Below are 140673 nucleotides of genomic sequence, written 5' to 3' on the forward strand. Positions count from 1 at the left end.
GTTGTTAAAACAGAAATTTATACTTTTTAGTCTTTTTGACACGTCAAAGATTGCTATTTAAAGTTATTGTTGTACAAATGATGTTTTATTATTCAAATAGTATTGTTGGTTTTATTCAAGTTTAAAGTACCACATTAGATATAAGGCGAGGAGTGAAAGAGTTTATAAATGGAAAAAACTATGGAACTAATGCCTTAAGGTTTTGGTCCAAGATTTAGGTTTTGTTTGGGAATGAGGTTTTGGAGGAGAAATGAAGGAATGACTTTGGAAAGTCTTCCTCTTGTTTGGGAATTGGAGTTGGATGAATGAGAGGGAATGACCCTCCATGTGTCTATTTTTAAAGTTCCTCCAATTTAGATTTTTTGGAGATAAAATGTCAAAATAGCTAAATATTTTTAGTAATATTATATAATTATACATTATTGTTCATTACTCATTGTTAAATACATTTTTAAAGGAAAAATAAAAATATATTCTTACATTATCATTAGCTCTCTTTCATCTAAATTTTACACTCCCAAACAAGAAGGGAGAGAATTTCTCTCTTTTTTCCTTATTTTCCTCCTCTTTCTAACCTTTTGATCTCTCTCATTCTCTTTCTCTCATAACTCCCAAATACAGCCTTAATGTCTCATTTGTGGCCCTCCACTCTTCCTATACTCTCATTCCCCAATAACAATGGAACTCCCGAGTAATTGGAGGTTCCCGATCGCAGTCTGGTCCAACAAATATAACTGATTTAAATTTGGTTGTTTGTGGTACAAAACAGGTGTGATAGGATTCTATGGAAAGGGGAAGGTCTAAAGCAAATGTGGTATGTTAGAGGAGAGTCCAAGTTCTCAGACCACAGGCCTGTGTACTCACTATTCTCACTTCAACTAGACTTGAGAAGCAAGTATCTTACACCTACTCCATTTTCATCAACTTTTGCTTCTAAAGTACAAGTAGAAGAACAGATCTTGGTACTTGAAGGGTACAAAGTATCATAGATATGGATAATCATTTTGAAGCTATGGATTTATACATTGGGGTGGAGGAGTGTGGAGAAGAAATTTTTCACATGAAGGATTCTAGAAAATGTAAAAAAGAAATTTGATGACAGATTTTTTATTTATCTTCACCTAGTTAAAGACCACAACTCTTGTAATTAGGAGAAATGTAACTAGATTACAAATCAATGGAAGGGAGATTTGTTGGAGAAGGATATAGAGAGGAGGCTTTGGTCAGAAACTTGTATGACTTAATTCAAAATTATTCTGATAAGAACGACACTTTGGATCAATGGATATGGGGCTTGGACGCTTTAGGTAGATATGTGGTTAAATCTACATACATGCGGTTGAATCAAATCAATGGTTTTTAAGGTAGTGTCCAAAAAAAGTGTTGGATTTATTGTGTGTCTTCAAAGGATTGTTGTTTTATTTGGAAACTTAAGAGGAAGATTGCTGAAAAAAGATGAATTGCATAAAAGGAATGTGATAATTATGACTGTTGGTATGAGTTGTGTCATGTGCAATAATCATGTTGAATCTATTGAGCATTTATTCTTATCTTGCGAGTTTGCCATGAGCATGTGGAAAAGCTTCTACCCTTCGTTACAAATTCATTTTCAAGCTCTGCGAACAATTATAGAGGTGTTTAATCTTTGTGACTCGTTTGATACTGTTACAGGTTTAAAGTTGTGAAGAATGTTGTGGTTTGGTGTGGTGTGGTCATTATGAATTACGAGAATTGAAGTCATGTTTAAGGAGAAAGAAGTGAGTTATATTCATTTAGTGGACTTGATTTAAACTAGATCTCGGACCTGATTCAAACTAGATCTCGGGCTTGATTCAAACTAGATCTTGGACTTGGTTTTCTTCATTTGTACTACCAATTTCTTTAACTTTTACAAATTGGTGTAATAATCCAAAAACTTGTATTCATCTAGCTTCTAAAAAGATCAATAATTGTTCTTCTTTTTGTATTGGGAGGGAAACCTTTGTTCTCCTGTTAATATAATTTTCCTTACAAATTTTTGAGGGAAGGAAAATGCTCATCACTAACATTTGTAAATTTTAAATTATACATAGTAAGAGTGCATGAGTGATTTCATTCTTCAATATCACTTTAGATGTTTAATTAATATAACTGCCCTGCTCCTAATCATATAAAATAGATTATGTGCTAAGAGTGTTGGTTGAAACTTGGAATATAATGTATTATAGAAGTTATACCATCTTCAATTGTATGTATTTTTCTTACCTTAACATAACTAGGAACTTAAACAATTGCTATTGCCACATAACCTTTTGGAATGTGCATTGATTTTGGAATATCCAAAGCATTTTTGAAAACTTGAAACTTAGATTGAAATTCTAGTGTTTCATCATACTTGTTCATCTCTAACTATGATATCAAAATGCTCCTTTATTACATTGCCCTCTTCTACAACTTGTTTTGTTGGTAATATATGCTCTTCATTAATTGGACTAAGCTCTATGCTAATTGGTCTTGGTGAGTTGTAATCTTTGCTCTTACCCCACACCACTAGGTACAGCCCAAAAATAATGATAATGGCACCAATAACCCTGTCAAATATATCAGATTTCTTTAGTTTAACTTTCATTTAATATTGTTTTTAATAAAGTTCTTTGGGTATGTGATTTTCGGAAACACATCTGTTGTGTCACTACATGTACAGTAGTCTGACATTGATTGAAAAAAGATATTTAAGCTAAAAAATTAAAAAAAAATTATTTTACTGATCAATCACAATTGATGGCACATGCAGTGACACAACTTGTCGAATTACGATTTTGATATTTACCTTCCAAGGAACATTTGCTCAGCCAAAATGAAGGAGCCCAAGATAGCAACAATAACCATGCAAAGAGGACTGAAAGCTGTAACAAAAACTGGGCCTCTTGTTCTCATCACTACTCCTTGAATGTAATAAGCCAGTCCTGAACAAACTACACCCTGCATGGCACATGCTAATATTTTATCAATTTATATATAGAGAGAAAAATAAACTTATCATATGAATTCATTTCCACAACATAGATAATTTATTTGCAAAGCTATCTACCTTATTATTCAAAGTGTGTGTGCATATATATATAATCTTGAAAGTAACTACATGATCATTTAAAAAATGTTACATATATTTACATTCCAATCTTAATGACTTGATTGTTTAAATAAAAAATGATGGGTTTATTGTTCTCATTTCTCACTAGTGGGTAGATTCCTTATGTTGCAGTTGATATATGAATTATGAATACTTTGAAAATTGAAACATTACACTTTCTAATTGACAATTTATATGTTTAGATTTCTTAACAAATACCCTTAGGACATTCTTTAACATGATATCCATAAACATAAAGAACTTACACTATACATAGCAGCAAGAAGTCTTGTATCCCATGTGAGAGACCAAATAGAAGGGTTACCCCTCTCCATAACTAGGGCCACTATTCCACCTTCAACTGTTCCCAATAAGCATATCCATGCTGTAAGAGATAGCTCAGAAGGGTAGGCTTCAAGGGTAATAGACTTAAAAAAGAAAGAAATTAAGTTATATTAGTCCCCACATAAAATTAAGATACGGAAAAAAACTATATTGTCGGTGTGAAGTTTCTTACATTCACAGCACATCGTACACTATTGATTTGTATTACTTTTGTTTGATAGTCGATAGTAGTTTACATACGAATGATAAATGATGTGTCGAGAGTGTAAAAACAGTTACGATGATTATAATGATTGTAATGACTCACTTGGAGAACCATGAAACCAGCCCAACAAAAGCATCCAATTGTGATCATTATTGAACCCTTTATTACATGTTGAAGATTATTTGCCCCACCATTTTGATGGTTATGGTTATTGTTTCCATGTGTCCCTAAAAATTGAAGGATTGGACCCTTTAACAATGTCATCACCATAGCACCTGCAACAGTGACTATAGTCCCAACCATCTTGGCTTGACTGTGTATACTTTTTATGTTTATCTTCTCAATCCTGTACAATGAGGAAATAAAAAAATTTCAGGAGATAAATAAATTATTCAAAACTTAAAAAAGGAATATATAATATGATCTAGATTGGATAGTGTGAGAAATGAAATATGAGAATAATGAATGTAGATAAAAAAAATTATTTGAGTGGTTAAGATCTATGAAACACCGATATCAATATAAGTATCAGATACGATACATATCCAACACGTCGATATGTATTTTCTAGAAAATGTAGAATATGATATGTTTGAGGTATACATGTAAAACAAAATAAGTAAATAAAATTCATAAAACATAATAAACATATAATTATTGTTATAAATTTCCAAAGAACATATTTTGTAAACATCACTAAATATAAAATGAAATTCATATTATCATAAGATGACCAATCTCTTTTTATTTGTTTTATTGATAATCAATATTATACACATGCATTTCTTATTAATTCTCTATGTAATACGATACATGTATTTTGTTTTATTTCTCTTGCTACAAGTCCACTCGGCATATTGCATATTATGTTTCTCTCTTCTACTATATTAATCGTGTTGTGTTTTTCTCTCTTTTAAAATGTTATTGGATGATATTTTAAGTATCTATGAGGTATTAGAAAAACATTTTAAGAGTATCGGAGAGTATCCAAAAAGTATTGAACTTATAAATTATTTATTTTTCAAAAACATAATCGATGTTATGGGTGTGTATCGATGAAATATCGAAAAGTATCATTATTGGATCCTAAAACTGGTTTACACAACAAAACTAATAACAGATTACCACTTTCATGTGATATGCTTTACCAATTTGTATATTTGAGTACAGAATACAACTTAATAGAAACAAGAGCAAAAGAAGGAAGAGATAAGAGAGAAATGTTGAAAAAGTTAAGATAAAAATATGCTTTTCGTTACGTTTGAGGTTTAATTTTTTCCTTGTACATGAAAAATATGGAAGAGATAAAACTACTTTCAATTTTTCTTTTTGGGAAATAGTACTAATTTGTTTTTTCTGAAATTCTTTTTTATAATCACAATTTATTAGAAGAAGTATCATGGTTCATTACAAAAGTTATATTAATTACATTCTTAATATAAAGTAATGTAATCATGCACCACTCTGAAAATATCACACAAAAACAGGGAAATGTCATAAACACAAAGTATCTTTCAATCAATGGAGAAACAAGTACTACAAAAAACAAAAGAAACAATAATAGGGTAGACATTTTTATCCTTTTATATACAATATAATAACATTTTTGCCATTAGAAATATATATAAAATCATGTAATTGTCTCTCCGTTAATGAAAATGATTCTTGTTCATAAACACATACCATGAATGAATCTTAATAAACCTATAGCCTTCATAACTTGCACTGAAAAATTATAATGCATTATTTGAGATTAAAACCAAATTATTTGAATATATGAAAACCAAAAATAAATAAAAAATTATAAGAACTAAAGTCAAAACTCAAACTAACTTTCATACATAAAAACATACATAAACATTATTATGCTTAAAGAATGTCTATTAAATGTTGTATTTTAATTTCTTTTAGCCTTGTTACCTAATAATAATTGAAGTATTATTTTTATGGAAAAGGGTGAAAATGTTACCTAAGAATGCAAGCCATGATGAAAGTAATAGCAGGGAGCATATTGGACATGGCTGCTGCAAATGTTGCTGTTGTGTATTTCATTCCCAAAAAATATAAATTCTGGTCAATTACTGGCCTGTCATTAAAATTAGTTCTATAAGTATTTTCCAATTTTGTTGTAAGGAAGAGTTTTGTTAAAGAAGTATTTTAGGAAAATATTGTAAAGAAATATTCCATCCGAATTTAAATATAAGAAAAAGGTATAATACATATTTAAAAAGTTAGATAATTAATTGCATTAATGCTTTTATTCTTATCTAACATTTTATTAAATTGTCTTTCATGATATCTAATGCAGTCTAATTAACTTAATGATATGATAGGAGAATAAATTATATCTAACTTCTACATTATTAGCATTTAATTTTGAAGTAAATGAGTGATATTTTAAGGATAACACTATTTAATATGCAAAAAATGATAGGAGAATTATTACTCTAGCAAGCTGAGTGCCACTATCTTCATGAAGATTGAACATGTCATCTTCACTCTTACTTTCCTGTTAAAACAATCAAACATTAATTCAAGTTCATCTTCAATGGCAAAAACTTTTTACATCATCAATCATTCATATTTTATCATTATTGCCTCTGAAATAAAAGTAATACAAATAAATGGTGGATGATGCACCGACTGTATATAAATCTTTACACTGTCAATGTATAGATATTACATTCTAAAAACAATTAGAATTATTATTAACAATAAATGAGAGGACTTTAAGCGTTAGTTTGATAATTGGATTTTGGAGGAGGGGAATGAAGGGAAAAAGAATGTTTGAGAGTCATGAAATACACTTGTGAGATGATTTACAAGTATTTCATTCCATTTTCTTCCCCTCCGAAATTCAATCTCAAACAAACTCTAAGTAAATATTGATAGATAGAGGATGAAGGGAAGAAGAGAGATATATAGATATATATACTTGTCTAGAATAATTGCAAAAGGGGTTATAACAATGAAGGCAACAACATGTCTATACACAACAAGTACATAATTGCTCATTCCTTTGTTGAGTGCAGCTTTTGATATAACATCCATTCCAGCATACCCAAATTGCAAGAACACCACTGCTATAAATGGTTTCACTTTTTCAAACCATTTTTCTCTAAAACCATTCATCTTCTTTTCTTTCTTCTAGCTCTTAAACCTTAGTCTATGTGTTTCTTGAGCCACAAGAATGAGATAGCACACACACAATTACAATACTGAAGGTTTTTGTTGATATATATATATATATGGGAGGGTGATGTATATAATAAACTATATTGTTTTTAATGATGGCATTTTAGAAGTAGTGTATATTATACGTACATGTAGTAGCTCTATTGTTTCACGCAATCAAAATATGGAGTCACTTTTATCAACGTTCTTCATCCCCTGATTTTCATTAAAAAGTTGTGTCTCTACTTTCAATTATTACTATCTTTTGCCTAGTTAGTTTAATGTTAAATAAGAATACTATTTTTAATCACACATTCATCATTTTAATTATAATAAAATTATACTTGTGTTATTAAAAAAATGAGAAATAAACATTTGTCTGTTTATTAATTGAGAGGATCTTTATTTACCATAAGAGTAGTGGGGTTCACATCCGACATCTAGAGAGTGATGGAGATCACATGTCTTCATTCATGTCTCATTTGGTGTACCTAGTTAATCACAAAGTTTCATTTATTTAAAAATAAAAATTATAAAAATAGAAATTAATATTTTAATATTATTTTGTAATGTTTGATTGGTCCAGGACAGGGAGACGGGAAAAGTATGGGACAAGTGATCATTGTCCAAAGTGAAGGGTGTATTACATATCATATCGGATGGATGAGGATCACTTGTCCCTAACGATGTCTCATTATCCGTTCCAAACTAATCGTATATTGACATGTAAATAAAAAGAAATTTTTTAAAAATATAAAGTAATAAAAAATAGGACTATGATTGACTTGAGACAAAGAGTTGGACACCTTTTGAGACATGTGATCTCTATCCTACATCGAACATCTAGAGAGTGAAGTTTGTAGTAAATGTTTTAAGAGAAAAAATGTATGAATAGATAGTGTAAGAAGTTTATATAAATCGTGAGTTCATCATCTATTATTCATTTTTTATTATCTTTGACTCTTCATAAAAATACAAATTAATGATAGATGATATATTGAATGTCTATAAATTTTTATACTGACAGTCCATAAATATTACACTCATAGTATAATATATGTTAAGAATAACTAACCTATTTTCACCCTAAAATTACCTTATAGGGAAGAGTTGTCCAAATTATTATATTTAGTTCATGGCTCATATACTCAACGCCAGAAGTCAATACTTATCTGCTTAAAAAGGGTTATGAATTATTCAGCTGCATTATTGAATCTATGTAGTCGAAGGTGACACATGAAAGATGATTGAAACAAGCATAATAATCATGTCCTCCCTTATTAATTACTTTAACTATAATAATGTATGAAGTTTTGGTATAAGATTCCAAAGTATGGTATATGGTAAGGAATCGGGATCCTCTGTTCCAAAATCTATATATGTCTATATCCCTATCTAATAAATATACACTAAGTAATATAATTTTTTTATATTTTTTTTTATTTAATTGAATGATACATTTTAATTCCTGAGACATAGATTGTGAAATGGACTAGGACAACATATCTCCTTTCTATGGTAAGCACCACTTAGGTCCATTTCCTAGTTAGTGGCTTTAAGCCTCTTTATGTTGTTGTTTCTTAGTGCTTTTAATATATTCAGTCACTAGCATGAATATTTCAATATACCTCCAATATGGAATCCATTCACAACATAGTTTTGAACTTTTCCTATAATTTTTTGCCATGATTCAAATTTCCCTTTAGTATTTGAGAGGAAAGTTGTTATTTTCGCTCTTAGTTTTAAGGATATAAATGTCTTATCATTATACTTGAGAGGTAAAAGTATCATATCACATTGTTTTTTTGATGTGTTTTCGTCTCCGGTACTAAATAAGATCCTCCCCTTTTGACTCATTCTGAGTGTTAAATCAATCATTGTTGTGCATGTTTGCATGCTCAAGCATTGGTGCTCATGAGATTTGCTTGTGAATGGATTCTTACTCAACATGGGTCCATATTTTAATACTTGTTCCTTACATGGCAGAAAAGTGAAATAATAAAAGAACTTAAAATCTATGCATGACAATGCAAAAAAAAAAAATTATACTGTCAGTACATCATTCACCGTTAATTTATATTACTTTTGTTTGAAAGTTAATGATAGTTGACAAATCAATGATGAATAATTCGCTGATAGTGTAAAAAACATTTACATTGTCAGTGTATACATATTAAATCCACAATAAAAAGTGGATAAAGAGATTAGAGGGAATGATAATTGTATATTAAAAGAAAGATGTTAAGAAATCATCTCACTTTAAAATATTACTAGAGGAAATTACACTCAGTATTTGTGGGGTTGTTTTTGAAGAGATTCTTTTCTTAGGATTTTAAAGAACATAAACAAAATGATTGCAATGTGACCATTAGTAGAAATAGAATGGCAATATATAAAAACAGCATTAGCATCATAACTTACGTGTACTCAATTCAAATAAAGGATGAAAAGAAAAAGCTATGCTGAGTCTTTTTGGCATATTAATCATGACTTAGTATCCTCTCACCCTCTAAGGAACTAATCCATTTCGAGGTGTGTAACTGTCATTTTCAAAAAGTGTCGTTATCAAGGATGAAACTCTTAGCATTTTGATCTTTCACACATTTGGTTAAAACTGAAAGTATGAAAGCACCCTGTTTTTTCTATGAAATTGGGAAGACAATGCATGCTACTTGACCCTGCCTCTGTTTTACTCTCGCATGCTTAAGGGTTACTCTTATCCTTAACTGGCACAATGTCTTCTTTGGGATCTTAGTGAAATTGTCGTTTGTTTTGACATTAAACGTGACGTGATGAACATAGCTTCTAAGTTCTAACGTCCAATCTAAAATCTAGGCCAAAGTTTATCACTTTATCCTTCTTATTAAGATAAACTATATTGAAAACAAAATACCAATATTTTTTATTACACCAATCCATACAACAAAGCCTTGGATCTACATTGGGTTAAATAGTAAACCAAAATAAGTTATTAACCAAAGTAGTTAATCAAATAAGTTCAATTTATCATTGGATAAAAACATGTTGGTTTCCAATGCTAGTTGTTCGTTAGGGTCTGTTTGCGAATTGATTTTTGGATGACAATGGAGAGAAAAGGAAGGTTTGGAAGCCATAAATTACACTTGTGTGAGATGACTCTCAAGCCTTCGCTTTTCATTCTTTCCCTTCTAAAAATCAACTCGGAAACATACCCTTAAATTCAGAAGGACATTGAAGACCAATACCAAAAAGCCCAATATTATTCAATCTACCCAGGCCCAAAGGGGAGTACCAACCACACTATAAGCACACTATGCATAACCGGGAGCACGTTTGCTGTCCCATAGTTTGTGTTACTTCATGTGCCATGAGTTGTAATTATGATTGGTCAGAAAAATATTTATAAAAAAAAAAAAAATTATGACTGATCACAATCCCATGGCATAAACTGTGAGACAGCAGATGTGTACCCATGCATAACCAACCTCCTCACACAATTATGAATTTAAGCAACAATAAATGGACATAATTAATTTCACAACATAGGGATGATCTGCAAACTGTAAAATAGTAAGAATAATAGAAGCATTAATACAGTCATCGACACAAAATCTGAGTCAAATGTATCATACTCTGAGCTTCCTATTAAGAACCACAGCAGGCAGATTTTTGGGCAGGTTGAGAATCCCCTGCTCCTTTATCTGATTGGTTAATCTTGATTGTTTGGGGCTGCAAAGTACCAAATGAAAAGTCAGTGGAGAAATTAAGAAACAATTCAGTTTAGTAAGGTTATGTTTGGATCAATATAAATGAATGGCATGAAGTAGAATGAAATGGAATGATAGTAGGTTCCTTTGTCTGAATTGTTTAAAACAGAACGAAATAGAATGGAACCTGATGCAATGGTTCCATCCAATTTGGGGGTGTAAGATGGAATAGGATAGAACTAATTTATTATTCAGTCCATTTCATAAAATATATATGTAATGGACTGTATGGTAAATGAAATCAAATACATTCATGAGGAGTCTGCACTTAATCACATATAAGTCATTCAGAACATTTGATAAGTTGCAAATAGCTACCTACCAAGAAAATAGGGGTTTACAGCTACCCCTAATGAAGAAGATAACATAACTTCGGATTTCATTGACTCACAGAAGTACAATGCTTAAATAGGACTATAAGAATGTTCTAGAAACTGAATTACAAATAAACTCTTCATTTAATTACAGAATAACTATCCTACCCCTTTTCTCACAGGGCTTATTGATGTTTTTAATTTTTGGGCCCAACAACTTATCAAGGTTAGTTAAAAAATAGTCACACAATCAAAGATAAACTATAATACTAGTAAGAAAGACCAAAACAAAACCTCAGGTTTTGAGTCAGTATCTGCAAGTCTTTGCTTGATGTCCCGAGCTATTGACAAGAAAACCTCTTCCACGTTCAAATTTGTTTTTGCACTCTATACAAGCATAATCTCAGCATTAGCATATCAACAACTTATGCATGCAATTTCAATAAGAGCAATGAGAGTTACTTACAGTCTCGAAAAACTTGATACCATATTCATCTGCAAGTGCTTGACCCTTAGAAGTTGGAACAGCCTAAGGAGGATATTGCTGGGCATCATGTACAGAAAAACCATATATATACACGATGTTTACAAGCACGCCTAAATATATGGATGAGGGTGAGGGTGAGGGTGAGTAAGGGACATACCCTTTTGCTTTCATCCATGTCAGCCTTATTACCTACAAGGATCTTGTTAACATTGTCAGAAGCATGCTGCTCAATGTTACGAATCCAATTCCTAATGTCTGCACATGAAATGAAATAAGTCAAATTCTCACCTACAGGCTACAAGAACTTAAAACCTGTTGCAAGCACTGAAAGCGCCCTAAATTGATAAGTTGAAGAATTGATTTGACTGAAAATGATAGACGAGCTAAGTCATAAAGATTTAAGGAAAGACACTGGAGTCTGTTTTCTAGTTGCTTTTTGGAGGGTAGCCATGAAATACACTTATAGGATGGCTCTTGACTCTTCCATTTCTCTGCATTCCCCTCCAAAACTCAACTCGTAAATAGAACTTTAAGGAAAGTAAGTATGTAGAGGAAATAATAAAACAATGAATGACATATAACTGATCAAAAGCTTAAGGAGGAAGGAGAAATTACTGTTAAAAGAAGACTCATCAGTTACGTCATACACAAGCAAAATACCCATGGCTCCACGGTAATAAGCTGCAAAATAAGGATTAAATACTTGTTCAGAAGCATAAAAATAACAATGTACAAAATTCAGAGGAAAACAGAAGCCAATGAATATATTTTTGGTTAAAGACAATGCAACATCCTAAGATATACTATTACATTCATAAATAATGCTAAACAAAAATGAAAACAATTGAGAGTGGATGTTTGTAAAACATAAGGCTATAAACAGCGGGGATATTGATGAAGATCCAATTACTTGATTAAGTCTAATGATACACAGAAATTTTCAATGACAGCATAGAACCAACCAGCTGAAGTAATTTTGCTTAAACAATTGAATAAACAAAGCATGTAATCTCAATAAAACCAGTAACTTCAGAATAAATGAAGGCCATAAGATCACATATACTTATGATCATTTACATTATAAAGAATTATATATCTTTAGGATTAAGGAAGAAGATTAAGAGAGAGAAACAACTGAATCCACTATCCCAAAATCTTAAGTTGTCATTTAAAGGTGCATAAACGATTTGTTTAAAACCTCAATTCAGGCAACACCTACTCTTTTGAGGACTGAATTAAACATGTACTCTTAAAGGGTTTTATATATCTGAAACCCCCTCATACAAGAGCCTTTTGTCATGAAGGGTGGACAATGCAAACACATGTCTAACTTGTGCTGAAATTTAACTTTTGTATTAGCCTATTAGAACACTGAAGGCACCAACCAAGGAAGCACGGACAGGACACAGGAGACAGATACCACACACCCCAAAAACGGGGATATGGCAAAAGAATTATAAAATGTTGTAGAATATGTTTACGAGTGTCCAAAACTGTATAATACAAATATGTGTCCGATAGACATGATGATTATTGTGTTTTTGCTTCCTTCGCACCAACAAACGAATTCTGGAAAAACATCCACTGTGATACACTAACCAGTTGTAATAGTTCGAAACCGCTCTTGGCCAGCTGTATCCCATATTTGCAATTTAATTCGCTTGCCATCAAGCTCTACGGTCCTTATTTTGAAATCAATGCTGAAAATTTTGACACATTCTAGTAAGATCGGAGTCATCCCACATTATTACAGAAAGACAGGGGGAAATGAAGAAAATGTGATTGCACAAAAGATACCTACCCAATGGTTGTGATGAAACTAGTTGTAAAAGACCCATCTGAGAATCGCAACAGAAGGCAACTTTTACCCACACCTGCCGATATGAACAACAACGTAATCAGATCCAAATAGTCAAATGCAATCTACAACATAAATTCCCTAACAAATAATAAACCAACAAAATGAGTAGGGGGAACAGAAAAAGGCATCCAAGACCATCACTGTTGATAGCTGCCAACTCAGGAAACATGATATTAACATGCAACCATTGGTAATTTCAATTCCAACTCCAACTCCAACAACAACAATCAAGCATTTGCCACTATGTAGAGCCGGCGACATGGATCAAACGACATCTTCTAGTTCAACCATTAATATCTAAATCCATTTTAATAGTTCAACCTAGAGTTTTTTTTCCGGTCTCCTTCCGCCTCTACTAATTGAGCTACCCTCCGGTCAGATTCACTCTCCTTACTAGGGATCTAAACTCTAAAGGTCTCCTCAAACCATATTCTACTATCTTTTCTAGTGTTACCTCAACTTTTTCTCTAGGATTTAATATGTATACAAATCATCAATTGTTCATGTTAACCATTATTGACTCTCGAACAAAAAATAATACAAATTAATGGTGGATGATGTGCTGACGGTGTAAAAAAACTTCATAGTGAGTGTGCATAGATTTTAAACTCTTTTATCTAATGCATTAATTACTATTCTTATCTTATATACTACATTCACTCATTTAATGCAAAGTTCTCGTCTATGCTACATTAAGTTTAGTGTTGTCATTTTATTACAGAGTCAAACATCGTCCTGTTCCAATCAGATATTACCTTTTGATAAATTAATAAACAAACAAATCAAAACAGAAATAACAAAAGAAAGTAAAATTGTGACAAATAAAGCATAGAACATTAACATATGGAAGATCACGAAATTTGAAGAGAAACTAAAAAGAAAAATAGTTAGATGAAAAAAGTAAGAGAAATTAGATGGAATTGGTTACCGCTATCACCGATGAGAAGAAGCTTGATAAGGTAATCGTAATCGGCACGAGCTCTAGCAGCCATGGACTAATTCCAAATCAACAACACAAAACTGATGCTGCTTCTCTCTATGAACCTCGTTACAATTACATTACAGCAACGACTACAACGGAAATTATTTATACAAAATTATATGTTTTTATTTATTTTGTTGGTTTTCCACGGAAAGCAATCCTATCCGAATCGAGAGATACATGGGACTAACTCTCCCATTAAACAATTTTTCCATCCACAAGAGACTTGAACTGACACCTGCTGAAGGAGAATCAAACATGTCACTTGAACTAACGTCCATTGATATATGTTTTTATTTGATTTTATAGGATACGAAATATGAATTATGATAATTATTAATTATGATAATTATTAATTAACCGGGAAATAAGTAAGTAGGGAGAAAAAATAAACTACTATTCCAACTCTCTTTCCTTTCTGGGGGATAAACTTATAAAGATATCAGCACTTTTATAATACGTGGGAATTTAACTTTATTTAGTAGGGTGAATTGATTGAAAACACATTTTTTGTATCATAAATTATATCACTTAATGTATTATAAGATATAATATTAGTCGGAAGCTGATGAGACATGAAATGACAATGATTATGAGATAATAAATGTGAGAAGATAGTTTATGTTTCTTTAATAAGAAAAATATAATTTCATTATATTTAAAGAGATAAATGTAATATTAAATATTATGTTTTGTATGTTTTTGAAACATTTATCTCTTATCAATTGAGGAGATCCTAACTCTATCATAAAATAGTCTTTGATTTCATGATTTTTTCTCCTAAACTTCTCACATTTTGTAACATTGGCCATTTGTCACATTTCGTCCAAACATTGATTTATAATCGATAACATATCTTCTATCCCATAAAATCATATCAAATGATTTATAAAATGTTACATTTTTTTGGAACATAATATATTCCCTCGAATAAGCATTTAGTTAGATATATGTACAAGATTTATAAGTTAAATTTATAAAATGTGACATCAATTTTCAAATTTAAAGCTCTGAGGATAGGGTTTAAACAGCTGAACTCATACCTCAAGCTCAAGGCATGAGTTACAACTAGGTTACTTAGTCTTTGACTGTTTTATATTTAATTTATAAATATATATCATAAAAATTAATTTATTTTATATTTAATCATATAATATTGATGCATTCGTTTATTTTAATATAAATAGCATACTCTTCTAAAAAACCATATTTTTAACTTAAAACCATATATCACTTTCATATTATTCAAACATTTGGCAGTTGATATCAGAGTAATAACATGTAAATAATAACTATTTTACTTTAGAGTTAAAATAATCTATTGCCTTTTTACACATTATTTATGAACTAGAATTGCTAATAATATAACAACTACTCCATTTTGGATGTCTAAATGAAACAAATAAACAATTACAAAAAAAAATCAAAATATAAAGTATTGTTATAAGGAATTAAACACTTGGTTATTTTAGTTTTTTTTAAAGATTTAGTAGGACCTTTTAATTTTTTATATACTCATCTACATTTAACATAAAGTTTTCTATGTGATCAATATATTATCTATCATTTATATGCATTACTTTTATTTAAAAAATAAACAATGATTAACACATGGATGGTAGATATTGTGCCAATAATACAAAAAATGTTACATAATACATGCATGTATATCAAATTTATATTTGTTTTATAAAAAAGTAGAAAACATATTTAAGAATATTGTCACTATTTACGCTCTTATTATATGAAATATAAAACAGTAAGTAAAGAATATAACCTTAATTTGAATATTTTAATGAAGAGATTTAGATTAAAACTTTCCATAAACTTTTAAAAATATTATAGTTATTAAAATTAAGACAACTCTTTAATATAATATTAGTTTATTGATGTAAAGTCTTGTTAGATTCTCAGGATAATAAAAAAGTAAGAGGAACAACATTTGTCGGAATCAACAAATCAGTTTTTAAAATAACAAATGAATGCGTGTAATATAGTTTTTGTTTGAAGAGAAGATATTTTGGAGTTGGGTCCGGTATTAGAGAAGCATTTTCTTATTACTTATATGTCAAAATAGCAAAGAAATAAAACCATTCACTCTCTCTCGTTCCACTCATTCTTCTCTCGTTTCTTGCTGGTATTTTCAACTTCTTCTCAACCTTTATTCTTATTCCTATATCACTGCTTATAACTATTATATTCATTATAGCTTCATTTTCGTTTTTTCTCATGAACATAATCGGTTCATTCATTTTATTACTACTAGCTTTCACTTTATGCAAACGTTACTTAACTATTCTATTGACTCACCTGATTTTTTTGTTAACCGCGTTTTTAACGGTTCAGCTTAAGTATTTTTTTGGTTATGGTTCAGGTTAAGTATTTTATCAATGTATTCGTGAAAAATTCTCAGATCTGTTTTCGTTTTTGAGGATTTTACTTCTTTTTTTATTAGGTGAAAACGTTTTCGCAGACCGAAAAATAAAAATGTACGAATTGAATTTTTTACTAGCCGTTTCTAATAGAGTCCTTCAAATATTGAATTTTCTCTCCAATATATGTTTCTGATTAACTATCATTCATTGTCGCAGTGACATGGCTGAAATCGTGGTTGATTCCGATTTGGATGGTGAAATTGTAAGTTCTAACTCTAAATTGCAACTATATTTGTGCTAAAAGTAAAACTATGAGAGAAAAATGTATCCAAATACAATTTATAACTCAAAGCTTAAGTAAATTAGCTTATCTACATTATTACTCTGTTGTAATGCGAGCTTCTAGTAGCTTGAAACAGTCAATAACCTACTAGGTTACTTGAGTTGTTCATAACACTAATTGAAAGAAATTGTATAAAATGAGTTTGTGGTGTTTAAAATCTATTTTCAAAAAATAAATGTTAGGAGTCCTACATTGAGTAGAATAACAAACTCAATGCGGTACCTAAGCCATGAGGCTCTCTCACCTAATAGACTATTCTTTTGGGTTGGGTTCTCTTCATGCGTTTAAGTCTAACAATTGATGTCTTTCATTGAGAGTTGTGTCACGGAAAAGACTACTTATAGACTGGATTAAGGTACATTACTGAAACCTGATAGATGATGAAGCTGCCAAATACCATCGGGTCAGTAGTGTCGATAGAGTGAAAGTTGTCGTGGACGTCGACCCTTAAAGGGGGCGGCAATGTTAGGAGTCCCACATTCATAAATAAACATAGTTTTCCTGTATTTGGGGAGAATAATTGTTTAAATAATTTTTTTATCAGGGAAATTATGGATTTGACCTTTTTCTTTTATTTTAAGTATACAGGGTGATGGATCTCTAAAAAAGTATATTATTGATAATTATTTTACGAAGCAACTGACTGTGTATAAATATTTACATTGACTGTGCATATATATTATACTCTTTGCTGAGAGAACAAAACAAAATATATGCAGTGACAGTATAAAAGTTTATACATTGCGAGTCCGTCATCCAACATTCATTTTTAATCATCATTAACTCTAATACAAATAAGTGATGAATATTACACTCTTTTGCTTATTTATTTTGAAGTATATATACTTATATAGTGGTTGTAGTCTAAAACATTTGTTGGATTATTGATTTTATTGATGATTACTTTAGACTGCTAATGTGGTTCAAGCCATTGAGACTCCAAAGAAGGTTCTGTCCTATAATCATTCCTCACATCCACCTCTAAATGAGAGGATTATATCATCCATGATCAGGAGGTCTACTGCTGCACACCCTTGGCATGACCTTGAAATAGGTAATTAACCAATATCCTTATCTTCATTATCCTTATTTGATGGAGGAATGCTAGCAAAGCACTTTTTTCAACATACTTATCGGTGAAATTCATTTGCATCAAAGTATAAACTCTTAGGAGTTGAAACTCATTCGCAATAAAAAATGTAGCTTTTGCATTGAGTTGAAACTCTTAGGAGTTTTACTATAAACTTATTCTTAGAATAACATATCTAAACATAATTAACTTGTTTTTCTTCACTTAATAAGTCACTTCATTTCAAGTTCATTCATAATCCTATTCTGCAAATGCACATGGCAAACATGGGTTTGTGAGCTCAAACCTGATTTTGAGCATTTATCACGATGTTTGATGAACAAATTTGTAAATGCAATGTCTTCGTTTCGGTAGAAATAAGACTTTTTTGCTTATGCATGCATTGACATTTTTAAGTTTTAACCTTCCACAATTCACATATCTAACAAACAACTTTGCAATCAAATAATATAAAATTTATACATGTCATGTCTACTTGTTCATATGAAAGAGACCTTTCTCAAAACTATCCATACAATTTCATTGTGCGTTGAAGATCATTATGCTAACACTTCTCTTATTATTTAATCATTTTGGTGAAAACAGTTACATGCTCTTTCTACTAAGATGTGTTATGCTTCTTTGTTTATTTCCCTTAATTGGTTCTTATTTTTGTGATGATGCAGGACCTGGAGCTCCACTGACCTTCAACTGTGTAAGGATATATGACATTGCAAGCACTTTAGAGATACTGATCATTGATTTTTTTCTACTCAACCTTTGATGCTCCTCTAGTAACATATAAATATGTCAAATTGTGAAATTAAATTGTAACAATTGCTATTTTTCAAAGGACATATATGATATATTTTTTAGTATTTGGTAATGCAATGTGGCTTAGTGGCTTAATATGGCAGGTGATTGAGATTGCTAAAGGGAGCAAAGTGAAATATGAACTTGACAAAAAAACTGGACTTATCAAGGTAATAACGGTTGGCTTGCTGAGTTATTTTCACTTCTGGGTTTGTTTGTATCATTGAATGACATACTTTTGTACATGAATGTTGTTTCTTTGTACAGGTCGACCGTGTACTTTACTCATCCGTTGTGTATCCTCAAAACTATGGGTTTATCCCACGTACTCTTTGTGAGGATAGTGATCCCCTTGATGTATTGGTTATCATGCAGGTATTTGTATCGGTTTATGTTATCAACTTTTGCTTATAAATATCATGCATCATGTATCTTTTCTTTGAATTCGTTAAAATGTACTCTCCTAAGGGTGCTGATTTAGGAATATATACTTACAATTTTTTATTGAAAGGTACAATGTTTAAATTTTCGAGTATTGAATGCATCACTTACCCATGCTGTGTGTTTTATATTTTTGTATCATTAACCATAGGCTTAAGTATACTAGTTAGCATTTCCCATTTTTAATTCTCTTTAAGCACTGAACTTTATCTTTATTACTAAGCTATGCATTGGTAATCCGAACTTTGACAATATACAACTCCAATTTCAGTTGATGGAGAGATTATTCTCATCTTACTATTAGATCTGTCTCAGTTCTGGTTATATGTGATTTTCAAGATGTGAAACCTTAGTCATATATGGCAGGAGCCTGTTCTTCCAGGTTGCTTTCTTCGGGCCAAAGCTATTGGTCTCATGCCCATGATTGATCAGGTATATCAGACATTCCCATTCCTAAACACAAGTTCTTAATATTGTATATTGAGCAACCATTAATTGCAATGAAATGCAGGGTGAGAAAGATGACAAAATAATTGCTGTCTGTGCTGATGATCCCGAGTATCGACATTACAACGATATTAAGGAGCTTCCTCCACACCGTTTAGCTGAAATTCGTCGTTTTTTTGAAGATTGTATCCTTCCATGATCAAAATTCTAATATTTAGTTAAAGTATATTTATTATAATTATAATCTATAGACATGATGAGAGACATTAGTCATTTTAGTGCATCATATGAAATGGATCTTGTGTTTTTCCATCATAAATGGAATTAGACAAGAAGAATGAGAACAAGGAAGTTGCAGTAGACGACTTTTTGCCTGCCTCAGCTGCTTTTGAAGCGGTCAAGCATTCCATGTAAGTGACAAACTGGATTGGTTTAGAAGTTTTAGATTGATTAGTTTAAATCTCGTTATTTACAAATCATTTCCTATATACTTTGAAATAGTATCTTTTAAGTTAACAAAATTGTCCCTTTCCTTTTAGAAATAAATTTAATTTTACTCCTCTTTATGCATAATTTTTTGTATTAATATGCACTAACAAGGTCCAACACAATTAAGAGGGAAAATGATATATCCTTATTCTAAATCTTCCTACCAACAAGAAAGTAACATGTTACAAAGTGATATTTTATTTATTAATGATTAGTTTAGAACAAGTGACATGTCACTTTCTTATGGGTAAAATAATTTGTAGGATGATTTACTAGGAGAATATATTATTATTCAATTAAGAGATAAGGCAAGATTCACTATAATTGTTTCTTCATCATAATGTGCGTATTGAAAATGTGCGGTGTAAAATCAAAACACTTGCACAGTTCAGATACAATTCAATAGTTGTGTACTCTTATTGTCATTTAATTGATGTTATTAAGCATAGCATGTGTCCAAGGCTCTGATATAATAATTGCACTTTCTTTGTGATGTAGGACCTTGTATGCGGACTATATCGTAGAGAGCTTGAGGCGTTAGGCACTTATCCACAACATGAATTTGTTTGGTCTTCGTACTGATATGAAGAGTTGAAGACATTATTTGCTTGAGGCGCATGTAAATGTCTCTCAAACACATACATATTCTATGTTTTTCATTGTTTTATATATCTTCTATGCTTAATACAGAATCAGGTTTTATATTCTCCCTCACTTTGCCATTAGATTGTGTTGTAGTGCAAAAAGTGTTCTCTGTGCATTTTAGTAGAGAGATTAATACCTGATTATATATCAAAAATGAGATAAATACCCGTGATATTTATGCTTGAACAAAAAAAAGAGCTTGTTTGTTCAACAAGCTCACATTTTGTTAAGGAGATTATATCCCATTCACTTGGATTCTGTTTGGTATAACTAGTTAATTTTTTGGCTAAAGGATGAAACACAAGTTGAAAAAATCCCAACCAATTAAGGCATATAAGCTTGTTGATTTACTTATAATATTCTCTTATATATCTAGTAAAACATATGTTTCTTGTTTTTTATAAAGTTTAAAAAATAGATTTATGATTATTTATGATAGATTAGTTTCGTTTATTAATGTAATTAGTTTATCCAAAAAACACATTCGATTCAGAAGAAATCATAGTCAGCTCAGCTGAGGCAACAATGGTTTAGGTATAAGATAGGAGATTTATATAAAATGCCTTAATGATTGAAGAAATTTGACACAATCCCAATCTTCTCGTACCAATTCAGAAAACATTATTTTAACAGCATGTAATGGAAACATGATAATTCCATATGATTGAATGATATTTTATTGGAATCAGAATTGTAAAATCATAAATCTTGTTATATCAGTTAAAGCTAATCATTGGGTCAACCTTTAAATCACGACCTTAAACCCGATTAAATATAATGTATACTTATTTTAGATAATCATTGTTATGAATATGTAATTTGACATAAAAAATAATATATATTATTAATAATATATATAATTAAAAAATTAGATAATCAATAATACTTTCGACCAATGTTATATTAATATATACATATTTGAATAGAGACACATACAAACATGAGATTGAATAACCATGGGATGGGTCAGGACAGACCATGCTTCATCCTTACTCAACCCTAAATATTGATCGAGTCTAATCTATAAACTTAAATCTGACGCTAGATTCAATGAGACCTGACCTTATTCGGATCCGATCATAATGTTACTCACCCCTAATCTTGATTGCATTTCACATAGATAATGGGCCAAAGCCCATGTAAGCATGGACCAAGCAAACTTCAAAGACTAAACGAAAAACAGTTCCGAGCTCCCGAAAAACAATATCAACCCTTAACAAGCAAATCAATAATCAACATCAAACAATCTCGCCACGTCAATGATCCGCATGAAGCCCTTCTTACCAATCACAATCCACCCACCCTCTCTATATATACTCATTCTCCTCACACCATTTTCATATTCTAACAAACACTCTTTCTCATTTCATCAATGGCTCCAACAAAGGCAGAGAAGAAGCCAGCGGAGAAGAAACCCGCGGAAGCAGAGAAGAAGCCACCGAAGGCGGAGAAGAAGATAACCAAAGATGGCGGCGTCGAGAAGAAGAAAAAGAAATCGAAGAAAAGCGTAGAAACCTACAAAATCTACATATTCAAGGTTCTGAAGCAGGTTCATCCTGATATCGGAATCTCTAGCAAGGCGATGGGGATCATGAACAGTTTCATCAATGATATCTTTGAGAAACTGGCTCAGGAATCTTCGAGACTCGCTCGCTATAACAAGAAGCCTACGATTACATCACGTGAGATCCAAACCGCTGTGAGATTGGTGCTTCCAGGAGAATTGGCCAAACATGCGGTTTCTGAAGGAACCAAAGCGGTTACCAAATTCACCAGCTCTTAGATTATTGATTTGGTGATCGTTTTGAATCGTATTTGATAATGCTAATTTCATTAGGTTATTTTATAATGGAGTTTGATTCTATGCTTTTCATAGGTGTAATCTCTGAACAGTTTTAATAATTAAATTTAAATTTCGATTCAGGAATTTTTATAGGATTAATTTTCTTTTATCATTTGAATGTTTTATTGAATTATGGTTTCTTAACGTTGAATTATGTGATTATAGCGTATTTGTGATTTGTTTGGCTCTGTTATTGTGTGGTAACTTGTGTTTGTTCCAAAATTGATTCTTACTCGTGTCGTTAATAATTTTACCTTTTCCTATTAAACTATTATTGGTTATGTGGTTATTGAAGCCGTTCAGTCTTATTTATATTCTCATCATCTACATGTGATGCAATTTTTTTATATTTCGGATATGAATGTGAACCACCATTCAAACCTAAAAATTTGGGTCATGTGTGTGTGTGCTGGAGAAATTAAGTTATAATTGTATCTGTTTTGTAATGCTTAATTGTTGTTTGTGGGATTGTAATCTGAGTGCGATTATTTTCATAGACAGTATGATGTTGTTCCTGTTAGAATGTGAATGATATCTGGATAATTAAATCAAAAAAATTCAATTCCCCTGCTAATAAATCAACACGGGTGTTATTTCATGACTACTTTATGGTTTTGAAATGATTTTTGCGTCTGAAAATGGCATACCCTGCGTCTTGAAAACAAAAGATAATGATGTTGGAAACCACAGCATCGTTGAGTGTTTATGAATTGTGTGCAAACTTTGTCTTGGGTTGATATTGTATGATTAGATTTTTTGTCTTGTGAGGACTTTATATTTTCTGATTCGCTCAAAAGTTTGTCAAAATCAGAATGACAATACGAGCTCAAGGGCATTTCAATGGTGAAATTTTTTGTATTTTAAAGTGAGGTGTTTTTTATGTTAGTGTTAAACTTAAACACAGGTGCAACTTGTCCCAACTTTGTATTGACAATGAAGAAAAAACAACAGCAATTCTGCTTTGAGTTTTATTACTCCCCTGTGCACTGACATGCTTCTATATCTAAAATTTCTACTAACATTTGGTAATTTTCATAAGCATGGTCTTGTACCTTTTACATTTCCCCTGTACCTCAAATTTGAAGTTGGTGTATTTTGTTTTGATATTGGGAAGTATTGTTTGAGATAGCTTCCTAACTGTGTTAACAATTATAATGCTTCCTCAAATGATTAAGTTTGAGACAGTAATTGTACCTTTTTCACTACCTCCTCAAAGAAATTTAAACTTTTAGACTATCTTTACATGCCACATTAATGAATATTTTTGGCATTGGGATAGCCATTCCGCCCATTTCGTCGAGATAAAAGAAGACGTAGTCTACCCTGGCAGAATGTGAACGATTACCTTTTGATTTACCAGAAGCTGAACTGCTTAGCAAATGATTAACCGTAGAAACAAACATAAGACCGGTTTAGTTTTAATCAAAATTCTCTTGCTCAGCACATTTCTGAATTAAACGGCATCCTTCCAATATTGTACAAAATGAAAGTCACTAAAATGACTTACCAAATAGGAAAACTATACCAACAAGGGGTTGGTCAAGTATGATAAGACCCCAATAAATCTTCAGCAAAACTAAAATATCAGATGTTCAATTGTGGTAAGGATACTTGTTCACTCATAATATCAAAAAATTGCAAGACTATAAGAAGAATGAGATTGAAGTAAATATTGGGCCTAAGACCTCAGATAGTGGGGTGTCATAAAAATGTGAAGATAAGGTCAATGATGAAACGTGTACGTTGGAGATTCGGTCTCATAAATCTAACAAAACATAGTCATAATAATGAGACTAAAAAATCAATATCCCTGACCTTATAGATATCCTTTATATAACACCCGTTTTTCTCTCCATCTTCTCTAAACACAAAACAACCTAATCCTCTTCCTCTTGTCTTATAACAACAACATCTGTGTCTGTGTTATGGGTTAACTCCGATCTATCCGAATCTGCTTCATTCTGATTTGTGTTTTCTCTGTAATAATAATAATAACCTTGTGTTTATTATTATTTTTGGGGGGGGTTTCGAAGAGCATAGAATAATGCCTTCGGTGCCTGTTGAACTTCTCTTACGTCATTTGGTTCCTTATATGACCATTTTTCATGGTGGATCTTCTTCTCATCGTCTTAAACCTTTTTTCAATACTCATCGGCGTAGTAATAATCTTAGTTAACATTCCCTCTTACCTTTCTTCTTTTTAATTCATCTCTCGCTCGATCTTCGTTTCTTTTTCTATTTTGTTTCGTGGCTTCGAAGGATTAGAGTTAAGTTATTCCAATTTGGGGGATTTTCTGTCATTGATGCTTTAAACGTCATCTTAAGGTATTTCATTAAGATCATGTTCATGTTTTATTGTTTGTTCCAAGTTAATAGTTTTTAATTTGATCAGATCTAATGCTTTTTGTGATAATATGGATGAATGAAGTTGAAATGTTTCTTTTTTACTTCTCACACTTTATTGATGCAATTTACTAATGAATTATGACCTCAAATTTACTTGAGCTAGCTATATGAATCCCTAAGTTTTCTTTCTGATTTGATTTTGCTTTAAAATTTTAGCTTGGGTACTTTCTTAAAGGAGAAAAAAATGAACATTTATTGTCTTAGTTCGATGCATTGCTCTGCCACTTTCATATAAAGAGATAACATCACAACATCTCCATTAAACTGTGTAGATCCTTGCTGCACTAGAATGGGTAACATTTCCTACTGATTTGGGAACAGGGTAGTTATAATCAGAAATGTATTGGACCAGTGAAAGTTGGATAAAGTATGCATTTTCTTAATTTGTGAATCATGGAATGTCCTTCTGAAATATTTGCATATTTTGCATTTTGATTCATTGTTATTTACATATATGGCTTTATAAAATTTTCTTTTACCATTTAATCTGAAGTATCTCTGCCATACTCTTTTAAGTCATAAGCTTTATACTTGTGAAGATTTTTGTAGCTGTTAATGAATTTACCCATCTTTGTTAAAAACATAAGGCATGGGATCATTTGCTTTTATCCGTGACCTTTCATCAATGACCTGTGTAACAATGCATGTATAAACTTCACTTTTTGTTATTGCTGCTATTTTGTTAATTGCGCTTTGCTAAACCTCTGATATGATGTATCTTATTTCTTCCCAATGGTGAAGCACAATGTACCATAAGTAATGCCAAAATATGCATCATTTGATATTCTGTTTGTTTTAGTTGCCTTGTAGTACCTGATTCATCTATGGGCATGCGCTCTCCTGTTAATTCTGTCCACGACAACTTGATAAGTAATCTTGACAGTACTTTTAGTGAGTCATTACATATTCAAGATGCTCAGAAAACTGAATGTGCATCAAAAGAGAATGATATCTGTGATGTTGCAAAGAAAAACTCTTTCCAAGGTTTTAAACAGCAAGGAAGAAAACCAAATAAGAAGTACTTGAAAAAATCTGCCACATTCCCAGTCCCGGAGAAGAAGTTACCATCAAGTTCTTCTGATGAGGAGGCAGAGACATCATTTACAGAATCGCTCTCTAAGCACTCTGCAAATAAAAAATGTCCACGGTCACTGTCTTTGCCTGTAAGTTCTCAAGGTTACTATGTAGGTTGTTAGTAATGTTTGGATGTCTAGATTGTCAGCAATGCATTATTTTGCCATTGAGAAAATGCAGAAAAGTTCAGAAAGTATTGTTTGACTTGCTTTCATGTTCCATCTGAGAGTATTTGTTTGTTGGCATATTGTATGCTGTGCCTTTTCACACATAATTAGTTTCTTCAAGAGTAGACACGGCTTTTAGTTCTATTTTGTAGTCTATCTTCCTATAGTTTTGGCTAGGTTTGAAGTTCTCTATTGACAATGGGGTTGATGTATCTGATAAGGTTAGTATGTTACAACCGTCTCTGTTGCATTTCCATTTTTCGGGTCATTGATAGACATGCATGTAAAGGCAGGTGATCGAATTGCACACTGAAATTTAGTTCCGACTTCTGAGCATGTATTATTATGGACAAATAGCCTTTGCATTTTCCATTTCTTGTTTAACGGCTCCTGTTTTCTATCTGCTTTACATCTCAGGCTCCTTCGACGATCATATCTGCCATGAAAGGTAGCCGTGAGAAACACGGGGGACAGCTAATGAAATTGACTGTGAAGTGGGACCCTGATGTGTATGATCCGACACCTACGTTAATGTCGCATACTGTAAAAAACAAGAAACCACAGAAATCTAAGAGGAAGAAGAAGAATGAAAAGAAGAATGGAAAGAAGGGTCAGAAGGGCAATTCTTCTCAAGGGGGGAATGGCAAAGATAAGAAGCAGTGCCACAAACTGGGTGGGACTTCTGACTTGTGCTACAAGTCATCGGATTCTCCCAATGAGGTGAATGAAGCTTCTACTGAAATAGATGATCTTGATGTTCGTATCGAAGATTCCTACTGTGGAACTAGTTTCTTGAAGGAGTCAGTCACAGAACTGCACTACTCTGTTGCAGAGGCCCAATGAGTAAGAATATCCTCGAATGGTTTTTATCCTATTTTCAGCAATGTACATAAAATAAAAGAGTCTTGTTAGCATGTGTGGTGAAAAGACTTGCGAGTGTTTGGTACTCTTCATAATTCTCTGTATATAGAAGCTTGATGTTTGGAGTCTTGTTTGTACTTTGTAATGTGGGACAAGTCTTTCTGTCTGAGGACATTTTGTATGCAACAGTTAAAGTCATTGTTGATAATGTTGGCACAACTTAGTTTCTATTAAAGTTATTGTTGACTATTAATAGTGCTTATAAAACTTAAACTCATACATATGTTAGTATTATCAAACTAACATCCAACTACCTGAAGTATAGTCACCAATTGCAATGAAATTTTCAAAATGCAAAACAGTTAGCATGTGACATTTTATTTTCTCAGCAGAACAAACAAACAGGGACTAGTCTTTCTTTTCATGTTAACAAATGTGCTTAAGATTTTGAGATTGAACTGTCAAATTGTTGCTGAAATCCCAGAGTTTTTTCCCCAACTGTAGGTTTGAGGCAAATGAACTTGGCTTAAACTCATTGCAATCCACAAAGTACTTTCCACTTACGCCTTTCATGTTTGGGTGGAGAGCAACATAGCATGTTGTGGCTGCTCCCTGTGTCCAGATGATAAACCAAAAAGAAAAATGATTAGTTACTAAATAACTTATCGCTTTTGGGCACTCTGAAATGTGACATTTCGCACATGCATTAGAAGGAATACCATTTTTTGTCCTACAAAGTGTCGTAGTCTATGTCACGGATTCTGACTGGTTGAGAAATATCATCTCATTAAACTAGTCCGAACCCATGTCATTGCAGATTTTGTGAGACTAACAAATATTGTCCATATCAGAATTTGGAAGGAGGAAGTGAAGCAAAATACCTGTGGGACATTCTTCCAGAAGTAAAAGGTAATGATCTTCAAGAATTCTACATGAATCACAATAAGGTGTTAGACAAGTTTTAATGATAAGAAAAAGGGCAATTTATGAGTTTAAGGAGAGTTAACATACTCATCATTAGGTAAGAGGAATGTCTCATAAGAGGAGTCATAATCACTCCTGGGTGAACTGAGTTTGCTGTGATATTCACACCCTCGTCCTGTGTACAAATGTTAGAAACCAAAAGCAAATTAATACATGTTCAACTAGGATATGCTCAGCTTCACTGGTTATAGCTTATTGAATTATCATCACAGGCAAAACAGAATGGAAAAAGCAAAACCTCAACAAAGTTTGATCATGTCACACCTTTTGCATAACACCATGTTGTACCTCTACTTTGTAATCATTGATCATCTATTCATTTTGTTCTTTCAAATACAAAAAGTGTGTTGATCAATGATAAAAAAATAGATGCATTACATACAAAAAAGCAGATGTAAAAAGGTAAAGTAATAATGTGAGAAATATAATCTCCTAAAAATACAGGCAGAACAAATTGAGGTGATTATCTCTCGGCTGCTTTCCATGCTTTGAAAATCAGACCAACCAGTTAAACTGTGAACTGGTTATGTTTCTGGTTTGAATATTATTCGGTTTAACCGCAATCTAAGAACAAATACATATCGTTGAATCGATCGAACCATGAACAGAAAGTCTCATTAGTCCAATCTCTGGTTTAGTTTTTAAAACATTGGTCTTGCTCATTTATTTATGTTTTGTAATAGAATATCAGGAATGTAATTTTGCAAATAAGGTCATAGAAGCACAAATTGGTTCACCTGAAGGCGCCGAGAAAGTTCATTTGTGTGTAATATGTTGGCTAATTTTGATTGACCATATGCTCTATTGGTAGTATAACTGAAAAGTTACAGCAATACAACAAAACTGTTATGTTTCTTCCTATCAGAATTCAGGATAGAGTTGAAGTGGAGTGAAACTGAAACATACCCTTTTCGGTCATTGATCTTATCGAATCTAATACCGTTTCGGTAAGTGAAATTATGAGCAATTGATGACAGATTTATGATCCTTCCTTCAATTCCAGTTTCTTTTGCAGTTTGTTTCATTTTGTCAAGAAGAAGACTTGTCAAAAGGAAATGGCCTATGAAGTGAAAAGAATGAAAGTTGTGTAAACAACCAATTAGACTAAAGTGCTAACACAATAATGTGAAGTATGATTGCTGAGATATTACCAAGATGGTTTGTTGCAAACTGCATCTCAACACCGTCTTCGGAGAGGCTGAAAGGACAGAACATGACTCCGGCATTGTTTCTGAAATGAAAAACCAATGCTTTATCAAATATTTTGAATGACCAATTTGATAGAACATAGAATAGCAATCAAATATTTAATCTTATGTTGCATGTTTACATTTTTTGTCGCGTTTTGTGTTATAAAATGCAAAGTTATACAAAAGTTGTCATTCATGTATGTACAAGAAACATTGTTGCTTCATTCTACATACTTAAATGTATTCACAATTAAGATGCAATAAGCATTAATATTTGAGAGTGAGATAGAGGGTGAAAAGAAGGAAAAAACAACATTAAGATGTTTAGAGGAAGATCAAGAGCGATGAAGTTCTCCACGAATGATTTGACCGAATCGACCGAAGATAGATCAAGTTTGAGTATGTCCACTCTAGCAGAATGATTCTCCTCAAGTATATGTTGTCTAGCTTCATTTGCAGACACCATGTTTCTTGCACCAATGATCACATGTGCCTTTCTAAGAGCCAAAACTCTTGCTGTCTCCAATCCAATTCCACTTGCTCCTCCTGCATAGTTTTATAAGCAGCATTATGATTCTCATGCTTTATGCATATATGATAGATGCTAGTGTTTAATCCACACAAAACATAGATAAAGATCATATGAAAAAGAATATTAAAATGCAGTTTCGAATATTCGTCATCCGATCCTCGTTCAATGGTTTAGGTTTGCTGAAGTCACCAACATCACCATTTTTCGAAGTGACCAAATCCATGCCTAGGGTGGTAGTTGTGAAAGAGAAACAAAAAACATAAAAAGGAAAAAAAAAGAGAGAAGGCTTAATAGCATGTATCATTTGGCATAGTGATAGATGTTCTAGTCAACTTTTTATTAGTATACATAAAGCATAGGTTATACATAAAGCATAGGTTATACATAAAGCATAGGTTATTATGGTATAATGTTATGTTTTGTGATGGTATGGTAATTGTGGATTTTGAGAAATGAAGCGATTTTCTTGAAGAAGGCTCCAAGCTATATGCATTTATTTAATTTGGTTCAAACCAGATCTTCGATTCGGTTCACCTCTTTTGTTTCTCAAAATTCTTAATAGTGCGCAAATTTGTATATATATAGATCTGAAACTTTGTATAACTCTAAGTTCTGCCAAGGTTATTAGTTGAACCATATTTGTATTTGTTGGCCGCCGCTTATGCTCCATTTAATACAACTTTTTTCTTATCAAAAAAGGATGAACTTGTATATACCCTGACAATTCTGTTACACTTGTCCTACATATGAAATTAAAAGTTGTAATTAAAAACTAACCTGTGATAATTACAGTGAGATTGGTGGCATCAATTCCTTCAGTAACCTTTTCTGCAGTTGAAGCTGATCCAAACCCATTAGGACCAACCCTCCCTGTTAAGGCTGAAACAATACCCATCATTTTCTGATCACTATAGCCACCAAAAACTAGAACAACAACACTGCCTAGAGTGTCTGTAGGAAAAGTTGTGACACAAAATAATCACTTTTTCAATACACACGCATGGGAATATATATGGGAATGATGATAAGAGTAGTCAACAATTTTTTATTAAATATTAGGATACTTATTCTCATTCATAATCTATTTTTATAGGTACATCCATCATGTATTTTTGTTATCCCTTATTAAATCAGAGCTTTTCACATATTTAAGGTTGATATTTTTTATGAAATGAGAGATGTTTCATTATTATATCTCAATTTGTATCGGGAGTGAGTATTATTGTACAAAAGTGGTCAAATATAGAGTTTAAAATTTATGGTGATAGTGTAAAAAATACTTACGAATTAAAATTTGAAACCTCAAATGGCTTCGCCCGGGTTCGAACCGGAGACCTTCAGTGTGTTAGACTGACGTGATAACCAACTACACCACGAAACCATGTTTTGCTCATAAATGGAAAAGAAGAGTCCTAAGACCTTTCAAACATGTTAGTTAGATATCAAACATTACTTGATAAAGCAGAGTCAGATATTTTTTCCTCACCATATAATCTCTTCAAATTCATTTGAAAGCATCGAATACCATTCCCTTCTATGATAACCACAGGTATTTGAGCATTACAAGGAAAATAACCTCAGCTCATATCTAATTTACATTTGTTAAGTGAAAAGAATTCCTGATTTTCTAATCTGACTAGCTGCATATGTGACTGTTTTGATTTCATCTGGTAAAACAGTTAGTTGTAGTTGTAGTTTAACTGAAGTTGTTTAAAGCTGTTGGACCAAACTGTGACCTGGGAGCCTCCAACCACTGGGGAGTTCCATTATTACATAGGTACGCAAAGAGTGAAGAGTCACAAGTGAACACCACGTCAATGGTGTGCATGAGATTTCGGGCATGGGTGATATCTTCTTCATTTGGAGAGAAGCAAAAGATCAAAATGACTCATAAACCTTATTCTATTGTGCCATGTGAATAAAAATGACCTCATTATGTTGTTCAATATTTGTTCTTCATGTTCAAAAATCAACATGTAGAATATTTAAAACCCTGCATTTGTTGTGGTATAGTCATGGCTATTAACATGTTTGCTTTATATAAACTCACCAATTTTCTGTTTCACATGAACTCATCAAATACCTTGCTATAAGCTATGGGAGAATTAGACTTGGTTAATTTCAATTATTGATCTTAAAATTAACCAATTATATGATTCAAAAATCAGAACTTAAAATTTAAAACCAAAATAAAAAAAAATGCACAATTCAAAGTTTCAAACCATATATGTAAAAGAAAAAACTCATTGCTTCATTTCAATTTAAAACAGATCTAAAACAACACAGAACCTAAGATCTAATCCAACAACAGAAACAAGGAAAAATTTACAAAACAACACCACCTTTCAACTATCGAAACCCTAGATCTGAAAACCTAATCAACCACCAAAACCATAGAGGGTCCTTCCTTGTCTCTTGAGAGCGTAAACAACATCCATAGCAGTAACCGTCTTCCTCCTAGCATGCTCAGTGTAAGTAACAGCATCACGAATAACGTTTTCTAGAAAGATCTTCAAAACGCCGCGAGTTTCTTCATAGATTAAACCGCTGATTCTCTTAACACCACCTCTACGAGCTAAACGACGAATTGCAGGTTTGGTAATTCCTTGAATGTTATCACGAAGCACTTTTCTGTGTCGTTTTGCTCCTCCCTTTCCTAAACCTTTTCCTCCTTTTCCACGACCAGACATTTTCGAAGAAGATGATGAGAAATTGAAATTGAAATCGAAATCGAAATCGAAATTGAAATCGAAATTGAATTGAAAAGTGATTTGTTTTGATTTTGATTTTGATTTTATGAGATGAGAATGTTTGAGTAATGAGGCAAGTTATTATTGTTTATATAGAGGGAAGAGAAGTTTTCAAGATTGGGATTTGAGCGATAGTGGCTGTTGATTAAAATGATATCGATGGTTGAAAATAGCGATCCGTGTTGTGTGGTTTAGTGAATTTAGAACCGTTGATTTGTGCGGTGTTATTTAAGGCTAGGATGAATCGTGAATGTTTCTTTTCGGATCGATGACATGGCAATGTTATGGGCATTGGGCCGTTTAAAAAATGTTACCAACCCATTATCGTAAATTTAACAAAACACAAACAAAAATCATCACTCTAGACAAAACCCAGTCTTAGATCACCCACTTCACGAACCCATAAGCTACATGTATGAGTTGGATTTCGGAGAAAAACAAAGAAAATATTAGACCTCGGAATTATGAAATACATTGTGAGATGATTGTGAATCATTTTGTTGTTTTTTCTTCTTTCATCCAAAACTCAACTCATAAATAGATTATTTAAGTAAAAAAATTAATTTTTTCTTCTTACACTAATTGGTTTTTTTGAATGAAAATGAAATTGGAGCAACAGGTAATTTTTGTGATATATTTGCCATGGATGTTGCCGGTGTGCATAGAAGAATTAGGTAATTAATTTCTTTATTCAATAGAGTTCATGCTGGAACATATATGTTGTCACATAATGAGTGTCATTATGTGTGCCATAAGATATAAATGGTTATAAAAACACTTAAAAAATAAATTTTAATTTAAATATATTATGTGTGTCATAAGATATAAATGGTCATAGTAGATGTGTACTCTTTCATACTACATCAAATTTTCAATTTTCTTTTTAAATGCTATAAAAACCAGTTTTTGGATTTGGAACCCTTGCTTCCCCTGCAGCTAGTTGATTCTATATAAGATACCATGTACAAATTATTGGTTAGTGAAAATAAAATGCGGGTAAAGTCTCACATTGAATAATATAACAATTATCCTTTAAGTTAGGCTCCTTTCATTGAGAGTTATTCTACGAAAAACGCTGACTATATATTATACCTATATATTAAATTATATTACATAATACTGATAATGGATCAAAACTATTAAAAGAGAAAGGGTTATGGTATATAATATTGGTTAGTGGTAGGACACTAGGGCCATGCTACCTTGAGCACAGGGTGCTGATCTTACAATAAATTTCTTTGAAATTTACTTCAATTGAGCCATTCTCCCATATAACTAGTTCTTTTACTTCACTTTCAATCTTTAAAGTTTCTCTCATCAACCTATTGATGCAGAATCCCATGCAACTATAATGAAGTAGGAGTTGGTCTTTAAGCATCTCCTCATCTTTGTTAAATTGAGTTTTATTCGCCAACTCCTCCAGAAGTTGGAGGAAAGACCCTGTAATGCCATCAACCTCATCATTTCCACTCAATGTTGTATATGCTTCGGCATTCGCATATTCTCCCGATTCAACGTCACAAGGAAGATTTTTAATCTTCAAATCATTTACAAGTTTCCGAATGGATTTCATCCTGATTATCGCCTCGAGACATTTTAGTCTGATGCCAATTCTGTTCTTGAAAAGCTCTATATTATCCTTCACTCGATCTTGGAAGTCCACGCGACATACTCCGTCTTTCTGCGACAATCTTGTGACCTGTTCCATTGAGTATGCCACAAAAATTAAAAGGTCTACCATAGTTGATAGAGATTCAAGCATCTTAGTGTAGCAGCCACTATGAAATGGCCGGAACCAAAAATTAGGTTCCAACTTAGCTTCTGCTGTAAACTCTTCTAATCGACACACACGAGCTTTTAGCCTATGCTGTCCTTCTCTCAATGCTTGAGAACTTGAAGATGGTATATCTCTTTGGCTGGGTATAGTTGTCGGAATACTACCAACGCAATCTTGAAGTGTCCTCAAGCTCTTAGAAAGTTCAGATTTTGCTAGAGTTGGAGCTCTTGAGGGTTGTGAAAGAATCTCTACCAATATGAAGCAAATGAGTCCAATTGTGGCCTCTGCGATTCGTGCAACTGCAAACTCGGTTGGAGGGCCGTAGTGTTTCCTACCAAGGATTAATAAGGCTCCTATAACTGCTGAAATCCCACCAGCTTGTCCATACATTCTACTATGCCTTAGAAAAGAAGAGAAAACCACCCATGGTAGAAGAGATAAGAACCTTAAATCCCCAAATCTTTTGAAAATGAAGCAACAGATGACACCATAGATCGATCCCATTGCTGTTCCTTGCCCTCGCGCATTCGCAGCTGAGAATGTTGGTTGTCGTCCAGTCACGAAACTTATGGCAATTGTCAGCCCTGACCAATATCCATTTTCCTTGTTGTATGTTAAACCAAACAACATAGCAAGGCCTAACGAAAGCGAGCACTTGAATGCAAACACCAAGTTGTGCTTGCTGGGCATGAAGCTCGTAACAAACTCTCTGATCATTCTAGTTTTCTGAGTTTTTTCAACAATGTGTTCAGTTTTCTTTGCAAGGAGCAAGTCATCCAGGAGAAGTTGTACACAGTATAAAAAGAACGAGGTCGGGAGATCTTTATCGGCTATGGTAAGGTTTCTGTTAAAGATTTCTTTCTTGCTCTCTGCAGTTGTTTTTGCATCAAAAGGAGCAAAGCACCTAGCTTTCTGGTCCAGTTTTTGGCTGAATTTTCCTCTGCAGTTGAGCAAGACACCTCTGAGCTTCTCATCAATGACGCTGACCGGAAAAGAAGTGCAACTTGATAGAGCAATGTCCATCCCTCTTATTGGTGTCTCCAAGTCTTGCAGTTTTTCTTCCAGGTCGATGCTTCGGGGATTGCAAAATCTTGTTTGAGGCCTTTCCCATTGCATTCCATCCTGTTTGTTGAAAAATCGAAGACGAAATATTTTACCTTATCATGTACCACAACAAAGGAAAATCACAGTGATCACCCTTGAGATTTGATTAGTCAAAATACATCTATTGTATCCAAAGATACACTTATCTCTTTTGATCTTATAATGCTGTTACATTTACCTCTTCTAAAGCAATGATAATTGTAATTACACTGACATCTTCAAGTGTTGCTTTGGACGCAAAATAGGTGATGAATGTAATTAAATTAAACATCGGGAGAAATCAACGCAATTTCTCGTAAGCAAAGGAAAAGACTCATCTGCAGCCTCATTGTTGATATCATTGCTTTAGAAGTTTAGATATCTGTTATTGTTAGCTTACCAGGTTGCTTCGGATTCTCCGGCGAAGCTTGGCTCCTACTATGGAGAGGGACTTGGCTTGATTAGAGAAACCAAGAGCAGTTGAGTTATCTGATGCAGTTATGGCCTCCAAAGTGCAATTCAACCTCTCAGCAGCATTCTCAGTGTATAATCTGTAGAACTGTCTTGTCTGTAAGTAAGAGAAAATGAAAATTGCTTTATTTGTTGTCAACTTTTGGATGAATGAATTTAACATTCACAACAATTTGCACTTTTACTACAATAGACCATGTGCAAGGAATTTCCAAAAGCCTAAACATAAATATTCTAATTCTATGATGTTGGGTTCTTACAATCTTGAATATTGTCTAGGAATCATTATGGATTTGGGGAATAGGGTATAATTATTTGGGCAGCTGTCTAAGGCAATAGTACAAGAATAGATTGTGGTGCAAATCCATTGCTAATAAGCTTTATCTATGAATCAGTTCCTTTTGTTTACTTTGTCATAGATTTAATATGTGATCTACATCCGTAATTGTTGTCGATGTATTACGGTTTTGAGAGTTTCTACAATTTTATCGCAATTTTATTTTGCCACAAGTTTCCATATTTGTGGCAAATGGGATGTGTTAAGATAAGTCCCCATCAGGTGGAATATGACCAAGTTAGTGCTTATAAAGGTTTAGGCATGATCTCTCACCCTATGTGATAGCTTTTCCGGTTGAGTTAGCATTGCTTGCACAATTCTAATATAAAATAAATGCGACTATGACTACAACCACAATTAAATTCACAATTGTGACTTACATTGTAGATCATATCCTATCATATTCTTGCTCTATATTCAATGCTTAGGGGTAGCAATTAGACAAACTTTACCTTAAATAAGTCGAGCAAATATAATATATAGTTGTTTTTGTCTGACTTGTTTACCCATTTAAAAACATTTAAGTCCTCCTGGCTTGTTTAAATTTCTCACATGCTTATGAAGAAGTTTGGCTTGATCTTGTTATAGGCGGTTTGCGACATATGATCTAGCCTAGGGCTGAAAATGAGTCGAATCGAGTCGAACTAGAGTTCAGCTCGATAAGAATGTGTTCAGCTCGATAAGAATGTGTTCAGCTCAAAACTCGACTCGAGTTCGATACAAGTTATTTTTTTAGCTCGAGTTCGGCTCGATTAAAGTTCATGAACTGATCGGTTAAGTTCGAAAACATAAAAATATATTATATATGTGTGTGTATATCGAGCCAGCTCATGAACCTAATGAGTCAAACTGCATCCAACCCAAGTTCGGCTCATTTGGTTCATGAACTAAATAATGAGTCAAGTTTCAAACAAATACTAAGTTGGTTCGACTCATTTTCAACCCTAATCTGGCCTATTTCTACCCCTATCTATGTTAAATGTTAGATGCTAAGGATATATGCTCATGTATTTTTGGGACATAGATGCTAAGCATATATGCAGGTATGCAATCACTTGGAGGCAAATATATTTTGTTGTTAGTAGATGACTTGCTTTCATAAATCACTTCACACAAATGTTGCAAGATAATGTTTTATGGTTGGTTAAAAACAATTGTGGAAGTTCGCTGATGATTTCTGAAAAGAATCATAGATTACCAAAAATACTAAGATTCTTCTCAATGATGTTAAATTTGCTACAAGTGTTGAAGATATTTTCAGTTTTCTATATTGTTCATCACCCTACCCAACACTGCTGGCCTATACTCAGCAAAATTCCTTTCTCTTTAATAGAATTATGTGCAAACATGAACATGGAGACAAGATTGCTGATTTGCTCCTATTTTGTTGGAAATTGCTTTAAGAAATTATTTACTTTTATGTCATGTCTAGCTTGTTTTGCAAGTAAACAAAAGTTACCTCATAATAGGCAAGTCTAGGATATGGTAACAACATGGCCAAAACAGAAGCAATAGCTCCAAGTGCTGTGGATGATGCCACAGGAATTGGATGCATGACCACTCCTCTTTGTGCACCATGTATCACTGTGCTCACATAAACAATCACAAGCTGTCCAAATGCAATCCTCTTAGTCATCAAGTGTGTTGATTCCGGCAGTGCCACCATGAACGAACAAACCGCCACTGCCAGCGCTGCCACTCGGTTATCGAAGTACTCAGGTCCTTTCACATGAAGACTAAGCAATGATAAGATCATAACCTGGAGTGTTGCAATTAGGACATGCCAACAACCTCTTAATGTGTCACCAAGTGTTGCATCTGAGACTAATAGGATTGTTGTCACATAAGAAAAAGCTGGGAATTCAAGGTATTGTCTTAGATTTTCAGGGGAATAGAGTGAGGTGCAACCAACTATGGTGCATGCCAAGATTGTTCTTAGTGCCGAAATTAAACGAAATCGCCATATATCTGCTCTTGTGTTAGCAATTGTTGTTTTTGACATAATTTTTTCTTGCCAGGGAGAAGTATTACTTATACTTGTTCCTCCCTTACTCAATGAAACTTTTTCTTATCAAGAAAAGGAGAGGGTGGTAATAACTTGATGCACAAGAAAGAGTGACTTAGGACTAATTTGAGTACTAAGGGGCTTTGTATAATTGTATTGTGCAAGTGCAAGTGCAAGCTAAGGGAGTGAGAGAGAATATGGTTGATAAGAGAAGCACTCTCTCTTGGATTAGGATGAGAGTGCATCAATTGCATTTAAACTAAACAAATAGTCCAAAGGGAGCAAAGACCATCCAATACTTTTTGAAGAATAATTTTGGAGAAATACTTTTTTGCAGTCGTAACGTCACTTACATATTAATAAGATGTTGGTAAAGTGGTATAAGGTCTCATTGGATCCCCAATGTTAAAGATTTGAAAAGCAACACTTGTTAAGAAGAGTGGTCACAAACTTCAAAAAGGATTAGTTCCTCACCCAAAAAGGTAAAGAGCTACCATTAGTGGAACCAAATAAAATAATGTCACTTACATCAATGTTGGTATCTGAGGGGTGTGAGCATAATTCTGTGCTATATGTATTATATAAGTATGTGGGATACTAGTTTTTAATCTTTGTTTGGTCATATGATATATGATAAGATATCATTTTGTTTAACAAAATTAATTAGTTGATTGTATCAAAATTATTTCACAAACTAGAAGTTGTATAATATAGATGTAACTTGCGGTTCATGAAAAATTTAGAATGAGGATCCTCTATCATAAAACAAGTATATTCTCTGACTAATCATTTTATTACAAGTAATATAAAAATATTATTTTATGTTTATAAAGTTTTTCTTTTTAATTCAGTGTTACATTTTCATTTAATTAGGACACCAAAGAGGAATGTGAATAGAAACAAGTGATCAATATCCAAAAAATTAAGTATAATTTATCTGAATTATTCACAACTCTAGTCTAAAAGCTACATGCTTTTAGAAAGATGGTTTAAAAAAAGCATTCTCCCTTTTATTATTATGAGTTTGTTGAATGGCTCTATAAATTTTGTAACTCATAAATATACATAATTCAATTTCGTGACAATACACAATCTATTATCGAACATGCAACTCTCATATTAGAATGATGATTAGATAAATCTCTTTCAAAATTATGATAGTAAACCAAATTTTCAATCCATGAATAGAAATCATCTAAGAGGGTAGGTTTATTTCCATTTAGATGAAGCTTTTGATAAACCATGATGTGATTTAAGCATGTGTTGTTTTAATAAATACCTAGGGGCTAGGGTATTGTTTAAGAAATATAAGATAAGTGAATTTTGGAATCTAAATATAGTATTTTATGAAGTATTAAACTGATCATTTTTTAGTAAAAAATATTTTATTAACTTTCTTAAACAATATCATAAAAACACATGTATGTTATCGTTATATTTTAAATGTTGAAATTAGAAAGTTGATACTTTGAATTTGTCACTTGTTTTAGCATAGGATATTGGTTCTAGCTCTATAGTAAAGTTTTTAGTGGAGAGTAAACACGTTTTTCGTCCAAGTTTATCATTGGAGAAGAGTCGTTCTTGTTCTTATTTCACAACGGTAAGCTAAATAAGCATTGTTCTTCAAGTTATGAGTCAACATTAAAAAATTGAAGAAAATTGTTATAAGAGAGAAATATAAATGTAAAGTAGGTTTGTGAGATCCATTTAAGAGCGGAAGTAGAGTTGTATAATTGGAGGTAATTTTGGCTTGAGTTGCTTAAATTATTGAAAAATGTAAACAAATATAAAATAATCAGTAAAATTCATTTAAAAACAACAAAAAAAAAAAGTGTTGCAAAAGGACAAAAAATATCATGATTGACTCCGTCATGAGAGTGAGTCTTCCTAGAATAATTATTTACCTGAAAAAATTGTTAAGATATAAACAAGAACATCAAAGACCATAAAAATTAAAATAAAATTAGAAAACAATCATACAAGTTAGTGGGATCAATTCCACCAAGAAGGTTAGTTGTGTTCTGAATCAGCACCACAAAATGCACAATTGTCCAAATTAAAATAAAATTGAATTAAACTTTGGTTTAATCTTATATAATATGCAGACCAATCATGCAAGGTCTACTATGGTTGTTTTAAAAATGTTGCATGCACATTTTCAAAGTGAGTTCACACACCGACATAAATGGACCAAAACATGAAGAGAATCTCAAACATGATAAAGATTCAATGTTTTCAATCGTGTCTCATCCACTATTCACTATCTCAAGAAAATGACATATTACCATATGAATAAAAAAGCTAAAAAAAATAAACTTCGATTCAATTAAAATATATTAATTTTTAAGGAATTTTTTGGTTTTTTTTTTAGAATATATTACAATTCCCAAAATGTGATGGATATACCCTTGGACCAAAAAATATATATTACAATTAACACATAGATGATGACAATATTTTTTTAATAATGATCTATACTTGTTTATTCTGTGTATCTTTTCATTTTTCAAAAATATTCAATTTTAGTTAATCCTAACACTTTAACATATAGAATAATATTATTAGGCATGAGTTTGGCCACTATGCATGACTAGTTCACTGAGTTGTAATGTAGGAACAAATGCTTCTTATGAGATTCTAAACCAAAGTGAGATTCCCAATATTTTAAATAAAGCATAAGAATAAAGTGAGATACTGATTATATTACATGGAAATTAAATGGGACTAATTGCCTTTCACTTCATTGAAGGGATTCTGTCTTCCACTCCAATCATTCAGAAACGTGAAATTAAAATATTATATTATACTGGGAGTCATAAGGTGGTCTGATGCTGAAGAGGGTGGTCGTAAGGAATGGAGTGCAGGAGGTTGTGGGTTTGAGTTCCACCATCAATAAAAAAACGAAGTTACAAGGTGGTTAGATGGTAGGGTGTAAGAGGTTGAGGGTGGAGTCTCACCCATAACAAATGTGAATTTAAGAAAGTGAAATATAAAACAATTAAGAATGAACTCAAATTTATTAAAAATCTAATCTACCTCATAGAAATACAGAATTCGGATATGTTGTGGTGATAACATGAAAATAGTAGATATACATAAATTTACAAACAACTAGTTATGTTGAAAGTTTATGTAAAAGACAAAAATTACTGCATAAAACTTGGATTCAATTAAAGCTAGTTAAATAAATGAATTTCAAACTTGGTTTATTTGAGGAGAATGCTAATGAATATCCTTAGAATACTCTTTAAAGAATCAAATGAGAAATGTGGGTGCATACAAAGAAAAGAGACACAACTATATCAATCAAAATAGATAGGTTGAAAACTAGATTGCATATAATGGGAAAGAAAATATCATGCATCATAATCAACATACAATGATATGAAAATTATTAGACTGAAAATAAGACGAAAGTAGAAAAGCTTATGCTGGATAGTTTTAAAAGGAATATCGGACTTTTTAGAAATTCTATTAAGAGCATATTAAACTTACAAATTAGCAGACTATTTTCTTATATCAATCATAGGAATATTATAATTAGGTATAGTTTTTCTTTTTCTTTTATTTTCTTAAGCATCATTTTGAGTTTTTTTTACCAATGTAATGATACCCATTCTAGATGATTGCTCTCAACCTTCAATTTTATATCCATTAAAAGAATTGCTTTCAACTTTCAAGAAAAGAATATGAATGTTCATATCTGTATATTTTCCCTTTTTGTTAAGAACAATAAGCTACACCAACCCTTTTGTGTTCACCAATATCCCAAGTGCCAAAATTCCCTCACATGGATCATGTTCATCATAGCTACAATAAAAGTCTCCAAAAAATTCCAAGCACATGCATTTGATATATAATCTGCAACAAAATTCCCCATTCATCCACGCCATGCAACTTAGCAACACAAGTTTTGATACCTTTGATGCAAAATACAAAGGAAGAAACAAAGTTTTCAAAGATTGAGTGTATCCCTATGAGGTTTGTGAAAACCCTAATAATTAATATTACACCTTCTAGGGTTAGGGTTATGAATATGTAGGCTTCATCTAGGGCTTCATGTTCATGGCAACACTGGCTTGCAACCCAATTCATCATGCATGGGTATAACTAGGATCAGATTCAAGGCAACAAAAGCCACACCTATGCCATGTTTAGTTTTGATTATTTGGTAGAAACTAATTAATGTTTCATAAACAAAAGTGGATAGCTTTTTCGAGGAGGAAGGTGAGTAGGTAACTCCCCCTGCGAAAAGGAGCGGCATGAATATTCCGGCGACAACGATGTCGAAAGCTCACTTGCCGCTCCGGCGAAAGGTGCCTAGGTCAAGTTATAGACATACTAGAAGAAAGAAAGAATATAAGGACATATCCCAGTATGAGAGTGCTCCATGATGAGAATATTGTACGTAAGAAATATTTGTTTTTGGATAAAATATTAGAATTTTAGATCAATTGTTGTACAATAAGTGATGTTGGTACATCGATTTTTTATTTATTTGTTAAAACATGTGTATAACAAATAAAATAAATAAATGAGAGATATAGTAGTGACTTATTAGGACTGGATTAAATTATTGAGTACTAAGATGCTTTGTATAATTGTATTATGCAAGTGAAAGCTAAGGGAGTTGATAAAAGGAGAGGGACACATATCACTTGTTTGAATAATGTCTCATTTTATGTACTAAGTCAATCAGAGTATTACATTTTATTACTTTTTACTTTTAAAAAATTTCTTTTATTCATGTGTCAATGTATAATTAGTTTGGGATAGAGAATAAGACACTGTTTAATACATGTAATCCACACAAAATAAAAGAGTGCATCAATTGCATTTCCTCTCTTGGGTTTCCTCGTCATATATCACTTACATAATGTTGGTATATGAGGAGTGTGAGCATAATTCTGTGCTATATGTCTATGGTTCTGAAGCTAGTTGATCATGTGTAACTTAAACTTGTACTCATATAATTAATTAGTTAATTGTATCCATGGTATTTGACAAACTAACTTAAATACTTGAGATAACAAAGGAATTCTATAATATAGATGTTAGTTGTTGGTGGATGCAAAAATTATTTATAATATTATCCATGAATTGAATTATTGACAATTATAATCATCCCAAAGACAAAAGTTACTTGCTTTTAGAAAGATAACTTCCAAAAGACATAATACCCCTTATTATTATTATTATGAGTTTGTGGCTTTACAATTTTATTAACACATTAAATAAAAGACAATTCAATTTCATAACAAGACACAATATGTTATCAAACATGCTAAAGCAACTATTGAATAATTAGAATGATTTGATAAAAAAACCCTTTAAAATAAGATACCAAATCAATTTTCCAATCCATGAATATGATTCATCCCGTAGGCCAGGTTCATTTGCATTTAGATGAAGCTTTTGAATAAGAGAAAAAAATTATTCATTCACACTTTATACATTATTATTATAACATCTACCACATTCATGTTTAATTATTACTGACTTTTTAAAAAATAGTAATCCAAATAGATAATATAATAAGTGTGTAAATTTTTATATTAACAGTGTATAGATATTAAGCTCTTTTGACTAAAAAATGTGTCATTTAAACATGTGTTGTTTTAATAAGTATCTATTTAAAAACTATAAAATAACTCAATCTTAGAATCCAAATCTAGTATTTCTCCAATTATTAAAGTTATTATTTTTCAATACAAAATGTCTTAATAACTTTCTTAAACAATATATACGTATATTATCATTAGATTTTAATTGTTGAAGTTAACAAGTTGATACTTTTTATTTCTCACTAGTTTAGCTTAGGATCTTGGTTCTGTTAGTAAAGTTCTTGGTGCAAAGAAGGGACAAAAAATGTCATAATAGACTTATGGCTATGAAAGTGAGTCTACCTAGAAAATTATTTACATGAAAAATTGTTTAGATATAAACAAGAAAAGAATAAGGCATAAGATTTAAAAATAAAATTATAGAGCAGATGTATAAGTTAGTTGTGCTCTGAATCAGCATCACAATTGTCCAAAATAAGAATTAATTAAAGCAAAAGTTAATCGTACTATTAATAACATTAAAATGTTTATAAAAAAAAAGATAGCACTATAATGAGTTCAGACCTCTTAATTTGTTCAGGGGTTCAAATTCATACATATAATAGACAATAAGTAATTCATTAAAAATGGATCAATATTTAAAAAATAATAAAGCTGACCACCAATACACCACAAATCAAAACATAAATCGTAAATGATATAAATACAAACTCAATAAAAAAGTTATTTATATAAAATGCAATCCATGAAAGATATGAACAGAAAAGGAAAACATAATATAATAAAAGGGTTGATCAAAAAAATATATAATAAAAGGGTTTATCAGATAGGAGTTATGCACCTTTGGAAAACTCGATAACAAAAAAAAAAGATGAGTATTAGAGAATGATGAAAAACATTTAGCAAGATGATCTGCAAAAATATAAGAAAAATGAAAAAAATAACTAAAAATATGAATATAAAATTGATGATATAGACTTCATGTGGGTCGGATACAGACTCCATAAAATTAATAATAATCATATGATAACATAATTTTTTAGTATATTAATGACCAATTAAATCCTAATTATAACCCTAATAGTATATCAATGAATTTTTAAAATATTGAATGTTTAATTCAATAAAGCAGCTAAAGTTTCTAAAATATGGCAACTAAATTAAAAAAAAAAACAAGATATATTTACTCATGTGCCACAAGTTTAGTATAAAGGTAACTACCAATTAAACATTATATGTGTATATATAAATTGGTATTGACGGTATAAATAGATATATATTTAATTTAGTGTACATTTATCGTTAATTTAAACAATTACTGACGTAAGTCGCTTTATAATATTTTTAAAAGCTACTACTTCATTAAAATTTAACTAAGCTTACTTAAAAAAACTAAAAAAACTAAACTAAATCCATGGATAATTGATTAAAACGTGCTTAGAACTTCATAGGTTGAAGCAAGGTTGATGAGAGGCACCGAATCCATTCACCAACCCACTAATCAATCCCCTTACACTGTTTTTGTGTTTAAAGTTAACAGTTAAATTTAGTGTGATAATTATTTTATCAACTTATAGTGGTTTTCATCACGTGGTAATTATCCTAAACCCTAATAATCTTATATACATTTTTGCTTGTCATCTATAGTTAGTAAATCAATAAGATATTGGTCTAGTGGTATAAAATCTCATTAAATTTTTATGATGATCAAATAGTCAAATTTTTTATTCATATAAGTGATCAAATAGTCGTGTACTAAAAAAGATTAATTTATTGCTTATAAAGTGATGAGATACACTTACCAAAACAAGCACGTAGTACTCTAAGTGCATTACATAAAAAAAATCAATATTTCTACTATGTTCTTTTAAAACGGTTGTTATTGTCTTGTTTAAATTAGAGCATATTCACTACTGTTGTTAAATTATTTATAAACTAATTTAAATATAATTATGAATGCAATATGATAACGAATTTTGTGGATTATAGGAGGGGCAATCATGTTAATTTTCTTACTTATACTATTTTGTGATATTAAAAACGATTTTTTTTTATTAAACTCGTAGATATAAAAATTGTACTGGATACTTAATAACAAGCAAACTGGATATTATACCAATTCAACACAACAATTAGAGGACTATAAAAAAAATCAATTCGTTTTGCCATGAAATATTCTAAAAAATATAGAAGAAAAATGACAATAAATTAATTTTCATAAAATATTGATCTACATGATCAAAGGCCAGTCTAAAATGTGATTTACCCACCTAATGCACATTTTGCTTATGTAAATATAGCTATCTATGAAAGCTGAATTCTTTTTTATTAATCTTTTTCTAAATATGAAATATTTTTGCATGATCAATTTACTTGAATATATTGCTCGTCCATATATATTTATGAGTTAATAATGAATAAATATTAATTATGATCAGTGAATGATATATAATTACAATATAAAAAACTCATATACTTTATTATATATTCATACATTTTACAATTTTTTTGCACACCTTAGCTTAGACCGTAAGCAACTAACTTGACTTTCGTGATGCATGGCATCTTATTTACTCTGCAATATAACTACAAGAATATTATTTTCACTTGGCTTAGTATATACGGTGTTACTTTGTGTGTTAAAATGGTAGTAGGCATGGATAAGAGAGATTTTTGATAAACAAGAAAGAATGAAAAAATGTTACTGAATTGAATTGAATTCCAAAGTTACATTGAATCATCTAAAGAAAACACTAACTACCCTAATCAAATTAACTAATCGACTAACAAAAACTCAATTATTTTAACATTCCCCCGCAAGCTGGAATGTATCAAGCATTCCAAGCTTGAAATAATTGTGTTGAATACGATGATATACTCTAATACCTCCTCTTGCTAGTGAGCGAATCTTCGTCTCCCAGTCTTGAAATCTGAACGTGAAGCAATACTGACGCTTAACCACCATTTTGTAGAAACAATCAATTATTACAAGGATGTGTTTTATGCTCCTTGATGAACATGAGTAGCAGAATTTTTTTCTTTGTTTCCTATGTTGGTTGATGGTAGATGCATACCATAAGGACATTATAAATTGTAAATTATATATATCATCATATCCTTTAGATATGATAGTTTTAACACGATGATAAAGATAAGTAGTTGTGGAAGTGGTAGCAGCTGTGGCAATTGAGTTGATGCACATTATTTGAATTGAGAATGGTGTGATGGTGGCGGCGCTTATGGCGGCAACGGCTGTAGGTGGTGGCAGTGAGTGGTATATGGTGGCAGTGGTAATATAATGGATCAATGTGATAGTGGTATATTCTAGAGTTCATCTTTTCTCCCATAATTTGTATCACTTAATGTGTTATAAAAACTTAAGAAAATTACTTAATAATTAAATTTTAATTTAAATACATTTTTCAATCAATTATAATCTCATGACACATAAAGTGACTCTGATTGTGGTACATAGATGTGCACCCTATATAGAGATGGAAAAACGGGCCCGCAAATGTCCGCATTCGCAAATGTCCAGGAAAATTTAAGCGGGTGCGACCATGTCCGCATTGGCTTAATGGACAAAATTCAATGTCTTGCCTGTTTTCAAACGGGCTAACTGGTGACTGCGGACATTGTTTAATAATTATAAAAAATAAAAAATTTATATAATAAATTAAATAAAGTAGTTGTAGATAAAAAATTAACAATTTTTTTGATATGTTATATGAAGTTTAACAAATTACATTAGATTACAATTTTTTTAGGGAATAAAAATCATATTACATCATAATTTATTTGAAATTTTTTATATTTTTCTTAAATTGTATTTATGGGTCGCCCGCATGCCCAACGAAAATGCCCGTAAACTTAACGGACAAAACGGGCTAAGCAAAACAAGCAAATGGACAATAAATGTATGCCCTGCCCGCAAAGAAATGCGGGGTAGGTGGACATGCCCGTTTTACCATATATAACCCTATACATTCCAAATTTTTTTATATTTGAGTGTGATGGACAAAGTTTTGTCTCATATTTTATTGGAGGAAATAGACTTTGTGTTATGTCTCATAATTTATTGGAGGAGGTGGAGTTTTTTTTGGGGTACATTGATGGAGTTTGTGTACGTTATGTCTCATATTTTAATGGAGGAAATGGAGTTCTTGTTGTATTTTTAAACCAAATTTTGGGACACTGAAGTCACTTTAGAAATTAAACAAGAGCAAATTATATTATGTTGTGTTGTCCTTTATTTTTTAACAAATCAAACACATTCCAAATTATTAGAATAAAATAACTTAATTTCACCATAGAAATAGGAGGAGAGTCACCATATTATTATAAATCTTCCATCTAACATGACATCTAATACTATAGTAAAATAAAAAGTATATACACATTTTGGTCCTGAAATTTTTTCATATGTACCATTTTTATTCCTGAAAAAATAAAATAATATAAACTAGTATTAAAATATCGTGAATGTGATATAAAAAGACTACGGGTTATAAAAAATGATAAAAAAATGAGTTACAAATTCATATGGGCCAACTAATAATCTGCAAATATTTGTTGGCATATTTATTCCGTGTAATATTTGTCTCTTACTTTATATGTGTAATTATTTGTAAGAATGGAGTTTGGGTTTGAGGAAGAAAAATAGTGAGCAAGAATGACAATGGGGTGGGTCGGGGTCGGGTTTGCATATATTCAAATTTGAACTCGAAATTTAAAAGCCGAACCCGAACCTAAATTCAATGGGGTTAAAAATAAAAATATCATCTTCGAACCCGAAAAAACCCCAAAAATGATAAACTATTAAGGAAAATGTGATATTATTTTCGTGTAATTTTTCTCCAACATTTATATTTTCTCTTGTATTATTTCATTTCTTTTATGTTTGAAGATCCAATAGTATGTAAAGTAAAATTAGAAATTAAAAATAATTGGCAAATGATAGAAATTTCAATTTTAAATTGAATTACCTTACTTCGGGGCTGATTCAGGTTATGGTCTTTGCTATACCAAACCTGAACCCGAACACGAAATTTAAACCTGGGTAAAACCCTAACCCAATCACATCAGATTTTTCTCATTAATTTCAGGTTTGGTTCGGGCAGGTATCTATGGGTTCGATTTTTATTATCATCCCTAATAGTGAGAGAGAAGAGTCTTGGGCTTTTTGTGAAAGAGTAGGAAAGTGGATAAAAAATAGAGGTAAGCATATTGTATTGTTTAATTAACGGGCTTCAAATTAAAAAAAATGCAGTGCCCAAAAAATAACTGTGTAGTTTTTTTTTCTTGGCAAAATCATGTAGATATGTATATCCATTAGGCCCAATTTCGTAGATTGGATTAACCACGTGCCCTTGAAAAGACACATAAGGGGTTGGCATGAAGCAGCTTTTTTGGTTTACACTTTACACATTAAGGAATAAATTAATCATATATTCTTCTCCTAAGTCATTTTTTAAATCCTCATACGTGATATATACCAATTGTAAATTAATTATTAATAAATAATATATTACTTTATACCATATGTTACTTTCTTTTTAGTTGATAGATTTATAGAAGAACTTAGTAGCATGATATATTATTTTGCTAATAAATAACTAACCTAACATAACCTTCCTCTCTTATTTTTTTAAAGGAAAAGCTATTTATTAATTCACTTTATATCATTTCCTAATTTAGTAGAATTTACTTTATATCATTTATTACTTTATATAACTTAATATAATTACATCAAAAAATATGTATAATGTAAAACTTTTATATATTGTTATTTGATTATCAATCATTATATTATCATTGATTTTCCAGGAAAAAAAATAATATAGAATAATAAATAATATAATGAATATATATAAAATATTACACTAATAATACATATTCCACCTACAAAACTTTACATAAATACATTAAGTTATCCTATAAAACAAAATATACTAATTTGGTACAAAAAAATATCACAAAATAGTAGATATTTGCTTTCTCAAACAATATATCACTTCATGTGCCATTGTTTGTCATTAGTCAGAAAAATAATTAATTATTAAAATTTTAATTTAAATACATTTTCTCAACCAACCAATCATAATAACTAGCACATCGAGTGATAAATATTGTGAGACAACAGACGTGTTATCAAATAGGAGTTCCGAGTCGGCAACTACTCAATAGGTCAATTCCGTGTGAGCGGGTACCAATGAGCGTTCATACCCAAAATCAGATCAAAATCCAACGGCTCATACGCATTCAAAATCTGAAAGAACATTCTGGAAAAACCCTCAAACCCTACCTATATAATCTCATCTCTTCGCTATAGCCGTGTTCATCTTCATAACTTCATTCTCTTCTTCTATTTTTCATTCACAGAAGAAGCATCTAGAATCGAATTCTAATGGCTGGAAAAGGAGAAGGTCCTGCGATCGGAATCGATCTCGGAACAACGTACTCGTGTGTTGGTGTATGGCAACATGATCGTGTTGAGATCATTGCTAATGATCAAGGTAACAGAACCACACCGTCTTACGTTGGATTCACCGATTCTGAACGTCTTATCGGTGATGCTGCTAAGAACCAAGTCGCTATGAATCCTATCAACACCGTCTTCGGTGAGTTCACTAGATCTGTTTTTCTTTTAATTTATCTTCACTATATGAGATTTGCCTTGTGTTTCTCTTTGTTTAGTATAATTGTTTTTATGATTTTGATTTGATATTGTGATAGCATAGTAAGTCTTAGAACGTTCTAGAAAAACTGTAAAGCTGATTTCAGTTGTTATTATTTTGTTGAATATAAGATATGTATAACGTGTTTAGAACATTCTTGAAAAAACTGTAGTAGTGATTTCAATTATCATTGTTTTGTTGAATATAATTTATGTATAACATACTTAGAACATTCTAGAAAAAACTGTAGGAGTGATTTCAATTATCATTATTTTGTTGAATATAAGTCATGAATAACGTACATGCACAATTTCTTATAGCATACAGAAGAGACTGTGTTTGTAAATCCACTGTATTGTAGGAACTTTGACAAATATTAATTGTTTAGGATACGCCATTCTAAAACATACTTAACCCTTTTGTAATTTGTATCATTGATATGCTTTGATGTTATGTTCGAAAATCAATCGATGGTTGCATTAATGTTGGCTTGCATATACCAAAAACCTAATATGATAGCAGACAAAATAATCTAGCAACTGATCTTAACTATCTCTGTTTAACAAACTAACCCACATGTAAAAAAGTGACTCAAATATTATCATGATAAACTGAGTTGTCTGTTTATGATATGCTTTATGAAATGGCTTATTTATGTTATATGCTCTCTTTTCAGATGCCAAGAGGTTGATTGGACGTAGATACAGTGATGCCTCAGTTCAGAGTGACATTAAATTGTGGCCTTTTAAGGTCATTTCTGGTCCCGCTGAGAAACCATTGATTCAAGTCAACTACAAGGGTGAAGACAAGCAATTTGCTGCTGAGGAAATCTCATCTATGGTCCTCATGAAGATGCGTGAGATTGCTGAGGCTTTCCTCGGCTCTGCTGTGAAGAATGCCGTTGTCACTGTCCCTGCTTACTTTAATGATTCTCAGCGTCAAGCTACCAAGGATGCTGGTGTCATTGCTGGTCTTAATGTCATGCGTATTATCAATGAGCCTACTGCCGCTGCAATCGCCTATGGTCTCGACAAGAAGGCAACAAGTGTTGGTGAGAAGAATGTCTTGATTTTCGATCTTGGTGGTGGTACCTTTGATGTCTCTCTTCTTACTATTGAGGAGGGTATCTTTGAGGTGAAGGCTACAGCTGGAGACACGCATCTTGGAGGTGAAGATTTTGACAACAGAATGGTGAACCACTTTGTGCAAGAGTTTAAGAGGAAGAACAAGAAAGACATCTCCGGCAACCCCAGGGCTCTTAGGAGGTTGAGGACTGCTTGTGAGAGAGCAAAGAGGACTTTGTCATCTACTGCCCAGACCACCATTGAAATCGACTCCCTTTACGAGGGTGTTGATTTCTACACCACCATCACTCGTGCTAGATTTGAGGAGCTCAACATGGATCTCTTTAGGAAGTGTATGGAGCCAGTTGAGAAGTGTCTGAGGGATGCTAAGATGGACAAAAGAAGCGTTGATGACGTTGTCCTTGTTGGTGGTTCCACCAGAATTCCCAAGGTTCAACAACTTCTCCAGGATTTATTCAATGGAAAGGAGCTATGCAAGAGCATCAATCCCGATGAGGCTGTTGCATATGGTGCTGCAGTTCAGGCTGCAATCTTGAGTGGTGAGGGTAACGAGAAGGTTCAGGACCTTCTACTTCTTGATGTCACCCCTCTATCCCTCGGTCTCGAGACTGCCGGTGGTGTGATGACTGTCCTGATCCCCAGGAATACCACCATTCCAACAAAGAAAGAACAAGTGTTCTCAACATATTCTGACAACCAGCCCGGTGTGTTGATCCAGGTCTTTGAAGGAGAGAGAACAAGGACCAGGGACAACAACTTGTTGGGCAAATTTGAACTCTCCGGCATTCCTCCTGCTCCCAGGGGTGTTCCACAGATTACTGTGTGCTTTGACATTGATGCCAACGGTATCTTGAATGTCTCTGCTGAAGACAAAACCACTGGCCAGAAGAACAAGATCACCATCACCAATGACAAGGGTAGACTTTCAAAGGAAGATATCGAAAAGATGGTGCAAGAGGCTGAGAAGTACAAGTCTGAGGATGAGGAGCACAAGAAGAAGGTTGAGGCCAAGAATGCATTGGAAAACTATGCATACAACATGAGGAACACCATCAAGGATGACAAGATTGCTGAGAAACTTGCTGCAGATGACAAGAAGAAGATCGAGGATGCCATCGATCAAGCTATTCAGTGGCTAGACAGCAACCAGCTCGGAGAAGCAGATGAGTTTGAGGACAAAATGAAGGAACTCGAAAGCCTCTGCAACCCAATCATCGCCAAGATGTACCAGGGTGGTGCTGGCCCAGATGTTGGTGGTGCTGATTATGCTGATGCTCCTTCAGGTGGAAGCGGTGCAGGACCCAAGATTGAGGAAGTGGACTAAGTGCAGTTCCTTTCTACATGATCTCTATTATTTATTGTTGAATTTTATTGCCTGGATTTATTTTTGGATTAAGACAACTATTTGACTTTTCTTTCTGTTTAAGTAAGTTGCTTTATTTAAGTAATACTTTTTGCCTTACATTTTTTTTCTAATTGATTTTTACCCAATCATCTACGCATTTGGGGTAAGAATGAGATGAGTATTTTCTTTTTGTGTGAGCCAGTGTTGGTTGAGAGCCGCTTAACACAACTTTGCCAATGTTGTGTGGTGTAGGAAGGTTTTACAAAGCCATGTCCTGAATTTTTGGATAACCATTGCATAATTTCATGAAACTGGTTTTGTTTTAATTGTACCATTTGTTTTTCTGATAATATTTTGATAAAATTGAATTCTGTAGATTATTGAAAGATGGAATTAATATTCCACAAAAAATTTCAGAGATGACACTTCTCTGCTTATTGCAAACCAACATGCGCTTAAGATGTTATGCTCGATGCTTAGTCTAAAGCTACTAATAATGAACATTTAGAGTGTGGGTATCAATGATGTATTCCAACATATAATGCAACCTTCTTGGTCTAGAATTTCGCGGTCAATGAATCCTTCACAAGTTTTCGTTGATTTGGAGAATAATGAATCATTCATTATTCACAAAAGTCTTCATTGATATGTAGAACAATTGTAGAAGATGCTTAGAAAGCTATTGTGGAAAGATATATACGATGGTGTTAAGATAAATGTGAGAAATAGAAAATGGGGACTCAGAATTTTCGTATCAACAAATGAATGCATCAAGATTCATGAGATAAAGAATTAATAGAGATTCTTAAAGCATCACAATCATAGAAATCAAAGAAACAAAGTTGAACTTAATTCCAATAAACAACACTTCAGCACATACTTCAAAATCACCCAAGAGTTCCTTTGATTAAAAGCGCATTATATGGAAAGCCTGGAAGAAAGCACACAAAAAACAGAAACAGTTATGTATGAGTATTGATACAATAAGAACATGACCTACAGATTAAAGTATAAACAAACTAACTAATAAAGGCAGGGCATCATTCTTAAAGTAAATGAATGTTTCACTTTCAGATCCATAAATCAGGAACAGAGAATACCACATCTCCTGGTTCAAAAACAGGGAACGAGGAACAAGAAACTAAAACTTTCATCTTATGTCTTGACACACTGCAATGTTATGCTTTTCTAACAAACCATTTGATAGAAATTCATTTAATATTGTTTATCCAACAACACCTTCAATTCTCTGCCTAGTCCTTTTTTGGGTACAATGAGGTGCACATCTGCTATCCCACAATGAATGCGACCTTATGATTGATTGAAAATAATATATCTAAGTTGAAATTTATTTTTAAAGTATTTTTTTTGACCAATCATAGTTTATAGCATATGGGGTGTCACTCATTATGGAACAGAAAATGTGTTCCCGTTACAATGGTAAACTCAGTTTTCTATCTCCATCTTAAATTTCATTTGCCTTGACATATCATTTTTTTGTTGCTTCAAACATGTTTATTATTCCATATCCTGCATGATATATATCTTGAACCTCCTTTATGAAAATGAAACAAAACAATAGCTATATGCCCATGCATCAGAAAAGCTATGGAGGCAACATAGACTGAAAGGAAAAGCCTTCTAATGCAAACAAATGAAGGGGGAAAAAACAGTTTGCTATATGAGAAAGTTAAACACTGGAATATGTTATTAAAAATAAATACAAATCTCAAATAACTCATACTTTGTAGCATTACACTCTCACCAAACTGAATTTGCAAGGTGATACATGTGCTAATGTAAAGGTGCAGTTTAATTGGACCCTCTCATGGACACAACAGATTCTAGTATAAGCAAGGATCACAATAACAAAATTGTTGAAATGTGATAACACATTATATACATAACTTCAAATACTTAACATGGCAAGTGCTTAATCTTCATCTAGAACTCTCCATCATTAACTCGAAAAACCGAGATGCTCTTCGTTGAATATCAATCAAGTAAATCCAAAACTCAGGAAGCAAAGGAAGGGATGATATTCATTAAATAGTAGTCAAGTAAATCCAAAGGGTAAAATCTATTGATTTCATATTTGATTAGGAATTAATGTTCAAAGATAAATGATTACAATCAAAAGCTAATAGATGCTGCATGAACCCAAAAAACATCACAATTAGTATGGGAAAAAAAACTGAGATGATTGTGAGAAGCACTTCTGCATTATAAATTTCACAGGTACAAAGTTAGTAAAAACAATGATTTATGGTCCATGCCTGTAACACCAATAACTGAATGTGTGCCTAACTCAAGTCAACATTAAGATCATTCCCTCCAAGGTGTGGGCGAAGACAGACACGAACTTCGTGCTCTTCAGATCCCTCGCGAAGTTTTGGAACCATGATCTCGAGCACAGATCCTGGTCCATCATAGTATGCTTCTATATTTGCATCTTCAGGAATTCGAGTTGAAAGAGGGATTTCACGAACAAATTCACCGGGAGGACAGTGCTCTGGTGAGGGATCGGTAAGCTTGAATGTCCTGTCATGTCTCTTGATAAATGGTTTCCCAGATGTGCTCACACAAGAAACTTTTATGATACCATGAGTGAGAGTGTTCCTCCAAGAGACTTTCACGCTTGGAAGATCCACACATGGAAGACTGATAATAATCAAGTAACCTAGTTCATCCTCATAGATAGTTTTTGCAGCTGTGACGGGTCCACTAACATTCTTCATCATGCCGCCAAAGTCATTCAACCAGTGTGGCTCGGTGAGGTTCATTTCTATCTCTGGAATCCGACCAGAAGGAGGATTAACAGCCAAGTAACATTCTTCATCATTCCCACCATAAAAGAAAAAGTCCTTCCTCTTCTTGCTGCTGACAGGAGAAAGATCAATGGTGTCACCGTTACTATGGTTAGCTGGAAGCGTTGACAGATTCAGCCCGGACCCATTAAGCAGTTTTTTAGGAGGCTGAGGATTAGGAACAGACTTAATTGGATGAGGCAGTCGGTCCAGCTCAAAATCAGTGTTCGGAAGGTTTCTCCATGAACTAAAATCACTAGCTTCAGGAGGGATCTTGAAGTTCAAATCTCGGCCAGTGAGTTCCATCCACCTCTTCTGTTCGTCCTTATCGATACCCATCAAATTGGGTGATGAAACCACCTCAATGCCATGCACACATTGAGGGTTTGAAAGTCCTCTATAATGCTTCCTTTGCATCCTGTGGGATCGAACAAAGCCCTTCTCAGGGCTGAACGGAAAGGGGCGCTCCCCTTGGCGAGAGTGCCCATTCATGTAACTCCTCAGCTGCATCTTCCCCAACGCGTTTTCAGGCCTGTCCTTGAAAACCCACATATACATGTTTTCCATGTCGTGCTGAACCATGAAAACATCAAGCTTAAGGTCAGATTTATCAAACCCGGAAACACCATTAATATCCTTGATAACCTTCGACTTGGACTTGTGATGCAACACGGGCTTAAAGTAAAATTGGAAGAAAAACCACGCTCCCCATATGCTATCAACTCGCTTCGTGCATTTCTTACCAGGTTTCGGAAGGTTGAGAAAGGTTTCAGTCCCATATCCCTGAGTACCAAGACCAACATCTAATATATCACATGGATCAGGATTCCATGGCTGAGGCGGTGGGCTGCGTTCGGCGGAAAGGGGCAAATTGATATCCGGTGGACCCGAAAGTATGATCTGTGTATTCATCTCCAAATCAAGTTCCTCATGAGAAGATGCACTTGAATCCATTGACAAAAGTGTTGAACGGTGATGATGATTTTCCATTGAGAGAACAGTGAGAAGAGAATCACCCATTGATAATGATGAATTTTATTGCTTCTACTTGGTTCAATTTATGTTTGCATTCCATGACACAATTCAACAAAACAACCTCATAGACAACATCTTCATAACATGAACCAAATCCTACTATCAAAAACCCTAAATTTATAAATCAGATCATACAATTTTCACACACCCACTGCAATTTTTTTTTACACAAATCCTAAACAAAAAAATACCCAGCTAGAAATTTTGTATTTTTTTTATATAAAATAATATAACCCTACAATAATATATAACCCTACAAACCCAAGGATCTCCATGAATCTTGAATAAAATGAAAACTGTATATCTTTTATTATGACACAATATTCGTCTAAATTATTATATTTTTAAAAATAAATAAAAATTGATGGTTAGAAAAAAGAGAGAGACAGAATGAAAATCAAAGGGGATCTTCTTAAAAGAGTACCTTTGAGAATAAGGATCAGAAATTGGTGGAAAAAAAACATTCAAAGCTGAAGATGATGCAATTCTCCATCATCTATAACCATATATTTCTACCCACAAAAAAACCCATTTTTGTTTTTTATTTATCGAATAAAAAAAGGAGCTATTTTTTTCTTCTTCGACTCGTCAAATGAAACACAGAACATGATAGAATAGGAGAAGCTGAACCGTGTGGATCCGTTGTGTTTGTGGGTCATGGTTGGTAACCGGGTCGGGTTGACCCGAACCATTTAAATATGTAAGTAGCTTCATTGGGTCATTCAGTAGTGGGCCTATACAAAGCCCATGTTGTAAAAGAAACATTTTTGTTATAGCTTTTCAATTTTTTATGCTAAAAAATCCAAAAAAACTTGTTAAGTCAAAGTAAAGATAAATTTCTCAACAAAAAAAACTAGTGGTAAAGATTATATACATAGTGTCCATTTTGACTTGTTTCGTGTATTTTCTGTTATGGAATATTAGGGTCAGTATCTCATTTGAGAAGGAGAGAAAAATGTATGGATTTATAATATAAGATAATTTTATACTGTTAATATATTATTCATTATTCATTTTATTATTATTGAGTTTTAAATATAAGTAATACAAATGAATGATGAATAATATAATAATTTTATATAAAGTTTGACACGACAATGTATAGATATTATATATTGTTTGAGAATTCCTGATTTGTTTTGCTAAGGAAGTTTGGGCTATGGGTTGTTGTTTCATTTTGGATTTGTAAGTAGCTTATGCTTCATTTTGTGGTCTTTGGGTTTCTATATTATTTTGGGTCTATTGTTGTTGTTTCTGATGTTTTTTTTGTTCAACTCAATGACAAAATTTATCGAATGGGGATCAACTGTCCTACTTTTTTGTGTCTCATTATGTTCCAATCTAATAGAAAATTGACACATAATTGAAAAGAAAATTAAGAAAAATATAAATTAACATTTTTATGTCATTTGGTGGGATATTATTGGCTTGAAACATGAGGACGAGAAGTTTTTGAGATGGAGGATCCTCATTCCAATTTATCATAGGAAGTGACATAGTGAAATACCTTTTAAGGAAACTGTTCCAACTTCCAATTGCATATTATGGCATATAGTAAACAACTAAGCATGTGTACTTACACCTTTTGTTTTTCTTACTTTTACAAACAATATTAAAGGATAAGATATGGTGCAACTAAGAGTAACTAATCTTGATCAAATAATCAAATGGCAATTTTCTCTCTTACCATATATAAATTTATCTTAATCTGTCATTTTTAAAATATCTAACAAAATTCAAAGGGATAGCTCACAACATCTCTTTTTTTAGGTTTTATATAGAACACAATTCTTTATATAATTTTATTGCTTGTTGCCTTATGTATCTACACCATATATGCAACATAAACATATAGTACACTGTGCTATATTTAGTTCTTAACAGTATTTGGTATACCAAATGAGCAAAGGTACTGTATCTCAAAATCACTATATTCTCATGTCCCTATTTCAGAGTATTATCAAAATATTATTTTGTAGTTTTATAATTTTTCTTTTTAATTAAGTAATATCTTCTCATTAGATCAATACAAGAAATCGAGCCAGAAATGAGGAGTTGAGGAGTGTCTCCATTCCAAATTGGATGAGAGCAATGGATGATTATCACTTGTCTCATTTTAGGTGTCTGAATGATGTCTCAATCCAATTAAAGATTGATATGTAATTAAAAAGAATAATCATAAAAACATGAAATAACTTTTGTATGTTACTTGTTCAAATATGATTAATTTGAGACACGATAACTTTTCGGAATATGCGATTTTGTTCGAGAGCAATGCTCTTCACGGACACATTAAATTTCATTTACCATGCTCAACTACCCTCTACCTGTCCTAGTTTATTTTTTGCCCTTTAAAAAGGAGAGTCCCCCAAACACTAAGAAAGACAAATAGAGATAGTTGAATAACCTAGCTAGTGCATACTTTTAGAGTAGTTTCTAGAGATGGCTAAGTGGTGTATAATGGTGTTGCTTCTTGCTATGGCTTTGTCTACAAGTGCAAGAAATGTGCCTAGTGAAACAGGTTTGAAGGACCAGAAGAACGTGGTCACCATTGGTGGCATTGGTGGCTATTCAGGAATCGGAGATAATGGACTACCTTTTGGTGGTGGTGGTGCTGGAATAGGTGGTGGGTTTGGTGGTGGTGGTCCAGGGTTTGGTGGGCTTGGTGGTGCTGGACTTGGTGGCGGTGTCGGTACCGGAACCGGCATTGGTGGTGGCTCCGGTGTTCTTCCTTTCCCATGAATTAATCAACACATGCATGGCTTTATGATGTTTATTCATTTGAATTATTGTAGTAGTCATGGTCTTTTTTTTCTCAACATCTCTTTTCATATATACTTTATAATCATATCATTGAATTAAAAAGCTTTTACTTTAGAAACAACCTATATATGATCAATGATTTATAAAGTATGTTTGAAAAAATGATGTTAGAAAAAATAGTGTAGTGTGGTTTATGTCGTGTACTTATTTATCGTTGAAGCAGTGCATGGTTTTGATATAGATATATTGTATCGTGTCTTTTAGTCTTTGCTTATTATGTTCACGTGGTTCTTTTATGGAATTTCTTTTTGAAGTCGAAGTTATCAATATATGAGTTTAATCTTGAAGTAGCTACGTGCATGCTCTTTAGAATTTTCATGTCTCGTTTTGTTTATGGTTAATTGGTTTCAAGGATTGAAGCTATTACAATTTTCATTTTTAATAAAGATCAACACTCCTATTTATTTTCCCACAGAACAAGTTGTGCAATTTTTTATGTACAAAATTGTTAAACAGTAAAACAGAGAAGGGGAAAATTGCATTTGAAAACGAATATTGTATACAAGAAATGGTTTCTCTGAAAATGTAAAAGAGAGTAGTTTTTTAAAATATTTAATTTAAAAAGTTAAAATTTTGAACCATTAAGATTTTGTTTTTATTATGTGTCATAATTTAGCTATACACTATCAAATGGAGTAACGATCCTCTCCATTAATGGAGAGATAATTGCCATAAAAAATAAAATAAACAATAATGCGGTAAGACATTTTTGCTATTTTATATATAATAACACTTTTGTTATTGGAAACACATGACATATAAAATCATGTATTTGTCTTTCCGTTAATCATCCAACAACAGTAGTAGCAGGTGTTGTTTGGGAGGGATACGTGTGATCACACCCTCTCATTTCTCAAACACGAGTCGAAGTCTATTTGGTGGTCCTTCCACTACGTTTGCAACATATTTCTGAAAGCATAACAGAGAACATAGTTCAATCTATGGGGTTTTATTCAAAAATGTATCCAACTAATTTTAGCAAAACGAAAAATATTATATCTCCCTACTACAAAAAAAATGTGCTAAGATAATACTTTATTTATTAATAATTGTTTTACAAATGACATATGCTACTTTATTGTGGATAAGAAGATTACTATGAAGATTTAATAGGAATATATAACATTACTTTTAACTGAGTATAAAGTATGATATAATTAAGGGTGATTAATGTAATAACAAAAATGAAAGAAAGGATTGGTAGATATTTGTTTTGAATGAAGGTGTAAAAGGACATGACCCATTATGGAAACAGGGTACGTGTTACATTTACTAGTTCCAGTACTGGGAAACTGACAAGGCACTAAAGAGCAGTTAGTAATAGTTGCACCAAATTCAATGATCCAATTCAATATTCTACATGAGCTTCACCTACTTTCTTTTCAACCCTTATTATTGCACTATACCTAACTACTTGTCTCATTTTATGGTTTTCTAATTGTACCACCTGTTTTTTTCTAATTGCACTATGCATTGTGAAGGTAAGTTCCTTGGTCCAATCTTAGCAAAAGAAAAATAGATACCATAAGGGCTTAACACTAATTTATGAATCTTTCTAACTTACCATTTTGATTAGACTCCAATGGTAGACCAAAAGTATTCCTCCATGGATCATAAATTATTCCACTTTGTATGGTATATGATTATTTCACTAACAAAAATTGAATATTTGACATTTCGACCTATTCGGGATTTAATAAGGTCTTGACTAATGCCTTCTGGGTATTTTAATGTTATTTTTGAAATATGGAATATTTAGCCTTCATTTGGCAGAGGAGATGAGAGAAATTGAAGAGAAAGATCTTCTCTCTCTACTTTGGTTGAGAAGAGAGTTCAAGAGGAGAGAATAAAAAATGAAGTGTGGCCTACCAAAATTGTTTCTTCTCTAATGTGAAGAGAAAATGAGAGAGAAAGAGTAAAATCACTTTTTTCTTTTCTTTTATGTACAATCAAACAACGCAAAAACTTCACTCTATTTCTCATTTCTTTCTTACATATTTCTCTCTTCTAACTTTCCTCCCTCCAACCAAATGGAGCATTAAACAGAAAACTAACTCACTTCAATAAACATCCAACCATTTTGCGTTGGTCCGAGTGGGCTAAACCGCTAAAGCACGATTAGGTCACGGGTCGACTTAATCAGTATAAAAAAAGCCCACCCAACTAGTGTGACTCATATTAGGTTAAAAATTCAATTTTTGAACGAATAACCCATTTGCCTAGCCCAATATCGAATAGGACCATCTCAAAACGACGTAAGTAACTTGTCAAATAAGTTATGAATGAAAAGCCCATAGGCCCAATAAAAAGAGGTAAAAAAACAACCACTTTTTGATCATAGATACAATTGAACTTGTTCACAAAACAAGCACCATTTTCCGCACCCTCTCAGAACCATGGGTCAAGGAACACCGGGCGGTTTGAACCGGAAAGGTCTCTCAGGCGATCGTAAACCGGACGCTAATGACAAAAAGGACAAGAAATTCGAACCGGCTGCGCCACCGGCTCGCGTCGGCCGAAAACAGCGCAAACAGAAAGGTCCCGAGGCGGCGGCGCGGTTACCAACGGTTACGCCGCTATCGAAATGCAAACTCCGACTCCTGAAGCTGGAGAGAATCAAGGATTATCTCTTAATGGAAGAAGAGTTTGTGGCTAATCAGGAACGGTTGAAGCCGCAAGAGGAGAAAGCTGAAGAGGATAGATCTAAGGTTGATGATCTTAGAGGCTCTCCAATGAGTGTGGGAAATTTAGAAGAGCTTATTGATGAGAATCATGCTATTGTTTCATCGTCGGTGGGGCCTGAGTATTACGTTGGGATTTTGTCTTTTGTTGATAAGGATCAACTTGAGCCTGGTTGTGCTATTTTGATGCACAATAAGGTTAGGGTTTCTATTCTGATTTCTCATGTTTTATTTTATGTGTTTTGATTGTGTGTATTTAAAATGTGCGATGTTATATTCGGTTTAGGGTTTAATAAACAGGGTAATGATTTTATGTTTTTAGTTTGGATTGGTTAAGGTTAGATATGTTATATAAGCTTGTTTGGGGTTAAAAACTTAATTAAGCGCCTATCGAATAAGCTTGTTTGAGATAAAATCACTAGAGCTTATATGAAGGTTGAGCTGTTTTGGTAAGGTTATTGAATAAGTTATTATCATAAGCACGAATAAGATCTCTATAAGCTCTTCCAAACACCTTGTAAATGAAATTGTACGAAGTACAAACACATTGGAAATTGAAAAATTTGGGATGAAAATTACTTCTTCCTTGCCTGACATCAGGAATGTGCGATGGTGGAAAGTGAAGCACACCTCTTTACACTAAACTGGGATACTCCTTCTGTTTGAAAGTGATTGGAAAGTGGGTTTCCGCTCTCTAATTAGTAATGTTGGGTCTATGCCTGTGATGGAAAACTGTCTAGTAATCTAAAGAAGACATAAACAAGGACGTGTTCCTATCCCGTTGAAGTCTTAATGGGAGGGGTTTGATGCCACACTATAATTGTTCTGTAAAGTGGGTGGGGATAGTTGTGGGTAAAATGTTTTTTAACCGTATGTCTGGAACAAGCATGACACAGATATTGACGATATTGTTCTTTCATGTTTGTGTAATTGTCCGTCTGTTTATAGTTGATATTGTAAAAGGGTGTACATTTAATGATTTTCTTATCATGTATGGTTAATTTGCAGGTTCTTTCTGTTGTTGGGCTTCTTCAAGATGATGTTGACCCAATGGTCTCTGTCATGAAAGTTGAGAAGGCTCCTTTGGAGTCGTATGCTGACATTGGTGGTTTAGATGCCCAGATACAGGAAATTAAAGAAGCAGTTGAGCTGCCCTTGACACACCCCGAACTGTATGAGGACATTGGTATCAAGCCTCCCAAGGGTGTCATTTTATATGGAGAACCCGGAACTGGCAAGACATTGCTTGCAAAGGTGCTGTGGATTTGTTATTGTTTCTAATTGGATGTGGGAGATGAACTTCACATGAATGGATGACTTTAAGATGAATATATATAGTTTAAATATGCCTAATATTATATTGTTACTGGAGAAGCATGTTGGAAAGTGGATTTTATCTGTGCCGTGTTTTAGGTGTGGTTTTGTGATGTATTGATAGTTAGTTGTGCTAGTATTATTTAGATATGAAAGAAGCATGTGAAAATTTCATGTCAAACTGTTCATTTCATGCACATGTGGTAGACATCATTAATTATTAATTATTTAACTCTGAAGACAAGTTAAATAGTAATACCTTGCATTTTGAAGCTGTATTGCTTTTGGTGTACTACACAAGCAAATGTACAAAATCAGTTTTGTCTAAGACAAAGGCCTGTCTGCTTTCAGGCTGTTGCAAATTCAACATCAGCCACATTCTTACGTGTTGTTGGAAGTGAGTTGATACAGAAGTACTTGGGAGACGGTCCAAAACTTGTGAGGGAACTTTTCCGAGTTGCTGATGATCTTTCCCCTTCTATTGTCTTCATTGATGAAATTGATGCAGTTGGTACAAAGAGGTAAGTTTGTGAACTCCAACTTTAGGATTCCATGGGTAATACAACTTTTCTGTCCACTTCCCTTCATTTTGGTGTAGAGGGAATGGTTGACTGGTAGAAGAGTGTTATCTCATATCTCTTGCTATTACTTCTTTCATGCATTCATGAGCTTACTTGTGAATATGCTCTGCAGGTATGATGCCCACTCTGGTGGAGAACGTGAAATTCAAAGGACTATGTTGGAATTGCTGAACCAGTTAGATGGTTTTGATTCCAGAGGAGATGTAAAAGTGATTCTCGCTACCAACAAAATTGAAAGTCTTGATCCAGCTTTGCTACGACCTGGTCGAATTGACAGGAAGATAGAATTTCCTCTTCCTGATATCAAAACAAGAAGGCGCATTTTCCAGATACACACATCAAGGATGACATTAGCTGATGATGTCAACTTAGAGGAATTTGTTATGACTAAGGATGAGTTCTCTGGAGCTGATATAAAAGCAATATGTACTGAAGCTGGCTTGCTTGCTTTACGAGAACGCCGGATGAAGGTTAGAACTTAGAAGCACCTTCTATATTTTGTTCAATTATTAGCTAAATCAATGTGAGCCATTGGAAATATATTATGGGTACTCCATTGCGGTTTTGAACTATCAATTTTTTTTTATGCTCTGTTTTTTGCTTACAACCCATTCATTGTACTGTGTTGTTCAGGTGACACATCCTGATTTTAAGAAGGCAAAGGATAAAGTGATGTTTAAGAAGAAAGAAGGGGTGCCAGAAGGACTGTATATGTGACCTATCATCTTTAATTACCCTAGCCTCCTTTTTTTATTATGGTCTTTTTGCTTCTTGTTCTAATGAACAGATGTTATTGATTTTTATGGTGAGAAATTAGAGCTTTAACTTTAGATACAATTGCTTGGGTAATGTTGGTTATGAGCTTATGTAATGGGAAAATTTTCCATGATCCTAATCATAAAGGGGAAGAAGTCCTTCTTTGCTACTCGCCCATCCATGTCCAAATATGGCATGTTTTTGCTTTGTTTTTGTTTTTTTTGGCTGAAATTATGGATGGTCAGGTAGAAGCCACCCAATGCAGTCATTTCTGGTCTAGCGGTGTAAGGCTTCATTGGATCTCCAACGTTGAGGGTTCGATTCTTGTGAACGACATTGTTGGGAGAGGTAGTTACGAACCCCGAAAGAGATTAGTTCCTTACAAAAAAAAGTGAGGGATACTCGGTTTTAATTCATTGAACATATATGCTGGATCAACCTTTGGCTGTTCTTTGATGTTAACTTTGCAAGAAACAAACCATACAAGTCTCACTTACGGTAAATACTTCAATATTATTTATTTATGATCGTGAAAAGTAATATACAAGTAGTTCTATACATAGGACTATTAATATAATAATCGATGTCAGACTTCTATTTCTATACAGCATTACATTTACACCTGTTCTGGACCAATATTGAAGTTTTTGCGCCTATTCTTTATCCAGAAGACTAATTGGGCTGTTTGAATCAAACCAATAACTATAAGTATTATACCCCAAGCACCAACACAAATATAGGCTAGTTTATAAAGTCTACTATAAATATGATGAGGGGTTACCAAGCCTAATGCCCACATGTATGTGAGAAACATGAATGTGACTGCAATAGTCATAACAATGGTCAAGATCCACATTATGACCTTATTCTTAAGTGGAAACCCATTGATGAGAACCAATACCACACTAAGTGATGCATAGAATGATATTGTGTTGAAAGCCATAAATCTGATATAATCTTCTGACCATACATAACCTACAACTGCAGTACCTGCTTCACATATACCATAAGTAGTGCACTTGTTCCCACCACTTTGTGTATTCTCTTGCCAAACTCCACCTGGTGGGTTCAATGCTGATTGAAAAGTCATGGTTGCTATCACAGTAGCCACTACCATCAATGTACCTCTTGTCTCTTCTATCCAATTACCTTGGTATTGTAGATACTTTGACCAGAAATTTTCCAACCTTTTCCATCTACTTTGTCTATGTGATTCTACTTCATTAGCCATGTTTTGTGAGTATGTAATAGCTATATTTGTAGACCTTTGAGCTCCAACTTCAATTAAAATTTGTTCAATTATAAGACTTATAAAATCTCTTTGACTAAGATCCAACATATCCAGAACTGTGTGGCCTGCCTTGTTCAAAGTATTTGCTGCTTTTCTAATTTCAGGAAGTGAAAGCAAGTGTTTTATTGTCTGCAAAGTTTTAGAAATTCAATTACTAGTAGTTTTTGAAATATGTGTTAGAATACATGAGACAAATTATGAGTTTTGTTTTGTGTTTAGTGTATCATAAATAAATTAAAAATAGGATAAGATATGAGATGAAAAGAGAGAAGATATCTTGATTCTACTGAAATGTGTAGAAGGAAACAAGGAATCAAATTTCATCTTACTTTCCCTTTTATCTATACATCAATCACTACCTATAGTAGCTCCAAAATGTTACCATTCAATTTCCTTATCAAACAAATAAATATCGATAAACTTCAAATTTACCATTCAATATTTGCTATACATATAAATTGGGTCATAGAAAAAGTCCATATATCTATAAACTTCAAATTTATATATTCTAAATGTTAAGTTGAGTCCATATAGTAAGAAGACTTTGCCCAAGAATTTTGCATAAGGTATCACTTATGGTAAAATATAGTACCTTAATGTGCCTAAGCCTCACTGCTAAATGAAGAACAGTGTTACCCTCTTTGTCTTTGAAATTTAGAACCTGTTGTTGGCTTCCTCTCACTAATTGCAGTAACAAATTCAAGGCCTCAAAATGGTTATACATAACACACAAGTGAAGAACTGAACCATCATTAGTTATCATTCCAATAGATTCAGGCTTGGCAATGATCAATTCCTCAATGACTCCAATGTGTCCTCTTGATACAGCCAAGTGTATAGGAAGGTTACCATCTTTGTCCCTAATAAAACAAACATCAGAGTTTGTAAACAAAAGAGATTTCACTACCTTAATGTGGCCTTCAAAGGAAGCAAGATGAAGAGGGCAACGTCCTTCAGAATCAACTTCAATGGCCAAACTTGGTTTTATGTCAAGAACAACCTCACAAAACTCCAATTGTCCAAGCAAAGCAGCTTTGTGTAACGAGGTTCCAATGAATGAAGAAAATGAAGATCTTCTTAAATTAAGGGGATTCGGTGTGTTTAAGGTACCTAGGCTGTCATTTAATGATGTTTCATAGAGTGGTGTCATTGTTTGTATCTGTAATAATCATCCCTTAAACTTAGAGTTAAGTCTACCTACATTAATAGGAAATATTGGAAATCAAACCGACCAACATTTGTTATTGTAATTGTTAATTTCCAACAAATAATAATCTATGTATGATATAAGCGCGTTGGGGAGAGATTAAACAATTTTATTGACTTTGGTAACAGCGTGAGCTGATTTTTTCCCCTTTGATTTTACATATTTTAAAGCCAACTGTCACATTCGGGAAGAATCAATAATCGAATAGGAAGCTAGTTAAATTATTACTATTTTTTATGCTAATTAGTACATAACACTACTAGTACGTTAAAATCTCCGAAGTAGAAATTTTGTAACGTCTAGTCATGTGTTTTTATATGGAGGAATCCTATTTGGGCTGAAAATTATTTATAGGATAAGTGGGTAGGGTTTTTTTTTGTGCAGAAATTTTCTGCTTAATTCTCAACACCAAACATTACTTAAAGAGTAAACATGTATTACATAAATTATCCGTTGCTAGAAAATTTGTATTGAAGAATTTTATAGTTCTGAGTCTTTTTCTCTTATAAACTCTTACACCTATCCCTCGTATCCAATTTGTTACTTCATACTTGAAAATAGCAAGAAAGAGTAACAGAAAAAAAATATGAAGCTAGTCTCTGATAAAAAAAAAGGTAGGAAGCTTCCAAAAACACACCACTATGTTTGGTGGGGGATAGACATACATTTATTGTAGTGCCATCTTTATATCAAAGAATCTCTAATATAGTGAAATTGTCTCTAAAGTGAGAAAGAAAAATGTTCTTACCCTTAATTTGATGAAGTACATTATGATTATAATCCGTTCAATGATCTAAGGGTGAATATCCCCAAGCATTTTACTCACTCACTTTAGGGATATTGCCATGAGGATCTAAATCTAGAGAGGAGGAAAGTAAGAATCTGAGTAACAACAACTTACATGTTACTACGTTAGCTGCATATAACTTACTACTGAGAACTGCTAAAATGTTCGTTCTCTTACCTACAAAACTTGGCAGATTTTGCGTAGGTGCCGGTAAAGCCGGTAAATCTAACCTGCATAGCAAACAACCACACACAGTTAATGAAGCATTCATGCTTTCAATGCACTGCTATTGTGAGAGCAAGTGGTAACATTTATACAATACTATGAAGCACCGTTTGATTAATCAATTGTAAGATCTAGTGGTAACAGATATAAGTGATATGAAGCACTATTTGTATAGTCAGTCCTTGATTGCAACTATCAAACAATCATTTTTCGGATGAACACCAATCATATAGGGGGAAAATGAAACACTTAGATAGCCACATTTCCAAGCAATAAAATGATAGTACACATAAAAATGTGAAGAACAATGATTTATAACACATTGATTTGAAGGCAAGTGCAGTGCAATTGGTTTTGAAAAAATAGTATACTTCTTTTGACTTAGTAAAACAACTAGATCTGGAAGTTAATGAGCAGGAATTTTATATCATTGAAGACCCATACTGTACAACAAATCCCACCAAAACAAATCATATATTGTAGAATACAAATATTAAAGCAAATTACCAACAACAAAAATTTAAAGCAATTCACCTGACTGATGATGTTCTGGATTCTCAGGGGCCCTACTGGTACTTGGCTTGTTAACATTTAGCTGGTTCATTGCCTGATTCTACACATTGAAATAGGCTACATAAACTTTCACATCTTTATGCATAATCAGAAAACGGAATAAGACATCGCAAAACTTGAGTTAGATTTCTGAGAAAAAAATTCCTCCGTGTCAAAAGGGTGTTAAGAGAAAAATCAAGATTCAATGGCTGACTATCATGAACAGAAAATAGCAATTTTTATGCAATGTTAATGTAAAAAAGTTTGTTCTGTCTTTTATGTGCTATACTGCCATGCAAACCAGCACACTTCCCACTGAAGATGATGCTAGGTGGGTGTTGTTACAAGATGCACCAAGGTAAGATAATATTTATATAATGGTGCAAGTAATAACATTAGAAAACAAAATACCTGCATTAATTGAAACTGCATCTGGTGGGGGCCAAGGTATTGATAAGGACTATTGAAGTTTGGGATACATGACTGATTTAGAACAGGTGTGCCAACTGAGTTGAGCATACTATTATCTGACTGATTTGTTGCTTGCATTTGAGATGAATCAGGTGCAGGAACATGAGGCATATGGAAAGGAGGCATAGGAAACCTTGGTCCCAAATGAGCAGCTGCAGTTGCTGCTGGCAATGCCGAACCGGCTAACACATTAGGAAATGGCATTACTGGTCTGTTCATTCCCATGTCCATACCCATACCCATTCCCATTGCCATTGCTGGCATATATGGATGCATTCCAGCAAACATCATAGGTACCATGCCACATCCCATGGACATCATCTGCATGTACAAGTTGCACCCTCTGTTATTGTCAGAAATATATGACCACAACAACAACAATCAAGCCTTAATCCCACTAGTTTGGGATTATTATATGAATTATAATATGGTCGTGGAATGTAAATAATGTTATGGAAAATATCAAATCATCTATGTATTTGTAACCTATACTATATAGTATACAATACAAAGAAGACAACTGTAATACATGGGTAGACTTCATTCAATGTTTCACCACTAAAATTTGATGCATGCTTATTAAAACATATTTTTTTAAAGAAATGAACTGAGAAAATAAGTTAAATCTGCCTCTACAATCCACGACCACATGGAAACACGAAAAAAATGAAGAGCCTACCTGCACTTGTAACTGCAGTGACTTCAAGTATTCAATTGCGTCATCCAGCATTGAAGCTTTGTCAGACTATGAATTCAGAGTAGGACCCAAAATCAGAAACAAGTCAAACAACAATGAGGAAGAAAATAAAACCTAAACTCTTGCCCCATAGCTCAAGAAATAAACTACTGCGAAATTTAAAAAGCTTGCTTACCTTGTTACAACGTGGTATAAGTTCTTGCAGAGCTCTCATCTTTTCATTAATCCGATCACGACGCTTCTGCACTCAAACACACAATGCAAAGTGAGAACTTTCATATTATAAGAAAAAGAGTATGAAATATGTGAACTCGATAAAGAAATGTATGTACAGAAAACAGACCCTCTCAGAGAGATTATGGACCTCTGCAGCACGGGATCTCTTTGTAGATGATCCACGAATTTGTTTTTTGGCTTCAGCAGATTCAAAATCAACATCCTTTTGAAGCAAATCAAATGGAAATAAGAATATAGAAGAAGCAAATAATAGAAGTGTCAATAAATTGCAGAAAAAGCAACCTTTTACACCGAGCTGCCTAGCAGAAAACCAGATACAACCAATTTATATTTAACTACTGATCTGCTGCATGTCTGTTTTCCAGAAATGGAAACTAGATAATCTCAAGTTTAAAATGATTATCTAGGTTTTTTATTTATTTTATAATGTATTTTTTATTTAAAATGAGTCAGTTATCATTAGTTTTTTCTTATTGCAAGGTTATTCTTTATTCTATAGGAAAAAATAATCATTTTCGAATATTCAATAAATGTCACTCTCAGGAATCGAACATTTAAATTTAGGTCATCCTGGAATCTTGCAAGACCTTATACCACTAAACATCTATAACAGTGGCACTTGTTGCCCAAGGCTGGGCCTACTCCACATTTTTTCGCAGAGGATAATGCAGAATATATACATGAATGTATATATATATATATATTGGAAATGATTAAATATCTGAAAATTTGAAAAGATTGATAGCTATAAACTCTTAGCTGATAAGCTTATAGGTCAAAAGTTGTGTTAATAGTTTATCAAATAAGAGTTATTGGAATAAACTCATTTACCGAAGATCATCTATAATTCATTTTATATCAAATAAAATAGTTATCTAGCTTATAACCTAGTTGATAGTGTTGCCAAAACAAACTCTAAATACACCACATCATCCTATAACATAGGAATTAGGAAATTTCAAAACTTATCAAAATAGTTTAGAACCTATTATATTGGAAAGGGTCAAATTTATTGTTCCACACCATGGTCAAAACTTAGTAATAATTTAACAAAAACAACAGATAACTTAAATGAAAATAAGTTCTTAACCAATCATGCAATTTTAGCACATAAAATGATAAATGACTTACTTCAATGAAGTAATAAAGTAGGAATACTCTTTTTTAATTTTTTTGTACTATCAAAAAAACTAATATCTCTCGAGATTTATGATCCTCTCAATAAGTATCTCTTACAAAAATCAAACTTTTTTAATTAAAAAATCTGAAATGTATGAGCACACAGGTGGCGTAGGAGGCATGCACAGTGTTGTCAGAGAAAGTGACGGCAGTTCCACAGCCCACAACGCATTGCACCGAGTTCCAAAACAGTTTCATCTTCAATGCAATGACGCAGAGCATGCCATGTCACCCCCTGCGCATGTTAGCCTTATCCAACGCATTCATACATTGGGAATGTGTCACTATATCAGTAACCATAAATAATAATAATGAATGCTTTAAGACATAATTAATTAACTGAGTCAACTCACTCACCTCGCTCTGACTCTCCCATTCTACCGCTTCCACTCGCCCCTTCCGTTTCCGATCTTCCGCCGTCAATTTCCGATCTATTTCGCCGCTGCTACTCGAACCTCCTGGCGATGATGTCGTGGCGGCGCTCATGCTCTTACGGCCGCCGTCACCTTCTGTCTGCTCCGAGAATCTCGAAACCGCTGCTTCCGCCGCCAAAAAAGGCGTATCGCACGAATCCACCATAGTTGATTCCCTTGCAATGTTCCTCGAACTAGATGACGGTCCTGGCTCTGTAATAGCATTGTGCTTCGAGAAGTTCGATGTATTTGCAGGCGCCGCCTGCTCCGTCCTCCTCGGCGGTGGAATCGGAGGACGAGAAGCTACCGATTTCTGACACTTCCGGAGCTCCGTCAACTGAGAATTTCGACCAAATTTCTGCATTGCAATGCTGTTGTTGTTATCATCCTTGTGGTTATTAGCGTTAACCGTTGGCGGCGGCGCGTAGAGTAAATCGGTGCAGAACGTTTGATCCAATGGAGGATCATCCATTGGATAATGAAGCCATGAAGTTATCCCATCTTCTTGCATGAACAGATTTTGAGTATTATTGTAGTTCACAGCTTCAGGTCGAATTGATGTGCCGGCAGGAATTGCACCACCGGAGATTCTGGACGGCGGAAGCGGTGGCGGTTTTCTCATAGGTCGATGACTCTGACTCTGCATCACAACTTCACCGTTTTGCCATAGCAGTTCCATTATATCTTCGTCTCCCCTGTTTCAAATTTTACCAACACTTTAAGAAATAAATAACACAAGATAACATAGTATCATACTACAATGTATCATCATAACAATTATCGTCTCTTATTTACGAGTTAAGTTTTGGAATGAACGGAAATGAAAGCAGCCACTTCACTAGTATACTTCAGGTTTTTCTTTTTTCTTCCGAAACTCAACTCGTAAAAACTTAAATTGAATGCAATTTGTAGCATTAGAAAATGGTGTAGAGGAGGGGAAAATGAAATTACATAGTGTGCTTGTTTGGCTAATGAAAGAAGAGAAGAGGCACGATCACATAAACCCAGAGACAGATATAGAGATAAACATGTCTCTCTCGAATAATGCAAACCTAAGCTAAAGGACCAAAATGATTTTGAAGGTTTCGAGTATTCATTTACTCAAACTTACTCTTTATCTTATTATCAATTCTAGAGAAATCTAATAATTTAAATTTATGAATAAATTTAAACTACTATATGTTCATAGAATTAATAGTTATGATGAATAGTAAATTTAAAAATTGTACTCTTAGATTAAGTGAATCTATATTCACTTTTCGTTTCATCCCTTTCTTAATTATATATTATTTGTCCTTTTCACACCTTTCTGCTACTATTTTCTTGACATGTGTTCTCATCTATCGCATCCATTTAAATATAAGAAAGTTTTATTGTATCCAATGCTTTAATTTAGATATTTTTTAGGTGCAGTGTAATTTAAGTTCAACTTAATTGAGTAATTTTTTAGGTGAAGTTTAATGTAATTTTGTTGGGTATTTTCAAATAAGAAATCTTATGTTGAACAAGAGGATCAATAAGTGATATCAAAGTTGATTATTAGCTTAAAAATTGTAAATCTAAGGGGAACGAAACAATAAGTATAGTACTCACATTTGAAAAAAAAGATTGTTTAATATATTCAAATATAAAGTTCTATATTTAATAAGAGAAAAAGATGTATACACTGGCAGTGTATAAATTTTATACATTTTTATTGTATCATCCATCATTGATGTTTAATTATTGTTGACTTTTCAAAAAATGTAATTCAAATGAATGATAAATGATTAAATGCATGTGTATAAATCTTTATACTATTAGTGTATAGATTTTATAGTAATTTAATAATATAACAATATAAGTGAAATCTTCGAAAAAAACCAATGGAACATTTCTCACTCTTTGCTCTTCCTATATCCATAGTAACGAAACACCTCAATAATCATTGAGGCTAGTTAGAATGGAATGAAAGATTTGAGAACCATAAAATATACTTGTAAAATAACTTATAAAGATAAGTGTTCAACCAATTGGATACTATTTGGGAAGGATGGGAAAAGATTCTACCGTACATGCTAATGAGGCAAGAAACCATGAATTGTTGTGTTGGAGTCCAAACATTAGTATTACATCATCAATTTCAATCACATAAAAAATTACTACTAGTTTGAAGATATTACTTTTCAAAGTCTAATCATCACCATATTCTTAGGAATCTCTTCATATATTGTTAGTAATAAGATTTAATCTAAAATTTATTATCTATATATTGTTAGTAATATAAATAAATGATGTCACAATAATGTACAAAACTCATACATTATCAATATGTATATATAGTATTCTTTTAAGGGTTAAGTGAAAGAAACATATAATTAGATTTGACATCATATTTTGATTCAAAACCTTAATGCATAAGGTCTACAAGTCTATTCACTTATATGTTATTTAACTTATCAACTTTTATCCAACGCGAGTCTTCTTTATTCATAGTTGGAATACATTATCTCTGAATACATCACAGTTTAGCTCTCTATCTACTAATGGTGCAGTTGGATTATCATTAACAAACATGTCACATTGATCTCTCGTCATAAGACTTTCGACACAAGAATCTCACATGGATACATCGACCACCCATCATTTCAATATTTCTTGATTGTGTCGTCGAATCATCGACTCTGATACCACTTATTGGGAGAATTTCATCCATGATTTGTAGCATTCTTCTATATTCTAAGTGAAATAAGCATATAAATGACATAATACCATATTTTGACCAAAAACTTGATATTTTCTTCAACTCACCAATAAATGAGAAGGGTTGGACATTTTTTCCATTAATCCATCTTAAGTGTTTGAGTTGGACCATTTCATTTAAACCTTTAACTAAAACTCTCACTTTAAACTTTAAAGCTTAAAAATGACAATGACATTGCCAATATTACTTATTTTTTTATCTGAAATAATTATTTTAGAAATGTACGCTTTTTATTTCATTAAATGTTACTTTAACACAATACACATATATTAAAATTGAATGCATAGATTACCCATATAAACTAATATATTTTGATTAAATTATTTCAAAAAGTCATACTGATTATTATCATAATTTATTTAATAACACTAAGAATAAGGAAAAAAATTAAGGCACAATCATCTCCTAAAATACCTTATCTACTAGTAATATTACTCAATTTTCACATTCTCTGTCCCGACCAAGTCACATTCTAGGTCCCAAACCTATTATATTTTGTCACATGAATAAAATAAATTTTTAAAAATTCAAAAACAACAAAAATCACAATTTGATTGGTTTAGGACATAGAATTAAACATCGTTCAAGACATGTAATCTCAATCCGGTGTACTATACCCTTGTAAGATTCTTTTTCTGTCTTTTTGCACTTGTCGAGAGAATCTTGTCCTAGATTTTTAAGACTAGTGGCTCACATTAATGGGAAACTTTCCACTATTGATCGGTTGTGATAGTGTACGGAGCGTGCTTAAGTTTTGTGGCTCACATTCAAATATGTAAGATTTTCCACTATCATCGATTCTGATACTGTACTTTAACCTAGTACAGCATTATAAATAATTAACATATAGTATAGTTTATCATATTATTTTTAAAGGAAACATATTGAAGAAACGCTTTTTAAAAATAATATGTTAACCTATGTGAAATCCAACAAACAAATGGTAACATTTTTATCAGCAAAAAGTAATATTATTAAAGATGTATGAGAAGTATATAAAAAGAAAATAAACAAATAGTACCTATTATTGATAGTTTTTTTTTGGGTGTAGAATATAATAAGTTTTCAAGATCTTCTCCATTTAAAATAAAGAACTTGCTCTTAGAATCAAAAGGACATTAAACAAAATCCACACTAATTAGTACTAACAACAAATTCAATACTCTCTGGTATTTGAAAGATATTTTTTTGTACAACTAAAGATATTCCTGAATGGGAACATGCTCAAAAAGACTTATGCTGAATGGGAGCATGCTCTTATATGAAAGGATTATTAGAGAGTTAGACGTTTAGTAAAGTGGAGTCAGAGATTCGTTAAGGTGAAGACCATTTTGTAGATTTCCTAATGAGTGATATATTCATTTATTTCAATCAAGTCTAAGATTGTTGAATATGTTTAAAATATATTATTCTATAAAGTTTCACGTTGTCTAATATTGGAATGGAAGAGAGAAATCATTGTTATATATTAGACTCAATTTCTTGTTATAATATACACCAATTATAAACATCAATTAGAATATCTAATGAAACTTGTATATGAATGTGTTAATGCTTGCATAATTATTTTCTAATAATATATTAATAACTGTTCAACACTCTTGTGATGTAAGCTTAATTGGTCGAACCTTATTAACAAGTTTTTTTCTTTTTTTCTTAAATTTATTATTATATCACTTATTTAATTTGTACAACAATCACTATTTACTTTTTCATGGGCATTTCGACATCACATTATCTCTAGTCACATCACAAAAGTTGTATGCAATAAAATTTTTACCAAACCCCTCAACATTTTAATTATTAACCAAGGTATATTTAAAAAAGAACTCTGACCTTGAAAATTTTGACATTATTTTTATGTTCTTAAGGATTAAATTGGTATAATGATAGATAATATATATAATTGAAAACTTTATTATATTAACAATTCATAAATATTAAATTCTTAATTTTTTTGTTTAAAATATTCCCAACTAAAATAAAAATAATAATTGAACATTAAAATATGTTAAAAAGTGAGTTTTATATCTTTTAATAAAAAAATTCATATACAAAAATGATTGGACCGGACTCATATAGCAATGTATCTATGCAGAGATTTTTTTATGGCTAAACTTTCTATTTTAACTTCAGTACATTGGAGGGTGGAAAGAAACAACTAAAGTGAATAAAAGTAGCTATATCCAAAATCCACACCACATTAGAATTTGAAGCCAAACAAACATATCTAACCCTTTTTTTTATGTGAAGCTGAATTACAAGGTTGCTAATATGGATAAAGATCGGCTATTCTCAAACATACTTTAAAGTCCGCCTTAAACCAATCACAATATGTTATATCAATTAAAAAATTTAACCATTCATAATTTTATCTATTTTTACTTCATTATGATTGGTTTGAAACATGCTTTGGAACATGTTTGGAGACAGCCGATTCTCAACCTTACTAATATAATCACTTTTTGTTGCACCCATTATTATATTACACGGTTGAATTTTCACTTGAAAGTAAAGTTAGTGTTTGATCTTATGAAGAATTGAACTAAGCTTAGTTATTGTTAAGGGTTTGACTTGGTAATCATCAAGTCCTGCTTCCATAAATTGTTGTATTTCTGATTCCATAGAACGTGATGACACACCAACTATCATACTACAAATTCCCATTGAACGTAGTTTCTTTGTTGCCTACATATAAACATACAATAAGATTATATTCTCATTATTATACACATGCATTTTAACAAACAAATAAATATTTATCATGGTATCATATTCTTTTCATGATTCTTCCATGAAAAACAATGTAGTAAACCAAATTTAGAAAGATAGGGATTTCAACTTATTATACTATTATTTGTATTAAGGTTTTATATTGTGGATTGAAAGCATAAAAAGAAGACGGCGATCTTATTATTTTTGGAATCCCTTCGTGATTGTTGCATGGGATGTGTTTTCCTAGCTTCTAACCATAAGAGAGTTTTATCGTTATCGGCGTATTGAAAGAGTAAAAAGTTATAAGTGATATATCATGTCTTGAGTCATAAAGTGATCTGATGTTGAGGATGAAGGACCTAAGGAACTAATGCAAGAGGTTGCGAGTTCGAATCTCATCAACAAAAAAAGAGGAGTTATAAGGTGATTTAATGGTTATAGTGAATGATATGAGTAAAGGAAGTTGAAGGTTCGAGTTTCACCCACAACAAATACTAACAATTGCCAATAAAAAAAATGTTTTGAACCAAAACCTTAAGATATTACTTCCATAGATATTTTCTACTTATAAACTCTTTCACTGCTATCCGCATATCCAATATTAGGCTTCACACTTATATATACACCTAACAAATATAACCATCCATGCATTTTAAAACATTATATTGTAACTAAAAAATTATTAAGGAAAAATACAATGGAGAAAGAAATTGTACCCTAAATCTTAAAAGAGAGGGAAATCTATAAATCTTTCCTACAATACCCACTGAACAAAAAATCAAAAGGAAAATAATTAATAAATTACCTCAATGCCATTCATTATGGGCATATCCATGTCCATGAGAATTAGGTCAAAGCTTTGTCCATAGCAATGAATATCTACTGCTTCTTTACCATTTCCAACTCCTTGATTTTTGAGTCCAGCATTCTTCAACAACTTTTGATGAATCTTTCGGTTTATAATATTGTCATCTACAACAAGTGCTGTTAAGTTAGTGGCCAAGTCTTGTGATGCCAATAGGTTTTTGTTTTTGTCTTCCATAACTTGTCACCTTGCATGCACAACATAAAAAACCAACAAGTTATAAAAATGTTCATGTAGATATCTAAGATAATGTAGTAGTAGGAGTAGCACTAACCTTGATGGGAAATCTTTCTCCTGATTTTGAGACTAAAGCCACTACTATACTACTAGTATGAAAATGGATGAATTTATAGCTAGCTAGTTGTTATGTACTATATATGCTTCCTCGTGTGTGTCTTTAATTTGGATTATGTTTTATGCAAATCAAGAAGGTAGGTGTTAGGAGTCCCACATTGAGTGCAATAACAAACTTAATGTGATACTTAAGGTATGAGGCTCTCCTATCTAATAGACTAGTTTTTTGGGTTGGGCACTCCTTATGTGTTTAAGTCATAACAATTGGTGCTTTATTGAGAGTTGTGTTACGAAAAGGGCTACTTATAGGTTGAATTAAGGTACATTACTGAATATTGATAGGTGAGTGAAGCCGCAAAAAAAAAAGAGATACAATTTTACTCTTCTCATATACTTAAGTCCTATAAGTAGGTTAAAATAAAATTAAAGTTTTACCGGATTAAATGCAATATTCAATAGTTGATGATGAAATAATAGAAATAATTATCTAATTAAACAAGTTGTGACAAGATTGAAAGGAAATACAATATGCGTAAGCATTAGATTGAATCGAAGACGTGTCTTTGGATTTTGTTCAAAATCTCAAAATCTTAGAGCACTGAATTTTTTTCCAAAAATAGGTATGATTCTAGTCTTCACTAAACTTGTAGGGCATGCATTTATTTCTATTTTGTACGAAACAAGGAGACAATAATATTTCGAAATATATTTTTTGGGGTCCTTTCGTTAGTAGCCTTTCAATTTTTGGCACAAAAAACGAGTAAGCTAAACATAGAACACCATTTATTTTTCTTCAGCCATCAAGTGTTATACCTTAGAATGCAAGAAGGAGAATAAACAGAGGTAAGTGTATTAGAATATTACATGGATGCCAATACCTTTTCTGTCCTTGTTATATAAATAGAATTCGATTATTGTAACGAGTGACTCATTAACCCAATACCCTGACCGAGATATTGACCGATCCGAGTTTATGAGTAGTATATTACTATATATCTCTTTAAAGTTAGATCTTTCAATATTACTATTTATTAGAGACTAAGTTGATGTGTACAAAAACCGTAAGTGACCAAATCAAGAATTACTTATATGAGTACGTGTCATTGACATAAAGTCCCTAAATAGTTCCATTTCTTTTAAAAAGAAAAATATAAGTTTCGAGAGGGAAATGATCGAACGAGCCACATGAGTGTTTTCGATTCCTTGCATCAGACTATAGTGTTTTCAATTCCTGACCCACATGAGCAAGCGTTTTTAGCATAGTTCATTAGTTGTGGTCCTCTTATGACTGGCTCTATTCCTTACTTTATGATCTATTGTTGATCAAACAAAAGTAAAGAATCTATCTTTTGGTGCAATATGAAATGTAACTTGTAAAGCTTTCCAAAAATACCTGAATCCAAAATATTCAAGTAACCGAACCAATGAGGCTTTCTTGGAAAACTTTAAATACAATCAATAATGTACAATCAATGTAGATTACAATTTGCATACTGTATTTCACAACCAGCACTCTCTAGGTCCCAACAAACATTGGCAAGAAAAAGGGAAAGACAAAAAAGCTATATATTTAAAGAACAAAGGTAAAAAAAAAAGAAGACAATGGAACCCACCACTAAAATTCATGCACACAAAGATATACAAAAATGCACAACAATGAAAAAGACAAACACCCAAAATCCACAAATTTTCTTCCTAATGATGCTAATCATGAGTGACATCAATTGCTTTCCCTGTCCTGGCTTGTGAGATTCGATTGGCATAAATTGTGACCAACTTCAACTGTGTGCTGTTAAGCCCTTGCAAATATGGCAAGAATGCTTTACCAAGCATGATGTAGATATCCACAAGACAGAAAACAACAGTCTGTAAACATCCACCATTAACATAAATGAGAGTAATGAATCTAAAAAGGGAGAAAAGGACATGCAAAACAAGGCAACAAATTTTCACAATATTGTTGTACAACATGGCCAAAAACACCCGCTTAACCCGAACAAAGAGAAATAAAAGCTAAAAACAATCCTAAAGTCCTAATTATGTCCTAGAATGCAAGTTAAATGCAATACAAATGTAGCATAACTTCACACTCATCAAAAGTAAACAAGGGTGTAATGGTGTATCCACACTTTAGTTAAAGAAGATTGAGATCTTAATGCATATTAGCTAATCAAGGATGAATGCACCTTACATTCCCACTTTACGATGTTGGTCACTTTAGAGAATCCCTTTTCTACATACAGCTAATATTTTAAAGGTAATATGGAAGGTTACCTATTCATGAAGAATGGTGTAAAGTGACCTTAAGTTAGGAAGAAACTATTTTTAAAAACAATGTTAGCCTTCAATAAAAGGCATGCTTATGGTCGTAAACTCGTCAACAACCAAGACCAGCTCAAACAATTCAAAGAAGGTTGAGCTTAATAACCAGAATAAGTTTCAAGTTTCAACCAATGGCAAAATGTCATTTGCCCCAGAAGCCAGAATACTTTTTCTGCTAATTTTTTTGATAGACAATTTTACGAGGGTATCAAAAAGGTCTGAAGCATCTAATCTCCAGTTGTCAGATAAATTTGTTATAACTCCACAGAACACTTTACACCCTTCTATGACTGGGGATAAAATAATTTACCATCTAAAATTTCATTAGATGTATGAAGAAAAGGGACATAACATACTGCAGATAAACCCACATACCTTGCGAACATCTGCACACTGATTTCCAAAAGCTTCAAAAAGAGCAGGCAGAAACGAGGGTAGCTGAGCCATCAGTTCCTCCTGAGAGAGCCGGCCCACAAGCTGAAGAAACGAATATGATGTTGAATGAAGATAAATGTTTATAAGGCATACTTAGTTCATGCAAAAAAGGATCACTACCTATGAAGCAATGGTATTATATGTGAAACAGGTATAATATAATATAAAATTACAGATATTGAGATATGGTGAATTATAAAAAATATATGGTATGTGATATAAAATATATATAGGATTCTTAAACCAATTCGTCAAACAAGAAAAACAATAACCTTTTTACATGCACTAGTGATATAAAATCCACTTGTATTCCCTAGCCACTATCATTCACTGTTTGAGTGACAACACTTGAGGCAGTATATAGTGTATGCACACCAATTTCCATCCATAAGAGCAATCAGGGAACAATGTATGTGTTCAGGACCTTAAGAGCATTTGGGAACAATGAAATATACTCATGAGAGAATTGGTTTCATTGTGAAAACTAATTCGCATACAAACCCTAAGAATTATGGCATCTTTCCAGAAAGATGCCCATGGAAACCCTAAGAATTATGGCATCTTCTCCAAAAACTAATTCGCATACAAACCCTAAGAATTATGAAAACTCTTAAGAGCATTTCCTCACAAACAGATGAAATGGAATATCGGCTGGAGTAACCAAGAGGCCCCAAGATATATCCATATTTAAAATCTAATATATATATATACACACACGCACACATACATATATCTGTGTATGTGTCATAGAAAGATACACCCAAGATTCAAAGTAATATTTCCCCCATTTTGATATACCATTTGATTCATAAGGAATTTCATTCCAAAATAGAATTGAAGGCTGTCCAAGGCAATTACCTTTGTCAAGCAATTAATGCAAGTCACCAGAGTTTTCTCATCCTCAGTGACCAGCAGAGGCACAATAACCTGAAACAGTTTAAACTCCGAAATTCAGCTTTAAGTTAACTAGGTAAGCCCCACTTAGTTTAAACTAGGAAGGGCCGAAGTAAATTTTTTTTTGAGAAATACATACACTTAAACATCTGAATGGATCGTACTGTGATAAAACAATGGTCAGGCAGTGCTCTGCTTCATTTGAGACCTGAATCAGGGATAAAAGAGGGTGGGTGTAGGGAGAAAAACATATATAAAAAAGCTAGGACAGGATAGATTTGGTTACCTTAGCAGCATTATCTTTTGTAACATGAAGCAGCTTCTCAATTACAATCTCAACTGAGTTTTCCATGGCATCTTTCTGGAAAAAATAAAAAGTACACAGAGAATTTCTTATGAATATAATTGAAGGTCCCGAAATGCCTACAGAAGAAGAAATGTTTAAAGTTGCAAGTACTGATATTAGGAAGAGCATATTCCAACAAAAAATGACACGCAGAGTAGCAAGAACCTGGTTTTTAAGCATTTCCACTATCAAAGAAAGAGCAAGTTCCCTGATTGAGGAATCTGAATCATCCAGCACCTCAAGCACAACTGTCAAAATCTGATTGAAGTACTGCAAGTATACCATGAAACTATCATCACATGAAGAACACAAATTCAAGTATACTGTTCATTGTTTAACATAATTGCAGAAATGACAATTCTTTTAGAAGGAGGATTTATCTATTTATCAATCTAACGGGTGATTGCACATAAAGAATCGGTAAACATTCACAATCCAACAGCCAAGGTCTTTTGCATTAATGTAAAGGAAAAAGATAAGTAGGCAAGCTAGGCTATATTTATACAGGGCTCAAATTCACAAATACAGATGCAAGTTTTAAAATTTCGATTAAAAAAACTACTACAAACAGCATAACTCAATATTAATATTAACTGCGAAATGAAAAGTGGAATCACAAGAGAATATATTGGTGTGATTATGAAGAGGGATTTTCTTTTCAATCCAAAATAAATTGCATTTAACAAGTACCACTGATGATCATACAACTTGGCGACAGAAAGAATAGAATGATCATTTTTTATCAAATTAAACATACCTTCATCCAAATAGAATGATCATTTGTTGTAGAAGCTTCAACTAACTGTTCAAGAGCAGTCCTCTTACTTGAAATAGAGCTTCCATCACCCCCACTGCATATCTACATAAAACAACAAATTTGTATGTTCAGTTGTGATAAAATAGAACTAAATAATGATCATTTACAAGCACATAAACTACATAAAGCTGACTCCACATGTAGCCCATTGTAATTACATTGTGGTATGACTTGGCTACTTTGGAACAAGCTCTGTTTTGCAAATGGATTGGATTGATCTATTGAGTCGATGATCATTTTTCTTCCTATTTTTTTTACAGCAGTTTGCATTAATGCTTTATGGGCCTCCTCTCACTCACTATCTCTATCTATCTTAGGTAACCCCTAGTCACTTAGTTAGAAATCTGTTAGCGTTAGTTAGTTAGTTTTGGGCTGGGACAGCTAGAGAAATAAGGCATGTTGCCTACAAATAAGAGGAAGGGTTGAGAAATAGAGGGATCTTGTCATTTGTTGATAGTAGTTGGGGCCTTTGGCATAGGGAGAATTCTAGGTCTCTTGAATACCTAGAGAATTCAATGTATTCATAGTGATTTCCATCAATAATACAGTTCTTATCCTAACCTGGACCACTTTCTATCAACCTATATTTATAACAACTATTAAAAAAATTATAAAATTACAAAGTCAACTCATAATCTAAAAGTTGTATAACTGACCACATTAAGAATTTGGGGAACACTGGGTCTTGTGTCTGTCAAGGAGTAAACCTTTAGAGCTTCAGCTGAGTGATGATTAAGTTCCAATTCAGAAGGATGTTCTTTGTCAAGTACATAGTCTTCAGCAACATTTAAATTCTCCAATGACATCAAACCATTAACATCCAGACGAGGAGTTGAAAGGCCCTCAAAGTTCATGCTATGGTCCATATGTCCAAGTTGGTTAGTCTGAGAGCCAAAGTTTTGATCCATCGGATTGACTGCATAAGGAAGATCTTTAGCTTTTAAACCAAGACTACCACTGTTATAATCAGTCTCAATATTCTGATACAAATATTCCTGAGTTTCACCAGAAGCTGCTTGGTCAAGACTGGCCTTAATCAGGGTTGAATCCTGGGAACTCCACTTCCTGCCACTATCACTATCTACAGAACCAGCAGAATATCTTCCAAGGTAATGAGTTTTCCTAGAGAAACCAACATATCCATCTTCGGAGGATGTTCCCACAACATCAGATGGATCATATGAAGATTTAGAACGTTGTCTCTCTTTCTTGTTCTGCAGATAGTTCATTAGGTCTACTTCAATACGAGGAGTATACTGTTTAAGAGCTCGTCTCAAGGAATTTTGTTCTTCAACTGACAAACTGAGAATGAAGTTAAGAACTGCAACTGAATCAAAGTGAGAGTACACTGATATAATGCATGTAATAGCCGCTTCTTTAAGTTTTGTATTTTTGTCATGAACAAACGGGATTAACTTAGCAAACCATAATTTTAGGATGCCGATATTAGCAGCACCTTCTGGATTCACTGCATGTTTGTTAAAGGAATTGATAGCAAATTCAATAACAGCCAACTTAGCCTTTGGAGATCTTTGTTCATCTAGTGAACGTAACAATGCAGGCAAGAGAGAATCTACACTGTAAGTTTTACTAACAACTTCTAAAGTTGTTGAACATGGCTGCCTAACAAGCTCTTTTGGGTCAATTAACCGAGAAAATACATGGGGTAATATTCTTTCCATGTAACCCTCAAAAGGCTTTCGGCATGCTGGAACAATATCTGCAAGTGTTGAAAGTGCAGCCTGTGCAACTTTATGGTGAGGATCATCCAAGTGTTGAAAAAACAACTTCATTACTTTCTCAAAATTCTGGACAACTTCTTGAATTCCCTTTGGACCTTGCTGCAACAAAGAATGCAGATAATTGAAGGCAGCAACCCTTGCAGACCAGTCAGAACCTGAACTTAGTCCTTCACTCAAAGCTTCTTGAAGAGATGTCGGTCCATCTACATGACTTGCCATCTCTCCAACAGACACCTGATTATCATCAAAACTCCTTCTGCCAGCAGACATACGACCAGATACATTCTTTCTCGACAGTGGCCTCTGGAAATTGGGCACATAACTATTATGTGAATCCCTAAAGTTTCCATTTCTATCAGGACCATCCAAATAATGTTTATCAGTATTGGGATTCTTAAATCTCCTAGCCTCCCTAATGTCACTGTTGTACTCAACAGAACTTCTTTCTTGCAATCTCTCAGGACCCCTTTTACTCGAATATGATAAAGGCTCAATACCAACGTTACTATGATATGATAACTTGGCAGAATCTTTGGAAGCTTGAATTTGAGTAATTATGTCAGACAAAACCAGACCACCATTTCTTTTACTACCCTTATTGACACCAGACGCAGTTGATTCTGTTGTTAAAGAGCTTGTCAAATGATTAGAGGCAGGAACAGCAGCGGGGAATGGTGGATCACGAGACGATGGAGGGTCAACTCCTGCACTAGGGACAATAAGAGAAAAATTTAGCCGCTCATTAATAATTTATAAAAAACCATATCACAAACACTACCAACTATTAAATGGCATCAAATCCAGAAAATTCAGATATAAATTAAAATATTTAGCAGGCAAAGTTATCTGGTACCTAGATCCAAACTTGATGGACGTTGAGATAAATTGTGTTTATCAGACAAATCCAGACCTCTAAGCATGCTTTCAATAGCAGAGACCTTCTGTTTGCTTGCATGTAAAACACTTTCCAAAGTTCGTTCTGTACCCTTTCCAAGTGACTTAGCTTGCGACAGAAGTACACCGGAGGAGATAGATGTCCCAGATGATAAACTTGAACTTCTATCCATTGCAACAATAGCTGAAGTTCCATAACTAGATAGATAAGATGGAGCAGCGGCTTGACTGGGTAATGACATCGTTCCACCTCTATCACGAACGGAAGGTGAAGCATGTCGCCTATGTATTCCTCCATCTTCTTCATTTATTAACTGTAATTTGCATTCACTTCAAAAAAGGCTTAAGAAACAAAACAAAGTAAGAATAGCACCCAAAAGATCATAAGTGTATACCCTTTGAATAACAGGATCAAAGGACAGAAATAGGCGTCGAGAACGCTCTGGCCAAGTTTTCGCAAACATTCTGTAGCACATCCTTGCAGTAGATCGCACCTATCAAGTTTAATACTGATCAGTTTCATGCACATATATATCTTGATAACAATAATGAGGTCTAGTGTGAACAACGTCATGTCAATGAATATGCTAACAAGCTTCTGTCATATACCAATAATATTTTATAAACAAAAAGGGCTGCAAGAAAAAAAAAAGAGTAAATGAGTATAGTTTACAGAATAACTCTACAGCATACCACAAGAAATTTTTTCCAACATTTTAAAAAACACAGCTGTACAAAGAAACAGAATGACGAAATAATCACGTCATCTTGGAAAACTTCTAATGAAAATATCTATTGTTTTAATCATTTGACAAACAAATTTCACACTTTCTTTAGGGCGGTAAAATGCCAAGAAGAGCATTGTAGCAGAGTTGAGAATTTGTGTTGAATGAATGGCCATATAAGAAAAGATAGGAATGAATGTATTAGTTTGAAGGTGGGAGGGGTACCTAACGAGGTAAAGATGGTTGAATCGCGCCTAAGATGGTTTGGAAATGTGAAAAGAAGACATATAGAAGCCCCAGCTGTAGAGTTTATCAAATGAGGAATGACAGGATAATTAAAGGAATAGGAAGACAAAAAAACTCTAGGTGAAACCATTCAAATGAACTTAGACCTAAATGACCTATCAGAAAATTTGTTTGTTGATAGAACACATTGGCATCGTTTGATCCACATAGGAAGTCATGAAGCGAGGAAGTCAAGAAAGAACATTCACTAGTTTGACTCATGGGGGGAGGAGCTTAAGGGTTTGTTTGGGAGTTGGATTTTGGAGGGGAAGGAAGGGAAAGGGGAGGCTTGGGAGTCATCTCACAAGTGTATTTCATGGCTCCCAAGCCTTCCCTTTCCCCCCAAAATCCAACTCCCAAACTAATCCTAAGGAAAATGGAAGTGAGTGATAAGGGCAGGCATGAACTGAGCAAGGTTTTGCAGCTTTGGACAGGGAGGTTTGCAAACCCTTGATGTCTTCTCCATCATTTCTTTTTATATTTAGAGATTAGAGAGCGGGGAAGATAAATACACTTGTATACACTATACGGAACCTTCTTCTGGAACTGATACCAAATAAAAGTATGAGATATATCAGAATTTTTTAAATACAACAGTGCCTGCATTTTCTAGTTCCTGCCAGTATATAAGTAAGATGGTTTATGCTGATGATGTGCGTGTATATGTGAAAACAAAGGATGTGACACTTTTTCTTTGGCTGGTCATTGCAGATTACCAGACTACATTAAACTGCAATGTTGCCGAAGAATAAGCAAAAAGCACGAGAATCACTCAAAACTTCCCACAATTGCAACTGCAACCCACATACCAAAGTAATACAAACTTCTACTTTAGTAATAGGAGCAACAAAATGGAAAGCTAATCAAAGTTGCATATATGCTGAACAAATTATGTTTACAAAAGTCGAATAACCTAAAACTATAAAGCTACCTCACTCATTGCATCTTTGACACAGCACTTTATCATATCCTCATATAAATCAGCTGACCGGTGTATTTCTGGTGCATCAGGCCAATGTTCTAGGACCAAAAGAGCATATTCACAACACCTACAATGCAAATGACATTAATAAAAAACGAAAAAACAACCACATGTCTCTTTCCAATAGTTTATTTTCATACCTTGCACGAAGTACTGCGTTGCGATCAGTTTTTGCACAATCAGCTATACGAGGAAGCACACGAGCAACTTTGCAGTTGCGCAGCATCTGTTAAGTAGGGTACAATGGTGAAAATGGCACATAGAAAATGGGATAAGAAGAAACAGGCAATTAGGTTGTTGAAATTAAGGAATTCCGATAGGAAAAGAAAGAATAGACAAAAGAGATTTGATTTGCTCAGTTGCTTTAATTGCTTACAAATGCACTAGTACACGGGTATTTATAGGTGCTTTAGATGTCATATGATAGATGTGATACAAAGAACCTAAGCACATGCATTGAAACTACAACTCCTAGAAGTTGTTATTGGATGTGTAGATGCATAGGAAAAATACCATGAATCTAGAAAATACATGAATAACAATTAATAAAGTGCATGGATCTACATTATATTTCCAACACTCCTGCTCAAGCTAAAACTTCTCAAGCTTTAGATCGCTCCAATTAAGATCTACAATGGGAAAATTGCCAAACTGCATCTGAGTCGAGACTCAAGACCATGGAGCCAATCTTTCAAACCAAAGGCAAAGAAAGAGATATAGGCTGAAATGAAGGCAGCTAACACTGTGACAAAGACGAATCAGCAATAAACGCTGGCCGGCCAGCAATGAAAGGATGATCGGCTGTTGCTACAATGAAAACAGGACAGCAGGAAGGAGGCCGCAGTTAAGATTGTTGCCATGGTGGAAAGAGGTGGCTGCAATTGATGCAGGCTTTAGCATCAGTTGCAGAAAGAGGCAAACAACAGGCAGAGGTGCCCAAAAAGTGACAGTCGGGCAAAGAGTGAGGAGGTGAGCCAAATGGTACAAGCAGCGAGTGTGATTAAGGCATAAAAAACTAAGACAATTGGTGTTAAAAAGTTTGGTGGATTGAGCTTATTTCAGGCAAAGGTTCAAAATTTTATGGTGCTCGGAAGCAGCATAATGACATGACAGGTCATGGAGGATGGTACCATTTCGATACCATGTTGAACTTAAGGGTTTTCTTATAGGAAAAGGAAAAGAGAGAGAATAAAAAAAAATAAAGTGAATTGCATGAATTGCTAATGAATGCATTAGTATGTTGGTACTTGTAGGCACTTTAGATGTCATGTGATGAATGTGATAGAAAAAATGTAAGTGCATGCATTGAAACTACAGCTCCTAGAAATTACGTTCTTGAATGTATAGATGCATGTGCAGGAAAAATGCCATGGTCTAGAAAATACATGAACATAAATTAGTACGTGCATGGATCTAGCTTATATTTATAGATGAGCATATTGCATTACCGTTTTAATGCAGTTGTCTGAAGACTCTGCAATTACAAGCACAGTAATCACAACCAGCTTGAAAAGGACCTGATTATCAGAACAAGCATTAATAAAGATTCTGAAATCATCACAATCATAAAAAACAAAGAAAGTGAGTTGAACTTACTGGAATAAACATTTCAGCACATACTTCAAAATCACCCAAGAGATCCTTTGACAAAAAGCACAGTAAATGGCAAGCCTAGAACAAAGCACACAAAAAAACAAAAAAACAGTCATGTGTGAGTAATGATATGATCAGAACATGACCTAGAGACAGGATCAGTGAACTTAAATGCAGGGCATCATTCAACATAGAGTGCCACATCTCCTTTTCTGCACCCCTGTATATACCATTTGATCTCTTTCCCCTGCCCCATTCATCATATGCCATACGTTCGTGCTGTTATATCCTTCCCTCTTTCCTCCAACTAGTTGCTCCACTCCAGTGCTTCCTTCAATGATTATAATTCCTTCCTTGCCCTTACTACAATCCCTTATCCTCCTCCTACATACACGCAGGTCCTTATTGTTGTAAGGCCCATCCATCTTCAATCCCACCTCAATCTCCCCTCTACAGATGAGCCAGCGGCCCATCTCACAATTATTTATAAGAGAATATGGGACAAAAGGAAATATTATTGCACCTGCTTGACAATGCTAGACCTTCGATCTGACAATTGTGTGCTTAACGGTCCAATAAGTTGTTTCAGAAGTCCACGGAAACATGGATAATCAGCAGCACCTGATGAGGATAGAATTAAAAATATGTTGAAAAGTTCCATGGGAGGAGGGGGTAGAGAGAGATTGTGTTACACTTTAAAAGCTCAGTGACTATAATAATAAATAATAAAGGAGGTAAATTTCCTTTAAAATAGCAAAAATAAAAGTTAAAAAATAAAAGGAAAGGCAAATGAGAGGACTCAAATAAAGAAATAAATGAAAAAGACCTATTAAATTTTAAAATGTTCAATCAAATCAGTTTAGCTAGAAAAGTGAAAAAAATGTTTAAGCCAACACACCCTTTCTTCCGTAGAACTAGGACCCTAAAAATTAAACCTCCACACATGATATCACACTTGGTTGACAGGTATCCCTCACCGGTTGTAGTAGCCCTACAATCATTTAAGTTTGCTTTTTATTTTCTATTAATGATGTACATATTTTCATAAATCTTTGATGATACAGTTCGGTTGGAAGACTTACATATTGAATCAACATCAAAAATTAAAATCTGATACCAAATTCTAATAAGATCATCATAAATCTCTGTCAAACCAATCTTTCATGTTAAAGGTATTCTACAAACAATGGCCAATGTTCTTGACCTTCTAGGCTAAACCGGAAAAACAATTCTCAAGATTGTGGGCATGTGGCATATTGTTAGGCAACCCCTACGCGTTAGGTGTCTGTTAATGTGTTAGTTAGTTGGAGGTTGGGATAATTAGAGAAATAAGGCATGGTATGTTGAAAATAATAAAAAATGGGTTCGAAGGGAGATAATCATTCAGGGGCTGAGAGTAGTGAAGGGTAAGGAGAGAACTGGGTCTCTCGAGTACCGGGGGAGTGAGGGAGAGGCCAGACTCTTCAAATCATGGGAATTCAGAGTAACAAGCAATCATATTCAATTCCTTAATTGTTCTTCGCAATTCTGATTGAGCTCCTATGACATACTACAAGCATGCCTAGATAATTATGTGCATACTCATGAAAGGGAGTATGGAAACACCAACCTCCTAGAACAAGACCTTCAATTCTCTGCATAGCAGCAATACGAATTGACCAGTCTTTTTCTGGTATAAGGGTAGATGCAATCTTCTCAATTTCCCTGATTAACTCCTTCTCTGAATATACCTTGATGGGGTCTAAGGGTTTCTCAGTGACATCACCATCTCCTGCTAACAATTGAATAAACAAAATTTATATTTAAATAGTTCATGTATTTGTACAATTTGTGTATAAAATAAAATATAAAAAATTCAGCTAAAAAGGAGACAAGTTAGGTAGCACACTTGCCTGACAATACACAGAATGTTAACAATATATAATGTGCAAATTCCTTTTCAAATATACAACTTGGGATGTTATTTATCATGTTTGCTCATTCATTCTATCTTCTTCTCAATCATTTTGCTTCCAACATTGATAGCATCTCTATTTTTACATATTTTTCACTTCCATCCCATGTAAAAGAATCATTTGATGAAATGCATAAAATATCCATCATTCAACGAATAAAAAAAATAGTCAGATCACAATGCCAACATGTAATAAAAGGTAGGATCCCAATGTTAATGCATAATAAACTTGTGAAATTAAGCAACGAAACATGGTAGCTACAATATCACAAAATTCCAAATATGTTACACAAAATAATCATCATAATTAGTGCAAACAGAAATAGCATCCCTTATCATCAAAATTTTGAAGATGTGATATTAGGACAGTCAAGCTTATTATATAATTGTATTGTATAGTCTTAATAGGAAGCTTATATATTAGTTAGTAAGCTGGGGTTAGCTGTCAGCCTCTCACTGAATAAGTCATTAGCTAGTCTCTGTAAAAGTTAACATTCATTAACAGAAAGCAGTTATTTCAGTTTCTCTCCTCTCTATCTCTCTCTTCTGATTCTATTATATGACAATCTACTCATTATGAGAAAGCTCATTTTAAAGATATATGATGAAAAAAGATAAAAGAATTCTAAATTTAAACAAAAGAATGTGATGCCAATATGGAATAGGAAACTTGTCCCACTGTAACCACATCATTCAAATGCTTTAAGTATGAACCAGTATTGTCACTATTCACTTTTGTGCAGTTCATCTCAAATCAAGGGCAAATAAGGTACAAAAGCAAATTATAAGGCAAATAGACAATGGTAGAGTAAGTGACACACAAAAGTATATGGTAAAATATAAGCTAATGCCTTACAGTAATACTAAATTTACAGTAGAAACATAATTTATCAATGAATTGCAAATATTCTAACCTCCAAAAAGAGAGGTCTCCCTTGTTGAATTTTTAGCCTTTAGACTACTTTTTTTGGGATTAACAGTCAAAGGCTTAATTTCCCCAGTAATATAACCACTTGGAACACCATCTGAAGCACGAACTTTTGGTTGAATTCCCTCTAGCCGGGCATTAATATCTTTCACCTGAAAGCATTATGATTGCATTTAAAAGAAATGAAAAAAAATATTGCAGCAGTTAGCATTAAAATGTAAATTTGCATTTTAAGGTTCATACTCCTGTGCTAAAATGTGTGTATATATTAAATAAATAACAATAAAATCAGGTAATTGATTCTTTGTTTGATATTTACCAAAGATGAAGGAAGGTTGTGGCGTTGAAGTTCATCACGAAATTGAGGCCCAGCTTGTACATACATCTCCTGTAGAAAAATAAAAGAAGAATGTCAAAGAAATGTACTAACAGTAATATTCATCTTAATTAAATATCAAAAATTGCTATTCTCCGGTAATAAATACATTAATAAAACCTTTGCTTTTTACATCATGATATCCATTAGTAAACCATAAAATTCAGTATTTCATAATCATACATAATTGAATAAGCTCCTTAAAAACATAACTTCAAACAACTAGATGAGATTATTCTGAGACATGAAATTCACAAGCCTTGTGCCTTGAAAAATGAAGACAGATATTTTATAACATCAGGCCGATTTGATATTACAGTAATCCACATTGAGTTAGGGACTGCAATCAATCTCACTGTGAATCCAACCATTTCAAGTGTTGTATAGTAAAGCCTTCACCACATTAAATTAATTATTTATATAGCATAAATCCCATTTTAGGGTAACTAACATAAACTTAATAATGTAACATAGTCTTTCAGTCAATATGTACAATATTAAATGACGAGATAATGTATACTTACCTCAATGCACAAAATAGCTGCTTCCCTAACAGAAGGATTAGGATCATTCAGCAAATGCAAAACCTGACAATTGATTAAGTTCAGGAAGGAGTTAGTATTGAATCCTAAAAGTATCAAACAAAACCGAAATAAGCACTTCATATTTGTGAACATACAGGAGGAAAGATAGCACGTTGAAGCGGGAGCTCAGTAGATGCAAATAAATCAATTGCAGATGTGACAGTTCGTGTGAACTCCTCCCGGACTCTCCAGCTTCTGTGTGCCCAAGCGAAGGACCCTGCCCTTTCAACAATTATTGTAGGAGAAGAAACCTGCAAGTAATAATATTTAAAAATGAAAGTTACTCAAAAAGTGTCATTCTCAAAACTGCAAATGGAACAGCCCAACAGCATAAAACTATAACTTCTTTAGGCAAGCATAACAAAAATACCAAACTACACACAAAAACATTATGCATTTACTTCTACGAAAATCGTATATTGCAAAGGACAAAGACAAGCTACAAGAAAGACATACATATCAATAAAACCCTTCTCCAATAGACTTGCCATGTGAAACTCCTCTTATTTGGTAATAAATCACAACATTGTGCAACCAACCAAGCACAATCTACAAACCATAGCAATAATCAACTCTAACAGTTTCCAGCTTAACTTGTCAATAGACCTATATTCATCCATACGTCATTATAGAAACGAAGATGCCTAGGACAGTCTATAGGTACATAATTATTGTTAAATAGAGGATATAAGCTTCAGTGCGCACAAGAAGACCCATTATCAGTAACCACAGAGTCGATGATAGCTATCAACAGGTCATTGAAACTCACTTACAATTATAACTGCCAGCAGATTCAAACATGGTTTGGCTCATAAATGATATGATTTAATATTCTAATTTTTTTTAAGGAATATTAAGACTATCAAAACATAAAATTACAACTGCTTTTTCTTCTGCAGAGATTACTTGCACACAGTTCCTCATGTGTTTCTTAGTGGTCCACTGGAATTAAAGTTAACAACAACTCGAATGGTGCAAGATTCATTTGTTGAATTGGTAGCACCACAAGTAAAACATGACATCTAAAAGGTGGTGATAACAGGGACACATAATAAACCAGAAACAAAGATTTTTGTTCATCTAACCTACTAGGATAACATGATGAAGCAATGATGTTGTTGCATTGCAAATGACACCAAGAAAAATCAATGGCTGCAAGACAGTGACAAACACTAAAGATATCTTAATGGATAATGCCACAGCTATGATCAAGTATGTTGTAATATTATTATCACTTAAAATTTATAATTATCATAGTATCTAGTAAACCTAATGAGAGCCAATAAATCCAATCTAACCTCATACATATCCAATCATGCATTGGTCATCATCACCCATCAGGATTGTTATTCTATAGAACCATAAGACAACTTTTGGTTTGTCCCAACACCCAATAGAAAAACCTAAATGCACCCACCGAACTTCAACTGCGTACACACTAAGTTCTATCTTCTCAGTCTCACTTTTCAAATGGTAACTATTCTTAACAACTTTCCCCTTAAGATTTTAGTTATAAGCTATTTTAGACCCAAAAAAATTTAATCTATACTCATAACGTCATATGTTAAATAACTTTCATTAGGTTTGGCCGAATACAAAACAAAAACAAAAGATCTCTTCCACAAAAAATTCAATTACAAAATAAACTAATACAAACACAAGTGTTCGATAAAATCCTTCGGCAGTAGTAGTTATAAAGGGGTTCACACTTCACTCTCACTAATAAGTCACTGTTCAGTTAAAAACTGCCAGTAATTTTAGCAGTTAAATACACATTCAACTTTGGTTTATAAAATCAGTTCACATGCAGTAACGAGCTTCTTGAGTTTAGAGGCCAACCGAGCTTCCTCTTCATAAACTCAAAGTTCTACATTCTTGTTGTTCTCACTTTTCAACTGATAGCTATTCTTAACAACTTCTGAATTTCAATGTTAGCTTTCGAATTTTGATTAAACTTGGCCACAACAAGAAGAAAAACAATATCACATTTCCCCCAAAGATCTCCGGTATGATTTTAATTATAAGCTATTTTAAATACAAAATAAACTACTGAAAACACGCTCAGACTTCACTTCACTAATAAGCCAGAATTTACTTAAATTTGTAGCAGTTACAAACAAAAATCAACTTAGCTTTATCGGTCCTGAAATGCCACTGAACTTCCTCTTCATACGCTCAAAGTTCTATGTTCTCGGTCTCACTTTTCAACTGATAACTATTCTTAGTATCTTCCTACTTACGATTATAAATATACGCTATTATAATTTATAAACACAAAATAAACTAATCTAAACACAGGAGTTCGATAAAAAAACCTTGAGTAGAATTTATAAAGCAGTTCACACTTCAAAAGTCACTAATAATTCACCATTCACTTCAATTTTCCACTAACTTGAACAATCGCAAACAAAATCAACTTCAATTAACACGCAACAGAGTATATTAGGTACCTCCATAAGAGTGAGCAAGAGTCTTCTGGCGGCGTCACGAACAGGTTGCTTTGAATCGCCTAATCGGTCAACGACGGCGGGAACTAGAGCGTTGAAGTGGAGTTTGAAGTGGTCGCCGGAGAGAACGGCGGCGGAAGCGAGTGCCTGAAGCGCGCCTTGTGAGACTCGGAAGTTGTTATCCTTCAATAGATCTAAACATGAATCAACAAGAGAAGTTACTTCAGAAGATGTGAGGCTCTTTCTAGAAGCTTCTAGAAGTTGATGGAGACGTTCCACTCCAGCCATTCGTTCCTTCGTGTCCTTGGCGCGTGCAAGTTCCAACGCTTCTTCCATTGGATCTGGTGCGAGTGGGTTCAGATCTGGTAAGAGGAAGTTATGAATATGAATTTGAAGTGAGAGAGAGAAAGTGGTTGAAGGAGAAGAAGAAGAAAAAGAAGAATTGTTAGATTGGAAATCAAAACTATGTTTATTATTAGGTTGGAGTGCTTCAAATATTAACCATCCTTCTTTTTCAATTTTACCATTTAGCACCACTTTTTTAAATTCATTTTCTATTTTGTAATCAAAAAATTGGTCTTGTATATTTTTTAATAGTAAAACGAAGAGAATAAATTGATAAAAATATATATATGAGATCAATTTGAAAAAATGAAGGTTTGGAAGGAAAAAAATGTTTTTCATATACCTAATAAACTTAATATAAGTTTACTTTAGAAAATCTTTAACCAACAAGTTGTTGGTATAGTATTGTAAAATTCTGCTAAATTCCAGAAAGATTGAAAAGTCAAATGTTCGATTTATGTGAGTATTACTTGTTGGAATGAGCAACCACACATCCCTAAAAGAGAATTGTTTCTTAACCAAGAAGTGTAAGATACACATAGTAGTACTACAAAATTTAGAAAATATGTACCAAAGGCAAGATATCTATTTTAACTATTTTAATATTTATATTGATTTAATTTAATTAGTTTTTTTAGGCCATATATTTTAATATGGTAAACGGGAGCACGTCAAATCAAAATGTGTATCACTATATATACTTTTCATCCTTATTAGTTAAAAATTTCATATTTTACTTTTCAAATCAATGAGAAACGATTCTCAATGAGTATATAAAGTGTTACAAACTTTGAAACAACCGATTCGAGGGAGATTTGTTGATGGCTCAAACTTCATGGTTGGCATCAATGCATCAATGTCCCTGAGCGTGTTGACTTACAACAAACGGTTGTTAAAGCATTTACACATAAAGTCCTCTTTGATAATATATTTACAAACGAGTAATTTCATTTTAAGATATATCTGTTGGTGACGTTGCTGCTGATTTTAGCTTTTTGCAACCCAACATTCAACAACTTGCAATCTTCAGGGACAACATCGTGCCACCACATAAAATTTGTCATACTTTATTTCTTCATATACGATTCTTCAATCTTCTTTATTATTAAAACTATTTTGATACTTAACATTAAAGTTTTCTCTTTAGCAAATTAAAGTTTTGACCAAGCCCTATTCTGCAAATATATAAACGTTATCAAGTTTTGTAGCAAAATAAGTATATATATTTTCAATTTTTAAAGCTAGATTACATACTAGGTAACAATTTAATAGTCCTTTAAATCTAAGATCACATGAATGAGGCATCACTAACTTCAATGAAGGTGATACATGTCAATTGCAGAGAAGGATTTTCTGTTTCAAGAAAATTATGTCCTTATGTATTAAGCAAATTAAATTTTATAGAATAATATACAAATATTAATTTTTATTATTATAATTCTATTTTCAATTAAATAATATTGTTTTGATTAAATGAGGACATAAATGAGAAAAGAATTGGGAGTTGTGATTATAATCCTTCAAAATGTTCCATGCAAACTATTCTATATGCAATCATTCAATCAAACTTATGAAAAAAATATTATAAGTTTATTGATTTTTTCTATAACTAAAATTAAAGAATCAATAATGTTTTTTCATTGGTAAGTATAAGGATGAATTTATTTTAAAATGTAAGGATTAAATTGAAAAAAATGTTAAGGTTAATGATATTGTTTAAAAGTTATTTATGTTCGCTTAATAATATACAAATTGACAATGACATTAATTTAGTTCATTAATTGTGTTTACACAATTTGTAATAGAAAAGACGACTTTAGTTCCACTTTTTGGATTGAAAAAGTAAATGATGTAATGTTTCATTAATATCCAAATTAATGTCACCAATATTTAATTGTAATAAATTGAAAGTCTAATCTTGATTTAAATAACAATCGACGAACTTCTTGTACAAATTTTCAAACGAACAATGATATTTGATCTACTATAATTTAATCATGACAAATTTAACTAAATCACTTTTAAGATACTATATATATATTTGGATAACCAAATTGACAATTCTTGATGTTTAACATTTTTCTTTCAAATATTAGGGATAGCATTGCCACCATATATTTCCCTTACATAACTAGGATGAGTACCTATAAATTTAGTTTTTAATTAAATTTATATATATATTATAAATTTTGAATAGTATTTTAAAATTATATATTATTATTATTTTATAGTAAATTACGCATATTTAACTATGATTATAAATTTATCATATTATTCATATGATAATTATTTTTACATATTCATTATTACAAAGTATATAAATATACAATTAAAATTAAAAACTTATTGAGTAGTGGATACTCACTACCCGCATAGATACCCATAAATACTGTGGATTTGAGATCGGAAAATTAATACATGTTGCCATCCCCAACAAGAGCTAATTGTTTCACTTAGGCTTTTAAAGTTATCACACATAACCAACAAAATAATTATTAAGCTGAGATGTAATAATTAACATCATAATAGTTGATATTAATTTATCAACAACAACGTGTGAGTTTGTGACTAAAATGCCTTACCAAACCCCAACCAGTTTCTCAAACCTTTTGTCGTAGGTACATTGAACCTAAGCTAAAGCCACTTTTTTCTTAACATAAAATTATTATAATGTTTCTGCATCAATTTTCCTTTTAAAATTGAAGAATAAATTTGAGATAAGATTCTCAATTAAGTACAAATTACAACATTAATTAACCCTTTGCCAAAAAAAAAGAACCTTTCACGTTACAAATGATTAGATATATTAACTTGAAGTAACATATTATAAGTGACTGTCTTGCAAGTAAAACAATAAGATAACAATTTAAATATGAGTGTAATATTGTTGTACTGACAATATAAAAAATTATATACAATTAGTGTATCATTCACCATTTATTTGAATCACTTTTTTCGAAAAGTCAAACATAATTAAAAATTAGTGGTAAATGATACAGTAACGGTATAAAAAACTTTTATATTATCTGTGTATATATATTTTTCTCTTTAAATATACTACACATTGCATGACATTATCTTCTTTTATATTTTTTTTAGACAAACCCTAAAGTTGAAAGTAGTGGTTAGATATCATTCTAAAATAATCACTAGGAACAGTTTCCTTCATGGATTGAATTAACCAATCTATTGATAAAATTAGGCTTGAAAGCAAGCTTTTGTTGGAGAGTGACTTGAAATGAAGGCATCAATGAACTATGGTATTCATTTACTTTCACATATCTATATGCAACACACATTACAATAAATTCATAGTCCCAATATATAATAGAATTTTTTTAAGAAATGCTAACAAAACATTTCTTTTGATACATTTTCTATAACTAGGTCTACTTGATGTGATACTCATTAAATCACATAAATCTATTGAATAGTATACATTTACCCTCTCTTTCGAGATGTATGATTATTCCTTCCAACAAGTGTTGTTCTCAGGAATTGAATTATTGATATTTTAATCATTTTGAGGATCTAATAACCTTACATTACTAGACTATATTTCTAACCTTGCTCTTAATTAAATAAAGAGGGAGTGATGTGTTATATATTTGTTTCTACTAGCTTAATCATTATAAGTAGTTTATTTTATTGAAGCATGCAGCTAATGCAAAAGTTTAACATGTTGTTGTCATCCAATGGGTGCGTGCAAAGTAGACATGAAATTGGTCCCATGATATACCTTGTATCTCCACATTTTCATAATGTAATGATGGTTGCACAACAAATATTAAAACAGATTAGAAGTTCTACCAAATAATTAATAACTTCTATTTGTTTGTTCACGGGTCTTTTAATGGCATTATTATATATTGTTGGACCAGAGTTCCATTGTTACATGGGTATCGGAAGAGTGAAAAGTCATAAATGAGACACTACGTCTTGAACCAAAACCTTAAGACATTAGTTTCATAGACATTTCCTTCTTATAAACTCTTTCATTCCTCCCGACTTATCCAATGTTAGACTTTACACTTAATAAACTCAACACATATAAGTTTTGTTAAATAGATTTTTAGAAAGGATGAGCTTTTTGGATGGTGGAAAACAGCCATAAAGAAGAGAAAAGCCTAACTTCATGACAAAGCCAAATCAACAACCCTTTTGGACATAGTTCAAGATAAACACATCAAAACTTTTTCTTTAATAAATACTAAAATAGTTCAGATACTCTATCAATCGATCCTTAGAAAAATAAAAGTCATAATTTACATAATTTTAGTAATTTACTTTTACATAATTTACTTTTTTTAGTAACCGATCATGTTGCTACTTGCTAGAAGTTAAGGAAGAACTAAATTGTCTACGTTTGTAAGATGGGATTTAATGGTTAGTTTTTAGTGACCTAAAGTGTACCCATTTTTTTTACATTAGAATATTGAAAGAAGTCTCATCTCACACTTTGTGTTATTTTATAGGTTGTTGAAGTTTGGCGATTGATTGAGATAAAATAAATTCAAAATATTACAAGTTTTTGACTAATCACCCTACTTTAATTTGATATATAAAGTCACACAAAATGTGGGAGAATAAATTTGTCACCTCAAGGTCATCCCATAAAATTGAAATGAGACATTAAAGTGAGTTGAAATAATTCCCCAATAATTATAGAATAAAATATCAATGAGATTTTTCTTTATGTGTTTCAAACTTAGGTCATTGTTGAGGAGAAACAAAATATGTATGATATATATTATTCTTGAAATAATTCCCCAATGGTATCTTTTTTATAAGTAAAGTTTTACTTGGTTAAATAGAGATTTTATGTTCATATTTACATCCTCATTGGTGTCCCGAACCAATTAAAATGTATTAGTCAATTAAATAGAAAAATCATAAAATCAAAGTTATATCTTAATATAATTTGATTGGATAGAGACTAGAAGAGACTATATATTTTGGGACATCATTGTTCTCACTTCTTCTATGGCTAAATACTCTCATTGATTTAATCAACATACTTAAACTATAAATTTGTTATAAAAAAACAACAACCTCTAGACATCTTCTATTGGGTGGGGTATCTTTTTCATCTTTAACATCACCATGACTAAGATGGTTATTTTCTTGTGGTATTGTGATGATGCAGGGTGTGACAACAAAAAGATAAGAGGACTATTATGAAACCAATAACTTTATTAAGTTGGCCCCATATCAATATTAAAGTGAAACCCCATACTTTAGAGGTAAAGGACCCTAGATTATATTCCTACATAATTATTGTTCAAAAAGCTTTGAAGGAATTATTAACTCCCATGGCATCTTAGTCATAGCTTCTTAGTATATATGAGATCACTCCAATTCAAGTATTTATGAGATGCATATGCATAATGATTAGTCATGAATTCATGATTAAATGTTAAAATCTCCAATTGATTAAATAATGAATCATTTATAATATCTAAAACTATATCACATACATACACAGTGATAATTTTTGAGTGAGGACAAGCCTAATTATACAAGTTAGTCATTAACTTTTTTTTGGTTTAAGAGCCTATTATAAAGTTGAGTTAGGATACTCTTTATAATGGAGAGACAAATATACCTAAAACATGAAGGAAAAAAAATGTAATATGACTTGACACTTTTATCCTCAAGATATAATGAAGCAACATTTTTACCGCTACGTGTAAGTGTAAAAGTGATCACTTGCCTCTCCATTAATAGAGAAGATCCTAACTCTCGAAAGTTACCCTAAACTCCAATTAACTAAAGTCAAGTTTAAAATGACATATTCTCCATTAATTGAGAGACAATGCAAATAATTGTTTTTCCCTTTATTTTTAATGGTAAAATTGTAATTTTATTATAATCAAAGAGAAATATATGTAGTTAAAAGATGTATTTTTCTTTGTTGTTTGAAGTACTTGTTTATCCGTTAATGGAGATGATACTAACTTGTTTAAAATGTAATTAAAGGAGATAAACTCTCCTTATAACTATATTTTGCTATTCTGAAAACCCAAAATTAAACCCATATGAATTTCCCATAGTGATTTCCAAGTATGCATTGACGTGTATCTGAAAATTTAAGAGCTCACATGCAAACATGTGAAACAGAAAATCCACTTGTATTAAAAGCGATGTCACAATATCAACTGGTGTTGGTTCAAGTGGTACATGCTTGATTCCCCTTAAGCAAAGTCTCGGGTTCAAGTATTGTGGATAAAAAAAATATCCGCTGGGAGAATTAGCCCCCATACCTGTGGATATTTCTGGCTCGAACATAATTGCTTCCCATGAGATATACGTGAGAAACAAAAAAAAAAAAGAGCAATATTTTCCAAAGCAAATTAAGGAATGATTTGCTATATGTTCAGAAGGGGATAGAAATAGCAACTTGTGCAAAATAGTTACAAGCTTTAGAACAAAACTGATGCAACCATTCACCACAACTAAAAATTACACTGAAATGCCCAATGCATTCATATCTCATTTTATGGATTGATTGAGTCTTCATAATATTGTTTTGTTCCATTTCTCTCATACCCTTCAAAAAAAACAACTCGCAACCCTAAAAAAAATTCTTTTTCTTTCCCATGTTTGTTTGGCTGAAAATCTGTTATATATATGAAAGCTTCTTGTTGTTGAATCATTGATTATAGCTCTTTAATATAAAAAATGGTATTAGCTCTTACTTTACTTTCAGTTTACTCCTTCTATTCTAGAAAATGCTATATATAGCATGAACAAGTATTACCATTGCATGTTTCTCCCAAAAAAAATTAACAACAAAAGTGGAATTTCATTATAATCAAAAGAGTAATTACATGTGTTATTAAAACATATTATTCGTTCAAGTTTGCTACTGGAGAGAAATCGTTCTTGTTTTTATTTTGCAACGGTAAACTAAATAAGCAACGTTCTTAAAGTTATGAGTCAATATTAAAAAATGGAAAAAATGTTATAAGAGAGAAATATAAATGTGAGTATGTTTGTGGTGTCAAGATAAGAACGAAATAAAGTTGCACCATTTGATGTGATTTTGGTTTAAGTTGTTGAAAAGTATAAACAAATATAAAATAATCAGTGAGACTTATTTAAGAACGAAAAAATGGTTGCACCATTATGGATGCTCTAATGCATAAAATATGTCATAAGTGTTGGTTAAAGAATTGAGAAAATAAACTATGTATTAGAACCTAATACACTTATTATTTTAAGAAGTTATATATTTATTCATTTTTCAATTTAAAATTGTTTTTCTTGGATTCCTTAACCAAGGGCATTTGTTAATAAGAACAAATGTGTATAATATTGCCTTTACAAAATCTTCCAATTGATCCAACTGCTACTTGAGAACCTTCTATCTAGTTACCATGGAACTTTAAAGATAAGCTAGATACTTGTACTAAATGGTTGATGAGACCTAATCTTAGTTCGAATGGTTGATTGGGGTTATATATATATATTGAGTTTATTTAAGTGTGAAGTTACACATTGGATATGCGGGGAGAAGTGAAATAGTTTATAAGAAGGAAAGACCCATCGAACTAATGCCTTAAGGTTTTGGTTCAAGACGTGGTGTCTCACTTTTGACCTCTTTATTCTTCCCATATCTATGTAACAATGGAACTCCATGATGGTTGGAAGCTCTCTAGTCGTAATTTTCTCCAACAATATGTGTGAATATGTGTGTGTAGAAATACTTGTGTAGACATTGTTTATACAATAGTCTAGACTAAACTAATCAACACTTAAATAATTAGATTCTTCTACCGCACAACTATTTTATATTAAAAATGATAGGTGCCACTTATATTTATCTTCCAAAATTATGTGCCTAGAAAATTAACTAAATAATTTTGAGCTATACGAAATTATGTAACCATGCATTGTATATATATATATATATATATATATTGGGTGCTTAGCCTCTTGAATTGTGTTAAATCACATGACAATCCATTGTTCATGTTTATGTATAATGAATAATCCTTAATTATAATGAATAAGCAAAAGCTTCTTCTATCCATATAACTCTGAAGCATCTCTCTCATTGTTTATATATGATAGAGAAATGACAAGCAAGAAAGAAAATTTCAATCCCTTTCAAGAATCATGTGTAAGCTGTGGCTTTCTGCATGCAACTTTTACTTTAGGATCTAAATAAGGATGTGCTTAAGATAATTATTCTCTCACTTCATTTTTTAAATAAGCTTATATTCCTCAAGTTATGTGGATAAATAATACAAGTTGACCATCTTTATCTCCTAATTATTCTTAAAAACTTTGATTAATCATCACTAATTTTCAAGGGATGTTTTTATGATTTGTCAACTTTCCAAGCAAAACTTGACATAAGAGCATGCCATATTAGCATTATTTTTCATATATATAATAAAACTCCTCATAACTTTGATCTACATCACCTCATACCAAAGCCAATTGTAGCTATAAGAATATGCATTTAACAAAATATAATTTTAGGATGACTTGTTTTTTTCGGCACAAAGTTTGTTTTTGCCCATGTAATCATAAATGATGGGACATGATAAAAATTATTAATGGAGATATTTGTTTCAACTTTTGAATTTTCATTGGATCACAAACTTTACTTAGCAAACTTGGCATGTGTTGTAGGAAAATCTTATATTAAATTATAGCTTGAAAAGAATAAGATTGGAAGCCAAATAGAGATATAATACTAGGAATGAAAGTATGGAACTTGTCACAAACGTTTCATGTATTTTAAAAATATGAAACCTAAAAAAGTCTTAATTACACAAAACCTCTTATGAAGATTTGCACACGCAAAGTATCTTGTATTATGGTTTGACCTTTGAAAAGAATATAAAAGATGGCCTACAAGGCATTATCCTCTGTTGGGAATTCTTGTTTTTGTTTTAAAGGATAAAAATGTTGTTAAATTTGTTGTATGTAATAGTATTTTCGGACTAGGAACAAAAAATTTGGACTAGAGAGAAAAGTTTTTATTTTGCTTTTAAGGATGTTATGTTTAATTACAATAGGCAAATTGAACATGATATTATGTTTAATTACAAGGACCCACACCGATTAATACATATCATTTTAATTAAAAAAAATTAAATCTTTATTAGTAATGTTGTTTTTATTTTGTTATTATTAACCCATAATAACGTATGAGATAACATTTGAGATAATAAATCTGGATAAGATATGGTTAAGATTGAGTACTCAACTACTCAACAGTGTCATGAAACACATTAAACCGAAGCTAATTTACATTGCACTAGCTATAGTGATTTGATGAGAGTACATTTGGTGTCCCACATTTTGTGTCATTCCATGTGTTATGAGATTGTAATTAGTCAGAAAAATACTTAATAATTAAATTTTGACTTATATATATTTTTTACGGTCAATCACAAGCTCATAGCATATGGAGTGACATAAAGTGTAGGACAATTATCATCATTCACCATTTTTATGGACTTGTTGGGCCTTCGGCCCAGTATAGCTGTATCAGGAATCAAGTCCACTTATACAACATAGTGGACTCCTAAGCCCAGTCCATCACTTCATACCTCGTACTTTGAAATGAATATGTCTCCTTTTTTTTTGTGTATCTTCGCACTGGAGGCAATCCTGTCCGAGTTGGTAACATCCACATGTATGTGGGACTAACTCTCCCAACAGACATTTTTTTCATCCACAATACTCGAACCCGATACCTTACTTAAGGGGAATCAAACATGTACCACTTGAACTAACGTCCATTGATAAATGTCTCCTCTTATTATGAAAGTTTATCGGTACGGTAGGGGAAGTAATATTAGAAATAAAAAGAAAAATACCTTTTTTACTGTAAGAATTTAGTGTGGATTATTTTAAGAGAATATGAATGATTTTTCTATCAAATGGATCTTTTTTTTGGGTTGAAAGGTTCTACCTAATCATTATTATGTATAAACTTCATCAAATAAATATTGTATTCAAGAGAATATTAAAAAAAATTATATTGTTGTGCATAATGTATAGCATTGTGGCCAAGTGATTTAACCACTATGAGTTGTTATTTTAATAACATTATCCAATAAGGAATTGGATATGGTGCATAGGTGGCTCAACCATAGTGGTGGAAAAGATTGATACACATTTCTCAAGATTAGATAATTCTCCAAAATAAACAAACAAATTTAGCTTCTACTCTAAGCTTATTAACTTTAGATTACCACAGAAAAATAGTGTCATTGTGTGTGTAAAAGTGTAAGTGATTATGGCAAGTTTGAACATGGCATCAACTACTTCATGTTTTATGTTGTCACATAATGTTATTACTAATAATAATTCAGCATCAAGGATCACTATGTTGATGTTTCCTACATTGATTATCAACAAAAGTTCTAGGCTTGTTGTGAGGGTAGCTGAGGAGGCTGTGACACCGGCAACCGCCGCAACTCCGGCTGAAGGTGAAGCTGCTTCTAAACCCAAGCCACCACCAATTGGCCCCAAGAGAGGTTCTAAGGTGTGTTAGTTACTTACACTCAACTTTTTAGTTATAGGAATAGCTTTTTATAATTTGGACTTTGAACTTACCCTTTGTACCATACTCAAATTAATATAAGCATAGTGAGAATAATGAAATACTTTAATTGCATGAATAACTCTTTATTATTACTGTATTTTTTTGTTAGTATATACTAGCATCTCATATTTTTAGTTGTATGTTAATTACCCAATTAGGAAATTTATATATTGCATATATGGCCATAACAATAAGTGTATCAATCAAAGTGTGTTAAAGAAGAAACAATCACCTGTCTCAAATTATATCTTAACTCGGTCATATACTAATGAAAATATATATGTCGATTAAAAAATTTAAATATTTACTATTTTTCTGTTTTTACTTCATTGTTATTGACGCATGATAAAATTTGTCTACGAACGAGGCATTGGTCTAGTAGTATAGGTCCCACTAGATCTTCAATATCAAATATTCGATTTCATTTTTTAAATGTTGTCTAAGTTGTTTTACACACATCAATAAAATCATTAAAAAAATGTTTTTATATGTTCTAGTGGTTGCACTTATTACCAGGTTAAGATTCTTAGGAAGGAATCCTACTGGTTCAATGGTATTGGTTCAGTTGTTGCTGTTGATCAGGTTTGTTTATACTTAAATTTTTCTCAATTTTTTCTAATGAAGTCATGAATATAATGTACCCAATTAATTATAGTTCAAGGCCCTTGTTTCATTGATTTTGTTTGTTATGCAGGATCCAAAGATCCAGTACCCAGTTATAGTTCGATTCAACAAAGTTAACCATGCCAATGTATCAACAAATAACTATGCTTTGGATGAGATTGAGGAAGTAAAATGAGTGATTAATCTATGTTAACTATAATTAGACACTTGTTATGCTATTCTAGTTACTAGCCTAAGGATTTTCATGCTATCTCTACCTTTTTATCTATATACACCACATTCTATATGTGGAGTTGTTCATAAACAGAAATTTTAACTTCCCTCACTTTTCTAATTGAAATCACTAAATCAGAAATTAAGCAATGTTGTTTTATACAAACTATAACAAATATCAACAAGGCTTTGTTAGATACAAGTAAATATCATCACTAAGGTTGCTGCATGCATACGAGTTTACGAGTTCATGTCCTAGAAACAGTCTATCCATTTATGGAAAAAGACCATGTATATTTACCATCTTCAAACTTTACTAAGTGAAAGTCTTGTATAATGGAATGCTCTTTTTATACTAACCTTGAAAATTGTTTAAAATGTCACTCTTAGTGAGTGTTGTTGGCAGCCAACAAGGCATCATCATGTGTTGAAATTTGCTTTGTTGGAAGCTATTAGTGAAAACTTTGAAGTGTGAAATCTAAAAAACTCTCGAGTCTCACATAGAAATTTTTTTTTGGAAAAAACAAACAAACTCCCAAACTCCCACATAAGAGAGATGAGAAACTTGGAAAAAATTTCATCTTATAAATAAAAGTCTATTCCGTTCATATTTTCTTGCCCAAAGTTGAATGCATTTTCATTCAACGTACTTTTTATTTCTCCCTCATAATTTCCGCTGACGCATTTCTGACAAACTTCTTCCTATTTCTTTCCGTGACGCTAAGAATTGGCCTAAACAACCAATTACTTGTGGGAATTTCGAAAACTGACATTGGTAATCAGATTGTGTGAAAAGAATTAGCACGAGTAGCCATACTGTGATTATTTCAAAAATTGACACTCGTAACCATATTGTGAATATTTTCAGAATTGACACCAGTAGCTATAATGTAGGTATTTCGAGAATTAATATTGATATTATGGTGGGTGTATTGTCTGGACCGTTTTATCCTAGAGACAGCATGTTTGATAATATGTATTATTTTATGTCATTTAAAACTGTTGCAAGCTACGATAATTAGTCATAGTTGGCTGGTTTTGGAATTTTACCTTGAAGTCTTACAACCCCTTCTTGCATGGTCCACACTTGAGTAGTGGAGATGGTGATATAGTAAAACATGGGAATGGGGTGACAACTAGGTTTGCCTCACTAAGGGTTACAACGTTGGATGAAGGGCACTACTCTTGTCTACCCAACTTGGGTCAATTCAGACCCTATCTTTGTCGATACTTCTTGTATTTAAGGATGTTAGGTTTTATTACTCCCATCAACTTAGAGTTTAGTATAACTAATGAACACTCCTATTTGACAAAGACAAGTTTCTATATTCATTTATCATTAAGTATATTAAGTGTTGAAAAACAACACAAACCCTTACCCAAAGAAATATGTTTTATTGGATTTTGAATGACCCACTTGCTCTAGTCCATTGTGGACATTACCATGTGAAGAAAACAAGTTCTGATTTGCACATTATATAGTTTGAGGAAGAATAAGAATGGTAGGGCCTTGTGGTAAAGAAGAGTAAATGCTATCCCATGTGGTCATTTTTAATGCTTTTATTAGTGAATGTCTTCAATTAGAAGTGTTTGGAAACTTGTAATAAAAGACAAGAGAAACAACACAAACTGCATTTGTTAAATGCAGTCAAATTTGAGAGGTTGCTGTGGTAAGGAATTTAGATGGATCATTCATGTTTTTCGATCTTACTAGTTTGATCATTTACAAATTAAAAAAATTCAAAATGGTTCCAAAAATGTCAAATGTGAGTCGAATTATCTTTTTGGAATCAAATTAGTTTCTACCAAGTATTTTAAAACATGCTAAAAAAGACTAATTTGACCCACATATGAAATTTTTGTAGATCATTTTGAGTTTTTCAATTTTTGAGGGATAACTGGTAAGGTAGAAAAATATGAAAGACTAAAATGAGTATTTATTTATTTTTTTTAATCAAAGAGCATGGGCACTCATTTGAATTGTTGGTTATATACATAATTTTCACCATTTTTGCCTTATTTTGATACTATTTCCCCCATTAATTTCAGCCAAGTAAACCTGAGAATGTACCCAAAAAAGAAAGAAACAAATTGAACCTCACACTTCATTACTTTTTTGGGTGTGAAATATCATAATTCATATGACTTAATAATTAGTTTCCTAGTGATATGAACTGTATTATAGTTAGGAATTATGCTTTACAGTAATGACTTGACTGTAAGTTACATCACAAGACCTTTTGTGGCTCTAAGCTTGAAGCATGTGCAAGGGCAGCAGTAGTTGTTTGCAACCTCTCAGTATTTCTCTATGTGGATCAAACTTTATATACCAATTATAAAAGACAATAAAATATCTATTAATATAAGGAGATATTTCCTTAGGCCATTAAAATAATGATATATGTCTTATTCAATTATTTTTTATAAAAATATTTCTAAAATTAAATGAAATAGCGTGTATATATATATATATAGAAGATTAGTTATTTCCTATTATGAATAGATTCTTTATCTGGAGGTGAACATATTTATGACCATACCCTACTCATAAGTTTTTGGGGTAGTTGTCAATCACAAATATTGAATCTGTGGGCCATTACTAGATATAACCTGCCCTACTATTTTGGGTAAAAGACAGTCTAAGTTATAACATTTATATTTGCATGTGTCAGATGAACATGGATATTGGACCTTACATCACATGAACAATTTAGTGTCAGAAATTTGGATAAGTTAATTTCTTGGCTATAAAAAATTATTTTCCTCATAGATTTCACATATTTAAAATCACTGCCTAGTTTTTTCAGGAAAAAAACTGTTATTTTGTCCCTTACATACACAAATTATATATATCAATTACATAATTTAACTTTATTTATGAAGTATGGTACTTGTTACATAGATATATATATCAATTACATGAATATTGGTAAATAAAAAAAATGTGAAAAGCCTCATCATCCTTGGTTTAAGAACACTGCCCAAATACATAAAAAAAACAACTTGGGTCTTAGGTGAGGGCTATGTCTCTGTCTGTGCTATCTGCTGTGTTTATTATGTGTGTGTTTTTTACAAGATAATGTTATTTTGTTTATGGAACAACAATTTCCTGAGACTAAAACAAATTAAGCAGCACTTATTAGCAACTTAGAATTGTGAAATGCAACGTCTATGACAAGCAATAGTTCTTTGTTTCTTTTGTTTAGTCTCTTGTTTCCACACTTTGCTAATATCTTGAGCAATATTCACAGCATCAGATGAAGCACCAGAAAGCCCTCTCTTTGTGAACCCAACTGCATAAAGTCCTGAATTTCCTTTCCAACCATGTGGGAATGGCATTTTTGGGTATCCATTCTTGGAGAAAAATTCACATTCCTGTCATATTATAGTAACCAAAACAAGCATAAGTTTAGTGCTAAAAATAGTGTAAAATAGAACAAAAGAAAATACTAATAATAGAAAGAAGAAGGTTCTAAAACAGGACCAAGATTTTTATTAAAAAAGTCAAAGTTTTAGTGACAGTTAAAAAGGACAAAACAAAACAGAACCAATCTGCATCAAAATGCTTTTAGAACTGACAATCTTCTGAGATGAGAATATTCAAAAAATGGAATTAAAAAAAAGAACTTTTTCTTTTCTAGTGTAAAACTAGATTCAGTGTTGAAACATTTTCTTACCTGAAGCCAAGAAGGGACATTACTGCGGTAACCAGTTGCAAGAACAACTGCATCAACATGAAGCTTTTCACCATTAACAAGTTCAACATCTCTATTATTAAACCTCTTGATTCCTGGTACAACGTTGATACCACCAGATCTAATCTTTTCCAAGGTACCAATGTCCAAAACTGGTGTCTTTCCCTTTGTGTTCTTCAACTCTAATGGTCCCTTTGAAGGCCTCTTTATTCCATACTTTTCTATGTTACCAAGAATAAACCATGTCAAGATCAATAGAAGCTTGTCAACTAACCAAAGGGGTAGCCATTTCAACATCAAAACTGCCAATTCAAATGTTGATAGCCCGAAAATTTCTCTTGGTAATACATGAACCTGTTTGGAAAAAACAGAACAAACCCAGTTAGATTTTATCCTCAAAATTTCATCTTTTTTATTCAAGTGCTTAAGATTTCGATTCAAAACCTGTAAACTATTTTTAGCTTATTTCTGAAATAAGCTAAAAATAGTTATTATGAAGGTCGCAAACTCTCGAATAAACGCTTAATTAAGTTGTTTATCCAATGCAACATGAATAAACTATTTCGAAAACTTAAGACAACAAGGATCAAATTCTACACGACTAAGTTGTAGAGACTATGATACGATGTAACTTAAGTTGTTAGACGAAGACAAACAAAAGAGACTAAAAAAGCATACAAGTACTTACCGAGCTTCGAACAACCATGGAAGGTGAAGCATGATGGTTGCAAAGGTCAAGTGATAGCTCCATACCAGAATTACCACAACCAACAACAAGCACTTTCTTACCCTTAAAAGGTTCACCTGATTTATAATCACTAGCATAAACAATATCACCTTTGAACTCACTTAGTCCTTCAATATCAGGTCTAACACACTCAGCATTTTCACCTGTTGCAACCACAAGCCACCTACAAATATATTCAACCTCATTTCTACTTGTGGAAGAAACAGTCTTAACCCTCCAAAACCCACTAGTCTCATCATACCTAGCAGATTGCACACACTCATTGAACTGTGGGTTGATCTCAAATTTCTCTGCATAGGTTTCAAGGTAATCAATGAACTGTTTCTTTGAAGGGTATTCAGGAAAATCTTCAGGGAATGGAAGTTTAGGAAGTTGGCAGAATTGCTTTGGAAGGTGAAGTTTCAACCTATCATAGGTTCTTCTTTGCCATAGTGAGGCTATACAATCTGCTCTTTCAAGAACAACAAAGGGTACCCCTTCATCTCTAAGGCATGCTGCTGTGGCTAAGCCTGAAGGGCCTGCACCTACAATCACAGGGCCATTCACCCAAATGCAACGTTTTGAGAAGAAGTCTTCATGATCAACTAGGCGAAATAAGTTCTCCATTTTTTGAAATATTTTGAGTTTGGAAGTTGAAGAATGGTTGAGAGAAACTTTGGTTTGGTTTATGGTATTGAGAATGTGATGAGTTATGGATTGAATGAAGAATGTGGAGGGGTTGAAGTGGCTTAAATAGATGAATTCGGTATCATAGGTGCATGTGATAGAACATTATTTACAACATTATTTTTCTTTGGTATGTGAATATTTTATGACATTATATTCTGTTCATTATTTTATTAGATCATACTACGTTATAGTTGTTAAAATATTGTGCAAAGATTAGCATATAATTTTGTGAGGATTTATTGAATTATTATTCTTTCCTTTGAAATTATTCCTTCATCATTACAATCATAGTGAGTCTTACTTTTTTAATATTTTTTATGAATATCAAATATTACATGTTTAATTCCCTTTAAGGAAGGTCTTGAGTTTGAGTCTTGTAGGTAAAAAAAATACATGTTGAAAGAGTTAGCTCCACATACTTGTGGATGTTCCTAACTCGGATATAATTATCTACCGTGTGAATATATATGTAGAGAAACAAAAAAATACAAAATATGTTAGGTAGCTCATAATTCATAAAGGTATGATATTTTCATCACTCAATACTCAAGTAATAATCAACTAGGGAGGGCCTCCTTGTGAGGTATTAGCATCATTTGTGTCACTATATATTTTAGGTTTGTGATTTGTCATGAAAATAAAATAGCTTTTAAATATTCAATAACTTGGTAGTTTATTTATTTATTAATCATGCATTTGTGATACAAAAAGTGACATAAACTATGATACAATGTATGTTATCAACCTGTGAGAAGGGTTTAATACTTAAGAAGGGGTCAATGAGTAAAATCCAAAAAAGAGGAGGCAGAATGCAATGGTTAACCAAGAAGTAAAAGGAAAATTCAAAGGCACTAACCCTTGCTTTGGAAGTTGTGAAAGAGAATGGAAGAGGATCACCTGTTTCATTTTTTGTGTCTCATTGTGTCCCCATTCAATTGAAAATTGTCACATACTTAAAAAGAAAAAACGTAAAAACAAAACATAATTATTTATGTTAGTTGATGGAATTTGATTGGTTTGGGACATGAAGACAATAATATTTGGGTATAGAGGATATTGGTTAGAAAGAAAACGAGAGAAAATAAATTGAAGAGAAAGATTTTCTTTCTCTCATTTGGTTGATGAGAGAGTAAAAAATTAAATGAGGTCCACCAAATTTTCTTCTTCTCACATGTGAAGAGAAAAGTGGGGGAATTTGGATAATGATCACATCTTCCAACAAATTCTTATTCCATATTCTAAGCTAATCACTTACAATTACAATAATTAATATAAAAAAATTATTTTCTGTTTTTATGATTTTTAATTTTACTTAGGTGTCACTTTTTCGTTAGATTGATACACAAATGGAACATCAAAGTGGGATAAGTGATCTTCATTTGGGGAGTTTAATCACTTATTTATCTTCTTTATCTATACAACCAAACAACACAAAATTCGACTATATTTCTCAAAAAAATTCTCTTCTTCTTCTCTCTTTTCACTTTCTTTCTCACATATTTCTCTCTTACTACCTTCCCTCAACCAAATGGAGCATTAACGGTTAGGTATCATCCTTATTGATTCTAATGGTTCCATACACTAAGGGCAGATCCTCTGATGTGTCACATGTCAGCGGCACACTGAAATATGATTTGACTTGTGGTGAGAAAAATATGAAGTCGATTAAGTCTCATTAAGAAGTTGGTTTCCATAAATATATTAGACTCAAGGTCCGGAAAAAAATGTATTTTACATTACCTCAAATTTTAAGATTCCTATTTTATTTAAAATTTATTATAAAATAGATCTAATTAAATTCTTTTGATAACATTGTATATTTATTTTGGAGGAGATTCACTTATTCCTCATCCTAGTTATCAATTCTAGGGAAATTCCATGGTTTGAATTAGTGAGTAGATCTAAACCATTAAATTTTTCTAGAATTGATGGCTATGATGATGAGTAAGTTTAAAAAACTTACTTTTGGAGTAAGTGAACCCCCACTTTTTATTTTGATCTCACAATTTATTTTATACTCTCAACTTTGTTCAAAATTTGAGATACAAAATTCAAATAATTAATTTTTTTATAATTTTGGGCCTAATAGATATTTATGAATTACCTTACAAAAGTTTATACAGATAAAAAATTCATTCCAATGTAATATCTATGTACTATAGGTTTAAATATTTATATCTAGTCACTATATAATTTACTATTTATTTATATTATTTTTTTGAAGAGTTAATAATAATTAAAAATAAATGATTGTAATGAACTAATAATGTATAAAACTTTTACACTGTTAATACGTGCATTTTTTCCTCTTCATTTTATTCTTTTCTATAAAATTGTACTTAAAAAATCATTTAGCACAAAAGGTGATGGTTTACATCCCCACTTACATATTAATCAAAGAAAAATGTATAATATTACATGGCAAAAAATGATGAGTAGGAATGTAGGATAGGTCCAAAGGGAGCAAGACCCACGTGGAGGGATGAGCATATATGTAAATGATAGTCATAGATAACTCAATACTACCCGGACACAAATAAAGATCATCTCCATTAATGTAGAGTTAAGTGTCATACTATAACATATAAAAACAACATGTAATAACACTTTTACCATTTTATTTACCATGAAATCACATTTTTATCATTAAAAATATGAGTAAAACCAACTATTTGTATCTCCATTAATAGACATGGACAACATTCTTATTCCCCATGACCTCAACCCCTAAGGCCAACACCATGGCCATGGTCATCCTTACTACAACTACTATTACTATACTTCTTCACTCACTTTCCACTTTCCTACTTCAACACTAAACATCTATTCCTACCTTCTTTTAGAAACCTTAATTAGCAACAACAAAGGAGTACCAAATTTATGGTTTTCAAACAAAAAATTGTGCTTATTTTTTTGTCCATTTAGAAGGTTTAAGAAAGAAAACACTAAATTAATTTCATAATTATGTCCTTAATATAAATGTATAATTTTATAGTACGAAAAGTATTTGGTATTTCTTGTATGAGAATTAGCTATATCAATCAATTATATTAATCTATGTAATTATGTTATAAGATATAGATGATAAAATAGATGGAGTAGTTTTCTTGGTTTTTTCACCAATCATAATTTTGTAAGTAAGGAGTGTGAATAAGCACATTAAAGAGTGCCAATTGTTCCATCTTTAATTAAGAAATCAAATGATTTACTTATTTTTTTATTGCCAACTTTTTTTATGTAATGGGAGAGGGGAAGAGCACAATTGTAAGAATTCTTTACCCTCTTTTCGAATTCTTTATCAACAAGCTTTAAATCAAGTTTAACAAAACCCTGAGAAATTATATAGTATTTCATCTAAGTAGTACTATATTCTAGAGTTGATGTAGCTATATAGTTTGGAATATTAGCTTTAACATCACACTCAAGTTATTCTATAGGCAAGTTGCACCTTAATGCAACACACATTAATTTGAAGGACATATGAACTTAGGGTTTAGTGTGCATTTATGTGCCTCATACGTGGAAGGCTTAAGAAATGATTGAAGCGTGTCACTTTCTGTGTGTTGAAAATAGTTAATTAATCAATCAATTATATAATTTTCAATGTACATATGCTAGTGATAAAGTATACTAATTGAACTAATAAAGTAAGCCTAAACAAGCCTCTTCAATCATTTTCTTTGGTACTATCAAGTATAATTTATCATCTTTTTAGGTAAGGAACTAGTCCATTTTGGAATTCGTTCTTGTTCCTCCCAATAAGCGTCGTTTCCAGGAATCGAACTCTCGACCTTAAGAATTCAATGAAACCTTACACCACTAAACCAACACATTGTTAATCCCGATTTAATACTGAATAGTTATTAATAAATTGCACCACCTAATTATCTCTAGTTAGGGTTCTATAGTCTTCACTCCTAATTTTGGAGAGGGTTTACAAATTACAAGGAAGAATTAATTGTGGGTTTTATGACTAGGAACTAGAAACTTCTCAACATTTTTTTTTATTATGCAACTTCACATATCAATTTTGGCAGATAATATATAATTGATTCAATTTTGAAATAGTTCTTCCTCGAGATACAAAACAACATTTCATAATATCCATGAGCCTATCAATTAACAACAAGTGTCGGAAGTTCTGGAACATCATATGACTATTCGAAGAAATGAGACTGAAGATGAAATTATCATATCATTCTGATCCAAGGAAAAAGAGAACACGTTATCATGTCATACATCCGAAGGAATTATAACCATGCACATATTTAATTTCCTACTACTCCTAGGTTAGACAATAGCTGTAATTATGCATTTTAATTTTAGCTACCCTTATAATTTGTTGTACTTTTGAGGCTCTTCAATTTTAAATAAACCTTTTACTTATAAACAAAGTCTTAACTCCTAATATTGATAGGTCATATACATGCAAGTACAAACTTTGTGGCTGCATATGAAAAGCTATTTTCTGAAAATGATGGTGTACCCCACTACTCCACTTTGAGCAATGGTTAAAATTTCATGGGAAAGAGGGAAGCATGTGCATGAAGATTTGAACTTCAATTGAGTCTCTCCTTTTCATGAAAAGATTGTAAGCTACGAGTTTGGCGTTTCCCAAAAGGTCTTGTTATAGTATTATTAAAATTAGCTTTGAAATGAATCAATGAATGAATGAATGATATTATAGCTATGCCCACCATCATTTTCAATCTTTCTTTATATCATCTTTTCAAATGCTCCAAAAAACAATACTCCAAAATCCAAATGGCTACAATGCCTACACACCAAAATATATGAGGATGGAATATACATAGATAAATGTTCCTTTTAGCTAGAGATATTGCATATATCATGATATGACACACATACATATACATATATATATATGTGTGTGGTTGGTTTAATTAGTACGATTCAACTCATATTCTATAAAAGTGTGAGTTCAAATCACATTCTAAATATAAGAAATTTGTATAATACTTTGAGTTTGAGATCGAGTTCTTGAAATCTGATTCTCCTAAACTTTTATATATATAAAATATGAAAGAAATATGTATAATTTCTTATCCCTAAGCTTCTCACACCAGCCTTGCACTGCTCCACAGCCAGCTTGGGAGGCCCTCCATATTGCACAAGGCCTTTTTCTCTAATGTTAATATATATATATATATATATATATATATATATGTATGTATATATATATATATGTATGTATATATATATATGTATGTATATATATATATGTATGTATATATATTATATACTATATATGGGATCAAATGTTACTTTTTCCCTGTAATTATCATTGATTCCGTTCTTTAACTTTTGTATGCAAGCTAGTACGAGTAAGAATCTAATTAACTAGCTACTTTAAGCTTTCTGTAGTCGGCTGAGATTATTTGATTGCTATATTCAAAAAATAAAGAAAATAAACGCGTCTAGTAAGAATGCATGTATAAGCTTTATTCTAATAACGGTAATGGATCGGCAAATACTTGATTTTACATGTATTTTCAATGATAAAAATGTTATTTCAATATATAAAATGATAAAAATATCTTATTATATTATTATTTCCATTATTTTTTATAGTATTCATCTTTCTATTAATGGAGAGAATTCTTACTCTTGTTTAGTTTCATAGTGGTGGTGGTTACTAGCTAATCGAATATATTAAACTATAGTTGCATGTGATCATTAAGTTTCAGTATATATAGTTGTGTTTTAAGAGATTCCATAAAGAAAAGGTGTAAGTTGCATGTAAAGTAGAGTGCAATGAGTCTCAGCCACGCGTAATTAAAGAAAAAGGAGATATCATTGGGATACATATATTTGTGATAATATTATTAGTGGCTAGCTTCTTGGAAGTTTAAGGTGTTATGACTTCAATAACTGAAATTCCAATTGCCAACTTCACCTACACAGAAAGTTAGCATTCACATTTGTATTGGAATAAGGTTATGGGGTGTGTGAAGTAAGATTATCTGTCCCAAAAAAACCATATTTCTTATTGTCTCTATCTAATCAAATTACACGAATTAATATAATTCAGCTTTTATGATTTTTTTTATTTAATTGAATGAACTATTACTATAATTGGTAGGGATACGATTCAGGACACAATCTGAGACACATAATCTCCAATACTCTATATCTTCTGCTGCTAAGAAATTTCTCACCTTGGAATTCGAGAGGGACGAGAACCGAGTGAGGCGTGTCACCAAAAAAAGAAGTTTTTTTTTGGTTTATACACTCTGTCTCTTGCAATATGCACAAGGGGAATGTTTGTTCTTGATAATAACAAAGTGCATGCCCCTTTGGTTTTGATTATAAAGTTAATTACTCATCTAATTGAATGCGTTATATAATTTCCATGCTGACTAAAGCCAATAAATTAAAGGTATTTTTCAATAAAATGAGTTATAAATGGTAAAAACCTACAAAGTTTTACAACATGATTATAAGATCTGCAATTTTATAAGTGAGTGAATGTTGGACAATAAAATATTAATAGGAGAATAGACATTACATAGAAGAAATGAAAATATTGTGTTCAATGAGTGCACAGACTAGAAAAATAAGATTACAAAAATACATCAAATTAGAGAAAGTTAGAGTAGTTCATGTTGTAGAAAAGATGATAGAGTCGTGCTTTAGGTGGATCAAACATGTGTGTTGGAGACTGGTAAAACCCCTATAAGGATAATAGATCAAATGAAAGCTAGTTCATTTCCTAGAGAATAAGGAAACTAAGAAAAACCAAAGGGGAAATGATAAAGAAAGGCTTAAAGCTCAATGTTTTGTTAATGAACATGATTAACGATAAAATATTATGATGTTGTTTAATTCATATAGTTAACTCCATCTAATAGGATAAACGCCTTCTTGTTGTACAACTACTTTTATCTCTTTGTGACAAGTTTATATGCTATTTTTTTTTGTAATTTGTTGTGTTGTAAATTTATTATTCTATACATAAATATGTTTAATAGCTTGTTGATTGTAATCATCACTATTTTATATTATCATATATTTGATATGTTATTTAAACTAACAATATAAGCTGTGGGTAAATTTTTTCTCTCACACTCACCCTGCATTAAGAGAAAAAAAATGTATATACCGATAATATAAGAGTTTTTTTATATTATTACTGCATTATTGATCGACTTTTAAATAAAAGTAATACAAATAAATAATAAATAATACAATGACTGAGTACAAATCTTTATACTATCAGTGCATAAATAATATACTCATATCTTAAAAAACTTCACACGTAAATGAAAACTTAATGTAGTAAATCAACTTTCAATTGCTAAATATGAAAGTCGAGCTAGTATATATGTATGACTAAGTTTTTTAATTTAATAACGGTTAAGCTACTTGAATTAATTTTTATATAATCATGAAAAGCGTAGGCGTGAACAATCAATAAGAGAGAACAGTCATAGAATATCACATGGTAGAGTACCATAATAGTAGTGAAAACTAAAACATAAACATACTAAAATAAACGAAGAAAATCTGAACAAATCTATGAGGTCATAACAGGAACCTTAAAAAGGATTCTTTGTTTCCACAAAATGTGGTTTCTTACTCTTTTAAGTCATGTGAGGAACTAAAAACCCTCATTGATGCTGAAGTGATAAAATTATAGTACTAAATTTCTTTAACTGGAATATTTATGGCATGTGTTTTTTTGGATATATTCGATTAGAGAACAAAATCTTGTTGTAAATATGGTTGGTATTAAATATAAGCTATCTATAATTGGGTGGGATTTTTGTCTCATATAAGCCAAAATTTATGTACTTCAACAAGACAAACCAATTTAAAATCTAATTATTTGAATTTAAGAGGAGAAATCAAGCTCTATATACTTGAAGATTTAGTTTAAAATATATCCAATCCTCATGTATTATATAAGGTCAATATAAGTAATTAGCTTTTTATTTAAAAAATGATTAGTTTTTTAATCATCAGAGATATTATTGGTTAAGATAATTTAAGTTTTGAATGTTAGTGTATTGTTAACTTTCATATATAGGTTTTGTACACATATTACTACTTGAAAAACTCGACAAGCTTACTCACATATTTAAGTTTGAGAGTGTTTTTAAAAAGTCATTGACTTAAATGTCCTAACCTATTAGATAATCAATGAAAGTAACTTATGATTGATAAATCAAAATCTTCTAGGCCTTTTTACAATAATTGTGAGTCTCACTTGATCACCAACTTTATTTACTAATTATTTAGCTAGTTCCATCACTTTTTAGTCATGTGTCAACTTTTCAGAATGGAGATCCTCTGTTCTAGATTGTGTCTCTAATAGTATCCCTACCAATTATAATATATCATTCAATTAAATAAAGAATTATAAAAACATAATTATGTTAGTTGATGTAATTTCATTGGATAGTGTTGAGTATTCCAAGTGTGAATGAAGAAATCTCACATTAAGCAAAAATGGATGAGTTAAAGAGCATATAAGTGGATAGACCCATAGACCTAATGCCTTAAGATTTTGGGTCAAGATGTGATGTCTTCACTTAGCCAATAGATAAATGTTGTAACCCATGGATGAAATCGGTGTGATTTTATTTAAGAAACACTCTTAATAAGGCACTCATTGACAATTATCATTATTTCTCTCATGTGATTTTGTTGTTAATGTTTGGAAGATCTTTTATTGGCTTCAAGTTCAGGTTCTTATCTCAAATATTATTGTTGATTTCTTATAACTTCACGAGTCTTTGTGGAAGTACCGTGAAGGAAATTTGATGTGGAGAATGATGTGATTCATTGTAATTTGGTGAGTTTGAAGTATGCGAAATGATGTCATCTGTAGGAGGAAGCAACCTAATTTTATACAAATCTTAGATTTGATCGAGATTAGATCTTGAGTTTGACTTTTTAACAATGTTGCTTCTAAATCTTATTCTTTCGCGCAATGATTTATTGATCTTATTATATATATCAAACACTCTTGTAATCTGTAATCGGGTAAACATCCATTATGTCATTCTTTAGTTATAAAAAAAGAGTAAGAAATTTTCAAAAGGTAGCGTTGGGTGGATGAGTTAGGTAAGAGTTGTGAACTAAGTTTGAAGTTGAAGTAACCTTAATATTATTAGTCATCTACTTACAATGCTAGAGGCATTGCACCTGGCACCACCATGGCTTTGCATGTGGCAATTAATTATTATTGACCTTGTTTTAAGCTTTTTCTTAACGTAAAATGTGCTTATTTTTTTAATTTAAACCCTCATTTCTATTCATCCAAGGTGCTACACTCAGAGACCCTCTTCCATGGTTATAACAAAATCCTCGAATTCCATACACGCTTTTCTTTTAAACTATTACTTATTTGGAAGGAAATAATATATCCATCTTTCACATGGTACTACTTTATCAGATGAGAGCGAAACATATGAGATTCGGAAGAAAAAAACGAAAATGTTACAACATTAACTTTTAAGAAATTGAAAGAGTATATAATGAGTTTTTTAAATGTATGTTAAAAAATAAATTTATATCAGAAATTGATGCATTTATAAGATTTATATGCATAAATAAACGAGTATTCACAATTTTCAATAAAACTCATCTTTTATTGGGTATCTTAAAATATGACATCATACATTAGAAAGACATGTGTATATTTTCAATAAAAATAACTACTTCTAATATTATTTATATAAGAACATTTTGGGTATTTTTTGTACAAATTAAGAAATTGATTAATATTATTAGTATCACTAAATTTATTAGTAATCATATGTATATTTCCAAAATTTCCATTCATTATTGAAACTCACTAATATTTTCTTTTCATTCAATTAATTAATGATTTTTAATTTCCACTGAATTAATGTAAATGTATTTTCGTAATAATATCAATTAATATACATGCAATTTAAAAAAGAATATCATAACCTCAAAATCATAATATCACTCCCTATACACCTCATTTGGTGCTCTTATAGCAACAATTAGTAGAAGAAAGAAAATAACATATTCTCTTATTAAAATTTTTTTACTTAATAAAAAAATTACATATATCATAAAATGATATCTTATTTATTAATAATTGATTAATAAATTATATGTATCAATAATTGAAGTGATTGATGAGTGTATTTCGAAATGTTGGATTGGATTAAGCTTCATCTTGTTAATTCCAAAATTTGATGAACTTTGTGCTCAACATGTGCATTGAAAACAACTATGTACTACTCCTCGCATTTCCACTGCACATATACTAAGAATTATAATCCTCGTTTTCCTACAAAATTCCATTTCTAAGAAAGAGAGACTATGTAGTATATACCATATCATAATGTGTGGTCCAAATTATATTTTTACTAATGAAAAACAATAATAGATCACATTTATATGATACATTTGTAAAATTTATCTCCTTTAACAAGTAAGTGTACACTAATAAAACTTACTTTGATTTGTATTATTTTTATTTGAAAGTCAATGATAATTGACAAATCAATGATAAATAATTTATTGTTAGTATAAAAAATACTTACGCTATCAATATATACATATTAAATCCAAATAATATAGGGTTCTTGGAAGTCTCAATTCGGATGTAAGACAATATTATTGATAATTAAGTTAGAATCTCTAGGTTTTGTTTCTATAAGGGGACTCTCAGAAATCACAACTTTAATATGTCTATGTGGCTGTATTAGATGAGAGAAGATTCATGCACGTTACACGTAGCTCTTCCCACTAATCATCCACTTAATTTTATTTTTTATTTTATTTTCTTGAGAGAAGTTATATGATTTTTTTAAGAGGAAAGATATATGTCTATAAATTATATAAATTCTCATGTACACAAAAAAATAATATTATGTAAATTTCTAGCCGCGACACTTCTTGAAAAAGACATGTGATGCGATGTTTTTTTAAAAGAATTATCTCCTTAATCATAAGGTAAGAGAATATCCTCTATCTAACAAAAAAGAAAGAACAAGATACCCTCAATAGTTTCTCTTCATCGTTTAAAGATGAAGAGCTAGGGTTTGCGAGTTTAACTCTAAGAAAAATTAGTGGGACATTTTAATCAAATTATAAGGAGAGAGATTGAAAATATATTTTAAAAATCAGAATTAATATATATTCATGGTGTAATTAATATTGGGAATATTCATACTTTTTGGAGATATGAGAGAAACGGGATTTTTCTATGCAACAATACAAAAACTTCCGAGTCTTACTAAATCCTAGAAAAATTAAAATCAGTATATGATTTTTGTGAATGATAATCGTTAAGAGATGCAGTTATATATTCTAAAAATGATTAGTTTCTTAATAATAGGATAAGGAAAGTGGGTCGGTTATTTTTATCTACAAGACTCGAATTCAAATTCGAAATATTGATTAAGGGGAATCAAACATCTACCATTCAACCAATACCCATTGATACTCATATGGTAAATTAAAACGTTGACTTTAAAATTCCCAATAAAAATCCTAAAATTTAGGTGCTTAGATAAGCTCAAATCTTTCTTCATAAATATATATGTTTGGTGTGAAAATTCAACGGTCAAGTATCCATCATTGTTGTGTCCTACATAAATAAAATGTATAGGCATCAATTTATAGTTAATTAAAATCGATTTTTATCACACAATCGAGTCATCTACATAACACGACAAAATCACACCAGCAACATTAGCTACTTAGCAACAAAGATACACACCCTACAAATATGGCTATTAGAATTTTGTTAGTCAATTTGACTAAATGCTTAGTTAATTAATTTGTAGTTAGAATCTTGGTGCCACTATTTGGCTTGTTCCTATTATTTAATTGCATTAAGAGAGATCATCTCTAAATAATATTATCATATATTCTTAATTATATAACACTTAACTAACTAACAATTATACAATTAACAAACCCATGAATAGTATATAAACTAATTAAGCGTATCTCACCTAGTGTCTTAAAAATCATATCGAATTGTTTGGTTGAATTGACTAGTTAAGAAGAAGGAAATAAAATACACTTAGAACATGACCGGCCGTTTATCAAAATAAAGGGAAGAACATGGCTTAAGGATTATGTGCTTATGAATTATTAATTTTTTGTACTATCAAGGTATCTCCTTACCTTTTTTTTAGGTAATGAACTAATCTATTTCGGAGTTTGTGTCTATCCCTTCCAATAAGTGTCATTTATAGGAATCGAACCTTGATGATCCAATAAAACCTTATATTACTATATCAACGTCTTGTTGATGTTATAAATCATTATTAATTGTATCATCATATAAAACCTATTTGACCATATACTTATTTGAAAATATATAGCATCACTAGAGAGAGAAGTGGACTCTCCTAAGAAACACATGAGACCACATGGAAGGACTATTTAAATTAAAATTTGGAATATTTAGACCTTGCAATTAATAACTACTGAAAAACTTACATGTGATGTATAATATTGTTTTGATTATCATCAATTATCTCGCTTTTGACCAGATTGCATATGATTGTTCAATATACAAACAAGTTTTCTATAAAAATATTCATTAATATTGGTATAAATCAAGATATGTATAATAATACATTAATGTTTTTTATAGTATAACTATGTTTTGGTAGTAAAGAGTGGTAGAGCAAGTACGGTGCAAATTAAGTGTATCAAGCTTATATATTTCACACACATTAGTTGAATCAAGTTATTGCATTAATTCAAAAAACAATACTATATCACTTTTGCAATGTCTAAGGATCGTTAAATGCTCCTAAGTATATCTTACAACTAGCACCACATTCCATATAATTTTAATATGAGTACCCACATATTTTTATTTAGCAATAAATAAGAATATGGGCCATTTTTATTTACTCAATTATCAATATTAAGAGAAAAAAAATGCATACATTGATAGTGTATAAGTTTTGTATACTGTCACTGTATCAATAATAGATAATGTACTAAATATATATAAATCTTGACACTGAAATACATACGTATTACACTCATACATTAATTAGTAATATACTTATTTTACTAAAATATACACATAACTTATATACCCACACATATATATATATATATATATATATTATAAAAAATGTAAATTTAAAATAAAATATCATAATTTAGCTAGAATAGAGCATCACTGTATTTATTTATTTATAAATATGAATGTTGATATTTTCAAGTAAATAAAAGTTGGTAGTATATTTATCACTAGATTAAATTTGTTAATAAAAGAAACTAATATTGTATTATTAAGTGTTACTAATTACTAATATTGTACTATTATACTTTAACATTTCGATATAAAATTATATAGATGAGTGAAGGTTCATAATTTATTCAAATCATTTTTTCTACTTTCTTTTTTCAATTGGAAATCTCATTTTTGGGAGTTAAATTTTTAATAATAAAATAAAATGAGTGTCGATTAATAAAAATGTTATTATTAGTTATGAATGTCAAATATATATTTTTATACATAAACTAAATTTTTTATGATTATTTACCTTGTTTGACATTTTAAATTTTTCATCAATTCAGATGGACTTCAAATTCTAAAGAACGGTTTAAGAAAAAATTATAGAATGGTCATTTTTGTTTGAAAAACCTTAATTTGATTTTGAAATACTACGTTTCATACAATATTATAAAAACATATCAACTCTATTATCATGTAATTTATTTACTATTACTTACAATATATTATTATACTTTGTCATATCAACGTAAAAGTATAAATATGGAGGATGATTTCTATTTTATTCAAATTATATTTAAGTTACTTTCCTTTTTAATTTGCAAATTTAAATTTTGAAATCAAAATAGTAATAATTTTAAATTAAAAAAATAAAATTGTTATTAGTTTTCTTCCTTGAAAATGCTATCTTCAGGATCGTCAAAAATATATTTTGAGATTCCAAAAAGTATATTTTTCAAGTTTATTTAGAATATTTGCATTTTGAAAATTCCATTAGCTTTAAATTCCAAACAATAGTTTAATAATCATTTAAAAAAATGAATCATTTTAGTTTAAAATTTCTACATTAGATTATCAAATACCTCTATTTATATAATACACTTAAGAAACTATCAACTATACTCTATTACAACATACTTGATTTACTATTACTAATGACTTAATTTTATTCTTCAAAAGTTCAATATAAAATTAAAGAGATGGAGAATGACTCATAATTTACTCAATTTTTTCTTTTTTGGAAATTCAATTGTTTGGAACCAAAATAGTAGTACTTTTAAATGACATATAAAATTGGTATCAATTTTTCTCATTGAAAATGATATTGTACTTTCGAGAGTGAAAAGTATATTGCTAGACTCCAAAACTATTTCTTGAAACTTATTTAGCATATTTATAACTTTCAAAGTTACATAAGCTTTAAGCTACAAACAATAGTTTGAGAAAGAATTAAAAAACATTCATTTAAAAAAAATATATAATTTATTTTAAAATATTATTATTTATATAATATCCTGAGAAAATATCAATGATATTCTACTATCACATTTACTATTACTATTTAGTAATAATATATTTTATTCTTCAGAAATTCGATATAAAAAATTGATAGAGGATGATTCAAAATTTACTCGAATCATCTTTTGTTTTCGTATTTTGTTTGAAATTTTAATTTATGGGAATCCAATTTGTAGTAATTTTAAATATAAATAATTCAAAATGATACTATATACTTTGGGAATATCAAATTGTGTCTAATACCAACATATCATACTAAGTGATGAATGATATGATCAATAATGTGTTAACAACTAAATCACGTTATGCAATAGAACATGTACTGAGAGAATTTTAAACCTGATCAGAATTCATATTTGTCCACTATTATAGTAATATCACATTTATATGACCAAAACAAATCTTTAGACCATGCAATTTATTGTTATAAATAAATGTTTGAGTACTGATAAAGATATAAAAAAATTTAAACAGAAAATAAACAAATATTAATAGATCAATGGTTCAAACATTAACCGTCCATAAAAACAGAAATAAAAACATTGCACACACTCCTGAGTTTTTCAGCTATTTAACAAATATTTTGTTTCTATCTTTTGTTGTCAAGTGGTGTTGATCAGTCCAATTAACAAGTTGTTGATATGCTCCATATGCAAAACTTAGCATCCAAATGAAGTACCTATGAATCTGGATGATGCAAGAGTGCCTGAAAGAAATTATATTGAAGCATATATAAGGTATAATTACAAAATATCCATCTCTCTTAGCCATATAATAAAGCATATATAAGGTATAATTAGCCATGAACGTTCCAGTTACCTATTAATATAAGTTATAAGAGAACCAAGGTAAAATGAGCAGCATACAATTTTATTACTCTTTATCGGCAAATGTTAGTATGTTACTATTTATTGTGGGCAAAATGACTCGAACTTATAACCTCTTTCGCCCCATTCATTCAACGCCTTCACCTTAAATATCACACCACTTTATGACTCCCAAGATTTACAATTGTGACACTATCTTCAACATAAGAAGTGAAACACTAACCAATAATGTTTTAATCTAGTGTTGTAAGGTCTCACTAGATCTATAGGATGTCAAAAGATTACGCAACCTGAAATAGATTAGTTCCTTACCCAATATGGTGAGATAATACATTTCATTGAACAAAAAAAAAAAGTGAAACAGTGTCGTCACCAATTCCAACTTCTTTCAATTCTTCAGCAAATGCTTTTAACTACAATTTGTGCAATGCATTATACTTAAAGAAACTACAGATTTTATGTAACGATTCACACATGCACCTAAAAAAACTTCAAACAACTATTCTACCAAATACGTTCTGTGCAATTATGTTGCTAACATTGCAAAAATTACCAATACAATAAATATAATTAACACTACTCCATCAAACAATATAATTCATTAACATGTTAGCTATCCAAGTAATGTAAACGTGATGGATCCTAAAGAAACATCAAATATATCACATTTTAACTTTCAAATGTTCAAGACGTAGTATCTAACCTGTGACTCTTCACTCTTCTCACGTACCCCACTAACAACAGAACTCTCGGGTGTTGAAGGCTCTTTGATCTCCTCAATCTCCTCAATCTCCTCGATCTCAGTCTGGTCCAACAACAACCAATTATTTTAGCCAACATATATAATAATATTTCTAGACTTAGGGTATGAAGGAAAAAGTGAAACTCTAACAACTAGTTGGAATAAAACAGGACCATCAACATGAGAAGAAGTTTTCTAATTATTGTTGTATGCGAAAATATGATATGAATTTCATCAATTCAATTCATTCATTCAATGGATGAAATTCATATTATATTTCCGATCTTTGATCCTTAATAGTACAAGTGTAAGGTGGAGTGGTACTTACAAATGATTCGGTGGAGGCGAGACGATAAGAGGAATCTCCATCCCAAGAAAGATTCTTAGAGAATTCAAATGCACAACCAGAATCAGCTAATGCTCTAACAAATCTGCTCAAGCTAGGGTTGAAATCAATGAGTCTTTTATATGTACGATCCAAAATATTATATAATATAATTTGGTAACCTGTGACCAACACAAGCACCAAATCCTCTTCTTTCTCTTGGCAAAACAAGCACAATATATCAAATGATTCCTCAAACAACCCTAATGAATTGTCAAACAATCCTTGAAGATCCACGTGAAATTTTAGTAACCATGAAGAAGAATCTTCCTGTAGCTCGAAAATATCAAACAATAGTATATTGGATTGTTCGATAATTATATGCAAATGACCACCTGAATGACCAATATATGAAACCTGTTCATCCTCAATTTGACCACGCTGTGGCATTGGGAATGATTTAAAACATAGCTTTTCCACATCAAAGTACAAACACTTTTCACTTTTGTTACACCAATATACAGCACCATTGCAGTAAATCCCATACTCATGTAAAGTGTTTTCTTCAGCTGGAATACTAACACCAAAACCACTCCAACATGCAGTTTTTGAGGAATATATACTAATCTCAAAAGTAAAGTAAGTATTGTTGTTTGGACCCAAGATTCCATGAAGTGGAGATGATAAACTATCCCTTTTGTACCTGATGGCAATGAGTTTATAATGGGGCGATCTCAAAGGGTCAAAAGACAGAAAAACTTCTTGTCCAGTGTGATTAGGGTATGTTGGGGGTGACAAATCAAGGGCTAGGAATTGTTTAGTAACAGGGTTACACACATAGTAACTATTTGGTTCATCTGAACCTTGGATAAGTAGGATTCCATTGCATGATTGTTCAATGTAAGTATGCTGTTGAAGAGGCACATTAAGAAAGTTAAAGTCTGCAGTGAATGGATTAGAAGGATCAGTGTTTTCAGTTGAACAAGGCATGGTTAAGAAAGAACTGTTATAAGTGTCATTGGGAATATAGTTGTGTACGATGTGTGAAGGAAAAGGGGTATAGTGATGAAGAGTGTGGGAACGTGTGAAGTATGAGGTAGAGATATGAGATAGCCATCGTTTTGAAACGCATTTGAATCTCAGAAGTGACTTCAATGGCAAACGAACAAGGATTTCATTGAGAAGATCTGTGGATTCTTCTACAGTGGAAGCCATAGATAAGAAAAGAGAAAAACAAACACCAAAACAAGATTAGGGTTATTAGAATGGCTCATGATATATATATATTAATATGACTTGTGTTGAAAGATAAGGTACTTGATTAGATTAGAATTATTAGGAGATAAAGTGATAAATTATATAAAAAGATATGATTATGTAATTTATGATTTTATCAATACTAACATATGATGGAAGGTTATCTAGAAAGATCTTTTTGTTATCTAATTTCAACTTTTATTATTTACTTTTTCAAAACAAGATTTAAATGAATAAATGGTTAAGTGTGGTGATGTGATTTTCAAATGTTCTATTTTTATCATTAGTAATTATTATATTTTTTATATCCATCTAAACTTAATTTTTTACTATCACTTTTTTTAAATTTTATATCTTTTATGTTAATCTTTTTAGCAAATATATATTCATTTATAAAAATATTAATTTATACTATTAAGATTATCAACGAAAATTGTGAGTTAACATACACAATGACCAAAAGCAGTATATATATGATAATTTTACTTCTTATTATAATAACTAAAATATGTATATTGTTACGATAAGAAATTAGTAGTTAGATATGATAATTTTGTCTTTACTTAAAATTATATCTTCTACCTATATTATATTCCTATTATCTGTAAAATTAAATTTGTTATTATCACTAATAACAATCTCTATATTCTATTTTTAAAATTTTATTTAGGATAATGTTGATCTATAATATTATATTTAGGAAATTAAAAAAAATGTAAATGTCTATCCAAACGTCTATTAGAATGTAAATGTCTATCCAAACCCAACCTCTTACACTCCATTCCTTACGACCACCCTCTTCACCATCAAACCACCTTATGACTCCCCCAATGATTTAGCTTTCAATGAAGCAATATTTAAAAGTACACGCCATATTTATGGAATGAAGATCACTTATCTCTAATTCTATCCCACATTAATAATATTAAACTTTGAAAATATATTTATATTAGTATACGATTTGAGACAACAAATCTTTATTCATATATCTATTAGTCATTAAGAAAATTAGAGATTATGTTCCATTAATCTATTGACTTAATCTCTCCTGCATTTGCATGCAGTGTTAGTCCATTAATTTCATAATAATTATTTACATAATTATATTTATAATATTAATACACATGGAATGATGATGCTGGAATATTAGTATCTGTATATATTGTCATATGTAATATTGAACATTGAAAACTATTCAATTATTCAAATGTTACCATTTATGAATGTAGAACATCTTACATTAGCATTCAATTATATATGGCATTACAAGTATTATAGTGAACAATGCATCAAAATCAGACTTTTCTCCAATGCTATTACAACACATGCAATTACAAAAGTGCTTTTCTTTTCTATGGCCATGCATAGTATAAAACTATAAATATCAATCTTCTTACAAAATGAACAATCGTTTCTATAACATATTGATCATTAATGTATAGATATATAATGAACATTATACAGTGAAACCAACAGCACATATAACACAAGAAATAAAAAACTGGTCGATATTATTTGAAAACTGAAACCAGAAGAGCAACATTTATTGTGAAGTACAAATATGCATCTCGAGAAATGCCCTTGATTATACCAAAAACTCGGAAGATTCCATTGTAACTTTTAAGATAGATTGATGAATTGAATAAGAGATTAAGAGATCTTTTTTTGTGTTTCCTCTCTACTTGCTAGCATATTAAAACAAACTAGTTGTTCTTGCATCCATTCCACAGTTCATGAATTGATCTTATCAAGAATTGAACTAAGCATAGTGAAGGTGAAGGGTTTCACTTTGTAATCATTCAACCCTGCTTCCATAAACTCTCTTATTTCTTCTTCCTTAGAGGATGATGATACACCAATTATCATGCTACCAATACCCATTGATCTAAGCTTCTTTGTTGCCTACATAAAATTTAAACAAGCAACATATGAATAATCTCACTATACATTCACATTCATGATAGTAAGATTATATTTTCAACTTCTTAGCCTATTATTAAATATCATGTACCTCAATTCCATTCATGATAGGCATATCCTTGTCCATGAGAATCATGTCAAAACTTTGAGCAGAGCGATGAATGTCTACGGCTTCTTTGCCATTTTCCACAGCATGGTTTTTCACTCCAGCTTTATTCAGCAACTTTTGATGTAGCATTCGGGTAAGTTTATCGTCATCTACAACAAGTGCTGTTAAATTTGTGGCCAAGTCTTGTGGCGCCATTAGGCCTTTGCCTTTGTTTTCGGCTTCCATAACTCGTACACGTTTCTTCTCCATTCGTATTTGCACAAAGTTAAAAAATCAAAAAGTTTGCTTTATTATCAAAGCAAGAAAGATATACAATCTTGATAACATGCATCTATATACTATGAAACACGGATACTGATACGAGTATCCGATATACATGTTTTGCATGCAAGATCTTACATAGATAATGTAGCAACACTAACCTGAATGAGAGCTCTATTTCTTGTATCCTGGTTTCTCCAGATTTTGAAACTAAAACATTATGAGTAGGAGAGAAACATTATGTGATAGCTAAATAGGAAATTGATTTTGAACCTAAAGAAGATTACTTTCTCACTATGCATGCACATTTCAAGATTAATGTAGCAGTAATACTAACCAAGGGTGGGTACTCTTTCTCTATATTCTGAGACTAAAGCAAAGATGGATGAATATGCAACTAGCCAAGTTTCCATGTGGTTAAGTAGGATGTGACATAAGATTGAAAGGAAAGGAAAGAAGTTAGAACTTATAAGTGCCTTTGGAATTTGTCCAAAATCCAAAAATGTGTTTAGAATGAATGATCCATCTTTTTTCCTAAAATGAGATGATTCCTCTCTTGAATGAACTTGTAGGCCATTTTTTTGTGTTAGATAGAATACCCTACAAAGTTTAAATCTATGTTTGAACAGAAAAAAATTAACATAAATGTCTTTGGTTGATAATGGCCTTATCAAAATGGACCAACAAGATAGAAAACAATTGAGTGCCAGAAGAAAGTGCTTCCTTTTATATGCTTGTGTTAGATCAGTTATCACACTTGATCCAAACTAACTGATTTTTTCTGATATTTGTTGCTAACTAACTCAACTGTATAGTCTTACTGATTGAAAGTTTGTAACTTTTGGTTAGTTTGTTGGAAAACATGGCATGCAGAGAAATGGGTAATAATCAGAAACTGAAATGTTTATGATGAAAAGTGTGTACATAGAGCCAATTTCTTGTGTTAAACAATGGGAATAAACCTGTTCAATCATCTAATAGTTTGAATAATTTCTGAGTGATACTAACCATACTTTAACTATAGATGTAATATAGTTATTTAGCTTATTCTCTGTTGTATCACATGCTGTATAAATAGCATGTTGTTTGGTATGCTATATAGTATATACAACTATTGATACATGTTAACTCCAAAAGTTTATCTAACTTTTTATTTAGATGATTTTCTCATAAGAATGTTTTCATTTTTCTTGAATCAAACAGCTGAAGAATTTACCTTTGCAGCCCCAAATTCAGGTTTCTTAGCTAGAACAACCTCTACATGATACTGATATTCCAATCCACCATGACAAGTTAAGTCCAATTCAGCCATCTCTTTCTCAAGTGGAGTCCTCACTAACATATTGTTTCTTGGCAAGCAAGGCAGTGAAGATTAGGCCCGAAATGCCGTAACCACCATGAAGTTGTGCAGCCTCAAGTGGATCATCATACTTCAACTTCTCTGCTAGAACATTGCATCCAATGAGAAGCCAAGCAGCCACAAGAACAGATATGATTGCAGCCCAAGGGTCCACAAAAGCACACCTGCTGTGATTGCAGCAAACCCACCAAGCAAACTATGGCAAACATTTGTCACGGTCCAATGACCGGTTTGGACACGTTTGCCGTGTTGGACCAGACTGCGACCAGTCCGCTCCCCCTTAAGTCCACCATGTCCCAACCGAACCATATACTATTTATTGGATCAGACTGCGACCCGGGAGCCTCCAACCATCGGGTAGTTCCACTATTACGTGGTATAGGAAGAGTAGAGAGGCACGAGTGAGACACCACGTCTTGAACCAAAACCTTAAGACATTAGTTTCATAAACCTTTTTCTACTTATAAATTATTTCACTCCTCATCACATATCCAATGTAAAAGTTCACACTTGAATAAACCCAACATGCCGAAGATAGTTGTTAGTGCGGCTGAGCATCCAGCAAGAGTTGTTTAAGTTATATAGTCAATGCAATACATTTTACATAGTAAATCATCAATTAAGTCCTCCAAAGATAAGAGTGTTACCATTTAGGTCCTTAAAAGATTTGTGTCACCAAATAAGTTTATGAAAATGTCAAAATTTCATGTAAAATTGAGGCTGATCATTATGTGAAGTACACTAGCCTAAGTCTTTTGTAATTAGGATTCTTGTCATGCATATCTATTTATAATGAATCTACTAGCATCTAATTTCTATCTACTTCACATAAATTTAACATATTACAAACGTGTGTAAATAAGACAGAAAGTGAGAAGAAGAAAATTATGTTATTTTTTATAAGACAGAAATAAAATTAAAACATAGAGGAGAAAAAAATTAATTTTTTAGGGGTATAAATGTAAATACACAAAAATATAAAGTACATAAGAACATTGACCTTGCTTCTTCATGATCTTGGTGGAGTTTCTTTTTTGATGTAGTGGGTTTGTGCCCACCCTGTAAGCCAAAATAAACAAATAAATAAATTCAAATCTAATGCTTTGTTTGCTAATAACTGGAAAAAAGAAATACAAAGATAAAGATTTTATAATTTCCTTATATGACTATTTGCAATTAGTTTATCCCATTAGAAACCCAGTTACAAGGTGACTTTTATAAAGTAAGGTTTAATTCTTGTGTTCATTTTTAACTATTTTACAAGGATGAAATCAACCTTAACAAAATTATGTTAACTTAGCTCACTTTCATAATGTTCTATCTAATTATATATGTTTATTAATTATAAGCCAGACTATCTCACGACATTCTAAACCCAATTCACATACAACTTCAATCGCCAAACAACCAAACCCTTGGGACCTTCTTCAACCCAAGGATGTGATGAGTCGATATCGATGTGCTAAATGACTCTGTCGATAAAAGCTCTTGGGAGTCATCAACCTGTCATCCTTGGCGTACCTTTGATCCATCGAGTGAAAGCCCTTCCATATAGGACTCCTAGATTACTATGCCCGACTTTCGTCTCTATTCGACCGATTGATTTTACAGTCAAGCAGACTTATACCATTACATGTGTAAATTTTTTTACACTATCATCTAATATTTATCAGACTTTCTTTTATTCAACAAAAATAATACAAAATGAATTATAAATAATGTATTGAATCTATATATATTATATTAGCATTCATGATCTATTTCTATTCTATTATATATTTCCAAGTTGTCTTTCTCTCTTTCCTTCATGCATTCATTGATCCTCCACATACTAATAAACTTTTCTTCCTCTTTCACTTCTATATTTAGTAACTCCCTCTTCTCTCGTTCAACGCCAACAAGGACCATAAATGACTACACTTTAACAAAATAAGGTACATTTATGTTCCTTCATCTCATTTTTTTCTTCTTTCCTACCACAACAACAATTTTCAAAGCTTTTTTGAATTTCCCTGATGCTGCATTTACTTGGCCATTTTTCCGTTACAAAATACAACTCATTATTTACGTTTTGGTTTGGAGGGTTTCATTTCATTACCCTCTTTTATTATTCTCTTCATTGTAGTGTGTTTCTCATTAATATTTTTAAGAAATATTTGGTTATTTCCATTATTATTGTTTGTATTATTTGTTTTAGAATCATTTAGGTGCTTCCCATTATTATCCTAGTGGAAAAGTTTCAAATTTTGAAGAAAAACTACATGCACAGAAGAATTAGATTCCTTCATCATTGAAGCATATCTAATTTTCTTTTGATTCAGTTTTTTTTAAGGAAAGGAGGATCAGTAATGATTTAAAGGGGTGCCAAAAGATTATATTTTGAGGATAATTTCCATCTGGGGTGCCCTTATTTAATTAAGTGTATGTTGGAATCATCAAATTTAGTGGAATGATCCCAAAAAATTGAATTTTGGTGATAATTTATATCTGGGGTTCTCATATTCAATTCAGTATCCGGTGGAATCATCAATTTTAGTGGAATGTTCCAAAAGGGGTGTTGGTTTTGGAATTTGGTTGAGAAATTAAGTGGATGCTCCAATTGATTTGTGAAACTGAAACTTGGAAGCCTGAGCTAGGAGTGTGTGTATAAACATGGACTCAAAAGAAGAGGGGGAACCTCACAAGGATAACCCCTCGTCGATGTCAATGCTGCATCATTTATCCGAGGAGGCTTTTAGAGCTGCCGGGGAAGCATTGCAGAATATGTACTATGGTGGTGGTGGTGGTAGTGGTGACAGTGGCGGTGGATCAAGTGTGCCACAAACAGGGTCGGGTGTGCATAGACGCAGTCAAAGTGAAATTGTTGCTAAAGGATTTCATCATAGTAACGGATTTCAGAAGCTAAAAAGTCATGTGAAACGGTGGCGGTGGAATGGCAGCAAGTATCGTGAAGAGACAAATTTCAACCCCGAGATCTTGGCAAACCAAAAACGCCAGTGGTATCAGCTTCATCCCAAATATCTGGTATTCCATTTGAGAATCCCTTCATGTACCATATTTGTTTTTTGCCTGATTGATCTGCAAATAGTAATATAATTTAATTTAAATTCGGCAATGTATGGTACTGTCATGTTAATAATCTCCAATAACTCATGTCACTTCATGTTAATCATATTTCACCTTAGAGTAGAAAATCATTTTCCACCCTTCAATTACTTGTTCTTTATTCTTTGATCACAAAGTCCACTACTTTATTCAGGCAACTTCTTCAGTTCTTTATCCTCTTAGAAATTTAACTATATTCTTTGAATTCTCTTGTTTTGTTTCAAAAAATCTAATTCTTATGCATGCTACATTTCCCGTTGAAAGGAATCGGTAGTCATTGTTTCTTCATTCAAGTCTAACACTATCATAAAGAACTCAGAGCATGAGTGTTGAATATTTTGATTGCTCAAGTGGTTCTTATATTTGTATATTTTACCATGCCCTGCTGGTACTATAAGTAGTAGGTATATTGTTAGTGCTGGAACTAGCTTTTAGGAGAAACACTAACAATGATGCTTTATTGAATTAGCTTTTAGGCGGTGTCTTTGTGTCCCTTGCACATGTTTGTTAGAAATGTGAACTTATCAGTCTGTTGAAGTAAGTCACTGTGAATATTACTGTAGGATCGTGTAGATTATAAGGAGCCAACCTCGCTCTTTGAACATTTTGTGATTGTGGGGCTTCATCAAGATGCTAATTTGGAAGCCGTGGAGGATGCATTTGCAAGAAGGAAGAAGTGGGAAAAAGAGAAGGAAAAATCTGAATTTGTAGATTACAGAATGCTGCAGCGACAACGGCTGCTGGAAACGACTTTGGAACCGCAGGTTTGTTACATGTCAAATTTTTTAGTAGATATATTTGATAGAAAATGAAATTCTATCAGAGAGAAAAGAAAGAATTTTTAACTAAGGGATGATATGATATCAGTCCAAAGCTGATGAAGTAAAAGGAAACAAAGAATGAAAGAAATTAAATAGCTAATACCATATAAGAAATAGAAAAGGTTATAAAATTTTAAGGTAAACTTCATGAGTTAGTGCTATAGGCATCATGCATATAAGAAATTTTAGGATTAACTTCATAACATTTATGAAAGACATTTAGGAATTTACATCAGTATTTCGGTGGTCAATGGTAATTATTTTAGTCATTCTGCTAACAAGACATAGGATCTCTGAAAACAAATAATTTGATGGTAAAATTTCTTAACATAGAAACTGAAACCAGTTCCCCCGATTTATGATTACAATTTAGTCTATTGATCTGGATCAATAGGTTCTTTCAAGCTGATATCGATTTGTAAACATGCAGATACTTTTCAAATATCCTCCTGGGAAGAAGCTAACAGTGCGCCTGAAGGATTTAGCCTCCTTCTGCTTTCCTGAAGGTGTTAAGGTATGCTTGAAGCTATCCGTAATTAATCAGATCTGTCAAAATCTTTTTGTATTAAATTGTATCGTTCAAATTGTTTACTATATTGTTTCCATTGTTTGAAATTGAAAGTAGAAACTTTCCCTACTATCGTTGTCTGTTCCTCTTGCCCCTTCTCTGATATGCACTTAACAATTTTTTTATTTACTAATTTGCTATTAATAAATTGTTTTGATTTTTCATGAAGTTTGAAATTTCTATTATATTTTGTTTGTATAGATATCTACAGAACCTATACAAGTCGATGTTGGTTATAGTCACTTGCATCTATAGGTTAAGCTTATTAAGATTGACTAATACTCTGGCCCTTTTTGTACAATGTGACAATTGTAAATAATAACTTCGCCATATTTTTCTTTTTATTTTGTTGGCGTCTTGTTTACAAACATGAATCTAACACTTTTGATAAACCATAGGTCTATCGAAGTTATGAAATCTGCTGCTAATTTTACCATAAATGTGTCATTTATTATATGCTGGTTTACAGGCTTCTATGTTGGAAAGGAGTCCATCTCTAAGTGAACTAAATGAACTTGTCTATGGACAGGTAAGAAAAGTAGCACACTCGGCCAAATCTTATTGTATTAATAACCCTCTATTGAGCGATCACCATATAATCAGAGAGATAATATTTTTCTTCTTTTTTATTCTTTACAGGAGCATTTAGGAAGAGATGATCTATCATTTATCTTTACACTTAAGGTGATTATACTGATATAATTTGTGACTACTTTTGAAAACTTCTGATAATACTTGACTTAACTGTGCCCTGGTTCACATCTCATACTATGCAAAGATTGACTTTACTTTTCAAGAATGATTGAGTGGAGGGTAACAATATATTTACTCTTTGCTTTTCCAAGCAATAAAACTTCAGAAGCATGTGTCTGTATTTGTCTAAAGATTGTTTCAACGGTTCAAACATTTGGTATGTCAAAGAGCATCCTAATGTTATAGCTCAAGCTGCTTGTGAGAACTGAGGACCAAGGATATGCTTTTAATTGTGACAGACTCCCTTATGGACAAACTCGTTGGGCTTGAAAGCACGGATGGAGCATAAGCATACTGCATACCCTGTGCTATGATATAACTTTGACTTTAGAGGCATTATATACATAAGTAGATTTTTTCAGTTGTTTCTCATTTACTTTTTATTGTACAATGTTTTGTATGGGGAACAAAGCTAGGTGATTGCGGAAACTCATTTATGTTTATCTTCATGCCTTGATCAGACAGCAGATAATGCAACACTCTATGGAGTTTGCTTACATGCACCTCAAATTGTTCAGAGGCCTCCTGGTATATTAGGCACATCATATCCTCAATCTCATCCATCTGGGATGTGCAGCCGTTTTCTAGTTTCTGCACCTCGCTGTTACTGTCTCCTAACTAGAGTTCCTTTCTTTGAGTTACACTTTGAAATGTTAAACAGGTTAGCATATTACGAATGGCTTTGTTGCATACAATGACTACTGTTTTTTGGTTTTCGCTTGATAACAATAGAAGTCATTATGCCTTACTTGGATGCAGTCTCATTGCACAGGAGCGTCTGAATCGGATAAGTCAGTTTGTAAATGAGTTGACTCTCACTGGATCCATTCCATCAACACCGAAACTAGATGACCAAATGAGTTCAAATGCTAATTCCCCGGAGAGGGAGTCACTTAATGACTGGATGTCTTGTGCAATACCTCTTGATGGTGCAGCAGCCATTACTGCTGCCGCCGCTGGGATTATTTTTGATGACAAAATCCCTCAGTTATCTCCCAAAATATGGGATTCTCACTCTCAATCTCCTGCAAGTGTGACCACTAGTGATGCTTCAGATTTTTTTCCGGTTAAGGATATAGATAAGGATGGTAGGAAGAATCAGCAAAATCATGATAATTGTGCTTTTGAGGCACCAGAAACTCATGATTCTATGGAAAGAATGAATTGGAATTGTGAAAGTGACCAACTTTCTTCCCATGTTGGAACACCTTCCTCTGCTCGGAGTCACAAATTGGAGCGCCTTGGAAGTT

At 32.1% G+C, this 140673-nt stretch overlaps 22 protein-coding genes, 1 long non-coding RNA gene and 1 other non-coding gene across 37 annotated transcripts in view; 9 read left to right on the forward strand and 15 right to left on the reverse strand.

Moving 5' to 3' along the window:
* Window positions 1-1328, forward strand: part of LOC109347122 (type I inositol polyphosphate 5-phosphatase 8-like) — a 5115-nt gene extending 3787 nt beyond the window's left edge. Inside the window, exon 9 of the mRNA XM_019586847.1 lies at window positions 770-1328. Coding sequence (XP_019442392.1) covers window positions 770-989 — 220 coding nt within the window. The 3' untranslated portion in view covers window positions 990-1328. The remainder of the gene's footprint in view (window positions 1-769) is intronic.
* LOC109348415 (WAT1-related protein At2g37460-like) lies at window positions 2277-6894 on the reverse strand. Its single transcript, XM_019588846.1, has 7 exons — window positions 6598-6894; window positions 6109-6171; window positions 5632-5748; window positions 3765-4008; window positions 3379-3540; window positions 2810-2961; window positions 2277-2570 (listed from the first exon to the last, which is right to left on the reverse strand). Exons 1-7 carry the CDS (start codon window positions 6792-6794, stop codon window positions 2369-2371), a joined length of 1137 nt encoding a protein of 378 aa, XP_019444391.1. The 5' UTR covers window positions 6795-6894; the 3' UTR covers window positions 2277-2368.
* LOC109347239 (ras-related protein RABE1a-like) lies at window positions 10230-14320 on the reverse strand. Its single transcript, XM_019586945.1, has 8 exons — window positions 14173-14320; window positions 13185-13257; window positions 12983-13083; window positions 11999-12064; window positions 11541-11638; window positions 11363-11425; window positions 11191-11283; window positions 10230-10544 (listed from the first exon to the last, which is right to left on the reverse strand). The coding sequence occupies exons 1-8, from the start codon at window positions 14234-14236 to the stop codon at window positions 10461-10463; spliced, it is 642 nt and encodes a 213-aa protein (XP_019442490.1). The 5' UTR covers window positions 14237-14320; the 3' UTR covers window positions 10230-10460.
* Window positions 16299-20926, forward strand: LOC109348418 (soluble inorganic pyrophosphatase 4-like). The gene is made up of 10 exons (XM_019588850.1): window positions 16299-16363; window positions 16818-16863; window positions 17854-17998; window positions 18700-18728; window positions 18931-18996; window positions 19094-19201; window positions 19634-19699; window positions 19779-19899; window positions 20043-20124; window positions 20702-20926. The coding sequence occupies exons 2-10, from the start codon at window positions 16822-16824 to the stop codon at window positions 20742-20744; spliced, it is 702 nt and encodes a 233-aa protein (XP_019444395.1). The 5' UTR covers window positions 16299-16363; window positions 16818-16821; the 3' UTR covers window positions 20745-20926.
* LOC109348419 (probable histone H2B.3) lies at window positions 22173-22781 on the forward strand. The gene has a single exon (XM_019588852.1). It carries the CDS (start codon window positions 22221-22223, stop codon window positions 22629-22631), a length of 411 nt encoding a protein of 136 aa, XP_019444397.1. The 5' UTR covers window positions 22173-22220; the 3' UTR covers window positions 22632-22781.
* On the forward strand, window positions 24885-27436 carry LOC109348417. 3 transcript variants are annotated; one of them, XM_019588849.1, is made up of 3 exons: window positions 24885-25016; window positions 25897-26260; window positions 26756-27436. In XM_019588849.1, exons 2-3 carry the CDS (start codon window positions 25922-25924, stop codon window positions 27179-27181), a joined length of 765 nt encoding a protein of 254 aa, XP_019444394.1. In that variant the 5' UTR covers window positions 24885-25016; window positions 25897-25921; the 3' UTR covers window positions 27182-27436. The 3 variants fall into 3 exon arrangements, with proteins under 3 accessions (XP_019444394.1, XP_019444393.1, XP_019444392.1); XM_019588848.1 differs by having other exon boundaries at window positions 24885-25011; window positions 25890-26260; XM_019588847.1 differs by lacking the exon at window positions 24885-25016 and adding an exon at window positions 25119-25464.
* LOC109348421 lies at window positions 26505-26756 on the reverse strand. The gene is made up of 2 exons (XR_002107729.1): window positions 26616-26756; window positions 26505-26578 (listed from the first exon to the last, which is right to left on the reverse strand). It is a non-coding gene; the product is annotated as an uncharacterized LOC109348421 (long non-coding RNA).
* Window positions 27650-30827, reverse strand: LOC109348420 (short-chain dehydrogenase TIC 32, chloroplastic-like). Its single transcript, XM_019588853.1, has 7 exons — window positions 30683-30827; window positions 29688-29919; window positions 29335-29414; window positions 29090-29243; window positions 28921-28999; window positions 28081-28298; window positions 27650-27811 (listed from the first exon to the last, which is right to left on the reverse strand). The coding sequence occupies exons 1-6, from the start codon at window positions 30801-30803 to the stop codon at window positions 28161-28163; spliced, it is 804 nt and encodes a 267-aa protein (XP_019444398.1). The 5' UTR covers window positions 30804-30827; the 3' UTR covers window positions 27650-27811; window positions 28081-28160.
* On the reverse strand, window positions 31213-31286 carry TRNAV-AAC. The gene has a single exon. It is a non-coding gene; the product is annotated as a tRNA-Val (tRNA).
* On the reverse strand, window positions 32132-50561 carry LOC109348425 (histone H4). Its single transcript, XM_019588857.1, has 3 exons — window positions 50554-50561; window positions 36657-36662; window positions 32132-32641 (listed from the first exon to the last, which is right to left on the reverse strand). Exon 3 carries the CDS (start codon window positions 32593-32595, stop codon window positions 32284-32286), a length of 312 nt encoding a protein of 103 aa, XP_019444402.1. The 5' UTR covers window positions 32596-32641; window positions 36657-36662; window positions 50554-50561; the 3' UTR covers window positions 32132-32283.
* On the reverse strand, window positions 33845-38539 carry LOC109348422. Its single transcript, XM_019588854.1, has 3 exons — window positions 37783-38539; window positions 35916-36083; window positions 33845-35554 (listed from the first exon to the last, which is right to left on the reverse strand). Exons 1-3 carry the CDS (start codon window positions 38323-38325, stop codon window positions 33854-33856), a joined length of 2412 nt encoding a protein of 803 aa, XP_019444399.1. The 5' UTR covers window positions 38326-38539; the 3' UTR covers window positions 33845-33853.
* Window positions 50246-53120, forward strand: LOC109348423 (heat shock cognate 70 kDa protein 2-like). Its single transcript, XM_019588855.1, has 2 exons — window positions 50246-50512; window positions 51246-53120. The coding sequence occupies exons 1-2, from the start codon at window positions 50299-50301 to the stop codon at window positions 52976-52978; spliced, it is 1947 nt and encodes a 648-aa protein (XP_019444400.1). The 5' UTR covers window positions 50246-50298; the 3' UTR covers window positions 52979-53120.
* On the reverse strand, window positions 55061-57065 carry LOC109348424. Its single transcript, XM_019588856.1, has one exon. The coding sequence runs from the start codon at window positions 56824-56826 to the stop codon at window positions 55303-55305; it is 1524 nt and encodes a 507-aa protein (XP_019444401.1). The 5' UTR covers window positions 56827-57065; the 3' UTR covers window positions 55061-55302.
* LOC109348426 (glycine-rich protein 5) lies at window positions 59197-59919 on the forward strand. Its single transcript, XM_019588859.1, has one exon. The coding sequence runs from the start codon at window positions 59284-59286 to the stop codon at window positions 59581-59583; it is 300 nt and encodes a 99-aa protein (XP_019444404.1). The 5' UTR covers window positions 59197-59283; the 3' UTR covers window positions 59584-59919.
* LOC109348429 (26S proteasome regulatory subunit 4 homolog A-like) lies at window positions 62025-65167 on the forward strand. The gene is made up of 5 exons (XM_019588863.1): window positions 62025-62543; window positions 63354-63599; window positions 64011-64180; window positions 64353-64710; window positions 64874-65167. Exons 1-5 carry the CDS (start codon window positions 62061-62063, stop codon window positions 64955-64957), a joined length of 1341 nt encoding a protein of 446 aa, XP_019444408.1. The 5' UTR covers window positions 62025-62060; the 3' UTR covers window positions 64958-65167.
* On the reverse strand, window positions 65571-67982 carry LOC109348428 (ankyrin repeat-containing protein At5g02620-like). The gene is made up of 2 exons (XM_019588862.1): window positions 66880-67982; window positions 65571-66416 (listed from the first exon to the last, which is right to left on the reverse strand). The coding sequence occupies exons 1-2, from the start codon at window positions 67435-67437 to the stop codon at window positions 65613-65615; spliced, it is 1362 nt and encodes a 453-aa protein (XP_019444407.1). The 5' UTR covers window positions 67438-67982; the 3' UTR covers window positions 65571-65612.
* LOC109348430 (transcription factor PIF1-like) lies at window positions 67384-73105 on the reverse strand. Of its 3 annotated transcripts, none has more exons than XM_019588865.1 (10): window positions 73007-73105; window positions 72214-72750; window positions 72000-72096; window positions 70570-70665; window positions 70402-70467; window positions 70209-70274; window positions 69470-69850; window positions 69041-69119; window positions 68459-68511; window positions 67384-67402 (listed from the first exon to the last, which is right to left on the reverse strand). In XM_019588865.1, coding segments are annotated over exons 1-9 (1329 nt in total). In that variant the 5' UTR covers window positions 73009-73105; the 3' UTR covers window positions 67384-67402; window positions 68459-68506. The 3 variants fall into 3 exon arrangements, with proteins under 3 accessions (XP_019444410.1, XP_019444409.1, XP_019444411.1); XM_019588866.1 differs by lacking the exon at window positions 67384-67402 and having other exon boundaries at window positions 68123-68511; window positions 72214-72256; window positions 72311-72750; XM_019588864.1 differs by lacking the exon at window positions 67384-67402 and having other exon boundaries at window positions 68122-68511.
* LOC109348432 (two-component response regulator ARR22-like) lies at window positions 77262-78708 on the reverse strand. Its single transcript, XM_019588867.1, has 3 exons — window positions 78653-78708; window positions 78319-78565; window positions 77262-77486 (listed from the first exon to the last, which is right to left on the reverse strand). The coding sequence occupies exons 2-3, from the start codon at window positions 78553-78555 to the stop codon at window positions 77316-77318; spliced, it is 408 nt and encodes a 135-aa protein (XP_019444412.1). The 5' UTR covers window positions 78556-78565; window positions 78653-78708; the 3' UTR covers window positions 77262-77315.
* Window positions 80080-96454, reverse strand: LOC109348427 (CLIP-associated protein-like). Of its 2 annotated transcripts, none has more exons than XM_019588861.1 (21): window positions 96000-96454; window positions 93645-93800; window positions 93490-93552; window positions 92909-92977; window positions 92576-92741; window positions 91317-91478; window positions 90231-90328; window positions 89711-89785; window positions 89563-89631; window positions 88255-88340; window positions 88064-88181; window positions 86518-86616; window positions 86082-86436; window positions 84143-85932; window positions 83427-83528; window positions 82835-82939; window positions 82610-82684; window positions 82463-82531; window positions 82288-82356; window positions 81370-81471; window positions 80080-80538 (listed from the first exon to the last, which is right to left on the reverse strand). In XM_019588861.1, the coding sequence occupies exons 1-21, from the start codon at window positions 96330-96332 to the stop codon at window positions 80377-80379; spliced, it is 4323 nt and encodes a 1440-aa protein (XP_019444406.1). In that variant the 5' UTR covers window positions 96333-96454; the 3' UTR covers window positions 80080-80376. The 2 variants fall into 2 exon arrangements, with proteins under 2 accessions (XP_019444406.1, XP_019444405.1); XM_019588860.1 differs by having other exon boundaries at window positions 91317-91481.
* On the forward strand, window positions 106512-107743 carry LOC109348433 (photosystem I reaction center subunit IV B, chloroplastic-like). The gene is made up of 3 exons (XM_019588868.1): window positions 106512-106851; window positions 107428-107493; window positions 107606-107743. The coding sequence occupies exons 1-3, from the start codon at window positions 106603-106605 to the stop codon at window positions 107708-107710; spliced, it is 420 nt and encodes a 139-aa protein (XP_019444413.1). The 5' UTR covers window positions 106512-106602; the 3' UTR covers window positions 107711-107743.
* LOC109348434 (probable indole-3-pyruvate monooxygenase YUCCA8) lies at window positions 110609-112874 on the reverse strand. The gene is made up of 3 exons (XM_019588869.1): window positions 112132-112874; window positions 111426-111797; window positions 110609-111123 (listed from the first exon to the last, which is right to left on the reverse strand). The coding sequence occupies exons 1-3, from the start codon at window positions 112795-112797 to the stop codon at window positions 110896-110898; spliced, it is 1266 nt and encodes a 421-aa protein (XP_019444414.1). The 5' UTR covers window positions 112798-112874; the 3' UTR covers window positions 110609-110895.
* LOC109347123 (F-box protein At5g07610-like) lies at window positions 128538-130484 on the reverse strand. Its single transcript, XM_019586848.1, has 3 exons — window positions 129273-130484; window positions 128906-129007; window positions 128538-128615 (listed from the first exon to the last, which is right to left on the reverse strand). Exons 1-3 carry the CDS (start codon window positions 130482-130484, stop codon window positions 128538-128540), a joined length of 1392 nt encoding a protein of 463 aa, XP_019442393.1.
* LOC109348435 (two-component response regulator ARR22-like) lies at window positions 132004-133208 on the reverse strand. Of its 4 annotated transcripts, XM_019588874.1 has the most exons (4): window positions 133154-133191; window positions 132978-133026; window positions 132538-132795; window positions 132005-132428 (listed from the first exon to the last, which is right to left on the reverse strand). In XM_019588874.1, the coding sequence occupies exons 3-4, from the start codon at window positions 132778-132780 to the stop codon at window positions 132258-132260; spliced, it is 414 nt and encodes a 137-aa protein (XP_019444419.1). In that variant the 5' UTR covers window positions 132781-132795; window positions 132978-133026; window positions 133154-133191; the 3' UTR covers window positions 132005-132257. The 4 variants fall into 4 exon arrangements, with proteins under 4 accessions (XP_019444416.1, XP_019444419.1, XP_019444418.1 ...); XM_019588873.1 differs by having other exon boundaries at window positions 132538-132798; window positions 132978-133208; XM_019588872.1 differs by having other exon boundaries at window positions 132006-132428; window positions 132978-133208.
* Window positions 135993-140673, forward strand: part of LOC109348436 — an 8284-nt gene continuing 3603 nt past the window's right edge. For 4 of the 6 annotated variants that reach the window (XM_019588875.1, XM_019588879.1, XM_019588878.1 and 1 more), the window contains exons 1-8: window positions 136021-136110; window positions 136374-137200; window positions 137845-138045; window positions 138533-138616; window positions 139140-139199; window positions 139310-139354; window positions 139885-140084; window positions 140183-140673. The exon at window positions 140183-140673 is cut by the window's right edge and continues 16 nt beyond it. In XM_019588875.1, the coding sequence (XP_019444420.1) occupies window positions 136829-137200; window positions 137845-138045; window positions 138533-138616; window positions 139140-139199; window positions 139310-139354; window positions 139885-140084; window positions 140183-140673 (1453 nt within the window). In that variant the 5' untranslated portion in view covers window positions 136021-136110; window positions 136374-136828. Of the gene's footprint in view, window positions 136111-136373; window positions 137201-137844; window positions 138046-138532; window positions 138617-139139; window positions 139200-139309; window positions 139355-139884; window positions 140085-140182 lie in introns of all 6 variants that reach the window. The other 2 variants (XM_019588876.1, XM_019588877.1) reach the window with 2 other exon arrangements.

The sequence above is a fragment of the Lupinus angustifolius genome, chromosome LG05, assembly GCF_001865875.1.
Source record: "Lupinus angustifolius cultivar Tanjil chromosome LG05, LupAngTanjil_v1.0, whole genome shotgun sequence".
Lineage (NCBI taxonomy): Eukaryota > Viridiplantae > Streptophyta > Magnoliopsida > Fabales > Fabaceae > Lupinus > Lupinus angustifolius.

What these genes read in the sequence shown, in the direction of transcription:
- LOC109348419 (XM_019588852.1), top strand. Translation starts at nt 22,221, where the DNA reads ATGGCTCCAACAAAGGCAGAGAAGAAGCCAGCGGAGAAGAAACCCGCG.
- LOC109348418 (XM_019588850.1), top strand. Translation starts at nt 16,822, where the DNA reads ATGGCTGAAATCGTGGTTGATTCCGATTTGGATGGTGAAATT. An exon ending in AAAAAACTGGACTTATCAAG is followed by an intron (nt 18,997 to 19,093) that starts GTAATAACGGTT and finishes TTCTTTGTACAG; the next exon opens with GTCGACCGTGTACTTTACTC. An exon ending in GAAGCGGTCAAGCATTCCAT is followed by an intron (nt 20,125 to 20,701) that starts GTAAGTGACAAA and finishes TTTGTGATGTAG; the next exon opens with GACCTTGTATGCGGACTATA.
- LOC109348433 (XM_019588868.1), top strand. Translation starts at nt 106,603, where the DNA reads ATGGCAAGTTTGAACATGGCATCAACTACTTCATGTTTTATGTTGTCA. An exon ending in GCCCCAAGAGAGGTTCTAAG is followed by an intron (nt 106,852 to 107,427) that starts GTGTGTTAGTTA and finishes ACTTATTACCAG; the next exon opens with GTTAAGATTCTTAGGAAGGA. An exon ending in CAGTTGTTGCTGTTGATCAG is followed by an intron (nt 107,494 to 107,605) that starts GTTTGTTTATAC and finishes TTTGTTATGCAG; the next exon opens with GATCCAAAGATCCAGTACCC.
- LOC109348417 (XM_019588847.1), top strand. Translation starts at nt 25,436, where the DNA reads ATGTATTGGACCAGTGAAAGTTGGATAAA. An exon ending in ACCAGTGAAAGTTGGATAAA is followed by an intron (nt 25,465 to 25,896) that starts GTATGCATTTTC and finishes TGTTTGTTTTAG; the next exon opens with TTGCCTTGTAGTACCTGATT. An exon ending in CACGGTCACTGTCTTTGCCT is followed by an intron (nt 26,261 to 26,755) that starts GTAAGTTCTCAA and finishes TTTACATCTCAG; the next exon opens with GCTCCTTCGACGATCATATC.
- LOC109348429 (XM_019588863.1), top strand. Translation starts at nt 62,061, where the DNA reads ATGGGTCAAGGAACACCGGGCGGTTTGAACCGGAAAGGTCTCTCAGGC. An exon ending in GATGCAGTTGGTACAAAGAG is followed by an intron (nt 64,181 to 64,352) that starts GTAAGTTTGTGA and finishes TATGCTCTGCAG; the next exon opens with GTATGATGCCCACTCTGGTG. An exon ending in TACGAGAACGCCGGATGAAG is followed by an intron (nt 64,711 to 64,873) that starts GTTAGAACTTAG and finishes TGTGTTGTTCAG; the next exon opens with GTGACACATCCTGATTTTAA.
- LOC109348423 (XM_019588855.1), top strand. Translation starts at nt 50,299, where the DNA reads ATGGCTGGAAAAGGAGAAGGTCCTGCGATCGGAATCGATCTCGGAACA. An exon ending in TCCTATCAACACCGTCTTCG is followed by an intron (nt 50,513 to 51,245) that starts GTGAGTTCACTA and finishes CTCTCTTTTCAG; the next exon opens with ATGCCAAGAGGTTGATTGGA.
- LOC109348430 (XM_019588865.1), bottom strand. An exon ending in AGGGAATCAACTATGGTGGA is followed by an intron (nt 72,097 to 72,213) that starts TTCGTGCGATAC and finishes ATCGCCAGGAGG; the next exon opens with TTCGAGTAGCAGCGGCGAAA. An exon ending in CACTGCAGTTACAAGTGCAG is followed by an intron (nt 69,851 to 70,208) that starts GTAGGCTCTTCA and finishes TTGTACATGCAG; the next exon opens with ATGATGTCCATGGGATGTGG.
- LOC109348425 (XM_019588857.1), bottom strand. Translation starts at nt 32,595, where the DNA reads ATGTCTGGTCGTGGAAAAGGAGGAAAAGGTTTAGGAAAGGGAGGAGCA.
- LOC109348428 (XM_019588862.1), bottom strand. Translation starts at nt 67,437, where the DNA reads ATGACACCACTCTATGAAACATCATTAAATGACAGCCTAGGTACCTTA. An exon ending in TGAGGCTTAGGCACATTAAG is followed by an intron (nt 66,417 to 66,879) that starts GTACTATATTTT and finishes AAAACTTTGCAG; the next exon opens with ACAATAAAACACTTGCTTTC.
- LOC109347239 (XM_019586945.1), bottom strand. Translation starts at nt 14,236, where the DNA reads ATGGCTGCTAGAGCTCGTGCCGATTACGATTACCTTATCAAGCTTCTT. An exon ending in ACATGGATGAAAGCAAAAGG is followed by an intron (nt 11,426 to 11,540) that starts GTATGTCCCTTA and finishes TATCCTCCTTAG; the next exon opens with GCTGTTCCAACTTCTAAGGG. An exon ending in GTATCAAGTTTTTCGAGACT is followed by an intron (nt 11,284 to 11,362) that starts GTAAGTAACTCT and finishes ATGCTTGTATAG; the next exon opens with AGTGCAAAAACAAATTTGAA.
- LOC109348432 (XM_019588867.1), bottom strand. Translation starts at nt 78,555, where the DNA reads ATGGAAGACAAAAACAAAAACCTATTGGCATCACAAGACTTGGCCACT. An exon ending in CCATAATGAATGGCATTGAG is followed by an intron (nt 77,487 to 78,318) that starts GTAATTTATTAA and finishes GTTTATATGTAG; the next exon opens with GCAACAAAGAAACTACGTTC.
- LOC109348435 (XM_019588871.1), bottom strand. Translation starts at nt 132,804, where the DNA reads ATGGAGAAGAAACGTGTACGAGTTATGGAAGCCGAAAACAAAGGCAAA. An exon ending in CTATCATGAATGGAATTGAG is followed by an intron (nt 132,429 to 132,537) that starts GTACATGATATT and finishes AATTTTATGTAG; the next exon opens with GCAACAAAGAAGCTTAGATC.
- LOC109347123 (XM_019586848.1), bottom strand. Translation starts at nt 130,484, where the DNA reads ATGGCTTCCACTGTAGAAGAATCCACAGATCTTCTCAATGAAATCCTT. An exon ending in TCGCCTCCACCGAATCATTT is followed by an intron (nt 129,008 to 129,272) that starts GTAAGTACCACT and finishes TTGTTGGACCAG; the next exon opens with ACTGAGATCGAGGAGATTGA. An exon ending in AGAAGAGTGAAGAGTCACAG is followed by an intron (nt 128,616 to 128,905) that starts GTTAGATACTAC and finishes CACAAATTGTAG; the next exon opens with TTAAAAGCATTTGCTGAAGA.
- LOC109348424 (XM_019588856.1), bottom strand. Translation starts at nt 56,826, where the DNA reads ATGGGTGATTCTCTTCTCACTGTTCTCTCAATGGAAAATCATCATCAC.
- LOC109348427 (XM_019588860.1), bottom strand. Translation starts at nt 96,332, where the DNA reads ATGGAAGAAGCGTTGGAACTTGCACGCGCCAAGGACACGAAGGAACGA. An exon ending in ATCATTCTATTTGGATGAAG is followed by an intron (nt 82,940 to 83,426) that starts GTATGTTTAATT and finishes GTATACTTGCAG; the next exon opens with TACTTCAATCAGATTTTGAC. An exon ending in TGGAAATGCTTAAAAACCAG is followed by an intron (nt 82,685 to 82,834) that starts GTTCTTGCTACT and finishes TATTTTTTCCAG; the next exon opens with AAAGATGCCATGGAAAACTC.
- LOC109348420 (XM_019588853.1), bottom strand. Translation starts at nt 30,803, where the DNA reads ATGATGGGTATTGTTTCAGCCTTAACAGGGAGGGTTGGTCCTAATGGG. An exon ending in GTTTGCAACAAACCATCTTG is followed by an intron (nt 29,244 to 29,334) that starts GTAATATCTCAG and finishes TTCACTTCATAG; the next exon opens with GCCATTTCCTTTTGACAAGT. An exon ending in AACTTTCTCGGCGCCTTCAG is followed by an intron (nt 28,299 to 28,920) that starts GTGAACCAATTT and finishes ATTTGTACACAG; the next exon opens with GACGAGGGTGTGAATATCAC.
- LOC109348415 (XM_019588846.1), bottom strand. Translation starts at nt 6,794, where the DNA reads ATGAATGGTTTTAGAGAAAAATGGTTTGAAAAAGTGAAACCATTTATA. An exon ending in ATCATGGCTTGCATTCTTAG is followed by an intron (nt 4,009 to 5,631) that starts GTAACATTTTCA and finishes CTCATTGTACAG; the next exon opens with GATTGAGAAGATAAACATAA. An exon ending in TTCTTGCTGCTATGTATAGT is followed by an intron (nt 2,962 to 3,378) that starts GTAAGTTCTTTA and finishes TGTGCCATGCAG; the next exon opens with GGTGTAGTTTGTTCAGGACT.
- LOC109348422 (XM_019588854.1), bottom strand. Translation starts at nt 38,325, where the DNA reads ATGTCAAAAACAACAATTGCTAACACAAGAGCAGATATATGGCGATTT. An exon ending in CTAGACTTGCCTATTATGAG is followed by an intron (nt 36,084 to 37,782) that starts GTAACTTTTGTT and finishes TCTTACTTACAG; the next exon opens with ACAAGACAGTTCTACAGATT. An exon ending in GGAGAATCCGAAGCAACCTG is followed by an intron (nt 35,555 to 35,915) that starts GTAAGCTAACAA and finishes TTCAACAAACAG; the next exon opens with GATGGAATGCAATGGGAAAG.
- LOC109348426 (XM_019588859.1), top strand. Translation starts at nt 59,284, where the DNA reads ATGGCTAAGTGGTGTATAATGGTGTTGCTTCTTGCTATGGCTTTGTCT.
- LOC109348434 (XM_019588869.1), bottom strand. Translation starts at nt 112,797, where the DNA reads ATGGAGAACTTATTTCGCCTAGTTGATCATGAAGACTTCTTCTCAAAA. An exon ending in CCATGGTTGTTCGAAGCTCG is followed by an intron (nt 111,798 to 112,131) that starts GTAAGTACTTGT and finishes TTTTCCAAACAG; the next exon opens with GTTCATGTATTACCAAGAGA. An exon ending in ATGTCCCTTCTTGGCTTCAG is followed by an intron (nt 111,124 to 111,425) that starts GTAAGAAAATGT and finishes ATAATATGACAG; the next exon opens with GAATGTGAATTTTTCTCCAA.